Raw genomic sequence first — 137,561 nt, 5'->3', positions numbered from 1 at the left:
ACTTCCAGGTCAAAGCCTCACAGAAACTGTGATGCCTGCGCAGAACGCCTGCACCTCGGGTCCGATGGAGGTAGGACCTACATACAGTGCATGCCAGAAAAAATCGAATCCCAACCACATTATGTTGGTCTTTAAGTCTGACTTCAAGAAATGTGTCTTTGTACAATTTAAGTCGGACTAACATTAATTTTAAAAAGTCCTGTTTTTTATACAGTCTAACTGAATATTTTAATGTTTTATCACCAAGTAAATGTATTGATCGGTTCGGTGTGAGGGCAGTAAGTAAGAAGGAAAGAAGATCTGGGTATGGTGGTTAGTGGAAAAGAGCCTGGAGGGTGTCATGAGAGGCAATGGTAGAGACAGAGAGGAGGGATAAAGGGAGTTAAGGAAACGTGGTTTAGTCATAAACCCAGCAGATAGACCCAATAAACCTGGGTGCTCTCATAGGGCAACAGCTGGCAGCGGGTGAGAGTGGTGCGTGTACGTGTGTGTGTGTGTGGCTGTGGGTGTTTGCGTGTAAGAGGAAAAGAAAGAGAGACTGTTTTTGTGTGTATGTGTGTGTGTGTGTGTGTGTGTGGTCTGCCTAATTATCCCCATAAATGAGAAACCCTGCACATTTACATTCATGCAGAAACTAAGCACAATGAAATAATACAAGCTACCTAATAGTAATATATATAATGAAAAAGTCTAATAGTCTTATTAACAGCTATTGTTGGCAAGGCTATGACAAGTAAAGGAGAACTATATCAGCAATCACAGCAAACATACACTATAAAATGTGAATGCAGATGAGCAGTTTTTGACGCTTAAACCCAGTTAACCATGGGACAAATGTAATAGTATAACATGTGTGACTTATGATCGAACAACACAATGAGACTTGACTTTTGCAAAATTCAAAATGTTTTCACATAAAGTAAAATATGGATACATTACAAGCAAATGTTCTAAAATCACATGTTACTTCATAAATTACCCAGCAATCTACGCATAAATAATTATGAAATATTTTTCTCAGCGTGGGCCTGATGCGATCTGTAAGTCGTTATGTGAGTGCAACTGATGTCTAGGGCTTGATCATCTCTTGTTTTCAAACCTAACATCCAAACAGGAATTAGGGCTGAGTCCAAGGAGCTCAGATTGCAATCCTGTTTGTGTGGAGCTAAAAGGTTTGTGATGCAAGGCGTTTAAAGGTCCACTCCTAATGTTTCATAAATTACTGATAAACAATTATGTTACATTATGACACCCAAAACTCAGCATTGTGCGACCAGCATCTCCCCTCTAGTACAACAAACACACACACACACACACACACACAACACACACGCAAACACTCACACAAACACACACATACACAATACAACACACACCAACACCCAACACTCACACACACTCACACTCACACACACACACAGACCTCTTCCATTGTTGCTCTCTATAGGAAAGCTCACAGCTTGGGTTCTTTAGCTCCTGTTTTGTCTGACCCTCCTTTCAAAATGGCCCCCTCATGACCACGCACATTATCGTTCGGGCGGGCAGCCCCCGAGTGGACTGAGGCTCCCTGGGTGCAAGCAGTGATTCATTGCACAAGGGTCTGTAAAAGAGCAGCTTCACCCCCACGCAGAAGCCCTTCATTGGGACAAGGAGGCTGTTTTGCAGTGGGGGGGATTCAAAAGTCTGGCGAGAGGACTGAGCCATGTTGAGACCATGAGGGCCGGGGGAGGCAAAGGGGAATGGTCACTGTTTCTTGTGTGTGCAGAGAGTAGGAGTTAGAGTGAAAAAGACATGGATGGGTAAGCCCAAACTAATACTGGAGTGTGTCTGTTGAATCCACACAGCTCCCTATCCCGAGGACAATCTCCCGGCAGCTTTTTTTAACAATCTTAGCTCCGAGGCAAGTACAAAGTACTAAATGTTTAGGCGTTATCTTTAACACTTCCCCATTCTAACAGAGCAGCAGTTTAAAGGGCACTGGGAGAGGGAAAAAAAGAGACAGTGAGAAACAAAAGAGAGTTCATGAATAAGAGCTGAAAAATGATAGTAGTTGCTGGGATTGATGAAAGCCTATTCGGGTTTTTGTGACAGGCTGCGAGACACACAAATTCCTTCCCCTCAGGCTAGAAGGTGTAATTTCCCCTTCCACTGTCACAAGAGCCATGTAAAGAATTATCCGTAGGCCAATGACTGACTGCTTCAAAGTAATTTGTAATGTATGACATGTAGGCATCTTTCCACCTATCTATCTATTCATCCACCTATCTATCTATCTATCTATCCATCCATCTATCTATCTATCTATCAGTCTTGTCTTGCAGAATGAAAGAGACACTCAGAAAAGGAACATTGGCATGCTGTTCCGTTGAAACACACGGTGGGATGCGGATGGAAATGCTGGCCCCACAGGACACACACATTCACTCTCACACACTTACACACACACACACACACACACACACACACAGACACACACACACACACATAAAGAGCGGACTGCTGTGGGGCTGACGCAAGACTATCTCTGTCTCACGTGTCTCTCCCCTACGGCCGCCCGCTGCTCCTGACCTTCGAGATGTTTTTCTCTCTCCTTCTCCCTCTCCCTTTATTCCTCTCTATTTCACACTTACACACACACATACACACTTTTCTGCACACCTCCCAGCCACTCAGTATTTTGTCATTAAAAGGCATTGCATTTCAAGCTTGGATCAAGCAGATGGGGCTGCGTAAGCATTGCTGCTCTTTCACGCAGCACCTTGGCTAAAGCACAGAGTCGACGTGCATTATGGTACTCCCTTTTAAATGCGTGCACACAAACATTCATGAAAACACACACACACACACACACACACACACACACAATCGCACACATGCACAACATTCCTGGAACCAGAGCCTCAGCTCTGTTGTGAATGGCTGTTTCATGTGGGTACTAAGCGGTTGAATACCTTAGGACATGCTCTGTGAAACAAGAGCGCTAAACAGCAAACAAAGGTTTCATCTGGTTATCTAATATATTTTTAAGTCCTTTCTAGAGACCAATGTCTCTTGCTCGAGTGGCAAAACACAGACTCAAATCCTCACTTAAAGTTCATTGGGTTCATAAGACACACTTTAACACACACACACACACACACACACACACACACACACACCAAACATGAGTGAATGTAATATAATTGTATCTCCGTGCCATTAGACACATTTCTCTGTCTTTCTTTCATTTCTCAACATTTGCATATTCCTTTGGGTGTTTGACTTGAGCAGCTCTTTCCTTTTTTCCTTCTCTTGTCTTCCAAGCAACAAATGTCAGCTAATTACACCATAGCTGTTTGGATGAGCTCCATCTTTCCCTGTGCTCTGCTGTGCATGCTCTCTATGGGGCTGCAGGAAAAGTCAGGCAGCAAACACACCAGTTAGAAACAGTCAGCCGTGGAGAGGCTGGGGGTGGGGGGGTGGGGGGGGGGTTGATCTACAAGGCTACACCCCCTAGATATTGATTCCCCAAGAGAGAACTCATCAATACTTATCACAAATGATACAACCAGCTCACTCCAACCTGCAGGGGATGTAATGTATCATTCACAGCCGGAGATGAAGGAGTAACAGTTAGACCAGATCAGGTCTGCTAACACAGCGCTAAAGAGACCGTCACACAGACAAAACAAGTATTTCTGTTGAAGCCTTCTTATAAAAGATCCCATTAGATCACACACACTCAAGCACAAGGCCATAAATTCAGGCATGAGGGAAAAGTGCAAGTCATTGTCTGTGTGCGCAACAACAAACTGCCACCTTGGTGTGTGTGAAGTGAAGCCTTGAGGACGCAGCCGCGCCCCTGAGCACAGTGAGCTCGCACATAGAGACAGTGAGAAAATAAAAGAGAGAACGAAAGAACGAAAGGGACGGAGAGAGAAGGGGATTCAGGCTGCATACACATAAACAACTAAACACACTGCACTGTAGGGCACAGTTAACAGCCATTTACATTCAGCGTTGGCTCAGAGCAGATAGCAAACTCAACGGATGTTTATTAGGCGCCCACATTTCAGACAAATATTCTGATTAAAATGGGAAAAATCTAATTAATTGCTTGATTCACTGAATGAACCCCGAATTTGTAATGTAATCATAACAACTGCTTTTCAAGGAGCTCTTGTTAAATTTAATTGGGGGAGAAAAAAAACATCCTCTTTCACTGAATGAATGAAAATCAAATTAGGCCTGAAACTGGAGGAGTCTGCAAGTTTGTTCTGGCGTGCCACAGAAAAAAAAAAGAAAGATGTAAAAGCAGAAGTGTGTGACAATATGTATTTTAAAAAGTCACGCATCAACTGTTTTGTAACACACAGACATAAACCAGGGGCAAAGAGCGAAAAAAGAGCAGAAGTGAATGCTCTTCAGTACTCACTGTTAGAGATGTCTTCAGCTCTTTGACATAACTGCTGTAACACCTGGAGAGAAAGCAGAAAGAAAAGACGCCGTTCAGGTTATAAATATGATCTGAGTCATAGGAATAACAGGTTTTTTTTTCCAGTGTGCTTTAATTTAATGAAAATAAAATGGTTAGTTTATGTGCAGTGTTGTCGAAGTGCTGAAGTTTCCCTTTTGAGAAGGAGATAACGCTGCTCAAACTGCATAAATCTAAGTTAAATTTACTAAACCTAGTTTTGGGGATTTTCAAAGACATCAAACAACAAAAAGCAGTGATGTCTGAACACAGCTGTGTGCACACACAGACACACAGATGGAAAGATATTCATACACACAAAAAGTCTCTTTCTCCCAGAGCCCTTTCTTGCAAAACCTGTTTGTTAGAAATGGATCTAGACACTGGAGCTTTGAGTGTGAGGATATTTTCCCCAAACACAAGACAGTTCTTGCAGAGAACCAAGCCTTACCGACGTTCTCACGCCCATCTCTCATGCATTGTCTCTAAGGCCCTGCTGCGCTCTTACAGCCTGAGCCTAATCTAAACGGCTCACTAGAACAGACGCCACCCTGCTCTGTGTAACATACTACAACAAACACACAGATTTTATTCATGTTAATAAACACTTTTTTTGGGGGGGATACACAAATAATGTCTCACTCTTTTCAAAACACTGTTTTCAGTTTTCAGTGACAACTTTTGCAATGTCAGACATAACTTGTGTCAGCACGATTAGATGGTTTAATAAAAACATAACTTCAAGCCTTCTCACAAATACGCACACAGATTCAGAGAAGCAGCCTGTTATGGACATTTTCAGACACACAAACAGCATGTGTGGGTAGCTATCTAGCAAGGTCCTGTTGACAGTAAACACATCCATCTGGTCAACAGCAATGTTAGAATCAAGTTTGTCTGCCGCTCACAAGCACCTATGTAATCAAATTTTACATGGTAGGTTTCTGTTTCTTAGTTAAGGGATTAATCTTGCCCATAGATGGTATTTTATCTGCTGTTTTTCTAGTAATCCATGTAAATGTCACCTGATTGAATGAGTCAGGGTATAACAAGAACATACATGGGTATATTGCAGCTCATGAGCCTAAGTGGTTTTGTCTTTCTAGATGCCCCGCAGTCATGTCAAAGTCTGTGACACATAATGCAGCACACATCTGTCATTACAGCTCAATTTTATCACAGAACTGAAATCACCTCGACTTGCGGTGTTGATAATACCCGCACTCATCGAACTGCAATGGTTCCCTTCATTATCTCCACTCTCACACAGACAGACAAACACACACACACACACACAGACTGCAGACACACACAAATACTTTGATAACTCATCGCAGTGATAATGATAACAGAGAGCCAGGTAGGCTGAATTCATCTTCAGCTTTTTCATAAAGGCCTATTAGTGAATGATTAAAGGATCTCTGCTCATAGGGCTTCAGCACAGAAAATGATTTGCCAGCCACGAGGCAGGTGAATTACACTGGATAAGAAAGCCAGAGCTGTCTGCCATCATTTGCCTGACTGAGAATCTGTCTGTTAGTCTATTAACCTCATTTTACTGTAAGATCTACTTAGTTTAACATCAATGGCAGATGGATAAAATATCACAAAAACATGACTCTTTTTCCTAAGACTGGTTGTCTGTAGCCTTCACCAACATCCTTTTCCTAATGAATCATGTCCATTAAAATCATCCCATTAGCCTAAGATGATGTATTCATTTGACTTGAGTTTATTTAGATATTTATTTTGCATTAGAAAAATGGCAGTTGACTAATAAATTGATCACCTAAACTTTGTTTTTTTAGCTTCACAAATCAAAACATTTTCAAAAGCACAGTTTTCAAATCAAACGGGGCTCAACGCCAACTATAAAATGTGTTGCCATGGGCTTGAACCAGTTTACAGCCAAATAAGAAAATGTGGTCGCCTTTTGAAGTCACATTAAATTTGGATGATTTAAGATGATATGCAGTTACATGTTTCCTTAATGCTTAATTTGAACTTTTCACACAGGGTCATGTATGCTTATCATATGCATCATTTTTGATTTATTTAGAATCATTACAGTTGCCAGATGTGAAGTCTGAGTCCACCCTCTGTTTCTGGTTTACAAAATAGCAGAAAACTGCATCTGTTGTCATGCTCTTCTCAAATCCCTCAAAATATACTTATATAGATACTTTTCCATGAATAATTACATTCAATCATCCAATCCCAACCAATAATACAACAAAAAATATTTATTCTGAGGTAAGATTTTTTCACTACCAGCTACTAGTGGCCAACAACCGCTGCTTATGTATCCAAATGGTCTGCAAAGACAACCTGGAAACTAATAATTCTGTACCCCATAATTAAGTAACATGAATAATGTATTCTTGTCACATGAGTAAGAAAATAGGTTTGTGTGAGAACTACTTTAATGAGAGGGACAGTATGTCTCATCATGTTTTTTCAAAGTAACACAAAGCTATTTGAATTGATACAACAAATCACTGCCCTAAGATATGTGAATGAACTTTTGTGTAACAATCAAATGTCATTTTTATAATAGCCATCATTACTAGTAATTTCCATCTTATTAACTTAAAAGGCAAAAACACAGGAAAAAGGGAACAACAGGAACTATCTGCAAAGTAATAATTACCTGCTTTTACACTCCAGGCAAGCTCGCACATGGGCAGCCGACAACGTAACTGTTATGATGTCTCTCTGAATTGTCTTGTTTCGTTTCCCTAATCTACCCCCCTTTCCTCAGCCACACAGATGTCGACTTCACTCTAGGAATCAAACAGCAGCTCTAAGGCATCCAAACACGGTTAAAAACAAGGGTCTGACTTCTGTACCAGCCACAGAAAGAGAGAAAGAATGAGAAGAAAGGTCACACCATGTTTCATTTTAACCTTCATGGCAAAAAAAAAAAAAGTTGGTATTTGAGCAAAGAAAACAAGTGTACTCTGAAAGTACACATATTGAGATTGGCCTAAAATCCCTGGCTTTTGAATATTTGATGCCTTGTTAGAAGAACGACACTGGTGAGGTGTTTGTCTCTGTTGTCTCAGTTGATCTCTGGCACACAGGGCCCTGTGGGAGTGAGCTAGTGAGACTTGGCCGCAGACATTTTCCTGAAGCCCCCAGAACAAAACAGGCAAGTCTTGACAGTCTGTCCGCCACTGAGTCGTCACACAATCAGTTGCAGGAAACCAATCCCTAAATAGCAGTGATTCATCTCTTCATCACACACAATGCCAGTACACAGTGCACAAAGAAGCTCTCTCTTCCCCCTCTCTCTCGCTCTGTCTTACCCTATCTGTCTCAACCCCTTCCCCCCCAGTGTGGTCTCTCGTGCTGCTTAAAAATAAGTGCTTCTCCCAGCTTTCTTTGCCCTGTGATTTACCGGCAGTGTTTAACTGCAGGGCAGCATCTTTTATTGTTACATGATCTGGGGCTGAAAGCTGACAAAATGGAATCTCTGTGCGACTACCTTTGTATGTGAGTGAGTGTATGTTCAGAGCAAAGTAAGGAGCGGGTGGAGGAATAAAGAACTTTGTGTGAGAAACGTTAGTGCAATTCAAATCCCTCCCAGCCTCCTGGTGCTGTGTTGTGTGTGTGTGTGTGTGTTTGTCATTCTACTAAATGGTTTCTTCCTTGACTTGATGGAGCAAGTGGCATCTCAAGGGAACGGGTTACACCGCACACACAAAGTAAAGCGCTCTGAGACTGGCGAAAAGCTCAGAACATTAGTGCAATCCATTTGTGAGAGGTACAATATATATATATATATATATATATATAAAATACCAGGCATGATTGTGTGCATCTGTCTTTTTGTCAGTGTCTGTACTCATGTTTTTGTGTTGCCATGATAACTCTTCTGTTAATGGCAGAGAGCCCGTTGCTGCATTAGCCAATCCACTTCCTTTTTCTTGTGTGTCTTTGCAAGATGAGTCCCTGTTAAGAGATGCAGTCAATCTGGCCTCTCACATCGTGACTGTCCACTCTTGCATTTGAAATAAAATTGTTCCAATGCCAAACCAGTATCAGACATGCCTCTAATACAGCCCAAAATTTGGAAAGGAGTATAAGCGAGGACAAAAGTACATGCACCAATCTGATACAGGAGTTCACAAGCCCTGCAAAAAACTTGCAATGTTGTAACTTTGTAACAAGTTTGCTGCACTGCTTCCGAAAAAAAAGTTTTGGTTGGGGGCATTTTTGCTCAGCTGAAGAGAGTCAGGAAATGTCGGGAGGAGAGAGTGGGGGATGACATGCAGCAAAGGGCCGAGGTCAGATTCGAACCCACGGCTGCAGTGACGAGGACTATAGCCTCTGTACATAGAGAATGTGACATAAGCGCTAGGCTATCTGGTGCCCTGCAGTTTGGGATCTTTGCTCGGATGTGTTATGGCAGCAGTACGTTCTGTTTAAGAGCAGAGCAGAACTGATTTCTATTAACTTTTGTGATTAGCAGAGGATTAAACATTAACCTATTGAATAAAGCAGTTTCACATTTTCAAAAACAGCGTTTCCCAGATGCTTCGATGGATACAGCACAAATGCGCTACAAGCCAGCTAGGGGCTAACATTAGCTTAGCTCCGATCCAAGTGGTCTGCTTGTGTTTATTTTTTGCCACTAAAATGTTTTATTATTTTTTCAACAGAAAAAACATCAACAACATAACATCAGAATAATTGTCAGACATTTATACATGTTCAATTTTAGGTCATAACCTAAGTAGTGCAGTTCACAAGGGGTCTTTAAATAGCTTCTCATAATTGACATGATAAGATAAAATGAAAAATAAAATAAAAATAAAACAGTGAAAGGGAGGTAAACAACATAAAGTTGTCAAAATGAGTGGGGCAAACCACCTAGCACTTTATCTATTGATCTGTCAAAGTCCTTTCTTACTCTCAATAAGAAAGTCATTCTTTCCATCTCATGAATCTCTTTCATAATTTCAAACCAGTTATCTCCTGTGGGCGGATCAGTCTGTAACCATTTACGGGTGGTCTGCTTGTGTTTAAGGTAACAAATCCTTTAACGATTATTGTTGCAGGTTTATTGTTTTTTTATAGGAGAAAAAAATTAAACCCAAAGGTCTTCCCTATCCAATTACATTTCCGTTATTTAATCTGGGAAAAATACTCTTTATGTAAAAAATCAAGTCCATACTTTATACGTTCCACACAGGAGAGAGTCTTTTCTGCCTTACATTGTTATTTATCCTTAAGTCAAAGTCGAGACTTGCTATATAAAGTGCAAATCCATAACTTCTGTTATTTGACGCTAAAGAAGATTGGTTGATTGGATTGTTTTTTTAACAGACTTTCGGGCCTCCTAATTAACAACATTTCTGTGGCATTAATTCTCTGTGTGCATTTTTAATAATTTAAGTCTTAAATTAAGCAGGCCATAGAATAATAGAAATCATTTGACATCCATAATGGCAAGTGGTACACAGGATGTTATATGGTGAATGGCAAGGGTAACAGATTCATACTCAGTATTGGCTGATTTGTAAATTCAAGTATTGGAATTGTTGTTGGGAAGGGAAAAATGGATCCCAACAACTACAACTGGAGGAATGATATCAATCCAGTATGTGACCAGATCATCAACAGAGGATAATCAGAGCTAGCTCAGGCCCGTACAACAGGTTCAGAGTATCGTTACAGCCCTGATGATCCATCAAGATGACGTGTGAAGGTCAGAGTAGCCGTGACCAACACAGCTGTCACATCTCCTCCCAGCACCCTCTTGGCTAACTGGCCTTCCAAAACACTCAGCACAAAACACAGCCAACTGGGGGAAGCACTGGGGCCAAGGCCAACAGAACACGCCCATAACCCCGGCCGGGCTTGTATCATGATTACATTAACATGATTGACCCCCCCTTTACAATAACACAAGATGTGGTGAAGACCCAAATCAGAGCAGTAAATTGTAACTGTGACAAGAAATCAGTTTGCATACCCTACATCATGACTTCCACTACTATGAGCTTTCAAATTTTAATTCAACACCCACTATAGCCACAAGTTTAAATGACTACCAGCTCTGTTGTACGAGTGGAAAATGCTACAGTGGAGCTGTGTGGAGAGCAGATGTGAATCCACTTTGATTTCAATGCCTGCCTCTGTGTGTGTGCAGCTTCTATTAAATGGATCTGCTGTCTCCCTGATCAAGGGAGTCAATAAAGGGCCAGTCCTGTCAAACCCTCAGGGGTGAGTGTGTATGCACATATGTGTCCGTGTATGTGTGTGTGTCCATGTGTCCGTATGTGTGTGTCCATGTGTCCGTGTGTCCGTGTGTGTGTGTGTGTGTGTGTGTGTGTGTGTCCGTGTGTGTGTGTGTGTGTGTGTGTGTGTCTGTGTCCGTGTGTGTGTGTGTGTGTGTGTGTGTGTGTGTGTGTGTGTGTGTGTGTTATGGACAGAATTTGAAGTACTCTGACAGGTGAGTGATTGAGTGCTTTCATTTCCCTGCAGCGACAACGCGATGCGCACACATAGACACACACATAGTTCAAGCACACGCATACACACAAACTGGAGGAGGGATTGAGAGAGAGGAAGAGAGAGAGAGTGCGAGCTGTTGTTTCCTAAAGGATGCTGCTCCTGCCTGCATGCTTAAATTAGCTCTAAATGTTTGGATTACACACGGGAGCTCTCACAGAGGATTTAGCCATAGCCTGGAGTCCGGGGGGGTGTGCAAATGTTTCCATCTTCTTCCAAACACACATGCACACACTAACACAAGAAGAAGCTTTTTTGCAGGATCACAATCATATGTCACCCCTTTATTACTCTATATACTCTGTAAAACCTTGAAGAATTAAACAAACATTGCATCCAAATAGCTCAGACAAAAGATGTGGAGATGTTAGCAAGTTAAAAGCAACATGCAGCTCTATTTCATTCATCAGGATTCTGCTATGAGAAGGCAGTGTTTCAGCGTTACACTTATTTAATAGTGCAGTCTTGGCTTCAGTTGGTGGGGGGAGGAAAGGATATGCTAGCAGACATAGAGACAGGCAGAGAAAGGAAAAGAAAAAGAGAAGGGGAATGAAGGGAGGTCAGCACCCCCAGTCTCAGATAAAGGCCCGCTCCCTCCCTTCTGCCTCGGCTTTTCGAAGCCCCTGCCTGGATCGAGAGGCGTCTCACGTTACAGCTGTCTCTCAGTGTCATCGTTCAGTAAGAGAGAGCACAGGCGAGAGAGATAGAGAGAGAGAGAGAGAGAGAGAGAGAGAGGCAGACTTAGTGAGAGAGAGAGAGACAGAGAGAGGGAAAGCGGGACAATGCCACAGACCAAGCAGGGTTTGGCTTTCAAAGCTGGACAAGATAAAAAAAAAACAACAGCAGCAGGTTGAACTAGATGAGGAAACCCGGGTGGTTAGACTGTCTTGTTGTAATCCTAATGAGTAACATTCACCTAACATACATTTTCACTACAATATGGAGAGGATTCCAAATCACTCGAATGTGTTATGACCTTTTCAAGAAAAATGATTTGGAAATGTAGAGTGAACAGAGCTAGTCACATCATTTCCTCTACACCACCTGGGACTAACTGAACACATTTCCTAAGAAGAAAAGGGGGGGGGGGATTAATTTTTTACTACCTTATTTTGTGTGTGGTGAGAAAAGTCAAAGAGAAACACTCTACACTCAGAGAGAGAAAGATGCTATTGACTGTGAGACTATGTGCTATAAGGCTTCTGCGGATTAGGCATCGTTGAGTCGCCTCTCTACACACGAGTATCCGTTTTAAACTGAAAAAGCTAAAAACAGCCGCTTGTCCCAGGTCCAGTAGTGACTAATCCTTTGACTGCTAGCATTTCAGCCTGGGCTGCTAACAAGGTAAGGCCATGTAGGTCATTGCTCTGTAAAGTTAAAGAGTCTGAGTGAACGCTTATCCCTTTTCTGTAATTTCTTCTGGAGAGAAATAAAGACTGTCTGACTGACACTTCATGAAGGATGATGTGCTGTATGTGCAGATTTCTACTCCAAACTGTAGTGCTTACACAGCTGACACAGTGAGAGCTGGTTGGACCAGTGTCATTTATATAAAACATACTCTGTACAAATACACACAGAGCTATTTCACAGAGCAAAACTGCTTTCCTGTTTGTTTTCCTCTATCCTTGTCATTTCTCGTGGCATTTTGTAGGAGTTAAATATTTAAAACTCTGGCTTAGCTTTGAGCCATCTTTGCCAGCACAGCTAAAATAAAAAGCCTTTGTGGCAGCAGTGACCAGATTTTAAATGCTGAAGAAGATCAATAAATGGGGGCTGTCGAGGCGCAATCTCATGCATTTGTGTGTGTGTTTGTGTGTGTTTTGTCCCTATGCGTAAATGCCTGTGTTCTCTGACAGCGCGTGTGTGTGTGTGCGTGCGTGTGTGTGTGTGTGTGCTTACGTGCATCCTAACACCCACCTCGGCTCACAGCTCCCCTGCCTTCTACAAGATATTCTATAGTATCATCAAGAACTCTACTGACCCAGGAGGCACGCCAATAGAGAAACCAATATCATTCCCATTCCCACATCCCACATCCCAGACCTTTTCCTATTTCTTTTCCATTCCCAGTATCCTTTTCCCATCTGAGCGCATGCAGTCAGCATGGGTGTATAGAGGAAAGTGTAAATACAGGCCCCACTGCTAGATTGAGAATGTCAAGGTGTAGTAAACATTAAGCTAAATAGCAGGTGATCCCTGAGAGAAAAATTACAGTAAACTTTTTTTTTTCCATGAATCAATTCCCAACATTTTGTTTATGCTGTTGTAATCCATCTGTGTAAAGCTAATGAACGGATAGCCTTAATGTCTCCGTTTCTTGAAGCCAAATAACACTGATGTGTTTTCCGTTTAAGAAAAGAAATGCATTCACTCTGTTGCCATCCATGTTTCTAGTATTATGTTTGTGTAAAGACTGCGTTAAATGGATGCTTTCAGCTCACAGACCATCTTTTCCATGTCTTTACCATATGAATAACCGATGGAGACAAACAATGAATTATGAGGACTTGTATTCAGACAGCTCTCCGGTTCCAGCAAAACAAGAAGTGCGTCTGCATTTTCACCTCCTCGCTAATGTACAAAACAAAAACAGCCCTGAAGTGGAAAAATCATCAGGACCTTTTGAGACTTCATTAAAAGAAACTAGCCTGGACTTTCCGAACAAGGCATCTCTCTTTGGAGGGGGAAAATCAACCTTTTCACCTTGCTGGTGGAAAAACAGGCATCCCAACGAGACAGAGCATGCACAAACAACCTTGACTTTCATCAAGAAAATTCTCACATTGAATGATAAATAGAGGCCCAGGGGACGAGCAGCAAAGAAGCAGCTTATCGCCTTTCCCTCCCAAATTTGGCCGCTCTGTCTCCCATCTCCTGAAAGTCAACACGGGGTGACCCACATGCACGTTACACTGCTATTGTTTGGTAATTAACACACCATACGTAATCCAAACAGAAATGCAGAGAAGACTAAAATGAGTGTTAGGCTGTTTAGTCTTCATTATCAGCTGAAATTGTTTATTTCCACACCATATGCCTCATATGTCGCCCTATCTCATTGGCTTTCATAATCAAGTTGTTTCCCGACACAGGCAGAGATTTCACAAAGATAAGCAGAATATGTGACACGGTAACTTTGAAAGTCAACGTCTGAGTGTGCACTTTAGACAATCATTGTGTGCCCTGTCTGATGCTTATCAGAACATCTAGTGAACAGGCAGAGACACCAAAATAGCAAGGTAACCTAAGGTTAGGTGGATCATCTGAGAGCTAACCAACTTTCCAGCTGAGAGGACATTAACCCGCGAGGCCCTGTAAACACGTATCAATACGAGAGCTGCCTGCACGGGCCTGTACCACACAGCACAAAACTGAAACTTGCTGATTTGATCTGTAACAGAATGGATGATCAATCTGATGTCTATCAAGCTTTCCGAGCTTTCACTAAAACAATGATTGGTCTCATAGGACCATTAGCCCTGACAGGATTAATGTGTATAATGAAATTCATCAGATTCTTAGTACATTATTTCTGTTGTCATAATGTCTTCAGCATAAACTGTCATATGCAAATGGCTGACGGATGAAGAAAGAGAGGAAACTTGATCAGGACGCTGTCTAATGTTCAGTTCTTGAATCATTTGGTTAACACAGAGCAGACCTCTACTTCCTCTCTGAATTTCACAGCTCTGTGTCAGCGCTCTCATGCAGAGATTTGACAGTGCTCCCAGATGGCTATTATTATCAATCGATTGTTTGTAGGTCTAATTAATCGAAGGCTAAATTTAAATACTTGTCGTCATGAAGCATTTGGGTTAGGAACTGCGCACAGACTGACTCATAGGCACTTTTTATAGACCATAAATGTCTGACATTTCAGGAGTACTACAAAAGTTTAAATATTTAATCAATATCAATTGAGTTGCTACTTAGATACATTAAGCATATCCGACTTTTGATTAATATTGTCAGGCAGAAAATACTGGGGTTATGGTAGAGGTTGTAAGATTATTATCTGCAACAAACTCACTCATGCATCAATGTTTAATATCAAACTATTTACTAACATTTCTCATAAGAAATCATTTTTAGGGCTTTTATCAATACAGCTGAAACCAAAATAGACATGTTCATTTCAGTTTAATTTTCAGTTGTTGATCACGAGTTGAACCGCACATTAATATTGATCAAAGGTGCAAGCACTTCAAAACAATGCTTACTTGATTCATTCAAATCCTGATTTAAGATTTTAGATTAAATCTTTCTGCAATCAGCACACTTTTTAAAATGTATATCAGTACTTACTTGGTCTATAGATGTATTTTAAGCGCAGGTGACCACTTAAATATCAATATCTCACTTCTTCCATAACTTTATGTTTAGAAAATTATGTGTCTGAACTTTTTTCATGACAAACACAAGACATGCCTACAAGCGTTGTCCAAGTGTTTTTCACATTTAACAGAAATAATGTGTTGTGGCATCAAATAAATTAAGGTGCAGGCTTCATATTCACTCGTAATTAACAGATGAATCATTCACATGCCCGGTACATCTGACATCATTTAGATGATATCACTCACAGAACAAAGCAACAATGCAACATGTTTTTAAGAAGGCATCCGCTCATTCTGACGACTTGATCAATATATCATGCACACCTCATAAATCTCACTCCACTTCCTTTTCTAAAAGAACCATGGCTGTACTCCCAAATAAAAAGGATAGACCCATATTCAATAGTAAAGGATTATAGAGAATACAGCCATGTGTGCTCATGGGATTGTCTTCTCAAAAGCTGTCCAAGTTCTGTCAGATTCAGCACCCCCAGACACAGAGCTCGTGAACCTAATTTCACCTAATCAGCTTAGTCAATAGCAACCGTTTGCTGTGACTTTGGTAGACATGCAAATAGGGCTTAACTATGTCTATCCTTAATTCCTGAATGTTCAAGTCAAGCGGAAGTCCTCCTTTATCTCTTCAAAAACAACAGTTCCAATTTGAGCGAGAGGAATAGAAGCAGCGAAAGAGAGGGAGGGAGAGAGAGAATGAAACTCCAGTGGAGAGTTGATTTCTTTTTTTCTTGGCCTGGCAAGGAGAGACATCTCTGATTTGAGTGTGCTTGAGGTAGCACAGTGTGCTTTCATTTCAAAGCAACATGGCAAACAAACTCTGACAGATTTGTTCCCCTTTTTTTCCACTTTTGCTCTTGCTCACTCTCTCCCAAATTACAGGAAAACACACTGCACAAATATATTAGTACTTCTAGTTGGTTTGTATGCTCAGCTGCAGCCAATACACACACATGAAAACACACATATTCAAGCAAACCTGCACAAAATGATGCTGAGAATAAGACAGTTGTAATAGCAGTATAAAACTGAGAGACAATGTTCCGTTTCAATTCACTGATACCACTAATGGCTTCTTAGCAGCTCCATGAAATCAAGCAGCTGTCATGTCGATGCATCAGCAGTGAGAGGAGGGGAGAGCCATCCCCATAAGGACAGAGGCACCGCGCCTTCATGTTTGGCTAAACATCTGCTCCTCTGCACTCCAGCTTTGCAGCAATAAACGGGCAAACAAAAGAGGTGGGAGGTGAAATGATCAGATTTTCCATTTCAAAGCATTTGTTCGGTTTGTTTTCTTTCCCCCCCTCCTCTTTTCTGAAACTGCTTACAGGACATGGGAGGAAAGAAAGTGAGATCAAGTTTTAGCTCTGATGCTCTGAACAGCTTAAATAACACCTTTTTGTAAGATGGACGACATTCTCAAGTCACAGGATGATTCTGTGAAGAGTGGTGTGTTGAAACTGTTGCAGACCACTGTTATAGCTCAGTAAGGGTTGTGTGTGTGCGTGTGTATAGTGGGGGTGTGTGTGTGTGTGTGTGTGTGCGCGTGTGTATAGTGGGTGTGTGTGTGTTTGTGTGTGTATTTGTTATGACTAGAAATGTATGTGTGAGCTTGTATCAATCATACATCAATTCAACTTGGTGTTTTAAAAAACACCTCACACAGCAATAAAGGTTTATTAAAAGGCCAACAAGTCCTTTTTTTAATCAAAATAAATGTATTTAACTACTTAATAATTTAATGTCTAATCACTGTAATTTAGCACAGACATCCACTTGAATTTAATTTTTACAGTTCCTCCCCTGATAGTGTTCTTGGTAATTAATAACCCTCTTTCCTTTCTTCCTTACCCCCTTATTCCTCCTTCCTTCCTTCATTCATTCATCCATCCATGCATGCTCAAGTTGCAAGTACAAACACAAAGTAGTGCTGAGAAAAAATTATAAATAACATTTATCAACTATTGACTTACAGTAGCGTAAATACAAGTGTTTGAATGTGGATGTACAATTACACAAACCCTGTCTCCCCTGTCTCTCTACGACACTCCGGACTTCTAACAACACTACGTCACTTTAAATGAGCTTTTCACGCAAACGCCACTAACAAAAAACAATGCCTCCCTCTGTACGATAAAACTGTCTTCAAACCATCTTTGACAATCTACAAAAAACACCTGCATCTCCGTTTTCAGCCGCACACACAACACTTTCCTCGTTGTCGTTTTTTCCCTAACAAGTCTGAAACTTTGGTGAAACTTGCGAGAGCAACAAAAAAAAAAAACGCGGATCAATTTCCTTTTAAAGTAGCCTGTGTGTTTGTGTGCAGGAGAGAGAGAGAGAGGGGGGGGGGGAAATGTTAGGTGCTTGGTGTGATGATGAGAGGGGGGGGGGGGGGGAGAGAGCAAATTTAAAATCACCAAGATGGCGAGAGGCTTGTTGTTTTGGAAGGGGCAGAAAAAAATGGAGGATATTGTAATATACACAAAGGGATAAATTTCAACAACTCGGCCAAGCGGCTGCTCTTGCCTGCGTCGTGCCTCTCGGTTTGAGGAAGCGAGAAGCAGCAGCAGCTCCCCGGCAGGCTGGCCAGCGAACAAGCTTAAACTCTTACCCGCTGTCGAGAAAGAAAAGAATATAATACGTCAAAGTTAATCCGAACCGAAGGGGATATTTATGTATTTGTCGCTAATTGTTTTATTTTCGCGTCGAGGGACTCTTAAAAACTGGATGTGTTTTTAACGGACGGGCAAGCGAGGACCAAGGGCTGCCCGGTGCCTCGTAGTTACCCCCCCTTTTCACGTCCAAATACGCACTCAAACCCGACGATTCAACATTAACATGGTTATTAAAAGCAACACATACAACAACATAAACCCGTAAAAAAGTTACATTTCTCAACGATAAAACAAGTTATCAAATAGCCTGAGTGAACGGTGAAAAAGGAGCGAGGGACACAAAGACGATTCCCACTATCAGGTCACCACTCAGAGGAGAGAGGAAAAAACACGTCGTTTTTTTTTGTATTAAACAGAAACAACTTGACTGGATTAAACAAGTGTAGCGATACGGAATACACTGACTGGATGAATTACGGCGTAACAGAAACCAAAAAACTATCTATAAAGCAAACACAAGCTTGTGGAGAGGAAGAAGAAGAAGAAAAAAAAAAAGCGAAGAAACTAGAAGCGAAGCCAGCTCTACGCAGCTCATCGCTTGTTCTGTGATGTGGGGGAAAACAGCGTCAGTGAAATAAAAAACACTTACCTTGTTTTAGTTTCGACACTTTACTTATTTCCAACGTGGGTTTTGTAGTTCAACTAACACTTCGGCTTGGTCTTCTTCTTGCCTCTTTTTTTCCTTGGTCGCTTTTGGTTATGAAAGAGGTCGGGGACGAATGATAAAGAAGGGAATTGGGCAGTAATTGAGTCTCGGTGTGTGAGTGTGTGTGTTAGTTACTAACAGCAGATTGAAGGAGACTCTTCTCAAGGTTTATTCAGCTCCACTTCAAGGAACCGACCTGACGTCAGCTCACTACTGCCACACAAAGAAAACTTATTATTTGTGCAGCGGCCGTAGTAAAGGAAGGATACTGTTATTGACCGATGTTACTCGAAATGCGACATTTGTCAGTCTACACAGCTCTGGCAGGGATGTAGCGGTAACTTTATTTATGATGTTAGGAAAACCACAACGGAGCTGTTTGGCGATTATCGGCCACCGTGTAAACAGATAGGAACGCTGATAGAGAAATAGGATACATTTAGTGACATAAAATCTTTAATTTATGTTTCTTATGGAAAATTCCTCACTTTAATATAACTTTGATCAGTTTTAATAATTATATAATTTTGATTATGGTGTGAATTTATGACCTTTTAAAGACAGTTTTACCCGAAACACATCATTTTTACACCTGTATAGAAAGATTTTGCAGCAGTCACAGAGAAAGAAAAAAACGACAGATCATTTGATTTTGTTTTTGATTTTCTTAAAAAAGGGTCTTATAGCCAAGCCTATATAGCCTATGTAAACATTTCTTACATTAATAGCATAACATCAAAACTGGCCCCTTTGACTTGTTACATTTCCTAATTAAATAATCCTCAGAATAGTCATTGATAAGGTTCCTGTCAATCAATGATTCAACTTTCCATTAGCCTGCACCTTTAAATGTTTGAAAGAAATTGCAGGCTCAGGTGAATTTGAATCTAGCAAGGAGAAATGGTCGGTGATGAAATCATTTTTGAAAATCTAAACGTAAGCCTTTCATCGTACATCCATAGTATATGGCCTTGTTTAATAAGTTAAAATCTAGCCTTTCAGCATACATCCATTAATATGGCCTTTTTCACAAGTCAAATATCGATCTATCTATTTTTCTGTCTATCTGTCTGGAAATACTTGCGTCATCATTACGTTACAGTAATTTCTATAAGCAGTGACTGAAATTCCTTGTGCGTCTCACTATTAACTGACCAAAGGACGATCCCTCACAAGATGATACATGATCAAACAAAAACAAATGCGTTCCACACGGGGCCCTAAATGAGAGGCCATTTGCACGAACAAAAACAGAAATGGGACAGATCTTCCTCAGGATGGGATCAATACATTGCCTGGCAAAGACAGCCATCTGTGCCTAATTGTATGCTTTACCTCCTCTTCTGAACACACAATAAGCAACAGGCTGAACGCAGGCCCTCTGACCCAGACTGGGTTTCCAGACGGGGGAAGATTATTTCATTCAACTGGAAAACAACAAGGGGGTGGGGTGGAGAGGGGATGGTGAGGAGTTTTTTTTTTTTTTTTTTTGCAGATGGAGTGGGCAACTGTTCTTATACGCCCCACCCTGATGAGGATGGGTCACAGAGCCAGAGCCAACTGGTGTGTGTCTCCTCTCTTTCTGCATGTCACATCACCACTTTAACAGGTATTATACTGGATTAACAAACTGTTCACTGTTTGGTTTATGGACACCTCATAAATCACGCATGAACAATGAACTCATTGTTAGCAGCTTGATGGAGTGCTGGTTTACAGGGACATTCATATTAATGCATCATAAACATAATAAATGACCATAAAGGTATCCCGTTTTTGTCTCTTTTTCTCTCCCTGTTTCTCTGGCGTTATGTCAAAAAGTGTCACCCTGATGTTTTAGATGTGATTGCAAGAATTTCAAAGATGTTGCTCAGAAATCACTCCTTTTCATGTGTAAGAAAAAAAAGGAAAAGAACAGAAAAGGTGGTGGTGGGGATGGGGTGGGGGTCTGATAAAACATTCATGATCACCCGAGTTTGGAGGGTGGACACAGAACCCCTTATTCAGCTCGTGGCGTGCAGTTAAAGCCATTTTATACGCTCGCTCTCCATGTTCTTTGGTCATTGATTTTCTTCTCTGCCCCTTTCCATTACCTGTTGAGATAGGGGGTTTTGCTCTTCTTCACACACACGCACACACACACACATTCATGCGTATACACAATCCTCTCTATCAGTCTCTCTAGCCACTGGCACCCTGGTGTATTTCTCCATCTCCTCCGCCTCTTTTAGCAGGAATGACAGGCCGTGAGGAATGACGGTGGCTGTGTTTGTCATACAGTAGCAGCGAGAAGCAAGGATTTTTAATTGCATTGGAGAATCTTCATTAAAGAGAGCACATGGGGGCGGGAATGGAGGAAGAGGGCTGCATGGGGGCGGCGTAGGGGGGCACTCAGAGCATCGTCATTAGGAGAAGGCACTAGCAGCATAGAAGGGTGGGCCTTCTTTGCATGCACACTGAGAATGCCTGCCGTACCTCGGTCATTTGTAACATAATAAGTGCCAGCACAATGACTGCAATGCGAGAAAGCACACCACAGGGAAGAGAAGGGGGAAGGGAGACAGCATGTCTGTCTAAAAGAGGGACTTTTTTTGTCTTGATTAGAAAGTATAATGAGCCACTAAAGAAACAGGAAAAAAGAAGATCTCTCCTGAGACTGATGGAAAACAAATTAATATGCTGATTTGGATTTAATTATTATTTTTCTATTAGTCCAGCATGCAAAGACAGGGACAGCCGTCAGAAGCGAGGAGCTGTGCTTGCATTTATTGATTTTTTCACCCAGACACATTCAGGGAATACAGATTCATCTGCTCTCCTCCCTACACAATCCGCTGCGTGGTTTTCCATTAACACAAGAAGCTTCCAGCAACTCTGAGATGTTTAATTTGAACACCATAAATAGAGCTTAAAACAGTGTTCACACACAAGAAAAGTGGCCTAAGGATGTCTCTTTATGCGATTGAATTAGGCCCTCACTTATTGTTGTGTCCTACATAACAACTATTAAATAAACACCCAATAAATTAAATTACGACTATGTTCTGCTCTAAAGAAAAGGAGTCGAGCACTATTGTTCCGCTCTGCCTCCAACATCTTACACTAACAGTTGAGTTTAATTTAATCTTTTGTTTTGGATTAATGTAAGAACCCTGCAACTGGACGGTAATTATTCTTCCTCATCCATGTTGTAACTCGTCTTTGTAGCATCCTTTCAATACATCAGTAGTCTTGAACACAATGCCTTGCGAGATGTAATGATTTGCAAAGTCAATGATTTAGACTGCCTGTGTGATTAAAGCACAAGGGACCAATTTGCAGCTGCTATATGTAGAATATTGGTGTGCCTCAAGTAGCACTCATATTCTCTCTGGCTGACGTGAAATTCCACAATTATGCCAGATGAACGCTGGTATTGATTTGCACCCTGCTATCCTTACTGAAAACGGTTTGCAGTAAATGTAATGTCTGCAAGTGTAGAGCCAATCACAGCTATTCTGAAAGCTATGCCTAATGGTATATGGGAATCAATTTGACTGTGAAATATGCATGTATCCTTCACCTTTGACCACTGAGATGTGTACAGGAAGCAGGCACAAGGAAAGTGTCATCAATGTTTTCAGCCATTCTATCTGGTCAACTATAAAAACATTGTACTTCTGCGGAAAAACCCTGACACAATTTTAAAGATAAGAAGCGATTTGGAAGATCAACAATGTAATGTTTTTCATGAGAGTTTGTCGAATAAACCCCTGCACAGTCTAAATGAGCACACTCCCACAGTGTTTATTGTGGTGAATGTATCCGAGCAGAACCCTCTGTTGCATGATGTAATACACAGAAGGGAAAAATCATCATAATAGCAGAGTAGTAGAGTGACTCATTCCTTGATGAGGTACATTCACACTGTCATTCAATGAGGAGATGCAGTCCATGTGCACATGTTGTCAGTGTGTGACAACATGTGATAGAGAGACACAGAGAGATAGAGAGAGAGAGAGAGAGAGAGAGAGAGAGAGAGAGCATTAGTATGTTCCTTTTCTGGGAACGAGGAGTCATTTGTGCCAGGAAAGTGGAGAAACGAGTCCCAGCCCCACACTGATGCATCTCTCCACGAAGAATTAGATCACAAGCAAATGTCACTCCAACCTGAGCACAGCCAAATGACCTTGAATCAAATAAAAACACATCTTTTACCAGCGTACACACACTGCACAAAATGTCAGCAGATTTTCCATTTTCTAAATCTGCGGCTAAGTGCAGGGGTTTAGCTCAGGTAATCAACCTAGTATTTTTCTCAGTCCCTGAGAATATCACCCTGGAGGAGCCCTGCAGTTAAACACAGTTTACTACACTTACTTACTTATAATTTAATCAATTTAAACTAAAGTGGCATGAAATGTCCCTTACGCATAGGGCCAATATTTACCCCCCCCCCCCCTCCCAAAAAAAAATCAAAACACCTGCAAACACACTCAAAAACTGTGAATACTTTCATTCTCTGACAATTTCTCCTTTTCTACTAAGGGGTTTTTTCAAGGGAAATTACTTTCACAGTTGAATTTCAAGCTTCAGTGCATTACTTTATCATAGTTTACATAGAACAAGCTTTGATTTCTTTCCACTGTAGCTGTATACCTTCGACAGTGGTGCACACTTTGAAAGATAAGTTGCACTTCTTCTATTACCGTTACTGAGCTTCTGCTGGTCTCTCTCCTCTCTGACCCACATAAAAAGCATGATATTAGTTATTAGCACTGTGCAGGTGCAACACAGGTCAGTTTGTTTTATTTCTCATTTTCTTACAACAATGTTGTCATGCTCTATTATACATAAAATACACTCACATCACTTGACTTATGCATGGTCATTACCTGGAAAATAAAAAAAACCTTATTGTTATTCCATGGAGACTGGACCCACTTCTAAGTCTCCCACAGGTGATTTGTAATGCAAAGGTAAGCTACCTTTTATGGGATTCCACTCAAATGCTAATCCACAGGAGGCTCTAAGCTCATATTGACAGACATCATTGTTGGTAAAAATCCGTCACCAGTGATGTTGAGTTCCTGCAGGCAGAGAGCTTTGTTGTTCTTCTGAAAAAGTGACTTTGACGAGTTTGATTTGGCAGAGTTCCCTGAGAATTCGGATCAAAGCAAAGAAAAGTAATACTGTTATTAACACAGCAGTGTGCTGAAAATGAAACTCGTAACTAATCTCGAATTAGCTTTGCCTTGTGTTACACGGCCAGCATTGAATTTGATCACCGACTTGTTCAGAACTACACAGACTTGTGAGTGAGAAATTGGCAGCTTTATTAAAGAGACATTAGCACGAGTTAAGCAACACAAAGTTGATCACATTATTATATGATAGAACATTCAAATATAGTCCCTTGCATGAATAACAGCTTTGTAGGTGCAGTGTGTCCTCAACGCTGCAGTACCTTAAAGGTGTGGAAATACAGAATTGCCATGTGATGTTACATAACAGAGCCCACAGGATGTTCAAAATGTAATCGGTTTTCCTCTCTGATTTGCCCTTTGTCAATAAAGAGAAAAAACTTTATACATTTTTGTGGCGCTCTTATCTCAAACCTCATGGAGGAATTACGGCGAAAAGTCAAAGTAAATAATGCAGTCAGGGGTTTTGTGAAAGAAAAAGTGTTTAGGCAAAATAAATCAAATGGATAATGAGGTTGATTGGATCTAGAAGATGATTTTGGTACAAGCAGAGTAGAAAGAACAACTACATTACATTATATTATATCCTGACAACTTATATAATATTTTGTAAGGCTCTTGTATATAATGTCTATTGTTGTCACATTATGCTCATCACTTCAGTGGCTTCTGCAAAAGTTCAAACATCACTAGTCTGATATGACATATGTTCTGTGCCTTAATAATTGTAAGAGCTGCATGAAATATGAGTATTTTCACCACCCACACATAAACATAAGTGACGCATATCTTACTGAACACAATACCCGTGTCTATTAAACTGTGAACACCATTTTTTTTTTTTTTAAGTACACAAAGGTATATTTGTATGAAGACAGGGTGAATTAAACTCTGTGTTGTCCTTTGTGTCCAAGAGCTATTTGTTAGAAACAAAAGACAGGAGCACATCAAACAAATCCAAAGCAAAATTGATGCTAACATGTTGTATCAAAATGCCTCCTATGGTCTAATTATAGACCCTTAAAGTCTCATTTAAATGCAGAAAAAAAATCCACGCATACCATATGAGCTATTTTCAGCTGGAGTGCGTCAAGGCCATCAAAAATTCCATCTATTGAACAAGCTTTCATATTTATTCTAGTGTGTGTTTGAACTGCGTACAAACCTTAAGAGCTACTATAAAATATATGAAAACAGGCCCTCCTGCAGTTATAATGTCCACATACAGAATGCTGGAAGGTTTCTGCACTCTGTTGTCAACAGAAAATACACAGAGTAAGACAAAATGTTGTGGTAGCTCTTCTCGTGTTTGGAGAATCATTCTTGGAGCTTAATATGTGAGGATATTTTTTTGTTATTAAAATTCATGAAAGAGTCTAATTGAGAGGACGGTTGGACTTCTACACATCAATTAGTTGTTTAATTTAAAATGTCATATGTGTGCTTGTTGTTGTGCACAAAAAGCACTTAATAACTGATAGCCCTTTGAAAGCATTTCTTACCTCAGCAACAATATTCAATCTTTTACATAATGTGATTGGAGTTCAAATGGAAAAAAAAAAAACTCATGAAAAGCTACAAGTGAAAAAGAAAATTCATGGCTTTTAATTTCTTACAATCATAAATTGCTTAAATTTGCATGAATTAACCAAACATTTCATTTGTTTATTTGTTTATTTTATGATACAGATAACTGAACACACAATTTTAAATTCTTCTCACATTTTGGGTCTGAGTGATTTTGGGCTATTTCTCTGTAAGACAATCGTTAATCCCTCAGAGTAATAACAGCTTGGTTTATCTGAATCATGAGCTGACATTTGCCTCTAAGCCTGGTTACTGAGTGTTTTACAGTACTACAAAAAAAAGGAGGGGGGGGGGGCAGAACCCTCATGTTTTAAGATACACCTCCTTATAGCGCCCACTAGCACACTCAAATCACAGACCTTCCTTCAGGTCATATTTGACATTTTCAAAGTCCAAACATCAACAGTGGGCTGAGAGGAATTTTGAGGATTTAGGAGTTATTGGTCACAATAACAAGATCAGAACTGGCATCTTTACAAACTGGTATCTGGTCGCCTCTATGTACGTCTGATTCTTTAAAAAAGCAGATACAAATGACACGAAGCTTAAAGAAATGTGAGAATCGTGTAAGCTACAGTATGTTGTGTGGAAGCAGGAGTGACACAGATCTGGAATAGTGAAGTAAAGGGTGCTATAGCTTCTGTCAGTCAGCCGTCACCCCTGCATCTTTGAAGGTTTCTGTTGAATTAACCCCTTAGGTGTGGTGGTATCACAGATGTTCTCTTTATATAAGTAATGTATTGTGCCAGATGATTTGATTTACAATAATAAAAGTCTTTACACAACAGTCATTTAGAATTGCAATAGGCACAGCGGTAACTAAATAGACATGTATTCCCTGAAGCACATTTATTTAAAATAAAAAATGTTTTTTTTGTGTGTGTTTTTTTACAAGTGTGACTGTGTACTTAATATTCTCTATTAATGTCTGTGATTGAATGTTACTGTAGAGTGACCGGTAAAGCAGATCAAAGGAACATGTGTAGCTATAGGGATAGAAAATACGTTGTCTACTTCTTGCATGCAAAAGGTTGAAATTGGTCTTTGACTTATTTGCTTATATATGCCATTAAAAACAAAAGGTAACCCATTTACACAGGGTGACAAATTATAGTAGCAAAGATGAACTAAAATCTTGCACCTTGAGATGGATTTATTTATAGAATTTGCAGACCTGTATAGAGAAGAAAAGAAGTCATTGATCACTTCAGGATACAATGCACTGTAGTAACAATTCAGAATAATCCATGAAATGCATTGATATTAAGCTGAAACAACAACAAAAGAATCTGGAGCATGAGGTTAAGAACACGTTGTCAGATTGCAGAAAATAATCTATTTCTTCAGGAGCATCTGAACACAGACTTAGGTGGGCCTGTGGGGGTGGTCTTAAGACGGTTTTAGGAGCGCTGAAAACAGGACTCGTGTTAATTAATACTGGCAGGCCTGTGTTCCTCCTGGCAGTGTGCAGGCAGACATTCTGGCCTGCCCTCAGTGACGCCTGGTCAAAAATAGGGCACCACACAGCACAGTAATGATCACAATGGTGACATCATCTCTGCCTTCAATGTGCTCTCCCCTCAGTGCTCCTCCGAACAAAGAGCAGCAGGCATGCAGGGAGGGAGGCAGATGTCACTTTGTGTCTGGGGAACATTAAGACCAACAAATGTTCTTTGAATCCTCGCAAAAGCCTTTTAGAGGTTGCGTGGAGTAAAACACTGCCTCCCTGAAAAGTCACTAATTGAAAATGGGGCTTCAACATAAGATGTGATTTTTATTTCGTCTGCAACACATGTGAATTTTGATTAAACATTTAAACTGGCTGATTGTAACAGAACTAACCTAAGGCGAGAGAAGAAAGTCCACGAGCAACTCACATGCATTTTTCTCGATGGAGCCCCTCAAACATATGACCTAAAGTGTTAACACATGTGGCCCTGCCTTTTCAACATTGTTACTGATCTGTATGACTCAAATCATGTGCTTTAAACATGCAAAAAGAACATTTCAATTAAGCTTGACTTTATCATAAAGGGATACTTATGCTTTGTCAATCTGTCAACAAGTGGTCTTGAGATCACCAAAAAAAAGGGATATTGCACTGAAAGAATAAAATGCACTAAATACAACACAAAGCCCTTTTAGCTTCAAAATCTAATCATTGCTTCATGAGAAGGTTCCTGAAAGCAACACAACATAGGAAACTCCCCCCAGTGACAACAACTCACAATATGTGCTTAGTAAGGTCACTCAACTCTGCTGTGTTGCGTGTTTGTGTCCATGAATCTTGTGTTTGATTTACGCTGGAAATAACCCACAACCTTCGCATGGATGTTCTGTCCTCGAGGTTTGTTTTCTGTCATAGACTCTTACTCTTTGCGCTTTTGAAGACACTGAGCCAGTATTGTAGTTCTTCTAAAATACCAGCCTTTGTGGCATTCAAGCGTCTCCAACAAACACAGAAAGAGAGAGGGAGAGGGAGGAAGGGAGACAGAGACACAGAGAGAGAGAGAGAGAGAGAGAGAGAGAGGAAACAGATTCTCAAGATCTGGACGAGCCGTGGGAAAAGAGGGGTCTTGTAGAGGAAAAGCAGAAATGTCTCAGGACATTCCTTTGTGATTACACAGCACTCGACAAATCCAGACATTCTTGCAGTTATTCTGTGTCTCAAGGAAAAAAAAACTTAAAGTTAATTGCATGAATAGAGGATAAACATCACTATCTCAACGTTCTCTTAGCTGTTGTAGGAGGTTGATAATAGTTGATTAATGCCATGTTTTAGCAAATATCCACTACTATTATTGGCATTATCACATTAAGTCTGTATTATCTGTTGTTATTTTGTTTTTTGTGTGTCTGTCTACTGTCTCTAACAATTTCTGGCGTTCTGCCTCTCGCTCTGTTCCTCTTTCTCAACCCATCCAGTTACAGCAGATGGCTGTTCACCAATAGGCCAAAGTCTGCCTGTTAAAATGAAGTTTTCCTGTGGACTCTGTTATCAAGTGTTTTCTCACAGCAGATTTTGTTGGGTTACTCATATTTAGATAACAAAGAGCGTTTGCTCTAACTTTAGTCGTGATTTGGTGCTATACAAACAAAAATTGATATCATATCTGGTTTTTGGCGCCATTTGATGTGTAAAAACAAAAAAAGTATCCTAAAGGTCTCAAAGATTTGGCACTTTAGGAAACTTTGCATCTTTCCGTACGGCCGGAATAACAGGCCATTTAAAAGAGAGACAGGTGTGGCTCACGTCAACTCAACATGTAAGACGAGGGCATTGTGTGCAAATCTCAGGTTACATGTCCGTGATCTAAGCAGAAAGAGTGAGAGCCCCCAGTGGAAAAAAAGGCAGGCATGTTCCTCCCTTGTCGAAGCTAGCGTGAATGAGAAACAGCTCCAAGGAATGCTCCATTATCATCCTATCAGTGGCACTGGGGGAGGAGAGCCGTAGAAGAATCATGTGTCTGAAGGAGGAAGGAGAATGGAAAGGGTCGGGGGTGGAGGGGGTTGCATGCGAATGGCTGGCATTGGCCTACAGACCCGCAATTGGGTTGTGCATCCTCCTTTCCAACTCAGCAGACCTTGCTCTTCCTCATTTGTCTAGGTCTTGCGTCCTTTTTGTCAGCAATTAATCTGCAGCACCGCCCTCCTATATTTATCCCTTTCACTCGCTGCCTGCTTCTCCTTCACCTCTCATTCCGCCATCCTTGGGTAGATTTACACTTGGTTTGATCACTGTTGTGTACAAACAACTAATAATGGATGGGTCTTTTAACGGTGCTACACTTTTTTTTTTTTTTGCTAACATGATGAGTATCTTGTTGACCTTCACATTATTATGCATCTGCTGTGCAACAGAGCTCTCTCCCCGCTCCAAACTGACCTTTTCTGGACCCCCCACTCGCTTAACATGAATTCGGCGTGTTACAGCTTTAGATGGTAAATTAATTTTACTCAGTGTGGGAAAATAACAACAGCAACAATAACATGTATAATATCTGTAGCAGGAAAACAAGGAATAAAAGAGTATGTGTTTAGCCTTATCTGCGATCAATGCTTCCATGAGGTCCTCTGAATTAGATGTGTTAAAGTATGCAAATCAAATGAATGCAGCTAATCCTGGATTTGCTGTGATGACAGGATCTACAATGCCTTTCAAAGCAATTATTCAAATCAATCTAATTAAACCTGTTGAAATTGGCTTTAATTGCCTCCCTGACTAAACAAACACTAAGTTCTGGCATGCAAATAATAGTGCAGCTCAAATTGCTTCTTCTAAGGAGGTGGAGGGGAAAAAGGTGATCTACAGCGCCCCCTAGTGGCTAATAGCTTCCCTTTGCTTTAATAATGACGTCAGCCCCGGACAGTACTGTTTATACTGTCTGCGTGGAGTGTGCGTGTGGTTGTATTTGTTTAGGCTACCTCTGTTGCACTTCCTCTAGATTCTTCGTTTTTTTCAAAATGTGTGATCATCATCAGCTTTAACAAACACTACAAATAAGAATAAGTGGTCAGTAGTTCTTTAGAGATCCACCTGTGGGTCATCATGTGCGTGACTTTGGAAAGAGTGGGACATGTTTGGCTGCAAAAAAAAAAAAAAAAAACACTCAAATAGAGACACTTCATGGCCCCTTTTTTTGAATACTATCTGAATCTGCTGATAGTTTGAGGCTGCAACCATAGAACCCCTGAATCTGTATTAATGCATTTATGTATTATGCAATCTATATCTGTATTTATATGAAAGACCACTTCAAAATAGCCTCCTTCACTGTATTTTAGCCATTTAGATATTTGACACCCCCAAAAGTAAAACCAATTTACCTGAAAGTTAACCAGATCAATTCATTTGTTTCATTTGTAGCCTCTTTTTTGAATACTATCTGAATCTGCTGATAGTTTGAGGCTGCAACCATAGAACCCCTGAATCTGTATTAATGCATTTATGTATTATGCAATCTATATCTGTATTTATATGAAAGACCACTTCAAAATACCCTCCTTCACTGTATTTTAGCCATTTAGATATTTGACACCCCCAAAAGTAAAACCAATTTACCTGAAAGTTAACCGGATCAATTCATTTGTTTCATTTGTAGAGGCAAAAAAGTCTCATTTAGTGGAAAAACAACAAGCAGATTATGTCATGTAGCCAAACCACTATTTCTCACCTTATATACATGATGATGTTAGAGCTTGTTTAGGAGATTGATTTGCAAATGCTGCTGTTTCGTTACCTTAACTATTCAAATTATAGGTTAAAGAACCAAATCAGTTAGTTGATTAATGGATGAGGCATTGAAAAAACAACATAATTCCTAACCCTAGGGTTAGTGGGGAAGTGCAAAAATCTTTACCTTTCCCCCTTAGTAGAGTACTATATATAGCCATATCAATTATCAATGATTGGGTATATCCATCCATGTGACGTCTCACTCTAACACAATAATGAATACATGTCTGCTTATGTTTGCTTATTTACACAAAATCTTTTCAAGAGGAAATATTAAAAGCATGTGTTCTATCAAATGAAAGAAATTACCCCTTCAAAGGCAGTTTTTTCCTTTGTGTTCAGGAGGAGCTGCTAAATTGGAGGTGTTTTCTGTGTCCATGAACCTTAAAAAAAAACAATTGTTATGCATTTGGCATTTGCTAGGCACCGCTGCAAAGCATGAAAGTAGCTGTAAGCTAAATTTTCACTTAGTTTAATTAATTTTGACTTGTATTTACAGTGATTCCCTGAGGCAGTCATTTTGTAAATGCCAGAATGCCGTGATGCATGTCAGATGCACCTCGTAACCTAGTTTGGTCCAAATCTATGGTGTGAATGAAATGTGAAAGACAGGCTTACAATTTGAAAGTGCACAGAGCCACTTCATATACAAACTGCTCGGTAATTAACATTCTGTGTCCACTTAAAAGGTTGATATATTCCTTCATCACATTAATTACAATCCTGTGTACTCAAATGGCTAAAGAAGGCCCCGGATTGTAGCAAGGCAAGGCAAGTTTATTTACATAGCACATTTCAACAACAAGGCAATTCAAAGTGCTTCACACAAGACATCAAAAGCATCATGACAGAGGAAAGAAAAGAAACATTAAAATAGAAGATTAAAATCACTGGAATTATTAAATCTCAACATTATGTGCAAATAAAAATAACTCAAATGAAATAAATAAAGTAAAAATATAAAAAAAGAGTTAAAAGTTACAGTGCGGAGTTAAAATTTAAAATCTTATTAAAATTGTTTAATGAAAGGCAGCTGTAAACAGGTGTGAAGGCATGACTTTACTGCTTTTTAAAATTACAATTTTTTACTAGTGTTATTTCAGAAGACAACCTCAGTTAAAAAAAAAAACACATTGAGATGATGGAAATGATTGTTTAACATTTAGGATTGTTTTTAAAAATAACCGCATGGTGGCGCTGCTGGACTTGACATAGTTGTTGCGAGCTGTGGGGTTTAATCTTATTAGAGCCATAAATGTGTCTATTCTTGTCCGGGTGCATTCATTTAATAGCTTACATTGCACAAAGGGAATAGCGTATGAAGCATGTGCATAAGGAGATTGAACTCCCTGACAACAACAATGGTTTAAGCTCCTCCCTCCAGGTCAGAGTAAATCACCTGACCCTGCGTGTCAGCAGCAGTCAACACACAGACGCCATCGATCCTGTTGTGCAGAAGCAAGAAAGATTGAAATCAAAGGTGAGCTGCTGACACTGAGTTATTAAATTTAGTTAATGCGCATCGCCAGTGATCTACAAAAACGGGATGGCTCAGACGAAGATTAGTCAGTGCTTATTTTAGCTCAACAGATTAGTTAAAAAATCAGAACAGCAGCACACAGATGACAAGCTAACTAGCATGTAGCTCCCCGAGCTGTCAGCTGCTGTAGCAAACATCTCTCTGCCTTGTAGTCTGTAAACAGGAGATGAAATGTCCCGTATGTGAGCTCCCTCAAACAGGGAGGATTTAAGAAAAAAATAAAATAGATATAGGTTAGCATGTAAGTGTTAAACACGCAAATGTGAAGTTTTAAAAAGCTTGTAGCAGTGTTTGATTTCTTAGCTTTGTGCTAGCTTTGGCGAGGAGACATGAATGTTTCAATCAGCAATGCATTTAAAAGCCTGAAGTGTTAGGACGAAGGAAACAAGGAAACACAAGCAGGGTACAGTTAAACTAAACAGTCCTGCTTCTTTGAGTCACTAATCATTGGTAAAGAGATAACCTACCTTTTATTGATCAGTTTACAGACCACTTTATGTGGACTAAATGTGGTTTTCATTATTTTAATTTGCAGAAACATGCTACCCTCATGAGTGTTATTGTGCTTATTTTTAAATTGGGTTGTTTAATAATGTTGTTGGGGTCATTTAGGGGGCTGCTTTGTGTTGCTGTTTGCTTGCATTTCCCTCACTTATCTACATTGGTTTGTTAACAGTAAAGCTGAATAGAATAGGTAGAACCATTAGGTGTTTGTTAATGGACAACATCAGTTTTGCTATGTGTGTACTTTTTATAAATGGGTGCATAAACATATTTATTCCAGGAGACATGCTGCCTCAGCTTGTTTAAAAAAGCAAAAAACACACAGCACTAAATGGGTTTTTAAAATAGAAGTCAACCACACCTACACCTAAGTTTCAAACATGACTTGCAACATTTTTGTGTGTATTCCTTATACTTTGTTGTCTTTCATAAACATGCCTCAATAAGACTTTGCTTCTTGTTTAGTAACAGTACATTATTGTTCTCATTTCAACCACTACCATTAGTGTTGGTAGTGGTTTAATGGATTTAGTGCTGCTTTGTGGGCAAACATTCTTAATTGACTTTTTTTTCTTTTTTTTCTTTTCCGCTGATCAGTTCAGTCTGACAGGCTGCTGGTTTGCTGGTTTGCTGGTTCGCTGAACTATGTTTGACCACATGTGTTGTAGCTAAAGTCCGTGGATCCATATCAGTACCAGGAAGTAAATCATACTTTACCATCCAATGTCAGAAACTCTACTCTCCCTTTCAGGTCCTCACGTGTATTTGGCTCTCAGATTATACACCCTTTAGCACTTAAGGGTGCTTACGTAGAAATTTGTGAGTATTTAAGTTCACTTGACCGAACACTTTTTTTTTTTTTTTTTTTTTAGATTAAGTTAGGCAACTTAATAATGAATTACTTCAGTGTCTCACAACTCTTCCACGGCAACCTGTTTGCTAACATAGACAGTTCAGAGTGATTCGGCTTGTTCCATTACAGTGTCATGTTCATGTGACAGAGTTCATAGTCCCAAAGATAGGCGCTATGACTTTGATACCCGCTCCAGGAAGCAGCATGGTGGCAAAATTAGGTGTTTACACTTTACAGTCACATTATCACGTGTGCACTCTTTCAACAAATCAAACAGGACTGCACAACACTAAACAAGCACTGGTGCTTTCCAGTTCACACGCTGAGACTGTGCAGGCCCTTCAAGAATCTGTGGTGCAAGGAGTTAAACTTCATGCATTTGCGAGTAGGTTCTTCCTGCCTTGGATTTATCGTCTTTGTATCACAACAGGTAATCTGTGATGGACTCCAGATCGCACAGACTTCCCTTTTGTCTGTCAGGCTCAAGGTCTTCTTACACGTCCAGTCCAACAGTCTCCTCGTCATTGGGCTCCACCAGGTTGTACAGCAGGGAGACGGCGCTCAATAATGACCGTTTTTCGAGGACATCACCTGCTTACAAAGCAGAACTGGAACAACAGGTAGGATGACATTGAGATCTTTGAAATGATCAGAGATTTAATGATGTATACTCCATCATCTTTACGTTTCCCTTCAGTATATCAGATGGACCTAAGGGACCGCCCCCCCCCCCCCCTCGTCCTTGTTTGAAAATCACCTTTATCCAATTTAGCTTTGCATTCAAAGGTAACGTGTGATGAAAGTATCTGCTGTAAAAGTTGCTTTTTGTTTGATTAAACAGCCAAAAGCAACAATAACAACAACTGCAACCTGGATCCAGGGCTTCCCTCTGTATCTTTGTTTCATGCCACACAGGGGGTTGAGTCATCATTCTCTCTAGTGTGTTCCAGAGAGAGGGCATTCAAGTTATCTCCTTTCTCACAGGTTCCCTGCGTTACTTGTTACAGTAGCTGACTACACATATCAGTGATGCAGCAGCAGACACTTTAGAGGTCTTTTTATAGGACAGCCTAGATTCCTTGGCACACGTGTGTATTTCAGTCCTGCTGCTCTTTGGGGCCCATCTAAAAAGATAATGTTACTCTTGGCCTGAGCCCTGTCTAGTTGTTCCTGCACTTTCCAGAAGAGTCCATGTTCGGTGAAAAACAAAACCCAACAAAGCACTCACTGTCCAGGATTTCATGCATTACTTAGATGAGCACCAATTTCAGCATTCCTCTTAAAATAGTATTATTAGTTTTTCCTGAAAGTTGAGTCGCATGAGCATCTGCTTTAAACTTAAGCATGAACGTCAACAAGACCTTTTGCATGCATACATTTGAAGTGTGATTGCAGTCTTCTTTTCCCCCCGCTCTTTCCGTGTATTGTTAAGTTCCCTGCCATGTTATGGCTGCAAAATAAACATGTTAATGTTTGTGTATACATCTCACCACATGCATATACATGTACTACTACAGCATGAGATGCAAACAAAACCAGGGACACACTTAAAGACAATGCTACATACTGTAGCACCAGTAGCCATTCAGTGATTATCAAGCTATTTAAAGAAAGGTATAAACAAATGTATTTGTCTTCAATATTTATTTGCTCAGGTTTTAGTACTAACGGGCGCTGGTGGTGCAGTGGTGCAGTGGTGCAGTGGTTAGTGTGTGCACCCCATGTATGGAGGCTGTAGTTCTCAAAGCGGGCGGCCCAGGTTCGAATCCAGCCTGTGGCTCCTTTCCCGCATGTCATTTCCCTCTCTCTCTCTCTCCCTGGTTTCCAGCTCTATCCACTGTCCTATCTCTCCATCAAAGGGCACAAAAAGCCAAAAAAACAAGGTTTAGGTGTTTAACTAGTACAGCATGATCTTCATTCTTTCATTTTTAAGAATTCTCGCCTCCTGAGGTCGTCCAGAGACTACAGCAGCTCAGAAAGTCGCTCCACAAGCTGGAAGTTGCCCTCTTCTCTGACGTCTTCCAGCAGATCTTATGATCGGCCGTGGGCTGAGACCTCTTACAGCAGCAGGAGCAAACCGGTACTGAAGCTCTCCAGTGTCATGTGTTTACCTCATGCAGAATACAGCCTGCTCATCTAACACATTTTTAAGACTTGTCCAGGGATTATAGAAATATTTGTGAATGACGTAAGAGAAATATAAACGTATTCACTGTAGGTCTGCCTTCATTTTCCTAGGTTGATTCTGAGGGGAGGTTTGGGCGCTCGGTTCTGCTGAACCCCAGTGATGATGGTGACTCTAAAAGGGCCAAACTGTCCTACAGTAACAGAGCACTTCACTCAAGGACCACCAGCACCTCAGCCACAGGATCCTCCTATTCCAGTAATGTGCCAAGCAGTGGCAGAGGTACATGAAAGCACCATTTAAAAAAAACTTCATTCTCCAGGTTTGAATTGAGGAGGACATGTGAAAATCTGACTTGTCAACATATTCATTCCCACCGCATACACTTAAAGTGAATTAAGAGTTAAAGAGCAAAAGCCAAACACCTGGGCTGAGTTACACAACATACTTCCTAATCTTGAAGATCTCTTTTGCAATGGAGGGCTGAGTTGTCTCCAAATTCAAAAACAGTCGCACATTTAAAAAAACGTGTTTGCTCATTGGCATTGGCCAACAAGCCAACAGATGATTTGAAATGTATTTAATAGAGCAGAAACAGAGACATCACCATAAAACACTTACATAGTAGTAGAGGTAGTTACAGTAATGACAGTAGTGAAATCCGCATTGAAGAGAGACACCTTTAAACAAATACTGGTGGCCACATGTGCCCTCATTGTTTACTTGCAACAATGCAGCCACAGTCAGTCTGATGGGGAAAGAGTTCGCAGCTTTTTAAACATTAATACCGTGAAACAAAAGTCTTAAGATTGGCTGTAGCTGTTGCCTAAGTTCACTGTTGTAATCCAAGTTGTGTGTGTGTGTAAACTCTTTTTAAAGAAATAAGTATTTTTTTTAAATCATTCCAAGGACCTTACTTTTTTAATGTGGCAAATTTAATTTAATTTTATTAACTTAAAATTCAGCAGTGTGTGAATTTGTTTCCAGATCACGTGCTGCACACTACAATGAAGGGAAAACTATCTATAAGCACATCAGTCTAAGAACCATGAACATGGCCCCTTGTCAGTTTTAATTGTCAGTTTAATAGCCACTTTTAATGATTTCAGCTTTTTATAGAAGTACTTTAAAAAAATGTTTTTACTTCCTAGTAACTTAAATTAAAGTGTCAAGTCAAATTCTGATCACTCCTGTCAATATCAGACTGACTTGAAATAAACCCCTAGAAATCTTAATAGAGTTTTTTTTTTTTACTGTTTTTGAACAGGCACAGGTGAAACACAAAACGGCACTTTAGATTCATCATGGAGCTCGTATCGTTTACTCTCACGGCCTTCATCTTCTTCCTCCTCCAATCCGCTCTTGTCCAGGAGAGAGCTGGAGACAAAAAATGAGCCTGGTCTCTCAGGTTTGGGGGAAAGAAGAAATAGGACCGCTGGATTGGCTTCCTCATTGTGTAAGCATACTTTTTGTAAACATGCACACAGTACAGCATTCATAATAATATGTTGTTACACATAAGTCACTCTAACCTTAACTCTCTTCCTTCATTACAGATCAAACAGACAGAGTCACCTCCACATATGCACAAGGAGCTCGACCAAAAGAGGCTACCTACTCCACCTCCTACTCTTTCTCCTCCTCTTCTTCCTCCCCCTCCACTGCTCGAAAAAGCTCGCCCAACCGGCACCTCTCATCTTCCACGTCACACCGGTCCTCTCCTCTGCTGCGTGACTTCAGCAACAACAGAACCACAGCCCGTTTCTCCAGCACTTCATCCACCCACCACTCATCTCAGGTAAAAACAGGAAACCCTGAGTCCTCCTCAAACACCTCCCCTTCTTACTCCTCCCACAACTCTTGGTACACCACTCCCGTTGCCCGGCCAGAGGTCGCGCTCCCTCCAAGGCCCGCTCCTGAAGGTGGAGAGCCGGAGAGCCGCAGCTCAACTCGACGCCTTTTGTCCCGTCTTTTTTCGCGGCGCTCAAGCCAAGACTCTTCGAGCGGCTCTTCCAGTGTTCGCACCGTTGATGATGACACTCCATCGACTGGGGGGGAGTCCGTGGACAGTGATGATGGGTCGAGGATGTCTGCCGTGGATCCTCAAGCTTCAGGGTCAGAGGCAAACATCGGTAGCCTCAGGAATCGTAGAGCGGACCTCACTCCTATCCAGGAAAACAACGACGGCTATCGAGGAGGTCCGCCGCGGCCCAGAATGGCATCATGGCGAGAACCTGCCGTTGGCAGTAGCAGCAACTCAAACAGTGGAGGAGGCAGCAGCTACTCCTGGCTCTCTTCCTCCCTCCGTGGCCGCTGCCCTCCCCTGCTCGCTCGCCTCAGGAGACATACCAGGGATGAGAGCGCAAACTCTGCCGCAGGCTCAGAAGAAAGATACAGTTGTCCTCAGCATTTACTGAGAAGATGGGATGACCTTGAGCACAAAACATCACAAGATGATGATGAAGACGAGGAGGAGGAGGAGGATGATGATGATGACGAAGAAGAAGAGTTGGAGGAGGAAGAAGGGGCAGCCGGTTTAGAGGCATTTGGTACAGGTCGCCCCTCAAGACTGGAGGAACAAACTGTACCTGGACTTGAAGATGCCTCAGTGGAATTTTCACCACGCCGCAGAGTTGGAGTGTACGAAAATGTTTCAGTACCCAGGGGTCCTTTGGGTGCTGGGGACAGCCAGCTGAATGGGCAGACGGAGAAGCCACCCAGTGGGGACCAGGAGAAGCTGCGTAAAATCAAGGAGAGGTAATGAATTTTGACAATCCACATGTTGTGTCATTGATTGCTACAATTTCCTTTGTTACTGGAAGTTGGTCAACATGAATATGGATTCATTTAGTGAAAGCGTCTTATTTAGTCTATCTATCTAATGATGGTCCAAGATCATTTTAAGAAGTTAGGACAACCCCTCGACACTGATTCAAATACATGCTGCATCTTGTGTTTCTGGTTTTTATCCAAACCAAGTTGTTCTGGAGCTTTATCAGTTCGGGCCAACTCAATCCCAGAAAAACACTCAGAAATGTAAACACAGATAATGTTTGTTATCTATGATCATAGCATGGTCTACACCTTCATTCAAATGACTCATAACTACCACTTTCTGTTTGCAGTCTGTGGCAGTGAACTTTCTGCAATGTGATCTTGAACTTAAGTTTCAGAGGGGATTGGTCCCACTGTTTATGGCCTTTTGTCCTTCTCTGTTTTTTGACCTGTAGCCGCGGTACCTGATTGTGTTAGCTATGAGGGATAACTTTTCTGACAGACTTGATTCGTGTCCACTTAGCTGGTACTGCGGAAGAAATGTCCTCAGTTTGTCAAATATTCAGTAACCCTTATTCGCTTTCTAAAAGACATGCAGGCTGGAAGGCTTTTTTTAAATTTAGAAATAGGACAGTGGTTAGAGTCAGAAATCAGGGAGAGAGAGAGAGAGTGTGCCCTCTTGGAGCCACACAGCCTCCATATATGGGGCGCACTTTAACCACTAGGCCACCAATGCCCCAACATTATTTATTTTTAAGTTTTATTTAATAGGGACAGATACAATATACATAGACAAACCGAAAACAACTATCCAATCCAACTATGCAAGTATCATAGAGTTAATAGCCGATGCTAATTTGCAACACTTGTCCTAAGGTTAAAACAGTTAAAAAGGAAAAAGAAAGAGTAAAGTGGGTACAGAAAAATACAATAGGACACACATTTAGCTGCAAACAATTAAACATGAGCACAAGTCTGTTGCTGAACTAACCAGGATGTGGTATGCTGAAGCCATGTGCTCAAATGGCCGCTAGGGGTGTTAAAGATAAAATACACATTGAAGAATTTGGTCAGTGATTAAGTGGAAGAATCTTTGATATAAGATATGTGAAAAATGGTGACTGTATAAGCAGTAAAACCGCCCTCGTCCTGCTTCAGACTGCTGCTGGAGGAATCTGATGAGGAAGAAGGTGACCTGTGTCGAATCTGCCAGATGGGAGAGGAATCGAACTCCAACCCCTTGATTCAGCCGTGCCGCTGTACCGGAAGTCTGCAGCATGTCCACCAGGACTGCATCAAGAGGTGGCTTCGCTCCAAAATTGGCTCAGGTAAATGCAAACCTCTCACTTAGCTAGAGACCCCATCAAAAACATAGCTTCGTCAATCCGTTTATTACTATATTCTTTTCTTGTGATGTTTCTCTTTCAGGCACAAACCTGGAGGCCATCACCACATGTGAACTCTGCAAACAGAAACTGCGCTTGAACATAGACAACTTTGACATCCAGGAGTTATACAGGACACACGTGCAAGTGAGTCACTAAAATCCAAGTTCTACAATTTCAGGACTTAATTTATTGAAATGATTAAAAAAAAAAAAAAAAAAAACTTTTAGGATTAAGTTAATAATGTTTGTTTCAATCTTTGTAAGTTATGTTGATTTTCCTCGATTTTGTGTCGAATCCTTTATGTCGTTTAAGATCAGAGCTGAAAGGTATTTAACTCTTCCTTCACAGTCAGAGTATGATGAGTTCATCAGCAGTGGTTTGTATCTGGTGGTCCTGCTGCATTTCTGTGAACAGAGGTTCTCTGACGTCCTGGGAGCAGTCGATGCAGCTGGGGTGAGTTGAACACAAACAAGCACACACACTTAAAAGTAGTTTTACCCATAGTCCACAGTCACCACTACTCTTATTGTATTCCATTATTCTTTTCTATACTGGCAGAACGAGCAGTTTGTATTTTATTGCTGACTTCTTTACATTTAGACAAGATTTTCAGTTTTCTTCAGTACGTGATTGTGTTCTTTCACAGCCTTCCTACACATTCAACCACAGATGCTCAAGTCAATACTGATTACACATTTTTTTTAAATTGTGTCAATGTTGAACTGTGGTAGAATTCATATCTTGAAAAGAGACACTTCTTCCCTTTCTCACCCAGTTATTCAACCTGGTGAGAATTCTTCATGAACACATGGACAATCTTGAAAGTATGTTGCTCACTCCTTTCTCTCTCCTGTGCCAATATTTGTGTTTGATTTCTTGATTTTTTTTTGCGAGTGAGCGATCATGAGACCTGCTTAATGTTTACAGCTTTTACTCTCAGGGCTCAATAACGCGTCAGCTTTTTGTTGTCCCCAACAACAACTCTACTGACAGCACGGTTACGGATTTTAGTCCTCTTATATTTTTTTTAATGATTAACAGACTTTGAAGTTATACAGCTGTTTTTTAGTAAAACTATAACAACTAAGGGTGGTTAGCACTTTTGCCTCAGAGCGAGGAGGTTCCTGGTTCAAATCTCCGCCTGACAGGAGCCTCTCTGTGTGGAGTTTGCATGTTCTCCCTGTGCGTGCGTGGGTTCTCTCCGGGTACATCTGCTTCCTCCCACAGTCTAAAGACATGCTCGATGGGTTAATTGGTGACTCTACATTGCCCGTATGTGTGAATGTGAGTGTTGCTGGTTGTATGTCAGCCCTGTAATCGACTGGCGAACAGTCCAGGGTGTACCCTGCCTCTCAGCCAATGACAGCTGAGATCGGCTCCAGCCCCCTTGACCCCGAACGGGAAAAAGCGGTATAGATAATGGATGGATACAACAAATAAAATATTAAAGCTTTGACAGTAACTGAATTTAAATCTATAATCTTTGCTATTCTTAATTCCTGATAACAACATGTATTTATTTGGTTCTATCCAAAAGAATTTATCAAATCAAAAGAATTAATTTTGGGCTGCATGCTGTTAGCGTTCCCTTTTTAGTTATATGTTCCAAAGTGGTCTCTGCAGCAGAAGAATTGCAATTGTGTGTCGACAATTTCATCCTTATCATGTATAATACTCACTTATCTATGTATTTACATAGTTTGATTATTAATGTGCAGAATTGAATTTCCTGTCTCTGGATTGCAGTTCCTCACGGGGATAGTGATGAAGAGATCCCAGACAGCAGACCGTCTATCGAGTTCTCTGACCTGGACGACGATCTTGAAGAGGAGTACTAATTATGCTTAAACGTTGGAATGAGGGTAAAAAAAAAAAAGGAAAAAAAAAAAAAGAAGTGGGTCAGGGGATCTGAAGTTGAAGGGGGGCTACTCTGTGCCATATGGTAGCTCACCCAGTTTTTCACACATGCTTCGACATCGTAGTATTCATCTGAAATTCAACAGCAGTGAGAGGGAAGCTGAGTGAACCGGACGTCTCGCCTTTTTGGCTTTTGCAGATATGCAAACTTGAAATGAACTACCACTATTTATGTCGACACCATCACATTTCTGTATATGAGAGGGCACTTTATTCAATCATAATAAAATGAAAATGCAAGTCTTTTTAACTGTTAATACCACAAGTGCTTTAATGTTGAAATGAGAAGGCAGAGAGTGAAAAGGCAACAATTGATTTCCGATTGCAATGGTTAGATTAGATGAGAGAAGATTTAAAAAAAAAAAAAAAAAAAAAGAAGTGGTGATATTTTCTGTTATTGTTTCTTTTCCTCCGAGAACATGTTGAATTTACTCCATCAATGGATTTCCTCCTTTGTTTCAGTCTTTGGAATGCTTTATCCATGTACAAATCTAGTTTCCTGCCTTCAATTTTGAGAATAAAGATTGAATTCAAACTGCCTTTTGTTTACAATTTTCTTTTGAAGTTCACAAAACAAAACATTTTGAATAGGGCTGTGAATCAGGGTAGCGCAAAGATGATAATGATACCTAGCACATGGCCCATGATGATGATGATGATAAGATCACAATACAGCGATTCCACAATAATTGTCTTCCTCAGAGTGGTTTGACTGACGATGACGCTGTGCGACGAAACAGTCCTTTGCACCAAAAATTACATTTGCCCTAAATGATTTGTGTGCTTCAGTATTTTCTTTAGATCCTGTCTGAAACGAGGAGTCCACTCAATTATGTCTTCAGTGGTGATTCTAGAGGCTGGTGGGACTCTAGGCAAAATTAAATTGGGGGGGCCCTCCAAGCAGCGTTTCATTACCATCATGTCTGCATGTGTCCCGATGATTACTCCTCTTCCTGTTTCTTTTTTTCTCTCTCCTATTGACGGATAATTCCTCTTTAATTTTTATTTATGGACTGTCGTTGGCAAATTTTGGTTTTCACAGCAATCGTGCATGCAACACAAAGCAGGGCAAAATGTGCACATTTTGGGCCCCCTACTGGCCTGGGGCCCCAAGCAGTTGCCTGCCTTGCCTGTAGATAAGCAGCACCTCTGTGTTTTTTTGTTTTTTTTAACGTCTTAAGGTCCTTCTCTGAGAGCACAGACTTCCATTTGTGGAGTGGCTGAAGCGCAGTATTGCAACCATGTAATGATATTTCACGATGTCAGATTACCTGAAGAATATAAAATGCCCCTAAAAAGGCAAAGGACATGATCAATGCAACACCTCTTACCATGCTGCATCTCTTAGCTTCTTCTCACCACTGTCCGACATTATCCTGATGTCTTCTTAATCTTACTTCATCCTGCTGTCAACGTCTTTGGCCAATTAACTTCCGCTCAGTCATGAAGTAGTAAGAAAACCGATAAGAACAGCACTCCCAAATTTTTTTGGATTTAATTGCCACACGACCGTTTCGAGCCGATGCTCTTCTTCAGCGTGTGAACAGGCAATTTTTCAAACATCCACTGGTGTGATCAAATTATACTTTGTCCAAGATGGGCACTCCTCCATCGCAGTAGAGGGAGTCTCCACCCAACATCCCACAACACCCAACCCTCATGAGCTTCCTCAAAACGAGGTACATAGGCCATTCCATACACAATCACAATCAACAAGCAGTACTCAATCTGGAGTCTTATAGCCAGTAAAGAACCGCTGTGGTCACTTCACAAAAAAATAATAAATGAAATCTCCACATTTAAACCATTCGGAATGAGGGTACCCAAAGAATGAATCCAAAAGGTTTCTCTCTGTAAAAGGATTCTGTCCCTGTCTCCACCTCTGTGTGGCATATTAATAACTTCAATACCCATATGATGTAAGTCGCTGAGAGTGTGATTACAACGATTATTATTTATTATTGTTGCCACTGATGATTTGTCATCATGATTCTGTGAGCATGTTTTTTGTCTATCATTACTGAGTCATGAAGTAATGACACAGCGAGTCAAATAGGTAATGAAATCTGTTTAGAGCACCATTTTTTTATCTTTTTTAAAGACATTGTCAGTATGATACTGGCACCAGATATTCAAGAATTGTACCACGAGTCAGGACAGCAATTCATTGTCATATCCACATTTTGTCCCACCCCTTGTTTCCAAGGAGATAGATACCCCTTGTCAGAAACACATGGTAGAGAGATGATTTCTCCTCTCTAAACTGAAGGTCAGTAGATGTAAATTTCCCCATTGTGGGATAAACGAAGGATTATCTTATCTTATCTTATGTACACAAGACTTGAAAGTGCTGCTGCCTACCCGAATGGCCGGGATACACATCTGAGTTTTGCTAAACAAATCAGTGATTTGTTTAGCAACTCGGAGTGAAGGGAAATGAATGGCAGTTCAGTCGGATCAGTGAAGTACTTTTAGAAATGCTCAACAGTAACACTCTAAAGACGAAAAGGTAAGATACACTTCAAACACATTTCAGAACGTCTCATATTCTCCAGCCCTTGTGAGAAAGGATTTGCGATTTCAAAACATTTCTCCGTAGTAATGGAAGAGGTCAAGGAACAGCTTCGGTGATACGAATGAATAATGATTAACTCTGATTCAGGCGTTAACATGCACCAATAGTTAAGTCTGAGCCTGTGAGGTTTAATGTCAACCTCAGAGTGAAACGCTTACACTCAGTAGCCTGTTGTTGTTTATTTCTTTGAGTCATTACCTCTACTATTCAATACATTTTAAATCACAATGCACATTCTGTCTTAGGGCGGATTCTCCCTTTAAATCTCAAAGTTATCTTCTATGTACAACGATGGCGGAGTTAGCCTAGGTGTTTACAGTGACACCTTAACATCCCACTCTTAAATGATTGACAGAGACAAGTCTTTGAAGACAGGAAATTTTATTGAAAGGCTTCTGTACCTGATTTGAGCTGACAGATCTGCTTAGGAGTGAAATAAAAATAAAATAAAACTCATAACAACCCACCAACATTTGGTTTACAACTTGATATGAATGGGTTAAACAGCCGCTTTGAGGCAGTTCTACAAACTGAAAGGAAACTTCAGGCTTTTACACATTGAAACGATCCATCAGAGCATCTTTGGTTCATTCTCAGTTATAAATCACACAGCACATATTTACAAAGCATTCACAGCAAAGGCCAGTGCAAATTTGAACGTCTTTCAACTTCCCTAAACCTCATTGTGCTTTTACATACGACGACATTCTAAAGTGCGTTCTTGCTCAGTAGTTAAGTGCATAGGAAAGTCTAGATACACAGACGCATAACTCAAACAGGTGTCTGATTCTTTTCTTTTTTTTTTGGTGGGGGGGGGGGGGGGGGGGGGAAGAGACAAAGTCCCACACTGTTCAAAATAATCATAATAATTTTGTTTTTCATCATTTCTAAACTGACGATTAAAAAGACACGATTAGATCATCAAACGTTACTTCATCAGTAATTTAATTAAAAGGTAACCAATCAACTGGCTCCCATTTGTTCTGAAGTAATGATCCAAAAGGCACATAAAGGATTTTCTGCATGTTTAAAGTCACCGTTCAACTTTGAATACAAATGTTTATTTTGACCACAGTGCAATCTTCCATCCAGAGTGATTTAGGTAATTTGTTCAGGTTTGCAGATTTTGGATTTATCTCAGGGGAAAAACTGGAGGTCAGTGTTTTGGTCAAACTCCTAGAACCACGCTGAGAAGTTTTAAATAAAATCTAAATTGACACTTACACTTGATCTATATCTTTAGTTTCTGCCTTTTGCTTACTATTGTAGAAATGTGTCATCATAAAATGATTCTCAGTGACACACTGAGGCACTGTGTGAGTGTTCAAAGATGAACTGTCCGTTATGGGAAAAGGAATAAAGATCGCAGGTCAAAGAGAAAAAGCTTTTGAGTGTAGTTTTAGGTGAAATGGCCTTTAAAAAGTGTATTAATACATTGTAACTTTGGAAATATAATTTTCTGCAGATTTGAAAATACTGAAAGAATAGTTTGAATTATAAAATAATAAATGCACCTTCTGCGTCTGATAGTTTGGAATCACTCATAAATCAGTGCAATTTCACCCCTGTAATAAGGCTAAAGGGGAATATTTGTAAGGTTGCATACGTCTGTAAATCAACTCAAAAAACTTTTTACAATCTAGATACAAAAGAGAAAAAAAAAAAATACCCCACCCATGTCAACGATCCACATTTAAGAGAAAGCTTCAGCCCCCATATTTACATTAGGTAGATCACAGGGCTCTTATTAAACGAACATTTTAAGAAACTGTTTTGGCCGATATTCACAATTCACTAACAATATTTACAGTTTAACACATAATTGGAGAGAGTCTGCAGGCTTGAGCAGGATAAATAAATAATTTTTAAAAAGTGGGAAAAGGCTGCATCCGCTCTTGCTGAACAGTACTAAAAATGCACAGGAGGGCAGGCACATGGACACTCCCTGAGGCCGGTTAATGAAGCTAACTTAGTCAGTTTCTGTTATAATACTGTTGGCGTCCGATTCATCAAACGTCCTCTTGTAGCGGACAGTAGAAGTGAAGTGAGATCTTTTCTTCTTATAGATGACAAAGCCGATGGTTAGAAGGAGAGCGAGGAGGACCACAATGAAGAAGCCGAGTGCGACGGGGGAGCCTGCAGATTCTGAGGACCAAAAAGTGAAGGCAGTCAGTCGTCAGTCAGACAGTTCATGTTTGAGGGCAGCTCAGGTTTTTTTAATCAAATCAGACACTCTGTGTGAGACTAAGAAATTAAAGATGAACATTTGTGTGTGCGTAAATGTGCAAAATCTGCACAGTTAACCATAAAGTACAGAACTTGTTCTTTTAGCTTTAATGATGACATGATGAAATAAATGTATGCCATTCAAATCTCTAAATATAAAGCTGCAGCATAACAACCTGAGTGAGGGTGACAAAGCGAGTCCTGTAAAAACAATGTAAAAAAAAGTTCTAAAAACACTTCATGTTTGTGATACTCACTTGCTTCAGTTTTGCACACAACTCTACTGTGGCTAGCCTCACAGTTCACAAGATTCCAGATTCCTTTTTCATCTCCGGCGATCATGACGGCACAACGCGGCTCTGACTTCTTCCCATTGAGCAGGGACTCAGACTTCCAGTTAGAAAAGGACAGAGTGGAGCCGTCCTGCCAGGACATAGGCTTACCTGAGAGGAAGGAGAGCAGATAAGGAGACTGGGACGGCTGAAGCTGTGGATGCTTGTGCACAGTGCATCCTGGTACATGTAGGCATTGTCGACAGGAGAACTCTGCTTTCTTGGTAATGATAGTGATACAACACTGACTAAAATGAACAACAACACTGTTATGAGTCTTAATTTATTGTTTCCACCAACTTCTAGGAGAAACTTTTGTCAAGGACAACGGCTGCCTCCATTGGGTGAAAACGATGCAGCAAAAAAAAAAAAAAGCATGGATATGATCACAATTGAAATAGTGAAAAACTGCCGATCAGACATGTGTTGTTTCCAAAACTCTTACAAAAAAAATTAGATAAGGTGTACCTTGAGAATCAAAGTCCATGGCGAGCCATGCTCGGCTGGTGATGAGAGGATCATCAGACATGTAGTTTGAGACAAAGTCGTTCTCCTCTGTGGATTTTATGTTCAGCAGCTGAGCATCTGTTGGAAGAACAATACAAAAAAAAAAAAAAAAAGTGAACTAAAGTTGCTTGAGATGAATACTAATTATAACCCTTCATACACTTAACAACAGCTCACCCATGCCCTGACAGATGCCTTTGGCCTGCTGCATGCTGTACACGCTGTAGTTGTAGAAGCTCATGTTGAAGGCATAGCAGTGATCCTCATGCTGCACCCACATGGACACGCCGTTGCTCTGAGGGCAGCGATTGGCCTCTGGGGCAGCCTGCAGTCTGGCTCCTGATTCATGACAGGAACAAGACGGACAATAAACAATGACACAAAAACACACACTTGTTGTAGATGTATTAGATGCATTCCTTTCCTTTCACAAAATGATTCAAAGTGGCAGTAAGCAACATGACAATCATGTGGAAAAAAGCTTCTGCCTCCCTGCTACTTCATATCACTCCACTAAGCCCTGCCCACCAGATGACGTGCGAAACATTCATTCTTCTATTCAGCTAGAAAAGGCAGATCCGAAAAAAATTAACAGCAACTGGTGTGTGCTGCTCAGCTGTGCTCTAAGCACTACTGAGGCAAAGACGGAAGATGCACGTTTGTACAGAGTCGCTGTGATTGGCTAGTAACATAAAAGCTAACCCCTGATTGGTTGTTTGATTCAGACAAGGTTTTTTTTTTTTTTAACCTTAATTCTAAGAGGCAGGTTCTCACAGGCACAGATCAGACACACATTTATTTAAAAGAAAACAACAATATATTATTAGTGACAAGTAATGACACAATGTTCTATATTAACTCAAGTTTTTTTTTTTTTTTTAAGATTTTTTGGGGCCTTTTTGTGCCTTTAATGGAGAGATAGGACAGTGGATAGAGTTGGAAATCAGGGAGAGAGAGAGAGTGGGGAATGACATGCGGGAAAGGAGCCACAGGTTGGATTCGAGCCTGGGCCGCCTGCTTGGAGGACCACAGCCTCCATACATGGGACGCGCGCACTAACCACTGCGCCACCAGCGACCCCATTAACTCAAGTTTTAATGAACTGATGTTGCCTCCTGTAGCTTCAAGTTTTTGTACTTTTTGTTTTTGTTTTGTTCTTCAGAACTTCTTCAGCGATTGCCTTTCTCTTATGCCACGAAGGAGGAATAATGAGGTTTTATACATTAAACATGTTGGTGTCTTACTCTGTGAAGGGGTTGTGATGGTGGTGGTGTAGCAGATGGCTCCATCTACCAGAGTGTTGCAGCTGGTCCTCACCCAGGCTCCTGAAGGTGTTACAAAGACACAGCTGGCCTCTTGTTTGCCTGTGCTCGAGCTCTCCAGTAATTCAGAGACGGTGGCTTTGAAGTCAAACTTGGTTCCATCAGACCACTCGTAGGCCGAGCCGCTAACCTGTAAGGAGACAGCGGACTGTCGTGTTAACTCATCCGGTTGGAGGTTCAATTATGCATAAGAAGTCTGAATGTACTGTACTTTGGACAATCTTTAGTGTCTTATATTCTCAGATATAAGCAATGCTTTTTTTAAAATTCTTAACCCTTACGTCCTGGTTCGACAGCCCAATCCAGAGCGGGAAGCCGTCCGTCTTAGCAATACGCTCCATATGGGCGCTGTGCAAGGCGTCGTGAACACTTGCGAGGTGGCCTCCTCGCTCACCACACTCTTCCAGAGCCTGGTACCAGCTCAACTTTCTCTTTATGACCTCATAAGACAAGTTGTCGTAATGTTGGAAGTCCCTGGATGACTGGTTGTACTCCTGTTTGGGTTCTTGGGAGGAAAGGAATAAAAACATGTTGCGAGTGAAGAGCATCATAGAAGTGGATGGATAGATGCGTGATCGAAAACGTCAAACGTAATGCACCAACCTTTGTCCAGTTTGCAGGCCACTATTGTTCGTTGTTTGAACTCGGAGAATAACCTGGGGTTTTCAATGACAATCCAGTTGCTGTCAAAAGTAACACCAGCCAAGAACGGTCCTTTCACTTCTGGCCTGCCATTTGCCCAGTTGGAATATTGGACGTATGTGCCGTCATACCACTTCATTTGGTTCTCTGCAGAAGAACACAATCACTGTAAACACTTATGAGAAGAGTATCACTGCTCATATAGTTCATTGAGTTGAGACAGACAATGTACTGCTGCTTGAAAAACAAAACAAAACGTATCAAGATGTTGTTAGAAGTACTTATAGTGACCACATCTACATAGGCATCAGTAGGAGGATTAAAAAAAAAAAATACAAACCGTTCTCAACTTTGAACAGCCCCAACCACACAAACTGGACCAAGTTTCGAAATGGTGTGAGTTGCTGCTGGATAAAATCATTCTCCTCTGCGTTTCTGATGGTTAGGATTTCTGCATCTGCGTCTGAAACATGAAGGCCTCATCATCATCATCACCACCACCAGCTGCAGCTTAACCAACATCTGTCTAAATCCACTGATTAAATCTCCCCACAAGAACATTTGCCACGTGTCGTGAATCCCTTACGAAGTTTCTGGCAGGTCTGTTGAATCTTCCCCTGGTTAAAACTCTCCCATCTGGAGGAGACCAGCTGGAAAGAGTAGCAGTTGTTGTTGAAGGGGATCCAGTTTGGACCGTTGATCTTATGAGGGCACTTCACTGCTACGTCCTCCGGAGTGGTGATGGTCTCCTCTGTAACACACATGTTCATATCTTTATATTTTCAGAATGTCCGCATACCGTTGGTCCAAAACATAGAGAAAAGATTTAAAAGGAAGAATGTGCAACATTTTACACATAAATACAGCAGAGATCGAGAATATCCTGTTGGATGTAAATGTCTCCCTGAGTCATGGCTGTCTACAATGAGTGAGAAGAGAGAGTCCCGCTGGTTGTTACTGTCAGAGCCGTGTTTACATGGACGGGACGGCACTGCGTATAAAAGCTGTTTTAGTCAAGGACTAGAGAAAAGAAGAATAACATACCCACTGCTTATTCTGATGTCACATAAGTGTCTTTAGATCACGGTCATTCTGTGTCAATTAATGTGCAATATGAAGCTATGAGTTAACCGTGTGTGTGTGTGTGTGTGTGTGTGTGTGTGTGTGTGTGTGTGTGTGTGTGTGTGTGTGTGTGTGTGTGTGTGTGTGTGGGGGGGGGGTTGGAGGTGTGCCACTGGAGGAGAGTGGAGGGTTTAGAATAAGGGTGGTGCTGCCAAACAGAAGTTTGTTTTGGTTTCATGCTGGTGCTCAAGGGCGACATCTACTGGTTTAAAAAGTCACACATTCTCCCTTTAAGGAAATACGAAATTGTAAAGTTTTCAAAGAATAACAAGTAAAAGGAAATGCTAAGTCATGTCACCTGAATCTCACTTTTATATGAATGTGTTTATGACTTGATGACTATGATGATCTTTGTTTTTTTTTTATCCATCTCTTATCAGCTTCGTATTGAAATAGTGAATTAGTAAATTAGGTCTAAAAGAGGTTTAAATTTAGACACTTGATACACAGGAAGGATTTAAATAAAGTGGAGAACGGGGGCAGAAAGAAAGTCAAAACACTCTGTAGCCTTACACTCGAAATGTCAATCAACATACAAGTTTACAAATCAGTTAACTTCTTTTATGGCCTCATAATGGAAATCCAGTTTCACATTAAGAACTCGATTGACTTATAATTCAGCAGTTGTTGTCTTTAATATCATTCAAAACTTGCTTGTTTTTGTTTTGTTGTTAAGCCAAACTGATTAAGGCCCATAAATAGACTCTACATCCTGTTAATGAGAGGAATCAACAGGGTTTAATAAGTGTAGCACTTTAACTATGTACAATAAACAACCTGAGCTAAAGCTGCTTCAGCTACACGCCTTCATGTTACTTTAACAAGTTCTCCACCACTCTGCTATGGAGATGCAGCCACACAAACACAAAGGGTTCATTACAAAAACACATTTTCTTCTGTGGGGATTTGAAAAACCTTTCCTCTTATAAAAAGTGTTTTACCAAATACAACTCCATCATAAGTGGGCATTGGCTATCTGAGGAGGTAGAACAGGCATTACTGTTTAAGTGTATAACATATCCAAACTCACCGTGTGGTTTGTGGCAGATAGCGCCCCCTAGCTCCTCCTCGCACTCTGTGGCTTTCCAGAAGCCATCAGTGTCTAAGTAGACGCAGGAGCCGCTGGTGACATCAGAGGACCAGCGACTGAACAGAGTGTGACTGTGGTCAGTCCAGCGGTAGTGGATCCCATCCTGACCACACCAAAAAAAAAACATTTTAAACCTTTTTTTTATGTTTTTAAGTTGTAGATTAACATTTAGGAAACCCCTTCTTTGACACACTTACGTCTTCACTAAAGAGACCGATCCACATGGGTGTGTTGGCACGGCTCACGTACACGGTCAGGGTGGATTGCAGGAAGGTATCGGCCACACTCGCCAAGTCCATTTTATTGCTTCTGCACTGCTCCAAGGCCTCAAACCAGGTGAGGTTTTTGGCGAGTAGCAGGATGGTGTGGTTATTCACATTAAAGGACTCTTTGGGTACGCTGGGCACCTCGGGTTTATCTGAAATATTGTTTTTAAAGAACATGAAGTTATATGACGTATAAATATTTATCTGAGAACACAATGCCTTTTATTCAAGATAAGAGGGAAAGAGATGATGAACCGTTGGTTGGATCACACTCAGACATGGCATCAGGTCTAGGCACCAGCCTGATATCTTTAAGCTTCAAACTATGTGCATAATTCTTACCCTTTACGATGTGTTTTCAAGGATCGACACATAAGGCTTCAAAATCTTTAATTAAACATTAACTGGACAAACCACAGCATGCAACTCCATTCAGTAAAATCAAAGGGTTTGAAGTATTGAGTTACCTGCATAGTGCTGACAAACGCCTAAATGCTGATACTGTGTGCAGGAAGTGTAGTCCCAGGTACCCAGCATGGCAGAGTGGGGGTTACTGATCATAAACACACACAGATCCATACTCGCTGGATCCCATGTCTAAAACAAGGACAAATAGAAATGGACTCTGAATTTAAAAGCTTAAGTGAAGAATTGACTCTATCTAATGCTCATGGCAGAATGGATAAAGATACTGTAAGGCAGTATAAATGCTCTTAGTTTGAGGATTGGACTCCGCCCACTTACATTGACTTTGATTGCCCTGTGCATGCCCAGGAGCAGAGGGTTAAAATTCAGGTAGTTCACCGGGGAATTGTCCATCCACTCAGGGTCGTCACGTTTGATTTTCAGACCAATCCATATCCTGTCCATGTTCCTCATTCCCGGCAGAAGAGTGGTGATGAAGTCTGAGACACACACACACACACACACACACACACACACACACACACACACACACACACACACACACACACACACACACACACACACACACACACACACACACACACACACACACACACACACACACACACACACACACACACACACACACACACACACACACACACACACACACACACACACACACACACACACACACACACACACACACACACACACACACACACACACACACACACACACACACACACACACACACACACACAACAATTATTTTTGTTCAAAAGAGCATCTAACTCTAAGAAATGTATTATTTATGAGAAAAATAAAATAATTAAATCATGATGGGTGAGTTAAGCATGCTTGTGTTGTTCATTAAACATTGAATAAATAAAATGAGGTGGTCTCACCTTGCTCCACCTGATCTGATATAGTGACTAGCGTTCCCCTCACAGAATGACATTCATCATTGCCATACTTGAATGAAACAGGCTTCTGGCTCCTCATCAGAGTGTAGCACTAAAAAACAACAGGTTCATATAAATGAATGTCGTAAAGTCACATATAAATCTTTATACCACGATTAGCGAGTCGAATTATGGAATGAAGAGAGACGTACATTAAAATGTGAAATAGATGTAGATGTTCAGTGGGCCCACTCCAAGTTATACATATTTAAATGTTCATCCATCCAGCTGAACAATCATTTTGTGTTTGCAGCAAACCAACGTTAGCAATATGTAAGGACTGATTCAGATGTACAATTAAAGTTATTTTGTAAATAAATCCTTGTGCAAAGCCGGGGCCATCGCTCGGGTTAATGGGCCTGCTCTGTCATTTTTTAATCTAGAGAATGGAGATAAAGTTGTTATGAGGGCTGTGTCACTAAACCGCAGCAATGCACAACAACTATCAGGACAGGTATGTCGACATTAACCTGCATAATGTGTGTGTGTGTGTGTGTGTGTGTGTGACTGTTTAAAGTTGTCTGACAGCGCACTGCTGTTAAAAAGCTAAAAATTGTTAATCTAAGTTCAGTGCTAGTTTTTAGACTTTCAAGTGTTATGTGTTGTATCGTATTCCGTTATTTGCAGTCATGTTTTGTGGGAGAGTGTGCCATGTTTCATTACGTATGTCACAAAGTGCCACACATTTGAGCTGCATTCAAAACAGTCGTCGATTTCGTCATACGCACACAATACAGTTTTGTACGTCTAAAACTGCAAACTGCAAAACTTGTCGACTTACAGGTAGAATTGATTTCCGCTCTTCTACGCCATGCCTTGCCTCCTGAGACCCCCCCCACCCCTCCCGTCCAACAGGGACAGTCTCCCGCTGTGAGGTGCCATGAGGTGCATGTAAGAACAACTCACTCTTTCAGGGGCACTCTGCTTGAAATTCTCTCGAAATTTGTCAGGAAGTTGACTTGTCTGTATGTACATTTCTATTTCATCGTCATGGAAACTAGTTAACATCTCCGGCGCTATTTGGCTTGCTCATATATTAGAATGTTAGAATACGAGTTTGTCTTGTTTTTGCTCGTGCAGTGTGAAAAGGTAAACACGGATCAGACCTTGTTTCTGAATGACAGAGAGTTGTTTCCACAGGGCAGTTCTCCGGGCTGCGGCTCCAGAGGGTTTATCTCCACTGACGTGATGTTGTGTCTCTCGCACACAAAAGACAATCGCTGGCGACAGCTGCGCTCATGCTCTGCAAGCAAACATGTGATAGAAAAGTGTGGATCAGTAAAAGAGACTGAAGTCCCAGCCTCTCAAATCACATAATGTTCATCAGAGTTTTTTTTGCTCTCTGAAATGATTAAAGTCGAGTTTATGTCTTTCTTTTTTTCTGGCTCACGCTGCTCTGAACAAGTTTCCAAAACATTTGAATATTTTCTTTTTTGTTGTTGTTTTAAGCTGAGTTGTGAGTAACCTCATCATTATTTTAAATATCAGTTTTTAAATACAGCTGGGCGGCAGTAGCTCAGTCTGTAGGGACTTGGGTCGGGAACCAGAGGATTACCAGATCAAGTCCCGATGCGGACCAAATCTGAAAATTGGTCTGGTAACTGGAGAGGTGCTAGTTCACTTCCTGAGCACTGCCGAGGTGCCCTTGAGCAAGGCGCCAACCCCCCCACCAGCTCAGGAGCGCCCGCTGTGGCCAGCCCCCCTCACTCTGACACTGTTTGTTATTAAGACATGCTACACACACATAGGCTGAAATGCACAGAGTGTGAAAATTGAATTTCCCCTCACAGGATCAATAAAATACATCTTCTAAATTCTCACTTTAGGGCTGTGTTTAAAATTCATTTTTGAGTAAACTGTCTTTGGATCTGACAAAACCCTGTCCTGCCCTCTTTAAACCAGTGAGAAGAGTCAAAATAAAAACAAAAATAAAACATCTTTTCAGCCAAACAACCAAAAACAAATCACATTTTGGCAGAAATCTTTGTTTTCACACAGCGCTCTCTCTCATGCTGACATGCTGATTGAGAAAATATGCTTTAGGGACTTTATTGTCTTTTTGTTTTCACAGATTCAGTCGGCTGGAACGTCAACTTTTAGGTTGAGTGAACCCTTTTTATTAGTATTATGTTTTCTATTGGCAAAGAAAACTAAATTGGATACATTTGACTCTCTTGCATTATCATATTATCCCAAAGCTGTGTGATATTGATACAGATCCAACTGAACATGATCCATTACTTCAACTGTTTGAGAGTGACTGAGTAAGAAGTGATCGTTAAGGTGAATAAATCCCTGAATCCTCCTCGACTGCACAGAAACACTATCATCCTTACTCACCTGGGAAATAGTTTTCAGGACTAGTGGAGGTGCATCGGCCCAGGAAAACGGAGTGATAAAAGTACATCTGGGTGTACCTAGAAGAAAAAAAAAAAGATTTAATTTCATTTTTCTAATTTGAATGACATCAGTGTTAGCAGCATTAACATCTGGTCCGTTGTGTTAGTGAGGGTTCTGGCTTACGTCATGGGGAATATCTTCCCAGGCTCTCTCAGATCCACCCACCAGCTATGCTTGGAGGAAGTCGACTTCTGTTCACATAAAGAAAAATGATAAAGAGTTTATAAAGTGCTTTACACTTGAACTTAAGAGGCTGTAATCTCAAGGAGAACATCAAGCAGGCAGCATACAGCACATTCAAGAAAACAACAAAAACATGAGTGTGGACATGGGAAAATATACCTCAACAAGAAAATACTTTATTCAATACAAGGTTTGACTCGAAGCATGTCAGGGAGTTCTTCAAGTGTCTACAAGTGTTTTGTATATTCATGTTTTCATTGTTTCCTTCGTGGTTAGTCTAGCAGAAGAATTTGTTCTGCTTTGTATTTATTGCTTCCAGTTGTGATCTCATGAAAAATGCTCCATTACCAGAAGACAGAGGAAAGAATTACTAAGGTCATTAGGTCTTTCAAATCAACTACAGATGCTCATAGAGAGAAAAAAAGGAGAACATGGTGAACTGTGAAAAGTAAAATAAAAAAATCAACAACACTCCAAACAAGTGTTGCAGTATTCGAAAATCGGTCTTGGTCTCGGTCTTGTCTTGGAAACATTTTTTACTCTGTGTTGTCTTGGTCTCAGACTGGGCAGACTCTGGATTTTAAATCAAGACCGGGGGGGGGGGGGGGGGGACCACTGACATTGATATTAATTGTCTCGGTCTCCCCTGCCTTGGTCTTGGCTCGGTCTCGATCCCTTAATGTCTTAGTCTTGTCTCACTCTTGGAGCACTCTGGTCTCGGGTATGTTTTGGTCACGGTTAGTGTAGTCTTGACTATAACACTTCTTTAACCACATAACTGCACTGAAATTGTTTTGGAATTGATCCTTTTCTCAACTCCACCCTGAAACAGCACTGTCCAAACAAAGCATCAAAAGCGTGCCAAGCTTCAGCTCCTAACACAAGTTCTAGGCTGAGGCTAAAATAAAGGCTGTACTGAGAACATGCAGAGTTTGAATGATGGAGGGTGCTGTCTATGTCTGTACAAAACAGGTGTCCTTAAGAGAGTGAGTCATTTAATCACATTGTTTTCTTCTCCAGCTTAAGCTCAATGCAACAGCATGCCTGGCTAACCAGGCTCAGCCCCAGCCTTTGAGCAAAATATAATGTATGTAGTCATCACATGGTCATCAGTTCAATTTAAAAACCTTGTGCATGGCTTATGTGTCAAATCAAGTAAGCCTGGAAAGTAAAATGTAGACATTTTTCAGCCCAATAAAGATGTTTCATTGTCAGCAATAGCTCATGCTAATTTTTATAATTACTACTATCTGTTTTTATTCTTACTTTTCAATCAATCCATGCTGTTTTATTAACTTGTTGATGTTGTAAAGCACTTTGAAACCTGCTACATAAATGATGAATAATAAATCATGTTTCCTATTATTATTACGCTTTAGAGCTGCCGGTACTGCTAGTCCAAACACATGGTGACAGTGTTCATTTCAGCTGAAAAATACACAATTAAAAACTGAGGCGCCTGCATTTCCTACCTCTGACTGAAATAAAGAACCCATTGTCTCAGATAAAAAAAAGATTTTTGATAAGTAACCTTCCACTGTTCTTACTGTAACCATTTCAGTTATCCTAATACCCAGAGAGAAACAGGTGTAGCAAATATAACCAAGAGGAGCGGGGGTTTATCTGGTTTGACAACATTCCTATGAGATGCAAGTCTCCTGTCACTTACTTGCACTATGTGGTCATGGATCCGTCTGGCAGCCGTTGAGGTGATCGGTGCAGCCAGCTTGCTTCCATTTGCACTGCAAAAGAGCTGGGCCTCTTCAAAAGTCAGCCGTGGCTCTTTCACAAACCAAAACTCTGCTCCATCTACAAAGATGGACGACTCGTGGTGCCCGTCTAAAATAAACAAAAACAGCACTTCAATCATGACAGACACATAACGGCCAAATGTTTCTGCAAGGATGAAATTATTCACCAAGTACATCACTGATTGAGCCAACTTACTCAATCAAAAAAATCTATAGAATTTTAACACAGATACTGACAAAAAAAAAAGAGGTCATTACCGGGATTATACCACTCTGGTTCCTTTGGTGTCTTTCCTGTAGACGCATCAACAAAGAAAGTAAGACGCAGAATACAACCACACTGAAAAAGTAAAAACATTATGTTGTGCTCCAATAGAGTCATTTACTCTGACACACACACACACACACACACACACACACACACACACACACACACACACACACACACACACACACACACACACACACACACACACACACACACACACACACACACACACACACACACACACACACACACACACACACACACACACACACACACACACACACACACACACACACACACACACACACACACACACACACACACACACACACACACACACACACACACACACACACACACACACACACACACACACACACACACACACACACAGAGCAGTGCTGGTAGTCTTACCGCGGGGTATTTGGCAGACCCACTCCAGCCTGGCGTCACAGTGAAATGGTGTGGAGTAGAACGGTGTGGGAGGCAAGTCGTGGAGCAGATACACAAAGAGGTGCTTCAACGTGCTCTTCGCTGTCTGAAGAGGACGCCGTTTGTTTATCATCAAAGAAGAAGAACACAACAAAAGCAGCATCACAACTCTGACACCGCAGTGAAGTTCAGCGATAGTTAAGGAGAGAAGAAGTGCTTATCTGACAACACAATCACTGAGTGAGGCAACATCAGAGAATAAACTGGCAGTCCCTTGTGTGTGTGTGTGTGTGTGTGTGTGTGTGTGTGTGTGTGTGTGTGTGTGTGTGTGTGTGTGTGTTCTGTCTGGCTGGGATTTGTTTCAGGAGAGCTTGAAGAACATGAAATCAGTATTGCAAAAGGGGGTCATATTTCAGCAGTAGCTCTTCTGCTGACTGCCACAAACAGCTGAGCAAATGGCCTTTAATCAGAGATCAGGCACTATAATAAACATACCAAGAGAGAGGGAGGCAAAACAATAAAATGCTCTATTACATTTAGAATAATTTAGTTCACCATTTAGTATTTATCCACCCAGCCCACCTTGAATGCAGCGCAGTCACGACTGTACGCATCGTCCTCGTGGAAATCTTGGTGCAAAACATCCATTGACACCTATGGAGGCATGAATAAACAGATTCAGCATGAGGGAAAAAAAAACATTTGTGTTGCAATAAGTCTGATTAAACCACATATGGAGAGTTGGAGAAAATTAGAGATGCTATACTGTAGGGCTACAAACTAGGAACTACAGTAAACTAAGAAAGGTTATTGATTAAAAACAAAAAACAGTGCAATTATATCATGTGAAAAATATGTGTGCAATAACCTCAGGTGCAATAAGAGATAATAAGTGCAATAAGAAAACTTATATATATTTTCATTTCATTGTACAGTGTTCCCCTTGTTATTGTAATTTTTTTATATTATACAGTGTATAACTTCTGTACAGTTTATTTTAATTTACTTAGCTGTTAATACAACTTGTTTATTTTTACTTTTTTTCTTACAATGCTAGTCTATTTTATATACAATTTTAACTTTTTTGTAGAAGCTGACTCAGGGAGAAACGCACAAGAATTCCAATGTACCTGTACTGTCCTGTACCTGTGCAAATGGCAATAAACATCTATTCTATTCTGATGATCTGTTTTAATGAATTTTGAAAGGCTTGACTTTTTTTTTTTTTAAACTGAAAAGCCCTCAAAAATATAAAAAAGAAATGTTCTGAGAATATGTGAGGGATTCGCCTTTATAGGATAGGACAGTGGATAGAGGAAACCAGGAAGCGAGAGAGTAAGGAGCAAGGAGCCAGAGACCAGACTCGAACCTGCTGTGAGGAACATAGCCTCCGTACATGGGGCGCGATTTAACCACTAGGCCATCTGTGCCACAGGGATTTGGATTAAAGATCGGGGTTATACTTACAGGCTGGCCATCGCTCCACTGCCAGGAACGATCAGCCGGGTTTCTCCTATTCAGGCCAACCCAGAAGTAGCGATTATCACTGCACCAAGCACACGGAGCAAAAACACAGTCAGCCATGACACATGATCAATCTTATTCAAGGAGAAAACATATACATGTATATATTTTAATTATTTAAAGTTTTATATTTTGAAAGGGGTGTTAGCCTTATATTCTTAGAAACAACAGTTTAAAAGTGCATGCGTGTGAAAACCCTACCTGATGGTTTCTCTCATGATGCTGTGCAGAGTCCTCATCTCAACGTTACTGGTGAAACTGGGCAGGTTTGCTCCCAGAGCCTGGCAGAACCTCTCAGCCTCCTCCCAGGAGCGTTTCCTGCTCAGCCTTTCCTCATGAAACACCTGAGAAGGTAAAACAACGATGAAGAGCAGCTACTGAACCTGTTCTTTCAGAGTAACAGACTGGAGCAGATTGTAAAGTTAGAAGTGACTTCCTGTACAATAAGGGCGCACTCACGCTGGGCTCGGTTGCTCCGTACCGGGCTGAAGCACAATTGCCCCCCCCCCCCCCCCAATTCTTCCTTTAAATTTCTACTAGAACCGTACTACCTAGTCACCGTTATAAACACACACACACACCTTGTAGCAGTATTTAAAGTTTGGTATGGACAGCCATCCATCAGGACAGCTCATGTTGAGGTTCGGCTCCACGTCTGGAGGTGGAGGTGGACTGAGGTCTGTTCGACAAATGGTACCAGCCCTAAAAAAGGTACAGTTTTTCACCTCCCACTTGCCCAGAGGTTTAGTAGTAGAAAGCACCGCACAACCACCGTCCTGATCTGAAAAACACATTTTGATAAGACAAAAAGAAGTTACTTTCATTGGGAGAAATTGCATACACGTATATTGTGTTTTTACAGTATGAAAAAAAAAATGTGTTACAGCAAGCTTTTGTATTTTTGATCGAATTGCCTTGGGTAATATAGGCCTGTTGTCCAGGTTTGCAGACATTATGTATTTAAACTAAACTTCAGTGCAACTTTTCCCCCTCCTTTTAATTACAGATCCCCCTCCCCCCCCAGCATCCACCCCCTCTAATTGGGGCACTATAGACTTAATAAGTTTTCTATCTTTTTATTTAAGACCTTTATGAAGACTTTGAAAATAACTTTTTTTTTTTTTTAAAGATTCATAGATTTGATCACCAAAAAAAAAAAGATTCATGTCTTTGTTGGGATGCCAAGCTGCTTTGGAGGCAGGGAGACAACATCCCAAATGAACATAAAGGTTCAAACACATTGACACAATACATGTAACTACTAGTCTGAGACATTTTTTACAGACTTTTAAGGTTTAACACTTGAAATTTCTTTCAGTAAATGAATTAGTCAGAACCACAAAACTACAAGAAATACAATATTTCTCAAAGAGAATTAAGTGCAGCCCATAACAGATAGTCCTGTTTAAGGTACTGAGCAAACAAAAGAGGTAGTGTTTGTACTAACTTGGTTCAAACCAGCCCCAGTTGGTGTATGAAACCACACCCGGTGATCCATCCTGGTTCTGCCACTGGTACTCCCCCATGTTATTAATATCCTGCAGCCCGATCCAAAAGTACTGAGGTTCTTTGCTGATCTGCTCAGCCAGCAGACGGCTGATGAAGGCCTGCTCAAACCTGCACAGAACAGTCAAATGTGAGTGACTCATTCTGAACGAACACAGAAAAGTGAGCCGATGTGTTTCAGAACCATGTGTGAGAAATGAATGATACGCTTTCATACAGGCAGAAATGGAAGTCTGGAACGGTTACAGAAGGAGATCATATGTGCAGCAGCTGATCAGTGTCAGTCCCCAGAAGCACAAAGCCTTACCTGTTTCTTATAGTGGTGTTGCAGCGATCTTTGAAGGACACTTGTTTGGTGTTCAGTTGATAACAGGAGTTGCCGTGCCTCCTCCAACCCTGAGGGAATGACAGCAGCAAGATGTTGTTAATCATTTATGCCACAATCAATTTACAGCGCATCATTTTCATGCAGTCACTGGTTCTGATACTCAGCTGTTAGCAATGGAAAGAAAAACGGAGAGCGATCCAATCAATATTTTTTTTTGTACTGAACTTTTGTACTACTCAATTATGTCACACCTATAATGTACAGCTAATGATGACTGCATAAGGTTATCTAATACACTTGTATGGCTAATTACATCTCTTACAGGATTAGACGTTTAATGATTATTGCTAACTTATGCATGTAGGTCAAGATTTTTATTCATGGGAGGCGTTGCAAACATGTGAGGGAATGAACAAATGCTGCATCTGTCTTTGGAAACACTTTTAAATGTTTAAATTTAGTGTTAAGTTTAAGTTTAAATGGTCATTAAGGTTAGACAACACTCACATCCTCAAAGCGACATCCGGCCTGTGTCGCAGTTTCGTTAACCTCGCCTTTCTTCTGACACATAAAAGGCTGTTTCACTGTGCAGCCCTTAACCCGCCAAGCATGGAGCTGTGGAGAGCAGACACAAGGTTGATTTTGCAGCCCTTGTACAAGGAAACTTTTTTTTATAGAAGATCGAAAGAGGAAAGAAACACACACTCCCTACAAACAGGCCCAACAATGGATGGGGTTACACACAGACACACACAGAGACACACACACACACACACACACACACACACACACACACACACACACACACACACACACACACACACACACACACACACACACACACACACACACACACACACACACACACACACACACACACACACACACACACACACACACACACACACACACACACACACACACACACACACACACACACACACACACACACACACACACACACACACACACACACACACACACACACACACACACACACACACACACACACACACACACACACACACACACACACACACACACACACACACACACACACACACACACACACACACACACACACACACACACACACACACACACACACACACACACACACACACACACACACACACACACACACACACACACACACACACACACACACACACACACACCTCTCCAGAGTAGACAACACAGCTGGAGTCCTCAATGGGTTGAACTGGCTGGTTTCGGTCCCAGTAGGTGAAGGTGACAGGTGCCTTGTCAATCCATTTGAAGACTGTGAAGTTTACACCTGACCCGATCAGACCGATCCACACGTCCAAAAACAGGCCGTCTGATAGACCACAACACACACACACACACACACACACACACAGGAGAATCATGTATGAAGACTTTACAATCAAACAGTGTGGGCAGGGGTCTGGACATATACAATGGTGTTTTTTTTTGTTTTTTTTATGTGTCGCTTTACCGGCATGGAAATGAGTGCTGATCATCTCTTTGCTGTCTATGGAGTGAAAGCTGGCCAGGGAGCCCCCTCCTCCTCCCTCCACGAGGTCACAGTGCTGCTGGGCGGCCGTAAAGTCTCGCGGCGCGTCTTTCACTAACTTGTAGCACCAGCCGTTCCACGGGACCCAGCCTTTTTGACACACTGTTTCTTTATAAACCAGAGAGTCTGTACAGAGGGAGCATAGGAAGGCACATCTCAAAATCACATCTTGTCCTAAAAGAGTTTAACGATCGGAAACAAAGAAACATGAGGGACGCATTCAGCTGATGAGTTAGCTGTCATCTGGACACATGGAGGAAGTTAGAATGGGGTCGACTGGCGCTTCACAACAGAGAGCTAAACTACTGCTGTGAGAAACCAGAAATGTAAGAAAAAGAAACAAAACTACAGCGTTACATGGTTTGTCAGTCCAACGCTCCAGTCTTGCCTGCATCATCATGACATTGGAATGATTCCCATTTAATTTAGTAAACATTTCCTGTTGTGCACCATCAGGTTCACAATACTGCCCTGCAAAGGCAAAAGCCCTGAAGTCGCCAGAGTGTAGAACTGAGAAAAATGACTTTAAAGTCTTTTTGTTGTCCAGCCAAATGAGTTGCAGGCAGAATATTGGAAATGTGGCAATTCTTTGTCTTTTTAATCAGGTTATTAATGTTCATAAAAATCTTGAGCTCAAACATGACCTTTGACCCTGATTTGGAAGTTAAGGTACTCTGCCGTTGCATTGCCTGTACAATAATAAGGGGTAATGCCAAGGCAAAAGGCAGTAACTTCCATTTGATAGCTCCCTTGGTTGCTGATCACTATATTAAATCAGTATATGATAATAATGAGAACATATACATGAAATCTAGTGATCATGGCACAATTAAGTTCTTGATGACAGATATTAAAACAAAGGCATAACACCTTAACTCCACTGCAGTAAAACAGTAACTTCACTTTGATCCGCAGAAAAACAAAGGCAGAAGATCTTAACTCAGTTTGAGCATTCCTGAATGCTGCAGTACAAAGACCCTGATGAGTGAAGTTACTGGACTCTGTCTTGGTTTCTCGAGGGCTTTTGGAAGTTAAGGCAAATACAACCTACTAGTTTCTCAAAAGAACAGCACAATTGACTCAAGATATTTGTCCACATGATAAAGCACATTTGTAATGCTCCAAAAATGACAAAAACTCATTTTCAAAAAAATTGAAGTTACTGCCTTTTGCCTTTGTAGGGCAGAATAGTGGCTTGGACTGAAATGTCTCTAAAGTAATGGATGCATTGTCTAAAATGTTAACATGCTAACATGTCAAGTTATTTATGTCCAAGACTTCAAATTACAAAGTGAATGTCCTCCAGTCAGCTTAAAGTGTACTTTATTTAAGTAACAAATACTAACAAGTAGGGCTGGGAATCTTTGGGTGTCTCACGATTCATTTTCGATTCTTGGGGTCACGATTCAATTCAGAATCTATTTTCGATTCAAAACGATTCTGGATTCATGATTGAGTCTATTTTTGAATTAGTACATACTTAAGGATCCACTCCAGTCATCTGTGAGACTGGCTGAATTTATTTCTGCTCCATTTGGCATTCTACTGAGTTAAAGAGCTAGCTTCAGCACTTAGCAGGGAGTGACTGATTAGCCAAAAAAAAGAAAGAAAAAATATATATTGTTGGAAGTTATGAATCTATTTATAATCTCAGAAGATAAGAATCTTGATTTTTAAATTAATCGATTTTTTTCCCCCACCTCTACTTACAAGCTTCACATTATACCTGCTTGGCATCAACATGTTAGCATTGAGTGCAACCTCAAAGAGCTGCTAGCATGGCTCTGGATGGTTGGTTTTATTTTGTAAAAGGAGAAAGAGGAAATATGAAGAGCGAAGGTTGAAGGGAAGCAGCTCACCAACCTGTTCTTTCTGTGTCAGAAGCGTTGACTTTTTTCTTGCAGATGTACGGCAGCCGATAGCTGCACGCCTCAGATTCATAATTCTGATTGGAGTTCAGGACTCCGCAGTCCGACTCATCAATCGAAGATGAGGCTGGCATTCCTGTCAAACACACGGCAAACACAAAATAAAATGACACACTGACTGTGACAGCAGACATCATCAAAGAAAATGTTGGAAGCTGCTGTAACAGTTCAACACCGTGCTGCTGGTAGAAACATGGACATGTTGTAGATGGCAGTGACCTCAAGGAGCTCATGTCAGAAAACGACTAGATGGCTGCTGAAATTCAAATACAGTGTAAGAAAAACAGACAGCTAACATAACACAATAGCTACGAGGTTTTCATAAAGCCCTCCATTCAGAGCTATTAATGGGTTATTCAGCTATGCCAACAATCCCCATGCCACACTGTGTCCAAAAACAAGGCACAATCAGCTTCTCTTAACACTAGCCTCATTGTTTCTCGGACTGTCACCACATTTCAGTTTAGTCGTTTATTTAAAGGGTAGCACCAACAGCAGCTCACAGCATGAGGTGGGTTTTGTGGTCAGAGGAGCAGGTGTTTCAGGAAACTGAAAGTGGTTCAGTAGAACAGTTCCCTGCTCATTAAGTTGCAGAATCTGTTTGAATGTTTTGTGGTCATCTTCATTTGACGCTTCAGGGGAGGCAGACAGTAAAGCAGAGGGATAATGCGAAGCCCCAGCCGACACTCCAGTGTTGCTGGAAGCACATAAGGCGCTCCACGTTTCAAAATCTCTTCACCTTTTTACCTCCAAGAGTCATTTTTTTCATTTTCAACAAGGCAAATAACTGAAAGTAAGTCAGAGAGAAGACAAAGGGGGGGGGGGGAGAAGAGAGGAACACAGTAACCATCATCACCTGTTTCCCAGCGCAGGACGGAGAGAGGCGAGCCGTCTGACCACTGCCAGCCCTGAGAGGTGTCTAACTGGTGAAGGCCGATCCACATCCTCTCGGGCATTCTGTCGAGGCCGGCCAAAACTGCACAATGCAACAGGACAGCATACAGGGTCACACAGTTACCAAACGGAAATTATAAGCCCACAATTTCATGAGTTATCACGTTGACTTTGGAGACGCGAGAGAAATGACTGATAAGAATATCAACTGGAGGCTGCAGGTGGCCTAGCGGTTAGGTCACGCCCCACTGACCTACGACCTATGTCTATGTCTCTGTGTATTGCCTCTGTGCATTACACAGAGTCCGACCTGCAGCTCCTTTACCGCTTGTCATTCCCCACTCTCTCTCTCTCTCTTTCCCTGCTTTTCCTACTCTATGCACTTTCCTATCAAAATAAAGGCTAAAAAAAGATAAAAGAATATAAACTGTTTCCTGTTACGACCCAGGTCAACAAAGAATTTGAGTAAAAAATATTTTGTATTAAATGTCAATGTCAGTGTTTGATGAAGGACTGACAGTCTGCCTTTAAGAGGAACTTCTGCTGCTCATAGTCTGTCTCTATTGAGATGTGGTTTCCAACTTCCCCAAACCGGTCAAAACAGGCAATATTTAGGACTCAACAGAGGAAGAAAAGAAATTAAGAGAAACTAGAAGAAAAAACATCCAGGCTAGCACCACTTGGCAACTGCCACATAGTGTGCCAAACACACACTAGTTACCTACAAAACCTGGTGAGCTGTGTATACCACAAGGCTGCAGTTGCTTTGCAGAACATATGAGGAAGTTGTTCTAAATGAGATCGAAGGGTAAATGAGGGGAAGCCTCACAGACTTGAAGGTGGTTTTTAGTCTTTCTAGCTTCACTTCACATTTCTGTTGGATTCTCTTCAAGGACAATCACAAGGAATAACAAAACCAAGAGGAAGCAACAGAACAGATGAAGTCATTACACAGAGACATTTCGAAGAAGACTACATCTTTTAAAAGACTGGCTGACTTACACTTAAAACATGTTTTTAATGAGAGTAAGGGATAGAACATAAACCTTTATCTACTTTTTTACAAGTGGTGTTCAGGCCATAAATTAAACGGATGTTTGATCTTCTGTCCTGTCTCTTTAAATCACATGTGACTCAAAGAAAACGCTTTTCCTCAAAGATCTCAAGCAGTAAAAATATGATTCCTGGGCCTTGAGACCCACAGGTCAGATGAATATTTAGAGTTTAACTTTGGTCCTTATTCTCCTTTTAAACCCCCATAAAGAGTTGTAAAGGAGTTTAGATGCTGATCAAATACGTTGTGAAGTTAACGACGTAGAGTTTTTTTTAGGTCATAGCTGGAGATAGTGAAGTTAAGATTACCACAAAATAAATCTTTCTTACAGGTTTTGGAGTGGAGGTCCTCGGGCTCAGACACACTGAGCAGGTCGGCCCCCTGACTCCGACATGAATCCAAAGCTTCCTGCCAGGTCACGGCGGCCGCAGAAACAAACTCATAGCAGGAGTCCCCTTCCGGTCCAGAAAACAGAGCCTGGCAACCCTCCTCTACAGAGTCAGAGAGACGGCGTCAGTGCAAGTCTGAGGAGCTTTAATTTATTAAACACATTTATAATAGAAACATCTAGAAACAGCTAGGAGAAATCGAGACAAATGAAGATTTTCACAAAGCAACATTTTAAAAAGGGCCAATGAATGTTATATAAGTTATAATATCATCGACATAAAAAGTGGAGCATGCCTGGTGTTAGACAGGTTCCCTTCTTTCCCTCTAGGTCAAAGTCCGAACTGGTGGCACACCAGGACAGTCCAGGGAAATCTTCATCCGGGAGGCATTCGTGATACCAACTGGTGTTAAATTTGAAGGGGAACTCACAGGGAGCACCAACAGAGTTCCCATCAGTGGTGTGGACAACTGCACGGAGAGGAGAGAGAAGTAAAGTAAAGGGGAAGTTAGAGACCTGTCACTAATCTCTGGAAATAACACATCAGGACAGTTACTAGTTGAAAGTGAAATTTAGTGTATTGTTGCATACTTAAAACCACTTCATGGACTAGAAACAACAATAAACAAAAACATGTTGCTTTGGTGGTCAGAAACGTGTTTGTTTGTTTGTTTGTTTGTTTGACACAGTTTAGAAGCATTTGTAATAGTTTCTTCATCTTACAATAAATATAGGTTTCTTCAGAAACGGATTACATTCAGACAGGCGAAAATATTTCATCTCAAAGCAGCTGAGAAAAGCAGCTTGTTGATGCATCGTCATGTCTGTCTTGATCCTCTCCATTCAGTTTTTTTTATATGACGCTGTATTGTAAAGGGAGAAAATACCACTGACACTTACTTTAGGGCCTTCTGAATAACAGAGACAACATTAAAGGTCAAATATTATCATCCTTTTTAACAAGTGTAAATAAGTCTCAGACCTCCCCCAAAACATGTCTGTGAAGTTTCTTGTTAAATATTCACTCTGATCCTCAATTTGATCATGCCTATAAACCACTCTATTTCAGCCCTGCTCAGAACAGGCTGTTTCTGTGTCTGTAGTTTTAATGCGAATGAGCTGTGTCTGACCACGCCCCCTCTCTGGAAAGGGATGCGGCTCGGGGCTCTCTAGCTCCATGCCCAATTGTTTTTTTACGGTGAGAAGGCAGACTCAGAGGGCAGAACAAACACCCATCTGTGGGAGTGTCACCCAGCTGGGGGAGGGGCTACTGCCCTTTGTGATGTCATGAAGGGAAAATCTCCAAACTGAATGTTTGAGCACACATTTTCTGAAAAGCGGAGCAGGCAAAAGATGGAGGAGATGGACTTTTCTCATAATTGTGGGGTTTGTAGACAGAATAGGGATACATATTAGTGTTAGAGAAACATGGTGAAGTGTTGCATAATATGTGACCTTTTATACTAAATGTTAAAAAACTTGAAATCCTGAGTTTTTTTCCAAGTGGATATACACAACCTGTTTATGTTTTGACAATACTTGCTTTTGAGTTATCAAGTCACACATTGTGAGTGACACAATGCAACTTTATGTCTCTTACAAATAAAGGCCGAACACCCCAGGCTCCTTTTATGAACTGTACCTGTACACATTAACATTTAAAAGTGTTTTATTTCACAAGACTGGCTCAGCTCAGTCGCACAGTGAGCAATGACTCTGAAACAAAAGTGAAAGTCAGTTGTTCTGTTGCACGCACTGAATGCAACACGAAGGTGCTACGACACACGTCTGACTGTGCCCTGCCATAAAGCTGCTCTGGAAATTCCCCCAAAAAGTCAAAGGCAACGTTACATTTACGATACAGAGGTTTCAGAAAACACCCTAACCTTCAAGAGGAATTGAAAACACTGTTTAGATTCCTGGCTTTATTTATGCAGAAATTCACCGGAATGAAGATAATGTAAGTGTTAAGCTTGGCCTAAAATGTACAAGAACCTGTTTGGGGGTGTGACAAAAAAAAGCCAGAGAAGATGACACCTTAATTATAAGGGTGTATTGCATCACGAGGGTGTTGTGCATCACGAGGTAGGAGTAAAATCACATTCAGGAGGTGGATTCTCTGACAGAATATAAGACTCAACACAAACTCAATTTAACAGCACTTTGAGTTCCTGACTGCATTAGTGAGGCCACAGAGCTCCGTAATGGACGGCTTGCAGCACTTCACACAGTGCTCAGATCTTCAGTGTGTGAAAAATGTTCTCTCTCTCCAATAAGACAAAGGAAACCACACTAACCACGATATGGTCTCTGGCAGATGTTGTCTTGAGATCCTCCTCTAACCCATGTATCGTTCACGTCCCGTTTGGCGACGACTTTGCCATCACTGGCAGCGAGGCCCATCTGGTAAACAGTGTAGACAATCCCATCCAGGCAGCGCCACTGCAGCAAGTTGTTGTCGCAGTCCATCAGGAACAACGTCTTGGAGGGGACGTCCAACGCCAAGCAGAGGGACGTGGCCACATGAAAGAGCCGGTGACCAGATCCCCACTTCCACAGCTGGGTCCTGCTGTTTGGGTCGCAGGCAACGAGACTGAAGTCTGAGGAAGCCTCAGTACCCAGGCACTTCTCTGTGCTGGCGTGCTGGATAGTGAACGCATCCTCATCTGTGGTGACAGAAAACAACACATTTTAAAAACTAACTACCAAGCCTTCCATTACCATCAAGACATGGACGCTTTTCTACCATCAGTTTGTCATCTAAAATGACTTCCAAAATATATATATATATGTTGTAGGCAGGAATCCTTGATATTTTATTCAAATGACTAAACTTTGACAGAGTAGCATTCACAGGGCTGTAGCAACAATTCAGCCTGATTTCTTTTGTATTTAAGGGGGAATTTAAGTGGTTTTTTTTAATATTATAAATTTGAAAAACAGCACTTAGGGACCAGGGAAAAATGGCAGACCATTTTCAAATGAATGAGCTTGTTTTTAATTCTTTCTTACTGGCAAGAGATCCCTAAAAGGGACAAAAGAAAATATTTGGAATGAAAGTCAATATTTATATTTGGTGCTGACAACTGATTTTTGAGCATTTTTTTTTTTATTCTTTTCAATTAGCCTTGATAATTTATGCCCTGCCAAAACAAAAACAAAAAATAGAATATGTTTCCATAAACAAGGAGGAAATAATCCAGAAAACATTTGCAGTTATTTGATAACTGGGAGTTTAAAAAAAAGAAGTTATTTACAAAATACTCAAACAAATTGCTACTTACTAAAGTACTTTTAACAATTCAATAGCTGACAATAATTGGATAAAATAGTGCTTCTCTAAAAGTTTTGGGTAAGAAAAACAAGCGCAGTATCTTTGCAACTGTCCCAGTCAGGCTTTTTAAAATGGACTAATTCCATGGGGATGAGTTTGCAATTTGTTTGACCTGTCACAATACGCAGTGGCATTACACTTACTGGGGGATGGGAACAATGAAAAACAACTAACTAGCTGACTGACTTAACTCACTAATTTAACTTAAAGCTTCGCTGATATCTGTTTCAACTTGTTGTCGGCTACATCCTGCATGTTTGCAGCTTTTGTTCTTCGGTGGAGTCGCGCTTCTGCGGACGAGTTATTATTATCCAAGTGAATCGAAAGTGGACCCCGCAGACGGCTTAGTCATGGTAATGTGTGATAAGTGACGCAGAAATTAAAGCAAGGGCTGGAACTTGAAGCAAAAAAAAAACTTACCAAAACCTCTCAAGTGAGCCGGCGAACAAGTCCCCAACAAAACAAGTGACTTCAAAACAGTCAACAAACAAAGGCAAAGTGTCGCTTCGGGTAACTTCAGCATGGTCATCGGAAGAGTCTTTTTGTTGGCTTCATAAAGAATCTGTCCTCCCGCAGCGCTGACCTCTGAATACAGGCCGATCGATAACTGAAGCCCAAAGCGAAAGTGATCAGATAAGTACACTAACCCAGTTAACCCAACTGTCAGCTGTGTGATCCACGGTCCCGCTCCCACCGATTCCGTCAAGCGAGCATGAACCGGGGAAGAGAAGCACACTTCCGGTTTAACCCGCCAAAATAAAGTTAGTCAAATCAAGTTTTTAAACCGTTGACTGTAAATCCAAACAGGTTCAAACGGAATTATAAAGAGGCATTTCATTGCCAAGTAAAGTAACTATTTAATGACATGTTTTAATGCTAAAAATGAATGAATAATTAAAAAATGTCATGGTTAGGGCTGGGAATTTTTTTTGGACATACATGAGAACTATACTTTATCAAATATATTACCAACTTAGTAAGACTATTTTGATACTAAAGTTAAATAAATTATTTACATTATGCATACAAAACGTATGAGATACACAGACAGATTGTTATTAACAATGTTTATTAAAACAGTCACTCTTACGCTGTGACTTAACTTAAAAATATTCAGAATCAGCGATAGGATTAGTACCTTACATATTTTCCAGTCAAAATGTACATTAAGAAATTAAATCAACTCATTCAGGGAAATAATTGAAAAAAAAAAAGGCTAAAAAAAATATTAAAGAAAAAAAAAACAAGAAAATAAAATATCGAGTCAAAATTTAGACAATATTCAACTTTGTGGTCAAAATCACGATTTCAATGTTGCGTTACAAATCACAAATACTAATAATTAATACTTGAAAAAATAAAAATTGGATACTTCATTTGAAATCAGGATTCACCAAAGGACAAGAAACGCATGATTAACATAAAGTGTCTGCATCATATTCTTGCCTTGGCCTTACCTTTGAATTACTAAGCCTAATAGTATTATTTGAGTTATTTTATGCTAAATTTATAAGAATTTATATTATATTAATATAATAAGAATAATTTTCCATTGTGGAGAGCCTTTCAAATATTCAGTAAATTAAATACTTGCATACGTCTGCATGTAGGCTACTTTTATGTAAAACTTTAATTTTGAAGGCCTGAACCATTTTCTTTACGATTCTTCCGTCGCGTGTTATTGCTCTTTACTGTCCAGCCCTCCCATCAAAGTCCCTGAATGCCCGGAAATTATCTCGTATATCCAGTTCACGCCCACACGCTTGTTTCCTTCAACTGAATCACAGACGTGTGGTGTTTTTTTTCTAAAGCAACTCCAATGGAAGTCCCCAATGCAACAAACAGTAGTTCACCCCTGACTTACACAGAGCTTTTATTTTTAGACGTAGCAGCTGTTATTAATAATGAATTATTGTACACCATGATGTCAGACGCTGCTAGATAATCTGTCGATAATACTGCTTCTCTTTGCTCTCTCATATTTACATTTTGGGTTAATGCCAAACACTGATACATTTATAAAGGCCATCTATCGACTTGGAATGTTTTATGTTTTAATCAATGAAACCTGAGATGATTATTTCTATACCAAGGCTCTCAAAAATTGAGTTCTCAGCACTGACTTTAGCAGGGAATATCTGTGTGCATGCCTTAATACTGACATTCTGTGGTTAAAGCCAGTTAAAGCTTTAATGTGAAAAGATACCGCACCAAGGAGGTCCTGACAAAAAAGATGAATTATCTCATTTCTCATATCTCATTATAAAAATAAAATATAAAACAATGGCCTATGTCTTCAGCATCAATATGTAGTCATCTGTGAAATAGCCATGTCTCCATGGTTGTTGTTGTTCTGGTTAACATGAAGCCATTTTATGAGACGTTCTATAAAATAATGAAATCAATAAAAAGGCAAAACATCTCCTGACTTACGGTAAAACACTACAACACAAACCAGCCTGAAGTATTTCATATCAGTATTTATTGGAACTCATACATTGTAGGCAATGGACCAACACTGCAAACAGTAGGCCTGCAGAGCTTTAGAGGGTAAAGGGAGTGCAAAGTTAGAAATTAATACATCATGAAATCTTTGATCTCATTATTATGTAATAAGAATATTCTATGAGGAAATTATGAGCACACACAAAGTGGAAGTACTCTGTCGGCCCTATCAGATTCAAAGAAGTATGTTTTTGACTTACTGAAGAAGGGAACTTACGGGAGATTTCATGAGGATTTCCCTCATTTCTTTGGCTCCTCCCTCATATTAGACTTATTGTTTAAAATGCAATCACTTTGACTCATTAAAACACAAGGAAAATTGTGCAATAAAAATATCTAACAACACGCTTTGCATCAGCAGACAGAACAATCCTCAGTTGTAGCCTTAGACATATTCCAATAGTTATAAACATACAGGAAAAAAAAACTCAATTTACAGCATATATACTTAAAAAATACAATAACAATACAAAAGTAATACTGACAAGAATGCTGCACCACATGTGCAGCTCCAACAACTCCTGAATTGTGAATGAAATGTACAAAGTTACATTTAAAAAAAATTCTACTTGGTCATGAATCTGCTTATTTGAATTAAGAAAGTTACTTTTGACCATGACAAGGAGATGAATGTTTTCCTTCACCAGTTGAAAACTTATTAAGTAAAACTTTATCAACCAAAATATTGTACTTGATGACTGTTTACCTATTATCATTATTATTATTATTATTATTATTATTAGCCTATAAATCCTCATACCAGAGAATAATGACATCAATGCCTTGTAACTCTTCTTTAACAACTGTCTCTTCAGCCCCTTCATAAATGGGAACTTGGTTCAACTAGAATTCAATCGGGTTCTTCAGTGTCACACAAAAACACCTTTACAAAAATCTGTCTCATTAAAAACATTTGAATGACTTAGAGAGAAATGCCTTTGAAAAACAATCTCATTATTGAGGACACAATTGTTTGCCTTCATCATCTCACCACTGTCCTGAGGAGTCAGAGTCACAGTGCTTTACAGTGTCGCGTGGCATTCGAACCTGGCGGTGAAACGGTGAGAACCCTTTAGAAAGATGCAGATACGTTGAGCGTTATTCTCCTGAGTGAGCCTCCAGATCTGTGATCAGCACATTTCCATCTGAGTCTGTAGCCTGCGAGCTGGTTTGTCTGTAATAAGCGTTGCCGAGAGTCGGGAGCCCCTGAAATCGAGAAGCGTTCCTCTTGTACATGAACCACATCGCTCCTGCCAGCAGGGCAAAGATCAGCACGGCCACCAATACCGCAGCCGGGATTACTCCATGATGAAGACCTGAAACATACCCGGCCAGTCATGTTTTGTTTGAAGCACATGCATGCTTGTAACATGTATCACATTATATCCTATTTTTTGTAAACTATGAATCATTCTCAGCCCTGTATATCATCTGCTGTTAACTCACTGAGCTTATATATGAGTGTACTGTATGATACTTACTATTTATGGGTTCCACTTCCACCTCTGTAACTTCTTCTGCAATACAACACAGTGGAGTTCAGTAAGACTTGTCATGTATCATCTGAGATATTCAGATAGGTGAAAATATAATCCAATACCACTTCCAGAGGTTTATCATTTTGTGTTCCAACATTGTGCAGCCACAATTTAAAAAAGACTGTTTAGTCCACCTTGTATCTGTATGAACAATTAATTGAACACCAATCCTGAACACATCTGTTTTTCTTTATCCTTCACTTTTTTAACCTACCACAAAGTTACTGCTAATTCTTTCTAAGTTTATTTCCCCCTTTAATCCTAACCCCTTGGCCTTGTTACCTGGGTAACAGGAATACACTTGAGGGGAAAATACAAATATTTCTTACATGCTGCATAAATTCAACACAGAGGACCTAATATAAATCCAGAATATCCCCAGACCATCTCACCCGAGACAGTTTTGCAGACAAAGCCGAGCCGCTCGTTGCATTGTGACAGGTGCCACAAACCATCAACCACCCTGGTGGTGACACAGGCGTCTGTAGTCAGTAGCTTGGAGTCCGGGGCCTTGTTAGGCCAGTTGGTGTAGTCCATAGGTGAACCGTCCACCCAGGACAAAGAGTCAGCTACAAAATAGATGCCAACATATAATGAAATCAGACCGCAGGGGATAACAACCATCTACTGAGTACATAAAGGGACAGATCCTTACTGTCAATGTTGAAGTATATCCCCAACCACACGGACTGGTGGAGGTATCCTGACGACCAGAGCTGCTCCAGAACAAAACGGTTCTCCGTCTCACTTTCGATGGTCAGGACATCTGAAGTGTTGACTACAAAGTGACAGTAGCACATTAGTTACACAACTACTGTGCAGTTTAAAGGAGTTGTTTGAGTAGATTTGAACATGAATGCATTCACTGCCCTTCCAAGGGAAAGACGATAAACTGCATTTAGCTAAATAAACCATAAACAGGGAAACCGGTAGCCTGGCTCTGCCTCGTTGTCTTTGTAATGTTTCCAGATAACAGAACGTTTTTACTCAAGTAAAAAACAAAGATTACGGCACATTACAACCCTAACCACTACACTGTACAGATTAAAAAAAAAAAAAAAAAAATCTTTGTTAATGTAATAGCTTTAGAGGTGCTGGTGCTTTTGCCTGTAGCCAGGCTAGTTGTTCATACTTCAAAGTTAAACTCAGCAGACACAGCATTTAAATATAGTATCAAGTACGGTAACACACCGTAAATGTAAATGAACACACGAGCTGTTCAGAATATAAGATACAAAGCAGGATTTTGCAGGTCACATTAACCTCAGTATGAACTAGTTCAATCCTAGTGCTGTTCGGGGCAGCTCCTCTATTTGGCCTGTAGGGGGAGTATTTATTCTATCTAGTAGATAGAGGTTATGCAGAAGCCAATTCTTTATTTTTTCCTTATCAATAATTATAAATCTAAAATTGATAACCATGTAGGATTATTACACATGTAATTTGTGTTAGAGTTTTGTTTACAGATAACTGCTGCTATCACAGGTGGGGGGGGGGGGGGGGGGGGGGGGGGTGCAGGTTCACCAGAACTTTGTCAGTAATGTAGTGGTTATATGAATCACATTCAGCTGTTCACTTTGTTTTGGCTTTGAAGGAGAGACAGGGTAAGCCTGGATATTTGTGTGGTCATTTTTTGTTGACTGCACTTGAGTACCACTTGTTGATGTTAACGTTGGGGTTTACAGTTTTCTCACGTCACCTTTTGATGGCTTACACTGGCTCATAGTCCCAATAAACCATATGAATCCTTACCTCTGTGTCTGCAGTGCTCTCTTGCCTCTTCAAATGTGAGTTTCTGCACCACCGGCTCAAAGTTGTAACAGCCATGTCCAAATTTCACCCAAGAGGAGAGACACACAAGCTCATAGGAGACAAATGGTTTACTGCCTGTGAGAGAGAGCAGGAGAAAGTAAATAACAATACTCTGTCAAACAGCTGAAGAGATTAAAGAGTAAGCGCTCTAATATTTGATTATCACTGTAGTAGCACTGACTTGGGGGGGGGATATGACACAGGGCTCCTGGCAGCGGAGTTTCACAGTCGGCTCTCCGCCAGCCTCCGCTCTCGTCCATGAACACACACTCTCCCATCACAACGTCGTCATCGGCTGAGTCCCAGTGTGTGTACACTGTGTCACTGCCATCTGTCCACTGATAGTTGATGCCACTCTGGTAAGAGGCACGAATACCAAAGTATTAGTCAAGATGTTAAACTTGTGGAGGAACACAAAACACACACAACGCTCAAGCTACTGCAGCCTAGTATGTTAATCTCTGCATGCACAGCAGGGTGAAAAGCATTCAAGCTGAATCTTCACACAAATACTTAAATTGCTTATGTGATTGATTTTCCCCAGACATTGCAGGTTGAATATTAAGAGGGATTCAAAACCATCTTGATTTACTTCTTGTAATAGTCTGTCCATTTAAACTAACCTCTGACTGCATTGTTAGGATAGGATAGGATAATACTTTATTGATCCCCAGAGGGGAAATTCGGGCGCTACAGCAGCACAGACAAGAAAGCTCAAAAATACACATTAAACAGAATAGATAAGATAAATAAAAATAAAAACAGGGGGTATATACAGTACAAAATGAATGATGAAGTTAACTGGGGGGAATTGAGAATTGAGACAGTATTTGCAGAGATGTTGTAACTTTCCCTTTTATGCCAACAGTAGTTAATTTAATACAATTCTTGAACTTTTAAAAACCTCTAGGCTGGCGCTCTGTCAAGTTCTGCATGACACCGCTGTATACTATGTACTGTACTGCCATAAGCTCTGTGTGTCTGCAATGTGTGAATCTGCCACATTTGGCAGTTTGAAGATGCTGGTGACATGCCAACATGCACAAACTATGCAAAAAAAAAGAAGAAAGAAATAATTTTTAAATGTATCTCGTGCGTGTAAAGGAAAGGTATGAGAAATTTTCTGTTGTGTGGCGTGTCTGTTAAAGAGGTTTTGTTAGTTAGCTTAGCATGAAGCCTGATTGTGCTTGGCTCACTACAAAGCGGGGCAACTATAAGTGTACCACCCCGTCTTGCACACTTTTCTGACCTTTTTGCCACCATGATCAGAGACTCAGAAAGCTACTACCTCTATCCAAGAATTAGTGCTACAATGTGTCGTTTTCACACTCGGGTTTTGCAACAATTTAGAAATAGACATATATAACATTTCAATAAAAGAGCTTTAGAGGTGACTGTGGACAGACTTCTTCACCTCAAGGATAGAGCCAGGCCCTATTCCCCCATGTCATGCAAACACACATTTCCACATCAAACACAGGCACATACAGTAGCATACACACATACAAGGGTATACAGTTCATATTGCACGACAGGATACATACGTCTTGACTGTAGAGTCCGATCCAGTGGGGGACTGCCAATCTATTGACAAGGACAGTAAGGAAAGCCTGGTGGTATGCGTCTGTAATGCTCACTAGGTCAGAATCATTCTCTATGCACATATGCATGGCGTCGTACCAGCTCATGTTGCCAGACACAACCTTGTAGCTGCGGCTTCTGTACTCAATATTGTCAGGGAGAGGCAACTGATAGGAGTGGGTGGGGGGTTTGGATGTATCTGTGACAAGACAAAAAAAAAAGACAAAAAGAGAATTAGAGTGGGATTGCTTAAAGGTGTTAATGTAAGCGTATTATATTTGTGATTGACTAGCTGCCACAACAACAAAGAGAAAAACATTCAGAGGGGAAATAAAGGTGATAGTGACAGAATCAAACCAAAAGATAAAGAAACTGAGGAAATCTTACCTTGAGGTTTTTGACAAACAAATCCATACCCACTCTCGCTGCACCTTTCATCGTACCACTTTCCTGTCAGGTGGAAGTTGTGATTGTTGGACAGAACAGTACACAACGGCTCACCGAGGAATCCACTGAGCCAGTCATCCTCCTGGAGGGTCAGAGAAGTAGATGTTATCAATATACGCACACACAAGCCCATTCACAAAGGCAAAGCTGGGATGATTTTTATACATCTTTAAACTGATCCTGCAAGTAAAACACTGTAGTGTTACTAGTTTGATCACATACATGTGTTCACACCAATTGTCAAAAATCTTTTTGTGGTTTTCCATTTTGTTTAAAGAAATGAAAGAAAGAAAATGAAAATGGTTAAAAAAAAAAATCCTGTTATCAAAATGAAACTGAATGTGTTTACTGCGAACAGAGAGCTAAGGTTTAGCAAGAAACGTTATTGGGCAAGGTCAACCTTAAGCTTTCACAGAAACCTACGGTGATATAGCTCTTCGGTTCAATCGGAGACCAGTTGGTGTAGCTCACTAGTTTCCCATTGGTCCATCTCATTGTGTACTCATCCCCCAGACCAATCCACACACCCACAGAGCTTCCCTGCAGCAACATGGTGATGTAGGCTGCAGAAACAACGGCATGACAACAGGAGTAAAAACTGTAAAAAATTAGAGCAGCTTTCTTACTGACATGGCAACCAACAGTATGTGAGGAGGAGACCAATGGCACCATGATCTTGTCTGAGGTTGTTTGGATATTGAATTGAACATTGTTTCACTTTGCCTCTATACCTTGTTCGATCTCGTCTTCTATAGCGACAAGTGTGCCTTCGAATGACGAGCAGATGGACAGGGCATCCTTCCAACTCTTTCCCTCCTTTGGGTTATCAACAAGGTGTAGCAGGAGACACTACCAAAACACAATCACACACATGAAATCCAACAAAATGTCACCACAAGGACTCTCGTTTTAAGGGGTCAAGTTGAATTGTTTTTGCCATTTGTTTTTTTTTTGGGTCAACAGAAAAAGGATGAGATGAACCCCGTCTCTTATTATCACACCATTAGTTACCATTACACAAGGCATTGACTTCTTTTTTCATAGACCTTGAAGTTCGACTGAAAAGGAACTTAAATGTATGCTTTTTGACTAGTTTTCACAGGATTCTGCTTTTGGCCTAATTTTCATTCTGGTTCAGTACATTTTTTTAATGTCTCATATTTCCCCCACTCCCCCTTTTTTTTTTCTGTCAACCCTATTAAAATGCATAAAATGAAAAAAAGGAAGAAACTGTTCCTTCCTTAAAATCATGCAAAACAATAGGATACCTCTACAGACTACTTATATTCAAAGTCCTGCTTTACAAGTGACTTGAATATTATATCCAAAGTTTTTTCTTCTGGTCTAACGTGGCTCTTTGGTTCATAAATCGCTGAGATAAGTCATTATCGGCAAATGATGTATTGGTTCTTGCACCTATCTTTATTTACACATGCAGTCACTTTATGAACTTAAGTTCGAGACCCGACACTAGTGCTGATATTGAAGAGATGATCTGCTGGTTTATGCTCTTTTTTTTTTTTTTTGTGGTTGACTCAGCGGGAGCATCATCAGCAGGGGTTCATCCTGATGTTGTGAGCATGACTCAACTGACACTGACTCCACATGATTCAAAGACAGTGAATGAAAACACAAACTTCCTGCTCCAACCCCAGAGGCAGCTGGGGGTGAAGAAAGTGACTGTGTTTTGGAAACTGATCTTTGTAGAAGAACAGAATTAAATGAGCCACTACAACACAATTCTTTCCCAGTCATTTAAAATGTGAACTTTTCATACGGCAAACTGAGAAAACAGTTACTGAGGGCATGCAACTTCAAAATAACCGCTCAAAAAATCAATCCTTACTCCTTGAGAGTTTTTGATACATTGCTACAACATGGAGTGTGTGTGTGTGTGTTTGTGTGTTTTCATGTCCAGGTGTGTGTCCAAACCTTGTGTCCAAAGTAGAGCCACTTCTCTGGACATCCTCCAATGTAGTGCGGCTCCCTGGGAGACTCCACCACAGACACAGTCTTTCTCTTGCACACATAGCCGTGGAGATCGCCGCATCTACTGGTCGACCACTTCCCTGGAACACACCAGGAAACCGTTAACTCAATCCAGCACGTTCAACCGTACATGCACGAGTGTGTGTTTCTGTACGTGCACTCGCTAACCTGTTGAAGACGACATCGTGACACACATCCCGTTTTTCCTGGGGTCACTTCCATCTGCCCAGTTCTGAAAGTCGACGCTGGTGTGGTCGCTCCACCTGCAAACAAACACACACACAATCACATCGAACAACAGTCCGAGCTAATGTCATTGGTCTACTACTTTCAAACTCATCATAAGCTTCCTCTCTCTGCAGCTTCCAATAACTTGAAATCCAGACAAGTGAGCTACACTGCATAAACTTTAATTTTTTGACTATGGCAATTACTCATCTCCTTAAAATGTGATTAGAAAAGGAAGAAGCACATTGCCATAAAATACGTGTATATAAAGGGACAGCAGCAGCGGGCAGGTGTGTCCACAGGTAGACAGGACAGCAGGAATTGCAGCCTGTCCAAGTTTAAAGTCCATAAGAGGGGAGGCAGTTCTTGGCTGGCAGGCTACAAATCCGAAATTTGCAGACCTGGCCAGCTCCCTGACTGACCTGACTGAAAGAGTGCCTCAAATCCAAGGATAGGTCCATCCATCGTTTGATAGATAGATAAATAGAAAGATGTATTTTATTGATCTTAAACTGAAGAAATGGTATAAATTGTGTTTGCAGTTCATATGCAAAGCTAGTTGCTTTTGGGAGACAGGCACCTCACGTAAAACTACTCTAACATGTCTTTACTGAAGTTATCAAACAAAGAGTCGACTGCTTTTATAGAATCAGTCAAAGGTTGTTGTTTTTTTTTTGCAACTGCAAAACAGACACACACACCTGACATCCTCTCCAGGCTGCGGGATGGACAGGCCGATCCACCAGTCGGTCGGGCCCAGGGAGAGCTGAGGAGGTATTAAAATGAACAGAGATGAAAAAGAACTAACTTCACTTTACCCTGTTTTACAAACACTGGGCTTTTCAGAGCCCCTCTAACAGTGACTGACTATTCAGGCCGGCTCTTTGGCTCGTGATTTTCTCTTTCACTGCCTTGTTTTGTTCCCTTTATCCCCTCACAAGCCTCAACTACACAAGAGGTTTCTTTAGTGTCACCCAAAAAGCTGCTGCCCAAAACAGCCCCTTTCTTGCTCCCTGTGTGTAGGGGCACTCAAGCATAAGAGTGTCCACATATGAGGTGTGTTGTAGCTTGTCGACGTGTGTGCGTGTGTGTGTGTGTGTGTGTGTGTGTGTTTAAACACTTGAGTTTCTATAAGGAACAAGTTTATGGGCAGAGTTTACCCTGGCTCATGCAGACGTTTTTAAGAATGGGCTCAGTGGACCTTTCAAAGGAGCAGAGTCTGGTTAAGTCATGACTTTGGCGCTCCTACTGTGGTGTGAAAATGTACTCCTGCCATCTGCCAAACAAACGAAAAGTGTTCATGGGAGATGCTCCTCACTTTTATGATACTGCCTTAGATGGCGGGAGAACTTGCACCATGATAAAGTACATTTTCCCTTTGTTTACATCGAGGTATGAGAGAATGATAGGTGAGTTAAACTACTTGATTTTTAACTCGAAGACAGTATTCTATCAAATTGAAATACTTCCAAATGCCTCACAGTGTGTTTTATATGGAACATAAACCAGCATTTATGGTTTCAAGATGAGAGTATTGGTAACGCTTATAAATGTGATTTGTCAATATAAAATAAATCCCAAAAAAGAAATGCCAGAAATTCAACATGTATGGCAAAGTGGTGATACTAAACTTCTGTGAATCTTTTTTTTTTTTTTTACAAGCAGGTGGAAAAACAGACCCGCTTCAATCGCTCCTTGATGAAGTGCAGCTCCTCTCTGGAGTGTATGGACAGCAGGTACGCTCCCATCATCTGACAGGCCAGAGAGACAGCCTCCCAGTCGAAGGGCTGCTTCGCCAGCAGGTACTCAGCGCCGCGGTAAAACACCCAGGGCTCGCTCTCTGTGGGGGGGGGGGGGGGGGGGAACCAGGAGACAATAATGAAGCCCCGCAAACAATTAAGTATGCTTCTATTTTTGATAAATCTATGGTTAAAGTGATTGGTTTACCAGTCATCAATACTGAGAGATGCTTTTCCCATCATGTACTAACACTTAGCTAACGTACAGTAGAAAGAATGAAGAACGTTTGGATTACACAGTACATTTAGATTTCACAGATGGCATCATTTCTGGTTAGAGACTTTACTATCAGTTTTATCTCATGACTGTGTAGTTAGAGAGAACTACATTAAAGTTATGTACACATGTTGGATGCACATCTTCATAAAAGAAGCAGTTTTAAAATTATTTTTTAGATTAAAAAAAACAAGATCAAGAAAATACATCTAACAAAAAGGTGTAGAGAAAGGTGTTATAATAAGGGAATGAAAGGGTTTCAGCTTTGGTTTCTGCAAGTGGAATCAAAAGTATGTTGTTTCTGTTCATGTTAAATGCAGCTAGCTGGTTTCAAGAACATTTACAGGTTCAACTATGAAGCCTCTGGACGCCGTATATCACTCCGCCCTCAGGTTTAGAACTGGTGATCGATTTGACACTCATCACTGTGACCTGTATGAGAGGGTCGGTTGGCCTTCTCTTGAAGAGAGGCGCAACAAACATTGTTTTTTATATATCTTTAAGGCTCTTATTGGTAAACTTCCACCTTACATCACAGACCTGTTGGAGTGGAATACGGGCGCCTACATGACCCGTTCTTCTGATTGGCTCGTTCTTAAAGTCCCTCAAGCTTTTACTGAACTCGGTAAAACTGCATTTTCTTTTGATGCCCCAAATTCGCAGAAACGCCCTCCAGCAAACTCTAAGGATCGGAGTTTTTCCCTCTCTTCCAGAGTTTAGGAATTTGACAACAACAACTTTGTTTCAAATTGTAACTGTTTTAAATGATCTCAGTGGTTTTTGTCACAGATTCTGAGTGTTTGTTGTGTTTTTGCTTGTTTTACTGTGCTTGTAATCTCGACGGCATTGGAATTGAGGGAAACCTCAGTGTCTTTTCGAGAATAAATAAAGGTTTGAAATGAAATGAAATGAAATGTAGAGGAACTCGGCTATCATTAGAAATGAAGACTTTTTCAATTCTGGTTTTCGTATGATTTGCTTTTTTAATTACATTTAAGGGGAGACATCAAAAATATCTATCATAACAGAGTTTATAAGTAATAAAGTAAATGAAAATGCTACTCACGCTCAGTGTACCAATAGGGTTTGATCAGCTCATAACCTGTAACATAAATCAGAGTTGTATTACTAATGCAGTGCTGATGTGTCCCTGTGTTCAGTGGTACTGCTGGAGTGTTTACCTCTGGCCACCTCGCAGACCCACTCGTGTTTGGCATCACAGGGCTGCGGCACGAGCGCGTTGGTGAGGTCACTGTACAGAGCACAGTCCCTCCTGTCATCCTCATCGTTCTTATCCTCTATGAACGACGTCATCACCTGAATAAAAACAGACCAATAAGACTATATAATAATGGAAACATTCGATTTGTGTCAGGTATGTGAACATGTACTTACAGGGGTACCATCGGACCACTCCCAGACTCCAGGGTCCTCAGGGTTTCTCTTATTTAAACCCACCCAGAACCAGCGAGCCTCAGTTCTAAATTTAAAAAGGAGGGAAAACACAAAAAGACAAGTTCATCTAAGCAAATCAAATGTCTTAAATGAGTACTAAACTAAGTACAGAAACTAAGGTTTGTGAGGAACTTTCAGTATGAGTTGAATTTGGTGCCCCCTGTGGACAAAGCAGTACAAAGCTTTTATTTTGTCCTGCATGGGTCCAGGTAGTGTTTTCTTACAGAAAATCTCATCCTGAATTCTAGTAAAAGGCAAATGTATAATTTATTTTGGATGTTTTGGGTGGAAAACGTGAGTGTTTCCCATGGCAAAAATTACAACCACTAACAAATGACCGGTCTTCTCTCTGTTGGTCTTGTTTGCTTATATAGGTCATAGAGACGCGTCACTTTTCATTTGAGATCTTAAAAACTTCACAGTGACTTTTAATGTTTTCCTATTGAAAATATCTGTCAGTTTGCAGTAAAAAGGAGTTTATAGCATCTCTTTATTTCAATTCATAGGTTGCCCTAAAATAGTATTTATTCTATGTAGTGTTTTTTTCCACTGGTTCCAACTGTAGTTGTATTTTGTGTTAATAGTCTGAAATGTTACTGGACATACTGGAGAATACTTCATGGATCAAATAAACTGAAGATTTGGGCTGTATTATGTAGATAGTAACACACCCGACAAATTGATTTATTTCATTGAATTGAAGCAAGAAAATGTGTCATGATCCAGGGATCATGTCTGGAACATTTGGACCTCTTTATTTGCTTGTAAATGCTTCATACAAGCAGACATTGTGTTGTAACACTCTTATGTATAACTCCATAAGGCCAAAAGCCCAACTGATCTGTCCTTTGTAGTTGGATTGATCAGTACATTTTCTCAAATTACAACAATAAGGTTCTGCCTTTTTGATTCTACAAAATAATTTTGTCCTTGTAGCACATTCGCCTCTGTTCACAACTACAATAAAGAAACTTGCTTTTTTAAGTGTATTACTTTGGTACATGTAGGTGCAGAAAAGAAGTCTTCTTTGAATGGGGTGGCCTAACTGGGGCACTGACTTACAGACTGGTGGCCTGAAATTTGTGTGCACATACAATTGAAAATCATTCCTATACCCTTTCTATCTCCACTCATATTTACTTAACTATTCACTCTGACGTTTCTTAAAGATGCAACAATACTGTTTATTTGTTAACTTTAAAAACTATCATCCCATGTGGCATCATAAATATTCTGAGGTGAATTATTTAAGGACTCAAAGAGAAAATGTTTATACAAAGGAACATTTTTTGGTAATTACTTAAGGAAATGGACCATAAAGAAATGCAAAGCAAGCCTGTTACAACATCGCCCAAATAGTTGATTTTAACACCTCAGACAAAGCAAAAAAGCCAATCAGAATTTAGGAGTGTGGGGTGAGCCCTGGGGCGGCCAATCAGATTTCATGGTTGGGCCCAGGCCAACCCTGGCCACCCCCCTGGATACTCCCCTGGGTAAATGCCTTTTCTGAGTTTTTTTTTTTCCTGTCGATGTTGTTTTTTTTCCCTGCAAGAAAGTAATCATCTAGACGGATTATAAAACAATCCCAAACCCCAATTTCTCTTCAAAAGCCAATAATGAAAACCTGCAAATGCTGCTCTATGCACTCAAAACCACAAAGCAAAACACCTCAATTGACACATTTATCAGTTCCCATAACATTCCTGCACTAACGAGGCCCAGAGGGCAGTACCAACCCTTCGAACATGGTACTGAGGAGCTGCTTAACAAACACCTGCTCCTCATAGTGGTAGAAGCTGGCCAGCCGCGCCCCGAGGGCCTGACAGAAGAAGTCTGCCTCCACCCATGAACGCTTCATCAGGACTTTCTCATCGTGGAACACCTAGAGGAGCCACACATGGAGTGAGCTGAGAGTTACATGAACACAAACACTCTCACTAGATTTGAATAGAAAGTGACATCTTTATGTTTGTTCTATTATTTGTAGTATTTTAGTAATTTCAACTACTCAATTTCACTTTTCCAAAATTAAATTCTAGTGTTTAAAGTGGATATTACAGTAGCTTTGTTGCTGAAAAAAAAAAAAAGATAGAGAGAGGACCGATAGAATATAAGCATGTTCTTACCTTAAAACAGTCGTACAGCCCAGAGTGCGATTCCCACCCTGGAGGACAGGGGGCGAAGGCGTCGATGTGGTGCTCTGGCAGCGCGACACTGTGGTAACTATTGATGTTCTGCTTGCAAACGGAGAAGGCCTTATGGGACTTGCAGTCTTTCACCTCCCACTTACCCAAAGCAGAGCCACCTGACATTGCAACACAGCCTTCGGCGCTGACTAAGACAAGAAACGAGGGAGAAGGTGAAGGAGGTGAGGTGGAGGAGATTCAGGAACAAATCCCAAACTTAACACAATCACAGTTTAGTGATCGATTACTGGCAAACAGATATTTCCTAACAACTAGGTACCTGGTTGGTGTTTGTTCCAGTTAGTGAAGGTGACATTGATGTAAGTGTTGTTGTGAGGAATCCAACTGTACTCTCCCCCTTTGACTAAGTCCACCAGGCGGATCCAGTAGTACTTGCCGTTGTCTGCACCATTCGCAGTCAGCAAACTGTTCACAAACGCCTGCTCAAACCTGCCGGCATGCCGAAGAACACGGGACAGGTAAGGAGAGAGACGCTCTACTGGACACACAATCTGATAACTAAAAGTTTCTTTTTTTGAAGCGAGTCTCAACAAATCATTTGCTCATAAACCACCTGTTCTCTATTGTAAGAAGAGGAGCCTGGCAATAGTATTCATTCGTTGCGTCGTCAAAGCTCTGCTCATGGCTCGTCACTGTGTAGCAGGAGTGACCGTGCCGCTTCCAGCCCTGAAACATCAACAACAACAAAAATCTAAAAACAAACTCCATCCTTTTTCTTCACACGTCAATGACACAAACACATCGGTGAACTTAATTCATTCTCTTAGGACTTTAAAAATTACAGCATAAATAATATAACGACTTCAATGACTGAAGAAATAGTTATGCAAAATACTGAACAAGTAACATTCATCAGAGAGATAAAGGAAAATTACAAACTAATGCATGCACATTCCAATATTACCATAATAAATATTGCTATGATTAAAAAAAAAAGATCATGAATAAAGGTTCTTTGATTTAAGAGATCCTCATTTATGTCCCAGTGTTGCCAAGTCATTATTTATGTCACATCTTTGTAAAGCTGCTCTTCATTAAACAAACATTAATTCTTGAGAAAATGGTGTCTTTTTTTTTACTAAATTAAACTTTGGTTTGTAGTAACAAGATCAACAATCTACAGCCACGCTGAGACTCTGTTAGACTGCATCAGCCTGAGTGCTGCTGTGAGCATTATGCTTACACCAGCATGCTAACATAGACATGCTAATAATATGCTCACAGTGACGATACTTACATAATGATTTTGGTGAAGCCTGCACAATATAAGAAAGAGTGTTTCTGTCGATCTACTGTTCTAAATGTTTAACACAACACCTGTGTTAGCAACGTGTTTCTTCTGAATCGAAAATAAAACCAAAAAGCTTTTTTTTATCCTAACAAAACAGTTACCAGTTAGTCTGAAGGTAGGTAATAGCACACATGACTGCATCAAAATGTTTACATGAAACATTTTTTCTCATGGCCTTATATTAATTAACTCATTTTCACTTCCATAGTCTCGCAGCTACATTTGCTAATAAGCTTCAGAATCAATGCAAAACTGAGGATTATGAGAATGAAATTAGTTTAGCGAGTTTTTGCTCGTAAAGAAATTTTAAGTTTTCACCTGATGCCAGCTCAAGACTTAAAGAAAGGAGATCACATAACTTATATGAATTTGTATCCTGGGTCCCTTAAATATCTGTAGAGAATCTAAAGATAATCCATTTAAAGGCTGTTGAAATATTTCACTCAAAACCAAAGAGCCAACCTGCTGACTTTGATCATGATAGAAGAGGATAAGAGATGAACTTCATCCACATCATGAACATCTGAGCTAAATATTATGTCAGTTTATCTGAGAGTTGCTGAGATGTTTTCAAAGCAGTGAGAGAATGGACAAACATTTTCGGAGGCCAGCTGACCAACATGTAAAGTCATACCATTGCTAAAATAATATGTTTTTAAGTTTATCAAGTTTTTTTTCAAGCAGAAACATAACTAAAGTATCACATTGGAAAGTTTACTGAAACGTATCAGGTTGTAAAGGTTATTCTGTGTGTAAGTAAACGTTCAGTATAATGAAGTCTTTGTGTATGCAGATCTGCCTGTTTGAATCATGTGTGGGTTTTGTTTTGACAAGTGGTATCAATTTGCCTCCCCCATCCTTCCCCTGTGTTTCCTATTCACCCCCCACCATCCCTATACTGGGGTGCAGAGGCCTATACAAACACAAAACAAGACCCAAGATTTCTACAATAACCAGGGCATCTGGGGGGAAATCCATATTTACCTGCATAACCCGATTGTAAAACACAGACAATGAATCAACAAAGGTGGAAAATATGGTTCTGTTTGCTAAAACCCGGGCAGGAAGTATCCAAGACTGGTTGAGCCATGTCCGCTGACATTATGTCTTCAGGGCCATTCTTTGGGCTCATGATCCTGGGCATGAAATAGCCTGATGACTCAGAAGTCTGATATTCTTGTAAACAGAGCCAAGGAGCAACATGAATACCAGACAATACGTCAGCAGTGGAGTGAATCAGCTCATTGTGCTTCTGAAGGGGTAACTCGCTCAGAACTGCAGCCGGCGTGTGTCTCTGCCTGGTGCATGCCTGGTCTGTATGGAGCTATTGTAACAGTGCACAGCACAAAATCTGCCCGACAGCGCTACAAAAAAGTCACTTTAACCTCAGCTGGATATAAAAAAAATGTTCTCTAAATATGAGTGTTTCAAAAAAATCTGATTTTCTTGCATATTTTTCAGAATGATGGCTTTTTGAGAAACTAAGAATCCGTTTTTTGGGGGTTTTGCTTTTTGCTAATTTGAAACACACTTTAAGTTATCAGTAACTCATGGAAAACTGACTGCCACACCTCGTACTTTAAATTGCTTTGAAACCAGTATTGTGGTTAAAATCCTGTCAGAAGTCAATAAACATTAAATGATGTAGAGTAATCATGTTGTGTTTTTGACTCCCTTCTGTTGCTAAGGGCATAACTAAAGCTGCTATGGAAAACAAGACCTCCTTGTCTCTCTCAAAGACTCTTCAGCCATTGAGTACATGTTGACTTGGCATGTTTATGTTCTTACCTCAGGACAACCCTCGTCCCAGGTTCCGGGATGAAGAGCTGGACTCTGGCTTTCTCCTCGACACACAGCGGGCAGCCGCTCGGCACATGGTGCTAACAGCCAGGTACCTTCCTGTGAAAGGATTAAACAGTTTACAAGAAGAGCATATCATAAATAATACTAACATTTTAAAGGGCTTAGATGTGGAAGAAATTGATCCATCGCCAGAAGAAAGGCAGAAATGTTATGACCACCACATTTTTTAAAAATATTTCCAGTTACTAAAATAAGATATATGTTTTTTGTCTTAAATATCTCTTCTGGTTCTAGAGACCTGATTGTCACGTTTTTCATGTGAAGGTCGCCTAGACGAATCCAACCATGACACAGAATTTGATAAGATTTTGTTGCAGTATCCCCAGTTTGATAGGACATTTGGAGGTCTTGTTACAATGAAATCCTGCTCATTGTGTTATGTATAATCATTAAGTATAATTGTGTTAAGTATAATAATAGTGAAATCAAAACCATTCTCAAATCCTGAGAATGGTTTACTAAATGGTAATGTGCAACTACACCAAAATAATTACCGGTACCTGTGCCTTTCAGTCCAAAAATGTATAGGCCATCAATCTATTGATCTATTATCTATACCCACTTATACCATTCAAGGGACTGGAGCCCATCCCAGCTGTCACTGGGCGAGAGGCAGGGTACACCCTGGAAAGGTCATCATTCAATCAAATGGGTAACATATACAGGCAAACAGTCACACTAACACATGCAGGCAGTTGAGAGGCTCCAATTCACCCAGGAAGCATGTCTTTGGACTATGGGAGGAAGCTTAATCCACCATGAGCACAGCACTTGGCAACATTTAGCAAAGTAACAGTGGCATGAAACACAGCTTTTTAACAGGCAGAAACCTCGAGCAGAACCAGACTCATGTTGAACAGCCGTCTGCCATCTGTGTTGGTCTTGGAAAGTGGGATCGAGGGAGATGCAGAAAGAAAACAAAGATGGATGGAGCGACAAACCTTTCTGTCAGCTTTGGCACAGAGTGTTGCATCCGACAGGTTGTGAGGAGGGTGATACTGGTGCCAGAGAGTGAGAGTAACTGGGGAGCCATCAGACCACTCTACAGTCGGTGACGATGCCTGTTTCCAAAGACCGATCCACACCTCTGTACTCTCCCCAGAATCTGGCAACAATACAACACAATACTCAAAGAGTGTCTGAACAAAGAGAGTTTCATTTGTTTATCTAATTGCTCCTTACAGTTAGCGAGGAGGCCTAGCAGCATTTCAAGCTCGGACAGGGTTCGGATGCTGGTGAGGTTTGCCCCCTGAGAGCCACAGGCCCGGGCTGACTCCTCCCAGCTCCCTGCTTCTGTTTCTGTCAGCAGCCGGTAGCAGAAACCATTATGAGGCCACCAGCCATCAGCACACTCTGTGTTGATATACTGCCAGTTTCCTGAGAGAGGAGGAAGAATAAGGAGAGGAGAGGAGAGAAGGAGGAGAAATCAGCGCAGGACAGATGAGAATAACACATTTCTAAACACAAGATTCACAGCAGACGATGTTTTGGTCTAGCCACCGACGGTGCAATAGAAAGAAAGGTCAAAAGTTCACTCCCCATGTGCACTGCAGATGTTCAGACCAAGAGCTAAAAGAGCCAAAAAAGCTTCACTGACTCATAATTTCTCCCCACCAGGACACCTCTGAACATGCAGAGGAGCAGTCTGCTTGCAGGTGTAATGTTTGTGAGTATGTCTTGTGCTCATGCTCTCACCTAGTGGCTCAGCTCTGAGGGTGTCGTTGGGTGTCTTCTTACAGATGTACGGCAGAGCAGACTCACAGGACAGACTCTGCCAGTGACCCTCGTAGGCCGAGTTGTAAACGCCGCACTGTTTGTTGTCCTTCAGCGGGCTTGCAGGCAGAGCTGAGGAGAACACAGTGATAGGAGAACTGAAGTCACACATTTATTTTTTTACCCTTGTGTTTTTCTTGGCATTGGTTTTTTTATGGTCCAACAATCTTATTATAAATGATTTTTAAAAGTACCTCACAGTCCCAGTAAAAAGATGATTCCCTCGAACAAAAATCAGTACCTGTGGTGAAATTAACCAATGAGAGAGGGGCTCCATCAGACCACTGCCACCCCTGTGCACCTTTCAGATGGTTCAGTCCAATCCACACCATCGCTCCAACACTTGCAAGTCGATCTACCACAACAGACAATAACAGTAATGTTGTGTCAAATCACTTAACTGCTTTCAGTGGAAAATAGGTTACTGGTATATAATAAGTCAATCTCATGAGTCACTGACTTTGGAGACAAACAAAATGTTTCCTAGTGTCTGGTTTAAAAATGAAAAGAGTCTCAGTGCTCTCTCTATGGATTTACAATGTTTATGTAACATGTCATATTCAGCAGCTTTTGGTCCCTGTGTGTGGTTTCTACCTGATGCCTACCTCTGATGTACCTTTGCTCTGCCAGGCTGGTTATGCTGAGCAGATTTCCCCCCTGAGCCTGGCAGGTAGACAGAGCCTGACTCCATGTGAGGATGGTGTACAGGTTAAACTGGTAACAGGCCCGCAGCTCCTGGTTTGACTCCCAGAAACGCTCACAACTGAAATCTGTAAACAAAGCCATAAATTAAAGCGACTGATTAAACAAAGGGAAATGCGTCAGCATGCACGTCTCCAGGTGTGGTGAGGAGTTCAGGGATCATAAAGTTAATGTGAGCAAAGAGCAATAAAGAATAAAGGCTAGCATGCTGAAGATAAAAAGACAACAAAATGTATATGATAAATATGTTCACATTATATCTGGAGGGGTTTTTTGATCAGAATTGCTATATATTCTTTTTTTTTTCATTTAAAACAAGGGATGTTCAAAATACTACGAAGAGAGAGGAAAAAGATTAGACATTTTAAAAGCTTTAAAATGTATGGTTTGGGGCGACAGATAGCCTAGTGGTAATGTTGCACGCCTTGTGTACAGAGGCTGTAGTCCTCGCCAAAGCAGCCTATGGGTTCAACTCCGACCACGGCCCTTTGATGCATGTTATCCCTCCATTCTCACCTCCCAACATTTCCTGTCTCTCTTCAGCTGTCCTATCTAATAAAAGGCAAAAATGCCCCAATATAGAAAAAAAAAAGAAAATGTATGTTTTGAGTCATAGCCTAATTCAATCTAAGTGACAAACGTCAGATTTTATTCCTACACTGGCAAAACGTGAGCAAAAGAAGACACTTTATACTTCAATATAGGGCTTAACGATATAGCGTTTTACCATCACAACTGCGATGTGCACGGAAGCGTTGGTCAAATAGCAGGACTCGCAATGTCAGTCAATTGATCTGAAGCACAACATGTTGCCACTTTTGTGTTTTTGACGCAAACAAAAACACTCAATTTTTCTCGTTTCCATGACTTGTCCACAATCAAAGTCGGTCTTATATCACCACCAGTAGTCAGAGAACTGAACATTGTGCATGCAGTGTGTTTGCTCCCTGCATGTAAAAATACAGTCTACATGTCCTGCTGCTGCCGTCACAGATACCACGGAATGATGAGCCAGGAAACATTGCTGATAACAGGTATTCACTCTCTCTCTCTCGGTCGGCATTGATGAGCAGTTGTTGAACAGACATCATCGTGTTACCTCCACTCTCGCCTCCTCACCTCTCTGATTGTATTCACTCTGATCTAAACTTCTTCATTGTTGTCTTCTTCGCTGCCACTGCCATTAGGATCATGTTAACATGCGGTGTATGGCGGAAAAGATTGATGCAGCCACTTGACTTCAATACCCAGGGTGCATGGCAGTGTATAAAACAATGGCTGCCGACGTGTGACTTTATAATTTCAAATCTTTTTCTAAATTTATGAATCTAGTGTATGATTTTGTACAACACACATGTCAAAGATACCAGTGTTGATCCAAGGTCAACATGTTGGTATACGCAGGGTTCCCTTTAAGTGAATTCAAGTTTCCTTTCCAACTCTGGAGTGTCTTGTGTCCTCTTTACCTTGAACAGGACAGAAGCCCCATCTTTCTGCCTCGTCATAGCGAGTGGTCGTAGAACACCACGGAAGATGGTCTTCACGCCCCTCGGTCGTGCACTCATGATACCACTTGTTGTTGTATTTAAAGGGTAAAGCACAGGGCATGCCATGTGCATTTCCCAGCAAAGTGTGGATTTCTGTAAATAAACACACCAGGTATTTTTTTTGAAACTGTGTTAAATGTCACTAAAGACATGTTATATTTGAATTCAAGTGACATGCGGGGTATGTTACCTTCATATGGGCGTGAGCAGGGCCCCTCTTTGGGGGTGCCGTACCGTTTCCAGAAATGATATGAGTTTTTCTTTACTACCACCAAACGTCCGGTCACAGCCACCTTCCAATGAAGAGCCCCTTTCAAAGCGTTCCTGGTGCAGCGCCACCACAGCACGGGGACGCTGAGGTCGCACTCGAACATGCCGAGAGGCTGCGTGGTGTCTGACATGTTCAGGCCCAGGCACATGCTGGTGCCCAGATTGAAGAGGCGATGTTGGGAGACCCACTTCCAAAGCATGCTGCGCGTGGGCCGCTCGCAGTCCTCTATCACCAGGTTAGAGCGGTCGGCTTTGATGCAGCGCTTCAGCGGCTCGCTCTCCAGGATGAACAGACCCTTTTCTAGAAAGAGATGGAAGGACACAGGTTTGAACTTTGTGAAATGATTCACCCCTGCCAAAATTACCTGGGCCCGTCCAGCAGCATCGAAACACGTGTGAGCAAAAATGATGCAACATTATGGATGCACACACAGAAACGCTCAACCAACTATGTTTGCACTTTGCACAATTTTAGCCAGATGTTGCCACACCTCAACTTGAGCACAAAAGCCTGCCATTGCTGCCTTTAAAGACAATGAATCCTTAACTAAAGCAACAGAAGGCAGTTCTTTTTCCAGCCGGCACAGATGTTCAAGTCACAGTTTTGAAGTCTGCATAAAATACCTTTCCACAAGCTGTGAATGACTCAATCAGGAGATATGACCAGTTCACTTTTCATTAGAAAGCTCAGTGTTATAATAAACATTTCATAATTTGAAACTGTGTGTCAATGGTGCTGCTCTGTCTGTTTTTTCATGCTTAACAGAATCTGGAGGCGGCAAATCAACTTTAATATTTCACTGATAGTCCACAGAACTATAGAGTAACGTCATAATCAAACAAAGTGTGAAACAAATGTGGATTCTTATTTATGTATTAATTCTAGTGTAGAGTCAGTAAATGTGTGCAGCACTGGGGTCCAAGACAAATTTCCTTGAAGGGACATTAAGTTTATCGTATCATCTCATATTATTTATTGAATGTCAACGCTTCAGTCTGTAATGACATTTAATGTAGGCTAATGAGGTTGTATGAGGCTCTGTGCTCATTTACATAAAGTGAGATCTGATCACAAGCGGTCACCAGAGAAGTATGCAGAGAAGAGTGATCTGCCCAGGTTTGAACAGCTGTGCTTTGAGCTGTTCATTTGTGACAGCATCATGAATACCAGGTGTAAATAAAGAAAATGTGCAGCAGGGTCCGATTAGAAAATATCTTCAGGGCCATTGTAGATATAAGCTACTTTTTTTTTTTAATCCTCCTTATAGCAGAGAAACTTCTCTGACAACATCAAGTAACCCCCAAACAGCCAATGAGGGAGAGAGACAAAAAGGGGAGAGAATGAGAGGAGCAGACGAGGAGGAACAGAGAGAAAGGGTTGAGAAACCCGGCGGATGAAGTGAGAAATTCTAGTGTTAAAGTGCAAAATAGAAAGGGGAAGATGGATGGATTTGTTTGGATTCAGTGTTTCTTCAACAAATGGAGCAGCATCAAATATGCATAAAGGCCTGAAGGGAACCTCAGGTCACTGTAACTGGATCTCCTAACAAAACAAGGGCTGTATACTCTGAATGTATACTGGATGTGTGGAACTGATGAAAACAGTTGCAGGAATTCTCTCAATTGCATGTCACAATAGAAAATCAGAGAGATCTAATGTTCTCATTGCCATGTGTGAAGTAAAGAAGTTGGAAAGATTGTTTTAAAGAGGCAATGCACATTCATACTGAGACGAACTTGAAGATCTATGTAACCCAAACATTGCATAAGCAGGGGTGTATTTTCAGTGTCCGGATATCCTCCTTTCTCTGTGATTAGACAAGAGTGAACTATACCATAACAACAATATTCTATCATTACAGCAATAATAAAAGCCTGACTGTGTGAGATCAACGTGAGGTGACTGTGTATGAAAAAGGTGTTTAAATCTGATAGGACGGGATATTTGTGTTGACTTTGGCAGCTCTGGCAGACAAAGAGGAACCTCTCCTCTCTTTGCTGATTTGTTCTGTTCATCAGTAAGAAGCGGTTTTTAATCAAAGAAAAGTCTCATCTGCTTTCTTGCCTTTTAATGTCCAGCGTAAAGAAATTGGTTTCCACAGCTTGCCTGTTAATTGCATCATCTGACAACCTACAGTGCAGCAATGGTTTCAGGTGCTGAAATAATAATGATAATAAGGAAAACGTGAATCTTTATGCTGATGGTCGCATTTCTTTTGTAGTTCAGATAGAGGCATCTTTTTTCAGATCTGTTTCATAAATAACCAGCTAAAACTACTCACATGAGATTTAAGAATATAACAGGGCTTTTTTTTTTTAGACTTTTTTGCTCAAAGTCAAACAGCAAGTTATGTTCAAAAAAATGTAGGAATGATGTTACAGTGACAATGAACAGACCCGTAGCTGGAGTCAGAGACTGAGCTTTTTTTGTTTGAACAACTTTCGTAATGAATCCATCATAGCAAACTAATAAACATATCAATTCATTGGTTTAAATGAATCAGAATGATTTAGTGTGTGGTCAAACACAGACATCTTCTTGTACTTTTTTTTTTTTCAAACAACAATCAGTGCATGGCTACCGAAACCAGATGTTCACTCAATGTATCACTGCATGATGAGTAGCATCTGCACACTTCACATTTCACTTTTAAGATACGTTTATTGAGTTAATTCATCAAGGGGTCAGAAAAGCAGGATCTCACGTTTTCTCTTCATCACCTTAACTTTCAGAGGGAAGCTCCTGAGTTGTCCTGTGTACCAGGTAGGAGCTACTGTAGGTGAAGAGAGCCAAGCTACAGCTGTGCTGCTCAAACTATGCTCCAGAGGCCACTAGGGGACTTTAATAAAAGTTAAGGTGGGTCCTCGTGAAACTGGGGAATTGATTAACACCATTCACCACCAATTAGGACACATCACGTCCTGTGGGCACAGTGAAGAGAAGATCTGAAGTTCCCTCTGCTTTCCCTCCAGAGCACTGTACAACACGTATGTAATTCTGTGCCATGTTTGAAGATAAAACACACTAACAGCAGATGGTTGGCTTATTTTGCAGTTCACTCACATTAAAACAAAAGGAGGGCACAGGTCTAGCTGCAGCTCCACATAAAATAACTTACTGTAAAAGTCCTCGAGCTGATTTTTCTCCAGGACCTCATCGTCCTTCTCAGTGACACACATGCAGCTTTTCGCCAACAACACTGTTGCACAAATAGTCGCCACAACAGCCACGGAGTCGATGAAACGAAACCACTGTATGAACATTTCGACGGCGGGATGCAATGTTGAAGTTCAAATGTCCGCACATGCCGAGGCTCCTGGTCACAGAGAGTACTTTAGGGCTCGCTGTTTGTTCTCTTCATAGAAAACTTTGTCCGAGTGAAGTTTTTCAGCGGGGGAGCAGCGACGTCACGTCTGACGGAGGAGCAGCTGCTGCTCTCCGGGCTGGAAGCCGCATTCCTGCCGCTGAAGACTGTTTTCACTGGGACTGAGCCACGGACCTTTATTTAGACTGAACAAAATGGCCCCAACAAACAAATAAACACAGTGATAGATATATATTAGGGTTACATTAAGTATTTTACTTTACTGACTATCACTAGACCCAATAGGCCAGCTAGGATACTTTACAAATTAACAGTGGCGACGGAACAAGTTTTACTAAGGCGAAAATAGACTTAAAGACTTCCATTCACATAACCAAGTAAAAGCAGCAAATAGAGGCCAAAAGTGAAATATCAAAGTAGATATCAACGTTATGCAGGTTGTCAGATAACAGAAAAATAACATTAAGGTAATGAACTGCAAACTAGTGCACAGAATTAAAAGAATTTAAAAAAAAAAGTTATCTTTTATTCAGCTGACTAGTCAAGATTTACACAATTTAAAATGTTAATAACCCCAATTAAAAGTAGGCCTACAAGTCTAATTCTGGTCAAATGAATTAAAGCTATCAAAAGTAGCCTAAATGTGTTAATTCAGAGTTTAATCAAAAACGTTACTTAAATCTACTGTCAATAAAAACTCACAATTCTTCAATTTCCAAAGATGTAATTCATTGGCATCATTCATTACATCCCTCATCCTTTTTACACAAAGGACTAATGTGACTCCACAGCACAAGTGTGATAAGAATGATGATGTCAAGTTCAAGTGTGACTACTGAAGTACAATGGTGGTGAAATAAGAGGCAGTTTTGGTGCTTTTATGAAGGATATTGTTTTTACTTTTTTAAAAGCATTAGCATCACTGTTTTAATGTAGGTAAATATACTGCCTATATCACTGCATTGTATTTTCTACAGACAACATAAATAAATAAAAAAAGAACTGCATTAGAATAAAGTCAGCCCAACATTTTCTGTGTGGTAATTTGAAAGAAAACAAAAACACAACTTAACTTAGGTCAAATGCACTTCATGAGCACAATATCAGATAAAATATTAAAGGGGTTAGAGCTTTATTCAACACATGTCCCTTGCAATGAGAATACTTTAACCTGCAGAAGCTTTAGTTGTGCAAATTTCCAATTCCAATGATAAGACACCAAATGACAAAGGCACTTCAATAAAGAATATCAATACAGTTCAGGACAAATGCATTTTATTACTTGTTCTTTACTTCCCATGAGTGAGAAGATAGTGACGTTTCTATTTGATAGAGTTTGCTGTTTTAAATATAAACAAAATAAACTTACCTTTAACCTGCTTTTTAATGCCAATTCTGAACAATAAATTCAATAAATATCAGGATCTTTCAGAACTCTGTTGTAACACACAATCAACTCTGAATGTAAGAAGTATTATTATTTTACAATTTGAGTCAAAAATCCACTTTGTTTATGTGCCATGCCACTTAAAAACTCAACTATCAACATCGAAGGCTCAGCCTTACTTTACAATTTAACAACAAACACAAAAATAAAAAAAAATCATCCACCTGTATATTTACATTAATTAGAATAAAACATAGATTTTTTTTCAGTAGTAGACCACAGGAAGTGTAGACCTCTCTTTCCCAAGCTGCACCTTACAGTAGACAAAGCTGTGTTAAAGTACGACACAGCAGTGAAGTTCAGTGTTTAACAGTACATTGACAGAGCACTTTAAAAAGCAGCAGGTTCATCATGTAGTGTTCTTCTGTCACAGTGTTATTTACTGTGGTATAGTCTCTGAATCAGTACAAAGATTCATGTAAAAAATTGTACAAAATATTCTCTTTCCATCTCTCTCGCACTCATTCAAACACACACACACACTCTCTCACTCACTCACACAACAAAGTGCACTCAGGTGATGGTTCACCTCCACTTTGCCATCAGTAGGGAGCCAGTGTAATAATCTTTTCTCTCTGTGTGTTCTTATAAGTTATATTTTTGAATGTTGACGTTGAGCTTCTGAACAGAGGGTTCGTCCCCTGGAGAGAGACAGAGATAACAGTCAGCATTCATAATCTGATCAGAAAACTGAGACAAAGATATTTTTTCTGTGTTGTTATTTCATTATTGTAATACTAGAAGTAATACCAACGTTCTAAACCTTCATGACACACATTTCAAATTATTTTTTATTTTTTAAGAAGAATATGAGATTTTGAACCTGATGGGCATTCTTGTTTCAGGAAACCGTTATTTAACAGTGAAAAGTAGTGCTTTCCTGAAGGAGGATTTTTTTTTGGAAGCAGATTTGGTGTATTTGTGACTAAGTTTAGAAGGCTGTTGTAAGAAGCACTGAGTCAAAATACACCACATCTCCCATGTGCATCATAATCAAGGACATCAACTTTCAATTTGAGCTGAAACTGTGGCAGCCTGATTGCCACAGTTTGCTTTTAATGAGCGACAACTCAGCCAAATCCGAATACACACAGCCTGAGCTAAAATCCAACATGGCTGCTACTGCACGTGCATCAACAGTAAAGTTAAAGATAAGATAAGATACTCCTTTATTCATGCATTAAGCTGTAAACAATCGTTGTTTGTTAGCAACTTAGTCTTGTTTTGTGTAATGAAATCAGTCACACAGATAGTAATTTGTAAGTTCTATCTGTGGACATGTTGTCACGTTGCTTTTGAGTGCAAACTATCACGTAGTGTGTAGTTATCGCCGGGTAAAAGCTAAGAAAACAAAGGTAGACCTGAAGGTGCCTCCCAAAGCATTATGGAAACAGTAGTTCTTCATCACTTAGAGGAGACTTTCCAACAAAAAATCCTTCATATTAGTCAAAGTTGTGCTTTAAGTATTTTCTTACATTAATTAGTGAAGACGTTTGGGAAGAAGTTAGCTCAAAAAGGGAGATGTCACAGATGTCCCCTGATCCATCTCTGCCTTTTTTCCCTCTCTGGAGTTAATTTTTTTCTACCTCTGTAGATTTATTTTCCTCAAATCAACTGAATGAAATTGTTTAACAAACAACAAAAGTTTAATTTTTATTCGAACTAAACTGCTTCATAAACACATGTTTGAAAAGCTAACTCATAAGAGAGTCTTAGAAAACATATCAGCCTCAGGATTGTCACACATTTGGTGCTTGTTATTTGGATAATCTCATACTTTTGTTGTTTCCTGGGGTTGAAAATAACATAAACATTGGCAACCTTATCTTATAATATTGACCCTACCGTCTGCCACTTAGCCTTGGACCTCTCAGCCTCAAACTTGGCCACCTCTTTGCGGTCATGGACTGACACCAGCACCTTCCACACACCGAGCAGGATCAGGCCAATGCACACTATGGAGAGGGAGACCCCCAGGATAATCATGGGGATGTTGGGCGGCTCTGGACAACCTGGTGCAGGACAGAAAATAGGATAAGACTACTCATAGAACTCACTTCTGTTTTTCATATTATCTCAAATACTCTTAAGCTCACCATATATCTGGAGGTTGTAGGCCGTGATCCCAGTCTCACCTGCCACCACACTGAACGAGATCCAGCACTCGTTCTCCGTCATTAGAGTGCATTGCATAGAAGCACTCTTGTCAAAATCTGAGAGAAAATGTGGACAAAAATATCCATAAGTAAGACACATATCCATCGTATATCACCTTCCCTTTCTGCATTGTCCTGAGAATGTAAAAGGATATACTCGCCTCTGTTGTGCTGTCAGTGTGATTTCCATATCAAAGACTACAATCTGGTGTGTGTGCATGTGTGTGTGTGGACCACGCCATTGTATTTCACATCTGAAGCCTGAAAAATCCTCTGTGATAATCAGATATACCTCTCAGCTTGCACAAGTATAGCAGGTTTAAAATAATCTCCTCTATAAAGAAAGACGGGGGTCCTTTGGCTATTCACATGCACTACAATAGCTCTGCCTGTACGACAAGGTAAATAATATGTTCCCCATTGTCCACTGCTGGACATGGACATGGATGGTGTTGTGTTAGAGAGAGCTGGGGATACAGGCTTCATAGAGACACCCGATTCGATGCAGGTCAGCATTCCTCCAAATCTCTGACCCATGGGAAAACTTAGCAGGGCCCAGTGTTGATACCGCGATCAAAAACACTGCGGCTCAGGGAACAACCTCCAGCAACAAGAAGCAGGTCCAAGACAGGTAAGGACGAGGACAATGTTTATGGACTCATGGCTAATTTATATTGTTTTAATGTTGGTGCAGCTAAAAGGGTTATTAGCTAACAATGAAATATATACTAAAGGCTCAATTTGATCTATAGCGGGAATATTCATTATTTCTTTAGAGTTGTTATCATTGCCTGTTACTGTTGCCATCAAGTAGATTTCAAACAATGAAAATTAGCATCATTGCTGCTGAAAGCCGGTATCTTCATTTCTCACAGAAAAGATTTACATGAGTTGCACGTTAGACAAGGGAAGCGGGATGATTCAACTATTGTGACCAGTTTAGGACACAAAGATCATGAAAGAGATTAAAGGTAGGTAAAACTTTGGCTACAGGGGTCATCAGTTTGGACACAAAGTGAATTGAAATGTCTTATATCTTGGTTTAATGAGAGAGAGAATGTTTCAGCTTACAAAAAAAATTAGGATGAAATTGTATAAACCTGAGTCCCCAAACCTCAACGAATGGAGGGGAAACAGTTAAAGAAATCTTTGAAATGGAAAAGATGACTTTTCAACCTAATGGTCCAGTAAGTGTTTCTTATTTTTGTCTTTGCTTATTCGTGTTTGTTTCTCATAAATGTGAAAATGTAATAAATACCATAATTTAAAGTCAGTAAAAAAGGATGTAGCTGCTGGATAATAACTTACTCAACTATATCAACGCCAATTTTAAGAACTTTGTTCTTACTTTAACAGACTCACCTTACCTTTTCACTTCTTTGTGTGTTATATGCTATGAATATCCCGCTCTGCGCTGCTCACTGTTTTTCAAAACTAATCACAACTTGTTTCCTTCCAGGTATTCGTTGATTTCATTCCATGTTAGAGCTCGATTAAAATCTACTTCAACTCCAAGCCTGCCAGAGAAACTTCTTTCTTGTTATCTCTTCCAAAAAAACCATTACATCAAAGTTTGGCTGCCAAAAAAGCAATGTGCCTCGCTTCTGCATATAAAAGACAAACCTGGATATCAGATAATAACCCAACATGAATGCTGTTTCTTGTGTTTCAGATTTTGAAGGTTCCCATCAGCTCTTCAAAGCACCAAACACGCGAGAATATCCACAACAGCCCACACCCAAAACTGCTTTAGATGTTAATTGAAGATGCAGGAAACAAAATATTCCCTGTGATACATGAATTATCTGAATCAAGTTTCAGGTATCAGCAAGTTTGCTGCGATGACATGTCCTGCTGTCTGCAGGGGAAAACATGCTTTATAAAATAGATGGGTAAAATGAAGTACATCTCTTTGAAGTTATCAGGCTAGTGCAAGCTCTCTTAATGGTTTTGTTCTTTAATATGATACATACATTATTAATATTGATTTCATAATAATGATTTGATCCGTATTATTCAGCCTCACATGTAATGAGATATTCAAATAGTAGTTCAAATTGTGGTAGGAGCAATAATGATTAACGATGTTCATAGTATTTTATCATTTTACTGTTTTGTGTTTGTATGTTTGTTTGGTTACAGGCATCAAAAAAACTACTTGCATCACCGTTAGGCATTAGAGGTACTACATAGAAATGATCCATCTTAATGAGGATGAGCTCGTCTGCTTCATAATGTCATAAAGAGGCGTCAATTAATTTCAGTCTGTTTCATAGCCATGTAGAAACTGGAGCACAGGAGCTTTAAAGTACATCAATATGTGGTTATTAGTAGAACTTTGTGACATGTTTGTGCTGATATGAGGCAAATGCTTGACTGGCTTTTAAACAAAAAATGCCGAGTCTCTTCTTCCCACTCAAACCCAGAAAACTGATCAACCAAAGCCTTTTTTTTTTTTTAATGTGATAACCTGTCACGCCTACAAGATGTCCTACCTACGCTGCCACAGTTAGAATAGGCAAGACATCCTTAATCATATTATTGAAAACAGTGCTGTAGCAGGTTAGTTCTTTACCTGCTGTTGTGTTGATGAAAACTTTTGGGACACTGCACTTCTGATCACACAGCTCAGCATCATCCTTATCTTGCAGATGGCACTCTACACAGGTCCTGGTGTTAACACAAGCAGAACAAAAAGTTCTCCTTAAAGATGATACAATACCTCTTGGCTCATACAAGTTAATGAGTCTTCCATCACTGACACATAGGGAACAAAGAAATCACAGTGTTGGTCACTTATCACGGTTTTCCCAAGGCTTCACTCTCTCTCTATCGTCCTATAAGAGTGGTATCAGATGGCACTGGCCCTGACAGCTGCTTTACAATGCAGAAAGGAAATCTCTCGGTGCCGCGTTGGGGACATAAGTTGTCTTTTGATGTCACATGGAAGGTGTAGACACATGTGAACTAGGGGACCAGAACCTGATACATTTGTACTCCAAAGAACAAACGGATCACGTAGCATAGGGAGACAAAATCTTATATCTTTTAGGGAGAGGTACAATAATTACAGCCCACAAAACTGGCCACATTACATCCTTTCTGTTTTGAAGATGGTGTGAATGTGTTCTCACCTTGCAGAGCTGCAGGCGTCTCCACATGTCGGACACTTCTCACACCTGTCCCCAGATGCTCCAGGTACGGAGCAGACACACTGGTCACACTCACATCTCCCCCGGCTGCTGCAGACAGCGCCATCCTCTGACATGCACGCCTCTGTGCTACTGCTGCAGTTGCAGTACTCGCCCGTCCAGCCGCGTTCACAGTGACACTCCCCACAGTCACACATCCCATGGCCTATGAACGTATGATCGTTTAAGGAACAGTTTTCATCCAGAAACCACATTAATCATTTCTAAAAACGTAAAAACTCACCTCCGCAGAGCTCTCCGCGGAATCGAACACAGGAGTAATCGTCACACTCGCAGTAAGGTCCGTAGATGCGTCCAAAACTGGATGCATGACACACACACTGTCCGCAGTAGCACTGCCCCTGACCACTGCATATTGATGACACATTGTTAGCGAGGCAGTTGCTCAACAAAGTGCTTTCTTCATTGCACTCGCACTCTGCTCCGAGGAACCCAGGCTGACACATGCACACACCACACTGGAAAGCCCCCTGGCCCTCAGTGCACAGGCTGGTGTTTGCTTCAGGAGGCTGCGGGCAGTCACACGAGCAAAGAGACTCCAGTTCCACCTCCAAACTGTCCTGTAAGCCCACCGGTTTGAGGGAGAAGTATCGGACTCCTGACAGACATCCTGGGAGCTCCACAGTCACGTTGAATACTACCTAAAGAGCAAAGAAGAAAGAAAAAAGCCTCTTGACTAACAAAGTCTATGTAACTAACGATGACCTGATCCTCACAAGTTAAAAAGATGATTCCTTCTTGCTATAGCTTCAGTGTTGTCTATTAAAACCCATTGATGAGCCTCGTTGTCCACTGATTGCACATGGGCACTAGAGATCATTTTGTATTAATCCCACAAACACCATCCTACAATCATACGTATGTACTGGCCAAGAAGTCTGTATTAATCTGCCTCTGAAAAGAGTCCCCAACAGATTCACTATTTATTCCCTTTTTATTAAATTTTACTAAAAACTACAATGACCAGCACCTTTGAAATTTATTAAGTCTATTTAACAAATTATATTTCTACATGGGACATGATTTTGAAAGAAGATTTTTATAATAGAAGAAAGTCATACACTTGCTTTAAAGTTACTGCCAGATGTGACACAGTGCTTTTCGAAGTGGGGGTCAGGACCTCCTTGGGGACACCAGGGGGCACTGGGGGATCTTTTTATATGTAACTAATATAAATTATTTTTTTCCAATGCCAATCTTTCAAAAGAAAAGAAAAGAATGAATAACAAGATTATGAATTGTTACTAAAAAATAAGTTAACATAATAAGAAGTTGTATGTTTCATTTTTTTTAAATTTGCCATCGTAACATATAAAGAGAGGGGGCCATGCCAGAGGCTATCGCCGTACGGGGGGGGAATGGAAATGTTTCTCTCAGAAACACTAACAAGCAGACTTGACTACCTTAATGCACTCTTCCTGTGTTTGGTCTACGCAAACAAATCATTCATCACACAGAACTGATACAGTACTCTGCTGGACTAGGACTAAAGGGAGACCACTTATGATACCTATTCAAAGTCATTTTATCAGTTTCCTTCATGTTTTTGCTTTCATTTTCAAATTATTGTTCTTGTCCATAAATTTACAGACAACTATAGAACAAAAGCTGTTGTTTTCATTGCCCTAAACCTGAATGCGGGGGAGCTGCAAGTGCTGATATCTTTAAACGTTTCCCTTTAAATAGACCTGCCAGCCTGATCTATGCTTAATCGACTTAATGTTTATTATGTGGTCATCTAAATGTAGCATTTTCATCTATGTGTGTTGATCTTTTTTCTTTGCCAAATTACCACACCTCATATCTGGTTCACTTTCTACTTTAGTAAAGTTCCAATCAAATGATTGTTCTTTCTACTGTTGTTACTGTTGAGACTCTTATTAGTTTGTCAGTCATCCATAAAGCATTTTGAACTGCTGCAATGCCTGAATAAAAAGTTATGTAAAAATTGAGACAAAGAGTAATACGAGGCTCTGACTGACCGTCTCTCCAGGTTTGATGTTGGAGCAGTGTTTCATATCAGGGAGGACGCTTCCATTTGGGCAAATGGCTGTAAAGGACATCTGGAGCTCCTCGGTATCTCCAAGGACCTCCAGTTCGATCTCTGAACGCAGCTCCTGGGAGACAGTACAGATTTGTTTGAGCATCTTGTATGGAAAAAGCAACTGGCAGCAAATACCTGATACAGAACAAAATAATTTCCCCTTTACAAAAGGAAAATATGACAGAGAGAACCAACTATGAACACAACACAGTAACTCCTATTGTAAAGAAGTGGGATTTCCAGGGCGTTAAGTTGAATTACACTTTCACCCTGCCCTGACCTGTTGCATGCTGTGGTTGTTTTAAACCACCTATCTACATCCCTCTTTTTGTGTGAGTCATCGTCCCAGATGTGCTTGTTTGCACAAAGCACCTGAGGAAAAGAGTGACAGCTGACCTAAGCAGGAGGAAAGACGGTGTTTGACTGACTAATGACCTCTGTGACGGACTGTCTGGGTGCCATCAGAGGGTAAATTGTGTGTTTCCTATAGGCCTGTAATTGTACTTAGTGTGTCTTTAGGGTTGCGAAGGAGGAGAAACCAGGTAGATTTTTATAATACACTCTCAACTGAAGATGGATTAAAGAAACAAGGTCAAACAGACGCAAAAGACTCAACTGCTACAGGGTACATATATTGCAGGGTATTAAAGTAACCCTTAAGCAACAAATTGCACATAATTGTAATTACCAATAACCTCTAAAAATATGACTTTTTACATTTTCCTTACCAATAACAAATGTCTTAAATCAGCAGATAACAAGGACTCCTCCATAAGGAGTGGAGTGTGGTTAACACGGCTTAAAGTGGGTGTAGAGAGCACAACTGGTGAAGTAATTAGATGACACGGCAATGCCGCCAGGAGGGATTTACCGAAGGACACGAGAGTACAAGAGGCAGACACAGAGGAAAACCGAGAGAGAAGAGAGAGAGAGTGGGGAAGAAGGAGTAAGTCAGAGTCAGAGAGGCGAGGAGATCAAACAGCTGGAACAAGCAGAGACTTGCTGTCAAACATGCTGATGCAAAGTACTGGGTGGTGGAAGGGAAAAGAGTAAGAGCAGAAAGAATGAAAGAGGAAAAAGCAAGAGAGAAAGAAGAAATTGAGAACACAGAGATACTGTCTGGCCGCTGTGGTGTGAAAAAAAAAAAGATATGCAGAAAGTTCATTCAGGCCTTTTCATTTATTTATCTAAATGTTTGTATTTAGTTATTTGATTAGAGCCTCAAACCTAAAGATGTCAAAAATGTAATTTAACAGTTTACTGCCTTTATAATGGCAGGTTTCCTATATTGTATCTTAAGACCAGTGGCCACACATCCTACCACAAATCCAAGAGGGTTTATTTACTTTGTATGCTGTTATAATCAGTTCCAGGACGTTCCGCGAATCCGTCGCCAGGACTCCGACTGTGGCGCCAGGTATGACATTTGCATAATTCTACAGAAAAACAACAGAAAGACAGAAATTCCAGTGTTACAAATGTGGGCAGACGAGCAGCTCATACTCATCCGCTAAAGAGAACAGAGGGCTAGTTCCAACAGGTTAAATGCGATTGCAGCACCATGAATAAATAAGCAAAACCTCAGTAAACATTGTGTTCGTACTGTAGCAAGAAAGAGAAAAACACATTTCTCAGTTCTCTGGTTTCACTAGAATCTACTGACCAGATATGTACACATTTATGGGAAAAAAAGCGTGTACCTCATAAATGTCTTTCTGTTTTTCTGTCACAGCAAATATCAGTAAGATATTGTTCTCCACCACCTTATCCATCAGCTGACCAAGAGTGGGATACTCCTGAATAGGAAAAATGATGAAATGTTAACAATGAATGTCCTGTAAGTCAGAGATGACTTACTGACAGTAAAATGACTCGTGAAATATTAGTCATTGAACTAAGCTCATACAACAGATTCACTTAAAGAGAATGAACAATCCAAGATGGAGAAGAATAAAACACGATAACAACACAAAAATGAAGGACTTACCAGTACTGTAGACTTGGAGTATACGTTGTTGACATCCAGGTGACACTGCCCGTCGTTGGGAATCACAATGCCGGCCATCTTGCTATCCATGCCAAAGTGTGAGTCAGCATCACTGACAAACACCAGCAAACGCATCGAGTCATTCCTCCAGCCTATCTTGTCCTATTAGGGGATACAGTATATTGCTCCTTTTAAAAAATAATGTATCAGGTGAACTGGGTTACATGTACCTACATTTGCACCGTAGTTCACTTAGAATCAACAGTACAAACACCATCTAATGCTATAAATAATAGACCTCCAAAGTTGTATCAACCCGCCTTCTAAAAAGAGTACCCTCAAAAAATTACCATTTACTCTTCCTTCAGTAACATTTGCTTAAAACTACCGCCTCATGATTTCAGCAAATCACAAAGCTCTTTTTATGAATGTAACGGTTTAAATGTTTACAATTTATTCGATTTTTTTTTAACAAAAAAGGGAGAGTCAAATACTTTCTGGGATCTATTTAGAGATAATTTAATGCCTTATTGGTGCCGATGTGTTTTCATGGTGGCTTTGTTGCGAGACAAAATACTGCCAGATTTATCCTAAGTATAGGGAACACTAGTGCACCATGGCTCAGTGGGAGGAAATGGACCAAAAAATTGAGTTTACAGAGACTTCACCTGGTCCACAAGAATGAAACATCCGTGTCATCTTTGGAGATTAACTAAATATTTGGTATATGAAATATAACAAATTCAGTCTAAAGATGAAGTTAACCAGACACAATCAGAAAATAAATCATTAAATGTACTGTCTTCATTCAAAATAACAAAAAAACAAATCTTACCCCACAAACAGCTGCCTGCATGATGGCATCAAAGCCTCCCTCTGGCACATCAATATTTGCCGTAACACGCTGCTTTCTGATGATCTCATTAAACTTGTCCGTTCTGCTCGTCAGTGACAGGACGTGTTTGTATCCGAATGTTGGCAGGCAGGTTAAGCCTACACTGCTGCAAAACAGCAGAAGACGAATTCAAACGATTTACCCCAAACATTTATCAGGACAGATGATGTAGCTCAAGACATGTTTTATTATTTATTCCATACCTGCAGGGGTTGCTGAGTTCTTCTTCTGTGATCTTGATGAAGGGCAGGACAGGTTTCTCCACAAAAGATCCAAAGCCCATTCTAAATTTACTAGTCAGCGTGGACATTTCTTTAGACAGAGTGGAACCCAGGTCTTTGATCGTCTCCAGATCATCGACCATGGATGCTGAAAGGTCCATCAGGTAGTAGATGTCCACCGGATAGTCCTGTGTGTGCTTAATCTTGACCTGGAAAGTAACCTGACTGCCTGTGCAAAAAACAAAATGAAAGACCTTATTATTGTCTGAAAATGAGGGGAGAATTCTGGAAGACAATTATGAAATCCAAACGGATGAGGTTGTGTACCGGGTCTAAGTTTGAGTGCCATTTTCTGTGGGGAGATCTGAGTGCTGTTGGTGTTGCCGGTCTTCTTCCCGAGTGGACGATCCTGCAGGATTTGGCCTTTGGAAACAGGGAACTCCAGCTGGTCCCTTGCGCATCCTTTTTCTAATAAACGATCCGGTGTGTCACATCGCTCGCTGACTGAAAACCAGTCTGTGAAATTCTGAAAGATGGAGGAAAAAGTCACACGTTACGCCGCTTTACGACGAAACATTGAGACTCTATTACATGATGAAAAAGAAAATGTTATGATCATCAACAGCAGCAAAATCGAAACCAGCTAGGTCATATTGCTGATCAGCCCTTAAAATCACACATTTGCAATGCATTACAATTACCTACTTCAATTTATGTATTATCATGTGCAGTCTTGGTTTCTTACCTCCTGTGTGCACCAGGCACAGTGGGAACTGATCTGCAGACACTGGTCACATGTCACAGCGCTGCCAGCTGAACATGATCCTGCAGTACACATAACACAGATTTTTACAGGTGGATGTAAACATCAAGCAGCGAATGAAATACACTCTATGGAAATTGTCTGAATTCCCTCAAAGCAAATAATGTTTTTTTTTAAGTAGGCCTAAACATGTTTTGGGAATATGTTAATTAACACTTAAAACGTTTTTACAGGTGTGAAGGTGAAGTTTGAAATACAATTTAAAAGGCTTTTGACAATAAAAACTTGCTAACTGGTCATAAATACCAACACAGCTTTTATGGTCTACTCTTAGGGTGACTGTTACTCTTTGTTTGCACATTATAAACTAGTTGCCCTTGATTTGTAAGCCCTGCTTACCCTCCACGGTGTTGATCCAGTACCGCAGAATCAGGCTCAGCAGTATAAGCCCCATTAGTCCGCGAGGTTACTGGTAATGAGGGAACAGAAGAAGAAGATTTGAAGTTGTCTCATATTTTGTCTCATATCAAGTGAAACGTGTCCGGCGTCATCCCTCCTCTACTCAACCGAAAGCGGGCTACACAGGCGAGCACAACTACCTGAAGAGAGCAGAAGGAGGTGAGTTGCTGGCTCTACCTGTGCTGCCTTATATGTTCACTTCCGTCCAGGTGAGAGGCGGGCTCGAGGACAACCCTCTCACATGTTGACCCGCTAACTCATCTCTTTTCCAACCATAATTATTGGCCCAGTTTTTTTTTTTTACCCCACAACCTTTTGTTATAACCTACTTATATAATGAAGGACCATATTACAACTGAAACACCAAAAACAAACTTTGATTAAATAAAGAAGATTAAAATGAACAGTAATCAGGATTACTGCCAATACAGTAGTGGAGTAAACTAGCTTAGAAGGCTACATTTGCTTAATTAGTTTTTTTTTTTCTGCTATAGCAGCTGCACACCTTTCCCTTGTTTAAAACATTTCAGAGGGTAACATCACTTTTTTTAAGCAGAAGAAACTAAAAAGGTTTAGATTCATCATGTTTTCATTATAAACTATATCACTACGTTTTAAACCATGTTTGAGTTGTCAGCAAAGAAGACACATTTTAAACCCTTCGAAGGAGCTATATAACTAATTTTTTTTTTTTTTATCGAAACAATAACATCAGAATAATGACAAATACAGCAGATTTTTGCATTCCTATTATAGGTGCATTTACTGTTTTATAGTGTTTTGTTAAATGCAAATATCTGTAGACTGGAATTTATTTAATTTATAGCTACCAGGATTGTATAATGTTGTTTTTCTGATTGTGTTTGACCTTTTAACCTTACATTCTTCTTGTTATGTTATTAAAAAGAGTAGCATTTTACATGGAAGACTGTGTACCTGTAGGTTTAAAAGTTGCCATAGAAGTTCCCTTGCGACTGTATACCCTCATTCTATGAGCCTACCACATCAATGTAGTATAGGCTTGAATTAAGCTTCCCTCTGTTATGATCACATTTCAGCTGAACTATGGCCGTTGAAGCATAATAAAATACAGACAGGACACACCATAAACAAACACAGTCTGTACACCCCCTATCACACAGACACCAACAGAAGATATGTTAATCTTTAACGACACAAGATCATGAATCACTGTCTTAGTCGCTCCAGATTCTTTTCAACATAGCGATTTACTCAAAGACAAAACCAACCATGAAGAACTCTCACAAGTTAGAAATATGATCGTGAATGTGTGCATGAGTGTGTGTGAGTGTAATCAGAGGGGGAGGAGGGTGGGGCTGCGTAGGTGTTGAACTATTGACAGCTGCAGTGCAAATATCCCTGCTTATACCAACTCACAGGAATCTCACAATTCCTCACCACGCCCTTCCTGATCTAGGGGAGTCCCATCTGTCACCCCAAAAGAAACCCCACCTTCCTCTTCACGAACTAATCCCTCTCACTGCTTTCTACTCTTCTTCTCCTCTTTTACTCTCTCAATGACATTCCTCTCTCCTTCCCCAGCTCTGTATTTTGATCCACCTTGCCCAGAAGCTCCCCTGAAGTGTCAGCCTGTGAAATTGGTGTTTCATTTTATACCTCTTTTGACTTAATTCATCTTCTTTCCTTTATGCCAGTCAACCTTTGATTTACTCCTTGCCCCTTCCTTCTTCATCTCTCCTTGACTGTCATTATTTTCTGAAATTGCCAAAAAAATATCTCAGCATGATGCAATAAAACAGCACTTTTTGTAACAGTCATGCCCCGTATGTGAATAAAATCTAGTTAGATGAAGGTAGATGTTAAATGTGTAATATGGTGTCACAATTGCACCATACTTTTTTAAACTTTATTCTTAATTCAAAATCTGTTGCCTTTCAGTCATAATTCAGGGAATACATTTTTTTTCTCAATAACATCTGACAGCAGTGGCTGAAGCACATCATGGCCTGCTTTTAAAGGAATATAAGTCTCATCAAAATTCACAAATCCATAAATTATTCTCACACATATCCCTCTGTCAGCACCACAGTTTTACCACTCATTGAAACGGATGAATACATTAACCCTGCAATGAGCCAACTCACCTTCAGGGGCGTCCTCTGATAACATGCTGTCCCGTCTCAGTCTGTCCCTCTTGTCATCAAGTGAAAAGTGGAGAGGAGTGTAGAAGCATCAGGCCAGTACATTCAGTCCTATTGTATCCCGGCAGCCGTCACAGTAACAGTAAACCTATTGTAACGGCGCCCTTTATGAAGCATGGTGCAAGGGTGACCCTGCTGCCCATGCTCCTTGGCTCATGTGTGCTGTTGTGTGTGTGTGTGTGTGTGTGTGTGTGTGTGTGTGTGTGTGTGTGCGCGTCTGAACGTGGGTGAGTGTGTGTGCATTCATACTGGGGTCATGTGTGGGTGTTTGTACAGGCTCCAACTTGCCCGTATGTGTGTGTGTGTGTGTGTGTGTGTGTGCAGGGGGAGGCTGTGATGATACTGAGTGACAGTAACAACTGCAGTGCTGTGAGACCTCTGCAGGACCCGGCTTCTTCACTAAGAGACCACCTGACTGATGTGTAAGTGTTGCTCTCTAGAGGCCAAAGCTGGTGTCAACTGCAGCACAACACTCCCGACTCAGAGGAACAGTCTTTGTGATTGGTGGTATGTGGACTGTGTGACTTTGTGTGTTCGTGCAGTGCACATGTTTGCTCAAGTTCAATTGCTTCCTGAATTGAGGAGGAGGAGGAGGAGGAGGAGGAGGAAGCATATGAGTGCCGGTGCTGTAATAAAGCCTCCTTCTTAGAGAGGTATGGCTGGAATGCAGGTGTACTCAAACATGAGTTTGTGAGTGGAACAAGATAACAAAGACTTGGCCTACACTATAAAATAATAGAGTTTCATTACACCAAAATCCCAGCTTGTGTCTTGTTGAGCTTTACAATTTGTATGATTTGTAAAATGGCTTGCACAATATGCAGCTCAGTTTATAAGATTAAACAGAATATGCAGTCATGCTAGTTACTTTGTTGACTTACTTATATCACCATGCTACAACGCTCATAATGATGTTTAGTCGGTAGCTATCCTAGCTTAGCATGCAACTAATGGCAGTAAAGCTGAGGCTGATGGAAATGTCACAAGTTTTGCAGGTATTTGATTGTTCATCCTATAATTGGACAAAAAGAAAACGTAAGTCCTTAATAGAAGTTAAATATACTTCTTATCTGTAAGGCAGATGTATTCTTAGACCCTCATCAAATCAATGTCATCAAAATCCATCGCCATAGATTCCATGAATATCTGTTTTGAATTTTGATTTTGCCTAAGAAGTAAGACTATTTTCCCAAACTATCAAAGAAAGTTTTATCCTTCAGATTGCATATTTGTAATAATATAGAAGCACAAAAGTTCACAGAATTCAACGATAAACATGTCTAACCTCGGACTGCCTAGTGTAATATCAGTCGTTCGTCCTTCTGCTCTGATAAAGTATTGCATTCAACCACATTTTAAAGGCAAAGACGAAATCATAAGCCAACAGTTACCCTGTGGAATATTTCATTCATTTGCTTTTAAAAAGGCTTCAAGATCAATCAGTCACTCTTTATTTGAATAGCGGCAATTCATGACAAGTGTTTTCCTGAGACACTTCACAAAAAGCTCTTTGTTATATATGGAATATGAAGTTACAATTTCTGAAAATATAATTGATGATGTGTTTTTAAGAACAGTATTCCACCCTGTGTGTTTAATTGCTGACGTCTGTCACACTGAATTAATGACACTGGATACTGAAGCAGGCCTCCCCTCGTAGCGTTTGTGCCCCGAGTCTGACCTTCGGCGTTCTCTGGGGGATCAGTGCCATGTGTCCCCTCAGCTGTGGAGACTTAAGAGTGAGACACAGAGCAGATGAGAGAAACAGAGAGAGACTCTTAACAGACATGTATCTTGTGTTCAAAGGATTGGTTCCCTTATGTACAATGGGCACTTGATTGACGTGTGTGTGTGTGTATTTTCTACATGGGACATGTATGTTATATTCCTGGAGTCGGCAGGATGTACGGTGTGTGTGTGTTATGGGGGTTGACACTGGGTGTGATGGCTAATCTTGCACCCCGGTGGTTTTTGATCCCTCTGACTGGTAAGAGATGATGGCATGGTGCCTTTATGTCTCTGGAATCAGCTGTGCTAAGTCTGAGCTTAAGAGGGGAGATCCGGTGTGAGAGTGAATCTACAAACGCTGTCTGCCTGAAATAGAGCAGGAAATGACTGGGACATGAGTGCACATATGTTGCACTTGTTGATCATCTGATCCACCAGAAGTTTGAATCATTTCATTTCGTCATACTATAAGATATCCCAGCTTTTAAATGTGTACTTTGAAAACCTGGTGGACAGGTTTGGCCCACAGCGCCCTCTGCAGCAAGTTATCAGTAGAGCACAATTAAAACAAAAAAAAATACTTGACAGCAGCCTCGAAGGTTTGTGTTTTCGTTTTTAAAAGAATAAAATGCTCAATTTGAGATTATTTTGCCCACGTGTAACACATTAAGATATATATATATTTTTAAAAGATTTATTTTTGGCCTTTTGTGCCTTTATTGGAGAGATAGGACAGTGGATAGAGTTGGAAATCAGGAAGAGAGAGGGTTGGGAATGACACGCGGGAAGGGAGCCACAGGTCAGGCTCGAGCCCGGGCCGTCCGCTGCAGCCTCCATACATGGGGCACGCGCACTAACCACTGTGCCACGAGCCCCCCCATGATATTTTTTTAGCGTAGTACTGCTCAGCATGTGAAAGCATTTGTGTATCATTTTCTGTCATTTTGGAGGTAGCTTTCAATATCCAAAATAAGCATTCCTATTAAAGCTGTCAAATACGCCCCCCCCCCCCCCCCCCAACAGAATATTACGAAAACAATAAAAAAAGGGTAACAACATATAACCAATCTTTATAGATTGCATTGATGTCCCAACACTGATAAATTCATTCACAGTCCAACATTACAGTTATCATTAGCTGTTCTTTTCATTTGGAGACAGTGAAAAAAACTGTTTATGGTGTTTAAGCATTTGCTAAAACCTACGTTAGCCAGCTGAACAATTTCAATCCAGATTTACATCTTCAGAGGAATGATGGACTTTGGGCTTTGCATTTATCCCAATTTTATAGACTCAGTTCTCAGAATGATCATCAGATCAATCGATTATTAAATTGATTTTCATAACATCAGAATGATCATAACAAGAAAGTCAATGAAAGAGACAGGAGTGGTTTGTGAGAAAGAGAAGAGCCTTTTATTCAGCACTGTTGTTATTCCAATGTTTTCAAAGGAGAGAGCAAGGAGAAGATCATTTGAGAATCAGTTGAAGGTGAAAGGGGAAGCAATGGGGATAACATGTACAAGATTTTTTTCTTTTTTTTTTCTCTTTTTTTTTTTTGAGCAGCAAAAGTTCAGAATGGGAAAGTACACCCAGTAAAAACTGGATTACTGCTTGTATTTTTCCGATGGTGAGCGTTTACTGCTACAGTACTAGATCGAGGAAAAGCACCGCGACCGACCGTACAGCTTTGAGCATTTTTCTTGTCTCACATTTTCAGTTCTTACTCTTGAAATCATCAAATTATAGACAAAATAGCAAATCAAACAATACATCTTACTTTTTTTCACTTTTGGCCCTGGATGTTTATAATTTACAAATCTTATTCCAAACAGCTGACCTTTGAAGCACACGCTGTTTTCATCCACTTCTGATGAAATACTGCAGCTTTAGAAGTACTTCATCCATGATTGTTGCATTTCTATTGCATGAGTTCATATTTGAGACTTAGTTTAGTCATATAGTCCTGCCATGAAGCCACTGTACAACCAAATAGTCCGATTTTTGCATAACTTTTGGAGAGCTTTACAATAGCAGTGTAACCCGACAGAGTGACTTTCATTCTTTTCAAAGAAATAAAGAAAGGGGAAGGAAAAGTGTTGAGTCATCTCAATCTGTCTAGAAGGGCAAAGGCAGAGAAATGCACCAAGTACACACATGTAGTCTGCAATCATCTGTTTCAAGCACATCGTAAACCAACTATTTTAGGGAGAAGCTAATAGTTTGAATCTCTAAAATAGAGCCTAACAACTGAACAACACTCATCATGTGGGGAAAAAGAAATACCAGAACAGAAGCAAAGACAAATTGAAGGTAAAGCAGAGTACAATGTTTCTTTGCAGATCAGGAAGAGAGACGCGGCATGTTGGAGACAAACGGCAGAAGTCCTATTTAGCCAGCTCCTGAGCGTGGCTTTTTTTTTTTTTGTTCTGCTTCATCCACTGTAGTGAAAAAGAGGGGCTTTACCTGCAAACCCCACAACAAACACCAGCAGACTCCAGCAGAACCATGAGGTAGATCACTGGTCACACCGACCACAAGAGTAAAAAAACAAAAAAAACCCTCCTAAAAGATGTCCGTAGGGTGTAAAACTTGTTGTTTCATAAAAGTACGGCTCTTTTTTTTCTTTTCTATGTCACACCTTGAAGTTTAAAAAAAGGAAAGAGTGAAAATAAGGAATTACCTTGCTTTGAGTTTGTCACCTTTCTTTTTTCTCAGTATTGCCCTGGGACTCTCATTGTCTTTATTGCTACCAGAAGACTTAGATAGCGAAACACTTGATATTAATCTCATGATTTCACTGGTACATTTGATTAATCAGATAGAAATATGACACCTGATCAAGTTCAATGAAAACATGTCAGAGGATGTTTGATGTGACGTAAGGAAGGCACCATTTTCCAATGATAAATTCATTAATCCTAATGAAATGGTCACGTGTGTCATCATAAATGCAGTTGAACATGAATCGATTTTTTTTTTTTCCAAACTATTCTGTGGTAACTTTTGAAACCACGATGAAGCTTTTCGGAAACTTTAAACTTCAGTGCAAACAAGTTTTTGCAAGGTTTTTCATACATCACAAATAAAGGAGCTATAAAAACCAAAGAAACTGTGAGGGAGGGGGTGGGTTCCTCAATTTCATGCATTTCTACATCACATCATACTGTGGGGCATAGGGGTTGGGTTGTGAAGGTGGAGGTTGGTGGGGGGGGGGGGGGGGGGGGGGGGGGGGAGGGGAGGGGGTCCTCTGGCATTTGTTTGAGAATCCTTGAAAATAGAGAAAAAGAAGAGCGTGTGGTGTCTTACCAAAATAAATCTTGTTTTTCGTTGTTGTTTTTTTTTGTTTGTTTTCTGTGATAAACCAACTGCTTGAGTCCATTGACACTGTCCTCATTTTCCACCACAAACATCGGGGCTGTGCAAAATAGTTCATGTATCTGGTCCAAACAGAGAAGGCGGTGACGTCATCGCGGTGATGTCATCAGCAGCTTCCCACCTGCCCTCAGGCTCACAGAGCGGTTAACAGCCTAAAGGTAATGTCACAGAATAGAAGCATTGAAATGGAAACTATAACATAATGAAGAATAAGTCAAAGACATACAGTCTTAAAAGTCTCATATTGAAAGGATCAGGTTTTTATTCTGCTTATTTTAAGTCCTCAACTCATAAATGTGTTTTTCATGTAACTGGACCTGGATGTTTGACATTAGCTGTGCATAATCACGTATGCTAGAAAGCTGATAAAAAGAAGGTTTTTCATATTAACTGATGAAGAATGAAAGTTTCTTCTTGAACGCATCTCGAATGAGAGTTCATACATGCTCATAAAAGCATTGTTTAACTAATTAAGAAACTAATGTCATCTACTGTGTGACTTAACATGTGTGATGCTGAAACCAAATACTCCAGATCAAAAACTTTTGACAAGGAGTTCCACTTTGTCAGAAAAATATTTACACATTGGTGGATTCTGGACTTTCCAAGGAGGGAGAGGGGAATGTTATTGATTTGAATGTTTCTGAGGATCCGTTCAGACAAGTATTATAATCTGGATCTTATCTTGATAAACTTCCCTAACATGTCTGCGGTGGATGTGATTATGATGAATTATTTTGTTCATATTCAGTCAAAGGATTGATAATCAATTTAACTTGGTAGTTTCATGTGAGCTTATACTCTTTTTACCGATGGCTCTGTAAAGTCTTAGTTCCCATGGGGTCATTCAATGTGGCCGTATTGCTGCTAATAAAAACACCTTGCTTTATATTTGACCTCCCACAGACTGCGACTGAACCGGACGCGTACCTGTGGTTACTTGCTGAGCTGACTGTAAGGAGAGGAGTTGTTGGAAGAATCCACTTGCTGCGGCGTGCCATTTTCCTGAAAAGCAAAGACGCATCTCTCATTTAGAGTGAGATAATCACTGTGCTTAGACTGCAGAGATAATTGATAGTTTCAGCGGTCAAACACACACACACACACACACACACACACACACACACACAAAGCTCTATGGATACCAGATGATTGGACTGACGTGGGCTGTTGTTATTTTCTAAAACAAATATTGTTTTAAAGTAAATCTCAGCTAAATGAACAGAAGGTAAAAGGCAAATGTGACACGAGTATAAAAGACTTACAGGTGCTGCTTGCATGGGAGGATACTGAGGCATGTAAGCTCCCTGGACACCGGGGTTGGCTGAAATATACTGTAGGGGAAAAAAATGTAAATGTAACTCTGTTGATTCAGGGTGCTTTTGAGATTCACCTACAACAAACACAATTTGACTTAGAAATATAGAAAACATGAGGTATGAGGGAGTATGGGCATCTATAAACTCTGTATCTATTTCATTAGGATCTAAATCTAGAAGCAGTCATAGTCTCTGATCATTTGTCATGCAGACATTAAGAAGGGGATTAATTCATTAATAAGGTCAAACCCACTGGAGCTCAAGGGCATCTTACATTGCTAAAAGCTCGACGCTGTGCCTGATTCTGAAGCTAATTGCAATTTATGTGACTGTAACAATGAACAAAGAGATCTCGTCTTTTGGACAAATTCTGCTTCACATGGGATTGCGCAATGATTTTCATCAGACGGTGCTCTTCATTTATGTGTTAACCAAACACAAACAAACCGTCGATCATCAGGAATAAATTGTGCATAGAAAGAATAGTATTCTGACCTCATCTTCACAGCTACATGTTTAACCACTGTCACACTTCATTCACAATATTTCTGATTATGTTCCATTGTTGGGCACTGTACAATTCTTTGAACATTTGTGATTTCTGATATCCCAGAATTCAGCTCACCCCTCCATTGTTTCCCAGAGACAGCTGCCCCATCTGCTGAGTAATCATGGCTGAGGGGTGCAGTGACATGGAGGGATCCACAGAGGGAGACATCACAGCAGCCTGCAACAAAAGGCGGACATGTTTATTTGTCCACAACATACAATACCTTAAACACCACATATAAAATACTACATATAGGCTGCAAAAACTCAAGACAGGCAGAGTGGAGTATAGATACAGTACAAGTTATTGTTTAAAACCTATCCAAAGTCTAAGAGATTAGTTGAGAAAAAAATACATTTTGAGGCTCTGAGGTCTGACAAAATGTATAATAGCACTTCTGCAGCATTCATTCTTATCATACATTACTTTGAGGTAAACGTTAAGTAGTCTTTGCCTCTGTGGGGGGGGATAAAATATGTGAAAGGTTTGATGTTGCCAGCTCTGGTCGGTTTTCAGACCGGGGCATATCCCTTTAAATATGACACCTTCAGGGACTAGACCATTTCCTAGTAAAAAGTGGGGGAGGGGGCAGATCAGCAGAGACACTTGTTCCACTGGAAACCATCTGTTGGAAGAGTCAAAGAGTCACAAGACTGTCTCTGCTTCAGGCATTTCCTGCTGGATCCACAGAGAGGGAGGCGTGGGGGGGTGGGGGGGGGGGGGGGGGGGCAGTGACTGAAAGTCTTTTTAGTTGTTCCATTTCTCTTTCAAACACACACACACACACACACACACACACACACACACACACACACACACACACACACACACACACACACACACACTTACAAGATGTAAATACACAGAGGCCTTTTCCCAGAAGTCGCCTCAGCTCTGTGCTTCTCTGACATTCTGACATTTTTGGGAAGTTTTGTTGGTTCTATTGTGTCAGCAGTGAGCAACACTCAGAGTTTCTGTGAGCTCAGAGCTTTAGAGGCGCCACACGCCCATTTCCTGTACCAGGAGGTGGTGAATGAGAGTATGAAAAAAAAAAAAAAAAAAATACTGTTATTCCCTTACCGGGTGTTGCATGATATATGGTTGATGTGCCACCCAAGAGTGACTCTGAACCTAAAGAGAGAAGAATAACAAGAAACAGATGGAAAGAGAGAGTTATTGGCGTGTCCAGGATGAAAGTTGTATAATGTAAGCTAACTTTCAAAAGGATTGTTTGAAATAGAAATACAAGGAAGATATCAGTTTAATAATACATTTGGCTGCAAACATACATTTGGACCGGATCCATCCATCCATTCACCCTTTTAAAGCCACTTATCCTGCTTAAGGACCTTGGTCAGCAAGGACAGCCAAAAAACATCCGCAGTCTTCATCTTTTCGCTGTTGCTCCTCTGTTATCATGATATTAGTGAACTTTAAAACTAACCACAGTGCCCTTAACCTTTGAAAATTGACTCCAAACTTCATAAACCTTATATTTCTGCCTGTTGTTCTGTGCCCACGTGTCTGATTTTGAGTTAGCGTTTGGTGAATAAACAAACTCAGTTTAGCTCTACAGTTTGCCATCATACCTGTGACCTGAAATGTTTGTGAGAACCTGTGAGCACATCAGCCTACCTCTCCTAAGGAGATTGAAGTGTCCGTGGTTATCTGGTAGCAATTTACTAACAGATACCATATTTCATTTTATTTTATAAGGTGCAAAGTTTTTGGCTTGACTTCATCACCTGTGACCAAAAAAAGCCGGCGAAGCCTCTGTTACATTTTTAAAAGCCCCCCCTCTCTACTGCTTTCAACCAGAAAGCTCTTTTTTTGCTAACCTTTAAACCACATGTCTTTGTTGTCGCTTCCAACTAACCCTCAAAGCAAAAATAATTATACTGTGCACTTCAAACTCAATGTCTAGGCAAGATGATGATGCAGTCAAAAATGGCTTCAAATGTTAATATGAGGAAGAGTAAGAGAAGCTGGAACATTGAGTCAAATGTACAGAAAGACTTGATGCAGATAGACTCGCCTCTTTAACAACATTACAAGTGGAACTAAATCCTGCCATAAAAAGCTGCAGGTGTGGTTAAACTTGCACTTTCTCCCACTGGTTGAGAGCTTTGGTTTGCCTGTTGTCTGGGTGTGTGCACCTGAATTATATATGAGTTGGGTCCTTAACAAAGCATCATCTACTCCATTTTCTTTCTTCGACATTTCAGCAGACCTGCCTCCTTCTTTTCATAAAAAAAGTCAGCATGGGTATATGCCGTTACTAGCTATGAACAGTGGTTCATCGCAGTGTCAGTGACGTCACCCATTGGTCTCTGAGGAGGCATTATGAAGCCCAACGAGGGCGGGCTTCATTTTGGAAATGCTATCTTTACCCAACTTTTGATCAATCTAGCAACAGAAGAAGAGGTGGTGCTGAGGCAAGCCTTAGGCTACAACGCCCCCATCTGTCATTTAAATCAGCCACGCCCCTGGATATGCAAATGCATGCAGAAGTCTTAGCCTTAACATAATGAAAACGGATGTGATATAAGAAAATATACTCCAGTTACAGTTTCCATGAATAAAGAAATCAGCTATAAAGACCCAAACCGTCAATGAGCCAGGCTGTAAACATGTTTATTTCTGCTGTAAAGTTGGACATTTTAATATGGAGCCTATTTGGGATTCCTTGTCTCCTGCAGTCAGCCTCAAGGGGAATTGCAGCTTTTTGCGCTTCTGCTTTGGCTTAATTTTTCAACACCAGAAGTTGCGGCTTGATTATGAATAGATAAGAACTCCTTTTCCGAATGCAAGGAAGCTCATACAGAAAGTGTTATTAGACTATGCAGCCTTTAATGTACCAGGTTGATGACCTCTCCGCATGACAAACATGTTTACTTGACAGGAATGTACAAAACATGTTGTGGGTTCATCAGAAGTACATCTAGGAGAGGGTGATATTCAAAACCTCCTCTGTGTGTAGCAACACTTCACAACAAGACCCCTCTGAGTCATCCCCATATTCAAATTCATTTCATGTGACAGATCTTGTCAGTGGTCAGAAGGGTTTCTGTTGCACATGGAGTAATGATTCAAAACCTAGTTGAACAAAAACCCAATTCAGGGGAAGCATTACTCAGAAAAGATGACTGTCTCTGCTGAGAAGAGGAGGAGGAGTTCTTGGCCTACTTTGCGTCTATGAACCACTAGATTACTGTCGTATTATGTGGTTTCAGGGTGACCAAACTCTTTGAATACCGAAAGATGAAAAGAAATCACTGTCACGTTGAGATTCTGGAGTGTGAGGTGTCGGCATGCAGCTTTAACAACTACTCATAAAGGTATAGCACCTGTACAAGGCGCACAGAAGCAGGAATACACCATTAACCTCAAATACAACAGAGAGAGAGAGAGAGAGAGAGAGAGAGAGAGAGAGAGAGAGGGGATATAAATTCAGCTCAGGCTGTTTGGTTATGTTTTGCAGTACCTGGTAAGCAGAGACAGGAGACATGTAGGGAGACATGGCCGGCTGCACGGCCATTATCCTGTTGGTCACTGGATACGGAGAAGAATAATACCTGGGAAACACACAGTATTTTTTATCTTAATGCTATTTTTGGGGCCTTTTAGCCTTTAATGGATAGGACAGCTGAAGAGACACAGGAAATGTTGGGAGGAGGGACGACATGCAGAAAAAGGGCCAGGGTCGGATTTGAACCCACGGTCGCTGCGACGAGGACCACAGCCTCTGTGCATGGGGCCGTTCCAACACACAGTATTTTTTTACATAATGTAACGTAACTTACCCATTCTGTATGGCTGCTGATGATGGGTCATAGGTAAGAGTCATTGCACCCTAAAGTGAGGAAACAGACAATAATGTGGAGTTACTCATGAAGCATTTTTAACAAAAATCTAAAACCAAATCATCTCAATGTTCAGTAACATACAGAGGTATGATGGAGGAGGACTCACTTCCAAATTATACTGAACAAGAAAATACTCGATACAGTTTTAAAGAAATCACTAAAAGAGCATAGCCTGAGAAGAAATGTCAGTAGTTAATATCATTTCTCTGTGGCATGATGGTTCCATCAGCATTTTTTAAAGGGCTGATTATATGCACATAACGTATAGTAGGTGCAGGGCAATCGGTAAACAGCAGGAAGATATGCCAGCACACTTGCTCTTTAGATGTTTGCCATAGATTTATCAGAATGTTTCAAACAGACTATGAAGGTAAAAAATTTGATTTTTTGACATTTTCCAGGTTGATTTTCAATTGTTTGACATTAAAAATGTACAGCCAGCACTCAGACTCTAGACATTTATAATTTCTTGTAATGGCTGTATCCATGACACAAAAATAGAAACTCAATTCAGTTGTCGTTCTCAGGTAGCAGGGAGGGGGCAAAACATTACTATGCATGCGAGATGAAATGCAGATACATACTAGTCTGAGATCTCCTGTCTGCCCGTTGGGAATGAACCCGCTGTGAGCATGTTTCTTCCTCTGACTGTCTGCAAACTTACACAGCAAGGGCTGAGAGGGAGCTGAAAACACAAAAAGAAACATGCAAGAGTCACTCAACAATCAATCACAGGAGGGGGAAGAGTACAGAAAGAGAAATGTCTTACTTACCCAGAGTTCCAGAAGCTATCTTAATAAATTTTCCATTGAAGTGGGAGATGACGGCGTTGCACTGCTCGGTGGTGTCCATCCTGAGAGGGGACAAACAACAACAACTCGTCATTTAACCACACAGAGGTAATTCACAGTAATATTCCATTAAGAGTTGTATCGTGACTCTAATGACCATTCCCCTCTTCATTTTACTCTAGTTCACGTTTGTTAAAATTGAACAAATATGTTTGGCAGGGTGAGAAAGAGCCTGAACAGGAGCTCATTATTCACTTCTTTTTTTTTGGCTTCAGTTGTTGTGACAATGGTTGTGCTACACTTTCAGATTCTTGAACAGACAGCAGGGACACCTCTGGAGTAATATGGGTTTAACGGTCAGATTGAAAGACAAGTTTAACTGCACTTGCATGAAACTGCATAAAAAAGTAATGCTTTTTTTTAATTAAATGTGAAAAAAAAAAAAAACATTAAGCTAATCCAATGCGACTGCATAGCTTAGCCTACAAATGATCGTGCCTCAGCAGTAGCTTCATAGCGTCACTGCACAGCTCTTCTTTCATCACAAAAAAAAAAAACTAAGAATCTGTAGGTTTATTCTAAAATGTCTTTAAATTTGGCTGAAGAGGAGAACTGAGTGCTCCTTTCATCTCGAATCTTTTGGGACGGACCTGGCAAAGCCCACTCCTCGGCTGTTTCCGCTGTAGTCTCGGAGGATCCGTGTGGAGACGACTTGGCCGAACGGCTGCAGCATGTTCTCCAGCTCCTTCTCATCCACTGAGAGAGGCAGGTTGGAGATGTACAGGTTCGTGGGGTCCTGCTCCTGTTGCTGCTCGAATAAGAAAGAGGACAGAGAAGAAGAAGTGCAATGCATGCCACATGTTTTATATGATTAAAGAAAGAGAGCGTCGTGCTAATAAACCAACCACAATCTCTCAAGAATCAAGAAAAAACACTAAAGGTCACTTTAACCTTAAAATCTCCACTTCTGAATCTGAATACATGAAGCATATTTTTTGGTTATTGTGATATAACATTACACACGTGTGGACTTTATACTGTGCAAAAGGCAAAAAAGATTTCCTCTTTGTTGTCAACACCTAAAATTTCTCTTTGTCTTTTCATTTTCAAATTATAATTTACACATTTCCATAACAAAAAAAAAGGAAATGAACATGAATATCATGACCCACAAAGCACCAAGATACCAAGACAACTTCCTTACATTGGATTTAAACATGTAATAAACAGGCAAATACATCATAAGAATAACATTAACAGATTTATAAAATGGTATTACATTAAACAAACTGGCAAATGCATCTGATTCGGACTAATGGTAGCTCTGCGTCATTTCTTGACTTAATAAAATACTCTCCAAAATATTATTTTCTGACACCAAACATGTCTGTGCGTCTCAGGGATTTGACATCCTCCTCAAGTATGTGTAAGGGTCAGAGGAAAGCATTTGGTTAAACATACATTAATAAGCTCTTTCTCATACATACACATACACACACACACACACTTCATCTGTGCTGTGCAGCTCAGCGCCTCTTCAGTCTTCCCTAGAAACAGCAGGAGAGCAGTGTAGCCTAGCTACCACGACACACAAACAGTTTGTTCCAAACAGCGCAGCTACATGCATGTCTCAGGAGAGCAGCGCTTCATCACTGAACTCTCAGCCGTGAATTTAAGCTCAGAAACACAGGCTGGGCAGGGAGAGAGAGAGAGAGAGAGAGAGAGAGAGAGAGAGGAGACTGCAATGAATTAAATGATGGAGACTATTTCCTCTGCCCACTGCAGGACAAATCACAGACATAACACTGTGTTTGTCATCTAAAAATATTTCTGAAAAATGAGAAACGGGTGTGCTTCAGTTTGAATTAGTCACAGAGGATCAAGAATGGCTCAAAGCAGCGGTTAGGATGCTATAGTGCTTCAGTGCAGCTCAGCTTACATCAGTATGCATGAATGATAATTGTTAATACTCAGTGACATAGTAATAATTCTGGTAAAAAAAAAAAAAAGAAGCTGCTCAGTCGACACAGCACAACCTCAGCAGGGTGGTGTGTGTTAGTGTGTGGTCTGGTGGTTCTGTGTGGAACGTGTCACACTGACTGACAGGTTCTTTGGCTGACAGAGACGTGACATCTGGTTTCTACAGTGAAAGTAAATGGGGTCACGGGAAGAACAGCTTGTCAGCTGAGGTCATGTGACCAGTCTAATGTCATTCTCCAACACACACCGGACACAAGCACACAGACAAGACAGTCAAAAATGCGCACACACACACACACACACACACACACAAACACACACTAAACTCACCTTGGCCATCTGGGCCTGTATGCCGCTGGTTTTCAGAGCGTGCACTGCCTTCAAAGCAGCTGCAGGGCTGTCAAAGTCCACAAAGCCGTAACCTGGAGTCAGTAGAACCATTGTTATCAAATAAGAAAGCCATCTTTTGTACATGTTATTTTATTATCATTTCTTATGGTGGTTCATATATACGGTTTATAATTATCTCTGATATTGTCAATGATGATACACCTTTATGGGTCTGTATTAACAATACAAATCAATATAAAAAAAAGATTTGTCTTTGCATTTATTTCTAAAATAATTGGAGTAATAGCTCTACATTTTTTATTTATTTATGTATTCATCAGTTTATATGTCAGGGACAAACATCTAATTAAAGTGCAACCATTGCAATGTAAAGTTCTCTCATTCCTCGTCTGTTTACAAAATCTTGGAATGACGAGTAGAAATTTACTGGGATGATTTTTTTTTTGGCAGGAGGCAGTCACTTCCTGCTCTCTTGAATTCAAAACGTCTCTTTTGAGAACAAAGACTAGTGTTTGTGTTTAACTGGCCAAACACGCATACTTTGCATACCTTTACACCATTCCCCAAAACAAAAGCTGATGTTTGTGATTTTTTTTTTGTGTGTTTTCCTTTCTCCCAATCACTCACTAGTTTCCATTTGTTTAGTAGAAACTATAAACCAGCTTGAGTTATGCAATCTATCATATTCTGCTTTTGATTCGGTTAAGCGTGTGTAATCATTGCTTTGTAATGCGGCGCAGACTTTGCAAGAAGACACATCCACTGTTTCCTGTTCATGGTTCTGGATCAGACCAGAGGACGTCTGGAAAGTGTGGACCGAAAACAACGTGCTTTCACATATCAACATGACTTCATATCAAGTGTCTTGTCCTAAAAGCATGCTTTAAACTCTGATTTGATTTGTTTTGACCATACAGTGAAAACAACAGTTACTTTGACACCACCAACAGAACTGTTTATCAGACGACATGCCGAAACATGCAGCTCCCGCCCTACCTGAGAATTAGTGTTAAACTCTTAAATACACTTCTTTATAGCTAATCAGACAGCCTTGAGAAGTGGTTGGTGAGCTAACGTCCTTACTGACCTTTACATTTGTTGGTCGTCTTGTCCAGGATCGCCTTTGCGGACTGAATCTTACCATACCTAGGCAAAAAAAAAAAAACACACAACATATTACAGTGAAATATCTTCAGAAAGTGACACTGGGGCTAATATCTTATCAAATGTGTCCTAATAAAGAAGTTCCTGTTACATCATTGAAAGCTGACTTCATATGAATTTGTAGAGAAGGCACTTTCACTTATGATCTCAGTTGAGTGAAACAACGCGTGCACAAGTACGTTTTTTTTTTATGAAAAATAACATGAAGCTGTTTTTAATATTGGTGATACCTGGTTATTTCACTATATCACCCCGACTTGTCGCCAAACGTTTTAAATCCAATTTCAGTGTCTGCGCCTCTGTTTTTATCACTGACTTTAAGTTGAACTGTGGCACAAGCTGCAATCTGAGAGCACACCCCAAACAAACAGAATGCCTAGCTTACATCTCCATTCAGACCTTGTTGCTATGAAAAGCGCTTTCATTTCTGCTTTGTGCTGGCAAACACCATTGGGAACATGAACAAAACACAAGCAAACAGGACACAAACAGCTGCTGCTGCTGCCGCTGCGTACATGGGCGAATGCCTCGCTCCATATGCTTGTGATTCACAGGGAAAGAGAGGAGACAAAACTCCAATAATTATGGTATCTACCACACTAACCGCTGGGAGTGAAGCCCATAGTCTCATGTCTTGTAGGCCTACATGTTCACTGGGCTGGTTCTGATGACTGTTTTTTTTTTTTTCCTTTTTAGAAAACAATCACTTTTACCAGCCTGCTACACAGACCATGGTAGAGCTATGACTTTTCCATGTGTGTCTCTGTTTACAGCGGTATGATGGTTGAAGCTTTTTCTGCGTCATTCTTTGGTCAAACCAATGTCTGCTTTTGAATGCTAACATTTTTGTTTTTACTCCAAAACTTTTGTCTAATTCTAATTCGTTTCTTTATCTTTAATCATTTAGGGGTTATATGAAATATAATGTAAAATCCTGAATGTTCTAATGATAATAATTATAATGTTGATACACTTTATTTATACAGCAATCTTCTAATTAAAGTTACAAAGTGCTTGTCTTGTGAATAACAAAAGAAGATTACACTTCACATCACATCAGCTGTGAAACCTTTAGCATAAAAGCTTAAACACACAAAACATTACATGAAACTTTTTTGTTTTCTCACAAAGACTTAGATGACAGGATTGATGCGACAGTCGTACCTGAAGTAGGTTTAATATGAAGCTAACACCAGCAGCTTGTCAGCTTAGCTTAGCACAAAGACACGGGGCTACTGCTAGCATGCCTCTGTTTAACGGTAACAGCATATCTTTACAACCCATTGACTATCACAAAGAGACATTTCAAAATCTGATATTTAAAAATGACATGATGACATTTTACATGGGGTTGGATGTTACCGGTCTTTATGCTAAGCTAAACTGAGCTAACCATTTCCTGGCTTTATTTGCCATGCCGGCATGAGAATGGCATCAATGGTTCTCCTTCCACACTTGTCAAAAGAGCAAATACTTTTTGAATAATACTTATTTATATAAATGGTTCAGTTATAGAAGAAGATTACTTTATTGCTACCATGTCTCAGTCGTACAACTACGACTCCACTGCATGTTTTAAAGACTGTATTTTTGGACGTTGAGGGTCTGTTGTCAGTAGGGAGACTTTCATCAAAACATGGATGGTAATAATGATGTGATATCTTAAGCCCTCCTTTGCCCCACGTTTGTCAAGAATCAAGCATATCACTTGCAAAACACTGCTAGGCGTACACATTTGCATTGTTCTCATGTACAACTGTGTGGTGTACTCACTGGTGGCAGAGTTTGACCAGGTCCAGGTCTGTAGTGGCAGGAGGCAGGCCGCGGATGTACAGGTTGGTTTTGCTGAGCTGCTCCAGGCCTGTGCTGCTGCTGTTGCTGCTGCTGCTGGGACTGGACGGAGTCATGGGGTATGACTGCACACAGGAAGGCCACTGTTAGGAAGTTTATGGGAGCTACATAATCTAATTGAATGCCAGGTCGACAGAGATCACAAGAGAGCACACAGTCTGACTTTATCATTTCATGTACAGGCTACTTTAGAAGTCATTAGCTTCTCTTCCTGAGATTACACTGCTCATCGATGATCCACAAAAACATTTGAATGATTAATGACCGAAACAGCAGAAGGGTCCAGTGTTTACTGTACAGACATTAAGTTCCTTGACATTTCAGAGGTAGACGTATATTTAACTTGACTACATTTATATGACAATCAGAGTTGCTTTACAGATTCAAAATGTACATTAGAAACGCATAATGAGCTTGTAAAAAAAATATATATATGGGATGCACCAATCTGACCTTCTCTTCCTCAATCAAATGGGTGTTGGCTGTTATCGAGAGGGATCTGATACGTAAAGTTAAATCAAAGGCTTTGTGCGGCACAGTGTGGAAGAAACCGGTGTCAGACTTAAATGTATCAGGCAAAATCAGGATTGTATGGAGAGTTTTTTTTTTTTTATACACAAAAAAAAGACTAACAAATTGCAGTCTTCAAGTAGACCTAAAATGTGTGAAAACGCTGACAGTCAATCTCCCAAAAGGTGGGGTAGCTTCCTCCTTTTGTCCTGATTGTCAAGCTGATACATTCAGTATTATGTGCGGTGCTAAACATATATTAAATATATAATTGATTTAATTGAAATAGAGCAGCCCAGGAATAGCCTATTTGGGACTGATACCAGATCAAGCTATATGAGTAAGTACTAACGTACGACATCAGTATAAATTGAATGTATCGATATATAAAAACATTCAGCGTTTAAAAAATTAACTATGCTCAGGAGAATTGATCAAATTTGCTCGTACAGTAGCACATTGACAAATCACATTTAGATATTATATTCTTTAATATCAACATAATCACCAGGGGGAAAAAAAGAGTTCCTACCTTTCACTTTGATACTTTGGAGTTCAGCTGGTTGGTAATATTCCTATACTATGAATGTTGGGTTTCTAGTTGTTTTTAATGTAGTACTTTTAGGCTGCCCTCTTTCTACATTAACCTAAAACCAGGATCTGAATAAGTCTTGTACCAGTGTTACGGTCCGAATGGCAGGTAGGTTTGACCTCCTGATTGTTGCAAAAAAGATGATTTTGTCCACCAATCGCAGCAGCACCTGTTCATCAAATGCAACTATTCTTGTATGCGTGCCTTTAAATCTACGTCCCACATCCTGCCGTAGTGTTTATCAACTGTTTTATTCATACTTTTGAGCCAAACCACCCCGCATTACTGCCCTGCAAAGCATTTCCTTCCCCTTACTCATTCATTAAAATAGCTCCGAGCCACCCCAAACCCTCTCCAGATCAGATCAAAGACAAAAAGCATGGCAGAATCACACCATCTGTCCATAACCAAAGGACAATCCACTCCATCAGAGCCATGCGTACAACTGTGCCAACAAGAATCCCTGACATATTCATCCACTGTCATGTGATGGTTAAACGCTCAAAGCAGCTATTTTTCTTTATTGCTTTTGATTGCTGTGGCAGGAACATCTGCTAGGCCTGTTCAAGAAGAGGCCTTACATTTTTTGTAGGTATGCAATTACCATGCTTACTTTGAGACCACCAAGGGTTCACACAAGGCCTCGGAGATTTTTACGCCTACTCCCATCAGAGGGCAGCTGTAGGTTGGTACATTTCACAGAGGCATCATCACACCTTAAAGCTGATTAAAACCTGCACTACACCTACACTGAGAGCTCGTTCAGGGACTCGCATCAGACTGCCCGCACATTTTCGTCCTCTATGATAATGCACAGTCCATTGTGAGGAATACATATTTCAGTTTTATGTGCTTTTTTTTTTTTTTTTCCAAAACTGAATCCACGATCGTCGTTTGACACAGGGTACAGATTTCTATCATCAGGGGGTTATCTATATTATCAGCTGCCTCTCACCTCTGTGCCTGCTTTCCATTCCAATCTCCCACCTAATTCAAAAAGGTGTGATGGAAAAGCAAAGGGCCCCGGCCTTCAATTACCTTTTTTTTTTTGTTCACCTGAGAGGTCAAAATGAAGGAGGCAGGCTTGCCCCCCCCCCCCCTCCCCACCCCCAGCACACTGACACACATTACATTACACTGAGCCCTCCTCTTTTGCATTAATCTATAACAAATGGACTACAATAACCGTCATGCATATTGACCACAGTGGGGCGAGTGACTGGGCAAACAAGGTTATATGGACGTAATAATTAAAGTCTCGGTTGTAAGAGCGACAGATCGGGTCAGCAGCTGGTTTTTATCTCTCTCCATGTAGCTTATCATAGCACCAGCTTCCCCTTAGATAAGTCGACTGAGGCGAGAGGATCTCATTTTTTTTTTTTTTAAGGACAATAACTCATGTTACGTTTAAAAGGATGTGATATAGATGCATATTAGGTAGAAAGGGCTTTCCAATGTCATTTGTGGCTGCTAATAGCCAGCCTGTGCTATTCAAACGAAGCCTTTACCGGAGAGGAGAAAACGAAGGCAGGAATAATGGTCTAATAAAAAATAGAAGAATTTGTGTGAGCTCTTTCGGCCTACCTGTTTACGATTGGCTGTCTTCAGTGGGTTGCCCGTGTTTGCAAAGATCATCCTGGAGGTTACAGATATTTTATTTCCCCCTCCAAAAAAATCGCAGCGATGAGCCAGTTTAAAGAGACGGGATCCGAGCGGTGAGAGGAGCCTGTAATATAACCGGTCGGGTTTAAAACATCCGCATTCTGAATAGGCTTGTTATTAACAGTATCAAAGCCTCGGTCCCGCATAGGTATACTGACACATCTATACAGTCAGATGCACACCAGGCGATGGACCAACCCTCTGGTCCGGTTCATTGATCTACGACGTCCTGCAGCAGACCGCTCGGCAGTCCCACCTACTACAGACCAAACCATCTCCGCCACTGCAGGGTGGTTCACATCAAATAAACTGCGTGGCCGCGACGTGAAAACAAGCAATGGTGGTTTGGTTTTTTATCGCAAAGGCTTATCGAGGCGGCCGGTGCTCGTGGTTTGACATAAAATGCGTCACATATTGTTTTTGCGTTTGATTTGGACGCGTACAATGAGTTGGGCTGAACACTCGCCGCCTTTCATGTTGTTGTCGTCCGCACATACCAAGCATTCTTCACCCCCACCTCCACCAACCACACACACACACACACACACACACACACACACACACACACCCTCTTCCTCTTCCTACCCTTCCCCCCATCCAACACACTACATGTCAGAGAATCAGGATGCAATGAAATATAAGCAGGGGCTGGCCTGGGCTAGAGGTCACAGTCTCCCTATAAACCCAACCATAAGAGAGAGTGGATTCACCACGAAATTAGAATACATATTTGGAATTAACATATAATAATGCAACCTTTGCCACCACATAGCCTATTATTTTCAGAAATACTTCCTCTTTTTAGTAGGTTCCATAAAGTAATGCATTAAGAACATGTGACATAAAGAGTAGATACTGAAGTATTGAGATTAATATTGCATCCTTTATTAGCTATAAATGAAGACAACCATTCATATATTCACTTTTCAGCTTGTGTGCTAGATTGATTTGATACATTCAGTTTGTAAAAGTGTAAAGTAAGCATTTTTTTTTTTCAAATATGGCACATAAATAACTCACATCACCACTGAATAATGTCGAAAGCGGAACTGTAGCTCATTTGAGCTTACAGTCTTTGGTGCGTCCACCCCTGTTTGTGATGTCGTCTGCTGTAGATGCTTTAGAATAAGCTCTCGCTACGTCTCTGATCTCCTGCGTTTGACCTCTGAGACCTTTTAGGTTCATCAGACAAGGGCTTAAATAAAGCTTTGAGTTGTTGAATCCAGACTGAGGAACTGCCCCCCTCATTACAACACATTCAGCCCCTCAATAGTGTCAATCAAAAGGTATTTAAAAGCAGCACTATTCTTCATCTGGTCACTTTGGCCTGTGTTGTTTTGGTCTTCATGCTCAGTATTTTTAATAAAATGTTAAGCTGTTGCAACCGTTAAGGCAGAGTGGTTCCCAACCTTTTTACAATTGAGCCCCAAAAAAAGCTGGGCCCCCCAGGACCCACTGGAAATGAAAAGTGATAGATTGCTGTGAAAAAAAAAAAAAAAAACATTTTCCACTGATGAAATAACAACAGAGTAGGCCTACAAACACTTAGTCCAAAAGTCCATCGTATAAACTTTCCAGTAATGCAGTAATGTGTTATAACATGATTTTTGTTACTATCAGCACCCCCCCCTCCCACACACACACACACACACACACACACACACACACACACACACACACCTCAGAATATATGATAATAATAATAATAATAATGTATTTCTGCTAAATAAAGATAAAGATGCTTCCACTAAATATACGATACTTGTGGAATTAAACCATGCTCTAAACCTTTTGCAAAACAAGCAATGTCACATGGCCTGAATTAAAAAATCTTCTAGTTATAATCTAGGGTTGAAAAGAAAATCTGATTTACATCGGGACATTTCAGAGGAAAGGAAGCAAACAAGCCCAGACTCTGCACAGATATTTCTAACAAACCTGAAGTACACAACAGTTTCTGAAACTTGATGCTATAGGGATACATTTCAGTTGCCATTGAGAATGAGATGAGGTTCAGGACCAGGTCAGACTAAGACTCTGAATCTCTCCACTAGATTCACAACTTTTTGGACATGAACTTCAAACAGCCTTTAGACGCTGTAATTTAATACAAATATTTTTAAACAGCTATCTGAATGAGTACATCATAACTTGTGTCAAAAAAAAAGATGTACTGATAATTTACTAAACTGCTCCACAACAATGTCATACATTCATTATTCTGGAATAATCTTTCTACGCTGTTGTTATTATAACCTGTTATTTTTATAACCCATTGTACTTTATATCTTCTTTTTTCAGAACTTTCTTTGCTGTTTTTATTTTCATAATAGCACATTATTAATATCTATTTGTAATTTTTCAGGAGGCCTATGTGACATAAATAAGAAACAAAGAGTGAGTTCACATCTCGATCAGAGTTTTGCACGCTCTCCTAAATGCAATACGACGTCATAAATACAAAGAGAAACAATTCTTTATTTGAACTTCTTGCAGAGGTCACAAAATACCAAACATACCAATTATGTTGCTTCACTTTTGTGGGAAAATTAGTACAAAATGATGCACAGGTTTTGTAGAATATTCGTTTTAACTCGATTGTGTGGCTCAGGAAAGTATGGTTTGGTTTTGAATATTTCACTCGATGTAAACATTATGAAGCTTTCAAGTAGAGCTGGAACAGGCTGGCCCAGAAAAACTATGTGATACTGTCATACAATGGAGCAGAAAAAGGGATATTTTTTAAGTCTATAGCAAAGAAGAACACTGTTGTGACTGTCATTGGTATATATCAATAACAGTGTCCTTGTATGCCTTTTCTTTTACTTTTTATGCTCAAAGTGTTTGACCTTTGTCTTTCTGCAGACTTCACATTTATAATCAAGTAAAAGCTTTACCCTAACCCCTAAATATTCATCTGGGAAACGTGTATCTATATGAACCAGAAGCACATACAAAGCCCTGAAGGTGTTTGTCTTAAAGGTCTCTGTTCATATCTGCCCTCATCCTTTAAAGACTTTAGAAATAACATATGCACACAAAGCAGTTCATTCCACTAGCAGCCTTCCTGATGGAGGTCCTGTTGGAGATTCATAAAGTGAAACCAAATTCAAATCCCATCAGGGTGCAAGGAAGCTCTTAAAGCATCAAATTTCTCTCCCTTATTTCCTCTGCTGGTAGGATTAAGGTTTCATGCTGGTGTCGAGTTACAAGCTACTTCTGATGTTCCTCCAAAAGTCCAGTCATTGCTATCTGAAAAATCAGCTGCAGCAGAGTTTGTATGAATGATTTCCTGTTCCTGTTCTTACCCAGTTTGGTGGTTATTGATTTGCTATGTGCTTTAAAAACACCCTTTTCAGTTAGCGGTGAGATATCATTAAGGATAAATAAGCACAAATGAAGGCTGATAATGTTACATCTATTTGAATTGTACTTTTTTTTGTTGGCTGCTTTGTTTTAAAGGTATCAGATATACAAAAGATATATTGATCATTTGCCTTTGTCTTATTTATCCACGTATCCATTGTTCGTCTGGGTAATTCATCAAAAAGCTTTAGTATGTCAAGAGCAACAAAATGAATGGATTTCAGATTGAAGCAGCGGAAGGCTGTCGACCAATCACAAGCAGAGCTGAACTCAATAGGACAACCGTGTCAGCAATAATGCCTCAGAAAACAATAAACAGGGTCCACCTCAAAGGAAAAATAATGACAATTTGCTTCTGTATTGTGTTGCGTCTGATCAGCTTATTGCTTACATCAGATCTTTACTGTATGCACATAAAGTGTCACTGGATGCATTTCTAACTTTGGTTTCAAATATCCAACAAATGAGCGACAAACACTGTCAATGAATTTACACAAATGAGGATTTGTCCTTGATAATTGTTTGGTAAAGGTCAGGATTATCGAAGTATAAGAACGGAAATGACTAATTTAGGAATATTAAGTATAAATAGGAATGTTTAAGAAAAATGTAGCTTTAAAAATATTAACAGTTCTACAACTATTGTAATTCTTGGCTTGTGCAAATTTACAGGATACCAAAAACAGAGTATGTGCAAAAAAATATTTGTGTTTGTGTAACACATTAAGTCAGATATCAGAGACACCATTAATATTTTATACTATACTAATGTAGGTTGACTCAGTCTGGATCTCAAAGGCCATTCCTTCCATCACAAGGATGCACATCCTGGTTTAGGCTGCTGAGTGTCTTAATTTGTGTCGAGGTAGTGAGAGGGCCTGTGGGTGTGGAGAGGGAGGGACTGAGGAATGTGGATGATTATCTGTGTCCTCCTCATCCACTGAGGAATTAGGGGATTTCTAAATTCCTGTTGAAGTCCTCAGCATGCCAGCTGACCTGTCTGCAGGGCAGCGTGGCCAGTATGTCTGCTGGGTGAGATTGTAACAACGTGTTCGGCTGGATTGGCAACAAGAACACGTGAAGCCAAAAAGAGAACTTTTCTCACAAACCCAGTGATTGTGTGGTTTGGCTCAGAGTTTGTGGCTCCTCAGGGAATAATGAAATGCTTGCAAGCTGAAATATGAGAACCACACACATTACAGCTACTTTCATTCATTTTAGTGTTAAAGACAGACTCTGTATATTATACCAGTTTTGCAGTTTTGTATATATCAAATGACACCAGTTCCGTAAGATTGAGGGTGATGTTTTTGCACTGAATTCACATTTCAAAATGTAAGGCAAGGTGAGGCACATTTATTTAAATAGCACCTTTCAAACACCGGGCAATTCAAAGTTCTTCACACAGGCACGAAAAGCATTTACAAGATTTCGTAAAAATAATATTTATTTGTGCATTAATGTAGCTAATTACCGCAAGATTTTTTTTAAATGTCTCTGCTTCATGGCTTCCCAGACACAAACAATGACAGTATGCTGTAATTTATGCTGTATTTACTACATAATATGTAGTGGGTTCAAACATGTTTTTACTCTATTTGTAAACAGCCGCCACAAAGATTAAGGCCTGAGGGGAAGAAATGAGCAGCACACAACATAATGTAACAATTCAATCACCAGGGCAGCTGTTTTAAAACTGTTGTGAATAAATACATAGTAGGAATATGAAGACAACATGTGAAGCAGCACAAGTTACTGTGAACATTTTGATCATTTA

The 137,561-nt window shown here is 40.5% G+C and overlaps 6 protein-coding genes across 28 annotated transcripts in view; 1 reads left to right on the top strand and 5 right to left on the bottom strand.

Annotated features, from left to right (window-relative positions):
• Positions 1-18,818, bottom strand: part of baz2ba (bromodomain adjacent to zinc finger domain, 2Ba) — a 70,085-nt gene extending 51,267 nt beyond the window's left edge. For 12 of the 21 annotated variants that reach the window (XM_061035201.1, XM_061035297.1, XM_061035219.1 and 9 more), the window contains exons 1-2: positions 18,595-18,818; positions 4,415-4,457 (exon numbers count right to left, since the gene is read on the bottom strand). The gene's annotated coding sequence lies outside the window, so the exon portion shown is untranslated. The remainder of the gene's footprint in view (positions 1-4,414; positions 4,458-18,594) is intronic. The other 9 variants (XM_061035234.1, XM_061035271.1, XM_061035287.1 and 6 more) reach the window with 2 other exon arrangements.
• Positions 18,819-31,987: 13,169 nt separating this feature from the next.
• On the top strand, positions 31,988-42,298 carry marchf7 (membrane-associated ring finger (C3HC4) 7). Of its 2 annotated transcripts, none has more exons than XM_061035179.1 (11): positions 31,988-32,137; positions 33,985-34,174; positions 35,488-35,634; positions 35,793-35,961; positions 36,947-37,135; positions 37,236-38,436; positions 39,613-39,782; positions 39,883-39,986; positions 40,191-40,295; positions 40,618-40,666; positions 41,589-42,298. In XM_061035179.1, exons 2-11 carry the CDS (start codon positions 33,995-33,997, stop codon positions 41,678-41,680), a joined length of 2,406 nt encoding a protein of 801 aa, XP_060891162.1. In that variant the 5' UTR covers positions 31,988-32,137; positions 33,985-33,994; the 3' UTR covers positions 41,681-42,298. The 2 variants fall into 2 exon arrangements, with proteins under 2 accessions (XP_060891162.1, XP_060891170.1); XM_061035187.1 differs by lacking the exon at positions 31,988-32,137 and adding an exon at positions 32,299-32,438.
• A 2,400-nt stretch (positions 42,299-44,698) lies between these two features.
• ly75 (lymphocyte antigen 75) lies at positions 44,699-71,463 on the bottom strand. The gene is made up of 35 exons (XM_061035166.1): positions 71,180-71,463; positions 69,723-70,091; positions 67,722-67,895; positions 67,367-67,528; positions 65,946-66,065; positions 65,025-65,165; positions 63,084-63,287; positions 62,782-62,942; positions 62,111-62,218; positions 61,583-61,671; positions 61,217-61,386; positions 60,351-60,550; positions 59,971-60,113; positions 59,713-59,791; positions 58,828-58,899; positions 58,228-58,351; positions 57,804-57,839; positions 57,464-57,633; positions 55,735-55,802; positions 55,552-55,628; positions 54,318-54,454; positions 53,155-53,263; positions 52,586-52,746; positions 52,309-52,438; positions 51,773-51,993; positions 51,516-51,678; positions 49,950-50,114; positions 49,704-49,826; positions 49,325-49,510; positions 49,003-49,226; positions 48,644-48,851; positions 47,577-47,738; positions 47,361-47,477; positions 46,818-47,003; positions 44,699-46,479 (listed from the first exon to the last, which is right to left on the bottom strand). Exons 1-35 carry the CDS (start codon positions 71,286-71,288, stop codon positions 46,304-46,306), a joined length of 5,244 nt encoding a protein of 1,747 aa, XP_060891149.1. The 5' UTR covers positions 71,289-71,463; the 3' UTR covers positions 44,699-46,303.
• Positions 71,464-73,221: 1,758 nt separating this feature from the next.
• On the bottom strand, positions 73,222-97,441 carry pla2r1 (phospholipase A2 receptor 1). Its single transcript, XM_061035401.1, has 30 exons — positions 97,103-97,441; positions 93,904-94,284; positions 93,633-93,806; positions 92,070-92,234; positions 91,706-91,819; positions 91,387-91,536; positions 90,874-91,068; positions 90,633-90,796; positions 89,617-89,727; positions 87,091-87,203; positions 86,797-86,966; positions 86,457-86,665; positions 86,067-86,212; positions 84,271-84,355; positions 84,057-84,192; positions 83,942-83,977; positions 82,539-82,699; positions 81,561-81,625; positions 80,800-80,894; positions 80,575-80,711; positions 79,374-79,491; positions 79,066-79,205; positions 78,583-78,724; positions 78,159-78,394; positions 76,796-76,970; positions 76,555-76,689; positions 75,458-75,580; positions 75,195-75,371; positions 74,746-74,781; positions 73,222-74,580 (listed from the first exon to the last, which is right to left on the bottom strand). Exons 1-30 carry the CDS (start codon positions 97,245-97,247, stop codon positions 74,363-74,365), a joined length of 4,452 nt encoding a protein of 1,483 aa, XP_060891384.1. The 5' UTR covers positions 97,248-97,441; the 3' UTR covers positions 73,222-74,362.
• Positions 97,442-98,567: 1,126 nt separating this feature from the next.
• Positions 98,568-112,847, bottom strand: itgb6 (integrin, beta 6). Its single transcript, XM_061035442.1, has 16 exons — positions 112,620-112,847; positions 110,434-110,503; positions 110,017-110,096; positions 109,599-109,797; positions 109,254-109,500; positions 108,991-109,156; positions 108,156-108,317; positions 107,869-107,964; positions 107,515-107,604; positions 106,107-106,241; positions 104,348-104,765; positions 104,047-104,269; positions 103,488-103,582; positions 100,853-100,969; positions 100,602-100,768; positions 98,568-99,397 (listed from the first exon to the last, which is right to left on the bottom strand). Exons 2-16 carry the CDS (start codon positions 110,486-110,488, stop codon positions 99,299-99,301), a joined length of 2,349 nt encoding a protein of 782 aa, XP_060891425.1. The 5' UTR covers positions 110,489-110,503; positions 112,620-112,847; the 3' UTR covers positions 98,568-99,298.
• Positions 112,848-115,794: 2,947 nt separating this feature from the next.
• On the bottom strand, positions 115,795-132,692 carry rbms1a (RNA binding motif, single stranded interacting protein 1a). 2 transcript variants are annotated; one of them, XM_061035148.1, is made up of 14 exons: positions 132,341-132,692; positions 129,577-129,737; positions 127,727-127,785; positions 126,619-126,710; positions 124,959-125,116; positions 124,291-124,370; positions 124,102-124,202; positions 123,455-123,504; positions 123,136-123,226; positions 120,732-120,782; positions 119,727-119,828; positions 119,048-119,116; positions 118,713-118,787; positions 115,795-117,934 (listed from the first exon to the last, which is right to left on the bottom strand). In XM_061035148.1, the coding sequence occupies exons 1-13, from the start codon at positions 132,389-132,391 to the stop codon at positions 118,719-118,721; spliced, it is 1,134 nt and encodes a 377-aa protein (XP_060891131.1). In that variant the 5' UTR covers positions 132,392-132,692; the 3' UTR covers positions 115,795-117,934; positions 118,713-118,718. The 2 variants fall into 2 exon arrangements, with proteins under 2 accessions (XP_060891131.1, XP_060891137.1); XM_061035154.1 differs by having other exon boundaries at positions 129,577-129,719; positions 132,341-132,686.
• Between the last annotated feature and the right edge of the window lie 4,869 nt (positions 132,693-137,561).

The sequence above is a fragment of the Labrus mixtus genome, chromosome 1, assembly GCF_963584025.1.
Source record: "Labrus mixtus chromosome 1, fLabMix1.1, whole genome shotgun sequence".
Lineage (NCBI taxonomy): Eukaryota > Metazoa > Chordata > Actinopteri > Labriformes > Labridae > Labrus > Labrus mixtus.
This window is presented reverse-complemented; position numbering and strand designations above follow the sequence as displayed.

Coding starts and splice junctions, on each gene's coding strand:
- pla2r1 (XM_061035401.1), bottom strand. CDS start 97,247: ATGTTCATACAGTGGTTTCGTTTCATCGACTCCGTGGCTGTTGTGGCG. Junction 94,285..97,102: donor TCAGCTCGAGGACTTTTACA/GTAAGTTATTTT, acceptor ATCTCTTTCTAG/AAAAGGGTCTGTTCATCCTG. Junction 78,395..78,582: donor TGTTTGTCAAAAACCTCAAG/GTAAGATTTCCT, acceptor GTCTTGTCACAG/ATACATCCAAACCCCCCACC.
- marchf7 (XM_061035179.1), top strand. CDS start 33,995: ATGGACTCCAGATCGCACAGACTTCCCTTTTGTCTGTCAGGCTCAAGG. Junction 38,437..39,612: donor CTGCGTAAAATCAAGGAGAG/GTAATGAATTTT, acceptor GTCCTGCTTCAG/ACTGCTGCTGGAGGAATCTG. Junction 39,987..40,190: donor TATACAGGACACACGTGCAA/GTGAGTCACTAA, acceptor CTTCCTTCACAG/TCAGAGTATGATGAGTTCAT.
- rbms1a (XM_061035148.1), bottom strand. CDS start 132,391: ATGATCTTTGCAAACACGGGCAACCCACTGAAGACAGCCAATCGTAAA. Junction 126,711..127,726: donor GACGACCAACAAATGTAAAG/GTCAGTAAGGAC, acceptor TACTGACTCCAG/GTTACGGCTTTGTGGACTTT. Junction 118,788..119,047: donor CTCCCATGCAAGCAGCACCT/GTAAGTCTTTTA, acceptor TTTGCTTTTCAG/GAAAATGGCACGCCGCAGCA.
- itgb6 (XM_061035442.1), bottom strand. CDS start 110,488: ATGGGGCTTATACTGCTGAGCCTGATTCTGCGGTACTGGATCAACACC. Junction 110,097..110,433: donor CTGGATCAACACCGTGGAGG/GTAAGCAGGGCT, acceptor TGTGTACTGCAG/GATCATGTTCAGCTGGCAGC. Junction 107,605..107,868: donor AACAGAAAGACATTTATGAG/GTACACGCTTTT, acceptor GTTTTTCTGTAG/AATTATGCAAATGTCATACC.
- ly75 (XM_061035166.1), bottom strand. CDS start 71,288: ATGACCATGCTGAAGTTACCCGAAGCGACACTTTGCCTTTGTTTGTTG. Junction 61,387..61,582: donor AACACCACTATAAGAAACAG/GTAAGGCTTTGT, acceptor TGTTCTGTGCAG/GTTTGAGCAGGCCTTCATCA. Junction 55,803..57,463: donor TCCATGACCACATAGTGCAA/GTAAGTGACAGG, acceptor TTATGTGAACAG/AAGTCGACTTCCTCCAAGCA.